Source organism: Equus caballus, chromosome 6, assembly GCF_041296265.1.
Source record: "Equus caballus isolate H_3958 breed thoroughbred chromosome 6, TB-T2T, whole genome shotgun sequence".
Taxonomy (NCBI): domain Eukaryota; kingdom Metazoa; phylum Chordata; class Mammalia; order Perissodactyla; family Equidae; genus Equus; species Equus caballus.
Window position 1 is genome coordinate 48,536,782 of NC_091689.1, and position 144,179 is coordinate 48,680,960.

At 40.9% G+C, this 144,179-nt stretch overlaps 6 protein-coding genes across 11 annotated transcripts; 3 read left to right on the forward strand and 3 right to left on the reverse strand.

Moving 5' to 3' along the window:
- The first annotated feature begins 12,172 nt into the window (after positions 1-12,172).
- LOC100629830 (C-type lectin domain family 4 member C) lies at positions 12,173-23,830 on the forward strand. Its single transcript, XM_005615088.3, is given in 4 exon segments — positions 12,173-12,364; positions 16,530-16,581; positions 16,584-16,644; positions 17,950-23,830. Coding segments are annotated over 4 exon segments (444 nt in total). The 3' UTR covers positions 18,089-23,830.
- An 864-nt stretch (positions 23,831-24,694) lies between these two features.
- On the reverse strand, positions 24,695-25,885 carry LOC100053416 (small ribosomal subunit protein eS4, X isoform). Its single transcript, XM_001498835.6, has one exon. The coding sequence runs from the start codon at positions 25,601-25,603 to the stop codon at positions 24,812-24,814; it is 792 nt and encodes a 263-aa protein (XP_001498885.2). The 5' UTR covers positions 25,604-25,885; the 3' UTR covers positions 24,695-24,811.
- A 7,932-nt stretch (positions 25,886-33,817) lies between these two features.
- On the reverse strand, positions 33,818-46,429 carry DPPA3 (developmental pluripotency associated 3). 4 transcript variants are annotated; one of them, XR_011439981.1, is made up of 4 exons: positions 46,081-46,429; positions 35,472-35,725; positions 35,189-35,221; positions 33,818-34,418 (listed from the first exon to the last, which is right to left on the reverse strand). XR_011439981.1 is itself a non-coding variant. In XM_023643094.2 (4 exons), exons 1-4 carry the CDS (start codon positions 37,830-37,832, stop codon positions 34,308-34,310), a joined length of 480 nt encoding a protein of 159 aa, XP_023498862.1. In that variant the 5' UTR covers positions 37,833-38,491; the 3' UTR covers positions 33,818-34,307. The 4 variants fall into 4 exon arrangements, 1 of the variants encoding a protein (XP_023498862.1); XR_002808628.2 differs by lacking the exon at positions 46,081-46,429 and adding an exon at positions 37,411-37,727; XR_002808629.2 differs by lacking the exon at positions 46,081-46,429 and adding an exon at positions 36,698-37,416.
- Positions 46,430-71,660: 25,231 nt separating this feature from the next.
- GDF3 (growth differentiation factor 3) lies at positions 71,661-78,216 on the forward strand. Its single transcript, XM_001493136.3, has 2 exons — positions 71,661-71,955; positions 77,319-78,216. Exons 1-2 carry the CDS (start codon positions 71,688-71,690, stop codon positions 78,143-78,145), a joined length of 1,095 nt encoding a protein of 364 aa, XP_001493186.1. The 5' UTR covers positions 71,661-71,687; the 3' UTR covers positions 78,146-78,216.
- A 14,124-nt stretch (positions 78,217-92,340) lies between these two features.
- Positions 92,341-109,296, forward strand: APOBEC1 (apolipoprotein B mRNA editing enzyme catalytic subunit 1). 3 transcript variants are annotated; one of them, XM_070269844.1, is made up of 6 exons: positions 92,341-92,375; positions 92,664-92,834; positions 104,115-104,142; positions 105,224-105,621; positions 106,448-106,566; positions 107,103-109,296. In XM_070269844.1, the coding sequence occupies exons 2-6, from the start codon at positions 92,819-92,821 to the stop codon at positions 107,250-107,252; spliced, it is 711 nt and encodes a 236-aa protein (XP_070125945.1). In that variant the 5' UTR covers positions 92,341-92,375; positions 92,664-92,818; the 3' UTR covers positions 107,253-109,296. The 3 variants fall into 3 exon arrangements, with proteins under 3 accessions (XP_070125945.1, XP_070125946.1, XP_014596027.2); XM_070269845.1 differs by having other exon boundaries at positions 92,371-92,834; XM_014740541.3 differs by lacking the exons at positions 92,341-92,375; positions 104,115-104,142 and having other exon boundaries at positions 92,700-92,834; positions 107,103-107,429.
- Positions 109,297-132,808: 23,512 nt separating this feature from the next.
- Positions 132,809-142,101, reverse strand: AICDA (activation induced cytidine deaminase). Its single transcript, XM_001493186.7, has 5 exons — positions 141,969-142,101; positions 137,251-137,398; positions 135,348-135,618; positions 134,943-135,058; positions 132,809-134,531 (listed from the first exon to the last, which is right to left on the reverse strand). Exons 1-5 carry the CDS (start codon positions 141,974-141,976, stop codon positions 134,478-134,480), a joined length of 597 nt encoding a protein of 198 aa, XP_001493236.3. The 5' UTR covers positions 141,977-142,101; the 3' UTR covers positions 132,809-134,477.
- Between the last annotated feature and the right edge of the window lie 2,078 nt (positions 142,102-144,179).

Here is a 144,179-nt window from a genome sequence, read left to right on the forward strand (position 1 = left end):
TTTCTACTATGGACAGGTTGCTATTTTTGGTGCAGTGTATACAGTGTGAATAGAGTAAAATTTCTTTCCTACACTGTAGTTCACATTCTAGAAGGAGGAAACCAAGATATATATGTAAACTTGTAAACAAATAAGACAAGTGAATACGAGGCCGGCCTGGTGGCGCAGCGGTTAAATGCACACGTTCCACTTTGGTGGCCCGGGGTTCCCCGGTTCGGATCCCGAGTGCAGACGTGGCACTGCGTGGCAAGCCATGCTGTGGTAGGCGTCCTGCATATTAAGTAGAGGAAGATGGGCACGGATGTTAGCTCAGGGCCAGTCTTCCTCAGTAAAAAGAGGAGGATTGGCAGCAGATGTTAGCTCAGGGCTAATCTTCCTCAAAAAAAAAAAAAAAAAGGCAAGTGAGTACAACAAAGCAGAGTTGGCAGCACATTTTTTACTGGGCTTACACAGAAAGAAGCATCAGAGGACAATAGTGTGGGGTGAAGTGGGATGGGAGAGAAAGACAGGTGTTGTAGACTTTATAGGAGCATAAGGCTCTGTGGCCCAACATAGATAACACTTAAAGGAGTAAGAACTAATCTTTCTTTCTCTTTCCCAGTGACTCATAAGAATTCTGTGTATAGCAAAATTGGCAAGAGGCTGTCCAAGTCACAAGAGTATCAAGGATGCTCAAGTTCGGGGCCGGCCCCATGGCTGAGAGGTTAAGTTTGCACGCTCCACTTCAGGGGCCCAGGGTTTTGCCAGGTTGGACCCTGGACGTGGACATAGCACCACTCATCAGGCCACGCTGAGGTGGAGACCCACATAGCACAACCAGAAGGACCTACAACAAGAACATATAACTATGTACTGGGGGGCTTTTGGGAGAAGAAGAAGGAAAAAAAAAGTTGGCAACAGATGTTAGTTCAGGTGCCAATCTTTAAAAAAAAATAGCATTCAAGTTTGACCTGCTTTCTCGAAGGAAAGGACATACAAGGCACTTCCTTTCCTGTTAATCTAGTTCCTAGTCAGATATTTTACATTTTTGGCACTGAAATTCTCAAATTCTAGGCTGGTTTATCCTACTGCTCTCTTAAACTAACTAATTGAATATTTTAAAGAGACTTCTCAAAATTGAATTACCAAACAAGGCCCTAGATTTTATTCTCAAAACTCGCTCCTCCCCCTGCCCTATTGTTTGCCCAAGCCTGAAACTTGAGGCTCATCCTTAACAGTTCCTCTTTACTCATCATCCTCACCCCCTCATCCGTTCATCATCAGGTTTAATAGTAAATAATATCCAGCTCCCCAAAGAGTTCTGAATCAACCAAGAAATAAATATAGACAAGATTCAGATAAGAATATAATTGTCAGCTTGGTTGATGGTAAAACTGAATGGTGAAATATGGCTTAGGGTAAATGTTGCTCCCAAGTCCAGGCTTGGTCATCTCCTGGGGGAGAGCTGGTCAGCCGTGTCCAGGATCGAGGACCGCACATAGCCCAGTGCAGAGAGCCAAAGAGAGGTGAGCCACACCTGTGTGGCCAGTGCCTCTGTGAGCAGTGGCACTGTGGCCTTACTCCTCTCCAGAAAAGAAGTAGGGACCCAAAGGATAGCAGACTTTTGCTATTCAAGAACAAAATAATAATAATTCACTTTTCACTCATAGGGAGAAACTCATAGGGAGAGGGGAAGCAATGGCAAAATCTTCTTGCTCAGTGCTGCCGCACGGAATAGAAATGCTCCCTTGGCAAGAATATGGGGGATGTATGGGGAATGTAAGAATATTCTCTTATTTTTGGTAGTTGTTTCACATTTGCTTTAACAGCAGCTACAATAGAACGTAATGAGCACAGCCCATCTTTATTACCAAGCCAGTCAGTTCCATCAGACTTACTATGTCAGAAAAACTAGTTTTCTATTCATATAACCTCATTAATATGCATTTTGGAAAATAAAAAAACAAAAACACTGAGAAATTCTAAATGCATCTTTCAGGATGCATTTAGGGAAGTCAATTTTAAATTATGGAAACTGTAATATGTTACTTTATCCATTATAAGTCTATGAAAATTTCTCATTAATTTATAATAACATAGCTAAAATTATGTTTCATAGGAAGTAAGAAATAAGATAGAGGGCATTATATTACTTTGGGAAATGTATTTACATTGATATAATTAACTCTGGTTTGGAAATATAATTAACTTGGTTTAGGAAATGTTAAATGGGAATAAGTATAAAAATTCAGAAATAATCCCATTAATTTTAGTAAACGTTATGATCAAAATTTCTCCTTTTAAGTGAAAAATAAAGATATACAGTCATCTGTTGGTATCTGTGGGGAATTGGTTCCAGAACCCTCTGCGGACACCAAAATCTGTGGATGCTCGAGTCCCTTTTGTAAAATAGCCTAGTATTTGCATATAACCTATGCACATCCTCCTGTACACTTTAATTTATCTCTAGATTACTCATAATATACAACACAATGTAAATGCTGTGCAAATAGTTGTGTGTATTGTTTGTGGAATAGTGACCAGAAAAAATCTGTACATGTTCATTACAGACACAACTGTCATGGGCCTGCAATCTGCAGTTGGTAGACTCCACAGAAGTGAAATTCATGGATGCCGAGGCTTGACTGAATTTCCAAAAGCTAATTGGTGCGGCAACTAGCATACGATTTTATTTTTTGCTGTTGGGGCCTGAAAATAATAAACATTAGAAAAAGTGAAATAGGGGACTGGCCCAGCGGCCGAGCGGTTAAGTTCATGTGCTCTACTTTCGTGGCCCAGGGTTCACCAGTTCGGATCCTGGGTGTGGATGGACACGCCACTTGTCAGGCCATGCTGTGGTGGCGTCCCGCATAGAGGAACTGCAGGGGCTTATGGCTAGGATATACAAGCATGTGCCAAGGCTTTGGGGTGGAAAAAAAAAGAGGAAGATTGGCTACAGATGTTAGCTCAGGGACAATGTTCAAAAAAAAATAAATAGGGGCCAACCTCATGGCATAGTAGTTAGGTGCGGCATGCTCTGTTTCAGTGGCCCAGGTTTGTGGGTTCGTATCCCGGGCAAGGACCTACACCACTCGTCAGCCAAGCTGAGGTGGTGACCTGCATACAAAATAGAGGAAGATTAGCACAGATGTTAGCTCAGGGCTAATCTTCCTCATGCAAAAAAAAGAGGAAGACTGGCAACAAATGTTAGCTCAGGGTGAATCTTCCTCACCAAAAATAAATAAATAAATAAATAAATAAAAGAAAAAGTGAAGTAGAAGATTGACTGTAAATGTATAAATATTTCATGTGATTCATAAAATAGATTATGATTAATTTATTGAATAATACACATGGAATTTAAAAGGAATTACATAATATTTGTATCTGGGAGTTTTATCTAGTTCAATCTGAAAATGTTGGAAGTATCAGAAATTTCCCAGTGTACTTAAAAGTTTCAGTGTCACTAATCCATACCGTTTCAGCTATTCAAAGGTGATTTTTCCTTCCAACCACTGACGTATCCTAGTGATGATTATTGAGAATGGCTGAAAAGAATTGCCTACAGTTAAATCCTGAAAATGCCACTTCTAGTGTTTAATATTTCTCATCAAATCTCTCTGCCCTTACAGACTGTCCCTTTAGGCCCAGAGCCTAGATCAAACATACTTTGACAAAAAGTAGGGTACAGAAGAGGTGAAGTCGTTAAGACTGTCTGTCATCATTTCCACTATACAGTTGACTTCACAGCATCCCTACCAGAACCAGGATATTCCATTTCTAAGGCTTAAAAGGAAATTCATGCTTAAAAGGAAATGTATAGGACAACTCCGGGGAATGTAGATTTCTGGTGACTTGATTAATCATTAAAGGAGGTGTCTAAAAATATTTTAAATGGTCCTTTCACTCAGTGGAGTTTTTACATCCTGAGGTATAGTGAGTTTCAGGATGGATGAAAGGTATGCCTTTATTTTGTAGCATAGAAGAGCTAACATGGGAAAGAAAGTGGGACTTATATGATGGTAAGAAAGAATACATACTTTTGCTGCCACCTGACCTTTGCAATCCTTGGGTATGCACACCCAGTTTGAAGATTTCTGGGCAAAGACCATCTTTCAAAGTGATAGCTCCTCCAGGACCCATGAGGTAAATGAATCCCACCAACCCTCTCTTTCCAAAAAGCACAGATGATTTACGGGGCATTGAAGATTATCATAGCACCAATGAATTATCTTCAAATTGTTATATACGCAAACAAAGCCCCAATATTTTAGCGGTTATCCCAAACAAATTATGTTCCCAGAATCTAGAGCACAGTTCAACCCAGGTGTGCATTTTTATGGCCACTTAAAATTCGTAGCAGAATGATTTTTAGAGAAGACACAGAAAATGCGACAGAAAAACCACCTTGGTTTCAGTCTCACAAGGCTAGGCAGGCTGTGTTGGTCCAGAGTGAGCACAGAGAGGATAAATACGGTGCTCTCTTACAGTGGGAAAAATCTGCCAATGCATGAGACCTCCTCACTTTGGGTGTCATCTGAAATAGTCCCGCCTTCTGACAAACTTGTGAAATTGGCGATGATGATGATCACAGTTGCTGGGGCTTATTTGAGACTCCAGTTGTCTGCACCCCACATCTTTATTATTTTTTTAATGTTATTTTCTTATTGTGGCAAAATATACCTAACATAAAATTTACCATTTCAACTTTTTTAAAAGTTTTAACCATTTTTAAGTGTCCAATTCGGTGGCATTAAGTACATTCACAATGTTGCACAACCAGCAACATTATTCTTTCCAGAATTCTTTCATCATTCCAAACAGAAACTTTGTATCCATTAAACACTAACGCCCCACCCCTCCCTCCCCCCAGCCCCTGGTAACCATCATTCTAGTTTCCGTCTCTATGAATTTGCCTATTCCAGGTACATTTGTGTCTGGCTTATTTCACCTAGCGTAATCTCCTCAAGGTTCATCCATGTTGTAGCATGTTTCAAAATTTCTTTTTTAAGGCTAAGTAAAAATCCATTGTATGTGTATACCACATTTTGTTTACCCATTCTTCTGTTGATGGACACCTGGGTTGTTTGGCTCTTGTGCATAATGCTGCTATGAACACTGAGTACAAGTACTATCTGTTTAAGTCCCTCCTTTCACGTCTTTTAAAATCTATTCATTTTTATTACCTTCTCGGACAGCGTGCTCCACATTTTAAGCAGACAGTTCTCTAAGCCCACTTTATAAATTTCCATTCTCTCTGGCTTTTGTTCATTTCTCTGTCTCCATCCACACCAAGTTCCCAAGAAGATTTCAGCTCTCCGCTCAGTGGGAGCTGTTACTGCATCTTCATTTGCCTCGAGGGGCTTTTCCCTCTACATCTGGGTCAGCTCGATTGCACTCAGCACATTCCTGATCCCAAGCCTCTGTGCTAATGTCCAGGCACTCAGGCCCCAGGGAGGAATGTTGCGTGCTCCGCTATATGCTCTTTCTTCAAACATTGTCATTCCTCAGCTTTTGAATTTCCCAGGCCTTGAGAAACTAGTTTTATTTTAATGACAACATTCCATCCTATGCTGTGCTATTACACTTCTCCTTAAAGGCAGCATCAGATGTAATTTTAACCTCCCAAAAGTGGTGACATTTGGGGCTAGCTTTGAAGCCTTTCCTTTTTACTTTGCTTTCTTGACAAAAACTTTATCTTTTTCTCCTTGTTTCTTTCTTTCTTTTATACAAATACACCTCAAGGTTTCACCTTGCGGAGTCCTCTGTACTGAAAGATACAAGGCCAATGAATTCTGGACCTGACAGAGTCATCCATTATTCAAACAAGTTCTGTTTACCTACTGAGTTTGGATTTCACATAGGAAAATTCCTCCCATATGTCCGATATCTCTTATTGGCCTGGAGATGACTTACTGTTGTCCCAACTGATTACTTTTTAGTGAATAATGTCCCCTCCACCCTGTAATATCCTTAGAGTCTTTACTCTATTACCTTCTCAAGCATATTTCCTTAGGGCAGGGAAATACCTATATATTTACCCATGACACAGTCACCTTGTAAACGTGACTAATAAAGCTCGAAGTATTTCACGCTGTCATCCTCATATTCCTGACCTGAATCTGTCTAAATATTATGTAACCATGTAGCTTACCTGTCCTAGTTCATTAAGAGGAAGTCGTTGTTCCATGATTGCTCTTTCTTTTAGTCTGCTTTCCTGAAACTTTGAGAACACACTTTTAAATTGGTTTCTGAATCCAGGCTCCCTCATGAAATAATCATTCCAGTCTGCTTCCTGAGCTCTGACCTCTCTTTGTTAGAGCTTATTTAATGGCAACTCATCACAATTCTAAATGGCACCTTCTACCATATATGACTCTTTCCATTGGTTCATCTCTAAGCTGATCTCTCCTATGCTAGTCTTTCAACTGCAAGATGAAAAGTAAGGGTTTTTCACTGGCCTGGTATTCAGGTCAAAGGACCGATTCACAAGGACAAAGTATGTCGGAGATAAGCCTCTTGAATTTCCTTTAACTTTTGGTTTAGTATTTCTTCTTGTATTTTTCCTTTCATTTAACGTCTACCCGAGAAAATGACTTATTTCTTAAACAATAAAGATCCTTGCCCTCTTTCTCTTTCTATTGTTGAGGCACTTTACTTGAAGTCATTCTAGTTCTTTGAAGTTCTTGGAGGCATTTTTAGACTTCTGAAGGCTGCAAACTGCAGGAAGGTAAAACCAACTTGACACAATGTGATAAAAGGAAGATTCTAGAATCTAAGGAATAAATCTCATGAATCCAAGAGTTTGGCATCTCTACATCTTGGTCCTTGGTCTTCAATGATGTTTACAACAATATAAAGAGAAACAGAATTGGTAGCAGGTTTAGCGATACTCATTAATGGCTAAACCTAAAATTTCACTGGGCGGAAACTCATATATGAGTGTCCTGAACCTCGCATGGAATGTAATTGCTTTTGCAGCTTCATCTTCTGTCTTGTACTCCTGGCTGAGAAACATAATAAAGAGAGCCATATTTCATCTAGTGTTGCCTTAGAAGCTCTTATTGGCTCTGGTGAAAGCACTGGCCTCTCCACTTTGGAATCTGAAGTCCTAGGGAAAGGATATTCCCTTTCCTATGTAATGTCTCCTGAGTGCAGGGGAAAAAAATCTCTACATTCAATTATTTAAGACCAGATTTCAGGGCTGGCCCAGTGGTGCAGTGGTTAAATTTGCACATTCTGCTTTGGTGGCCTGGGCTTTGCTGGTTTGAATCCCTGGTGTGGGATCTATACACCACTTGTCAAGCCAAGCTGTGGCAGGTTCCCATATATAAAGTGGCAGGAGATGGGCAGGAATGTTAGCTCAGGGCTAGTCTTCCTCAGCAAAAAGAGGAGGATTTGCAGTATATGTTAGCTCAGGGCTAATCTTTCTCCAAAAAAAAAAAAAAAAAAAAAAGACTAGATTTCTTTTATCCATTTTGAAGTATTGAATAGACTGATCTTAACCCATAATAGAATCCTTTTCCTTGTTAATTCCATCTGGCACTCTGCAAATGAGGACAACAGCTGAAAATGTGAAAATTCCAAATGCCACAGCTTACCTCTATTAAAGCTTCCTTTCAAAACTTTGACCTTTGAACGTTGCATGTGTGCAGACACTGGCTATAATCGCATGAAACACCTTAGTCTCCTCACATGTTGTTTGGTCCTCAGCTATTCTTGTACATATTCTAACACTTTCACAGCCAACCCAGTGGGTGTTGGGGTTTGAGAGTGTAAGTGAAACAAAAGTTTATCTCCACCCATCTTAGGTTTCCAGCTGAGGGTCTTTATCAAAAAGACAGATTAACAAGAGAAAAACAGTTTACTAACATGTGCAGCACACATCATAAGGAAGAAACTTCAAGGAGAGTAACTCAAAGCCGTGGCGTAGAACTCTCACTTATATAGCACCTTCAACAGAAAGCAATACATGTGTGGAGAAATAACAGGACCAAGAAAAAGCAGTTTCAGGCTTCCAAAGGCAGCAAACCGCAGGAAGGTAAATGTATGGGAGGAAACTAATGGGGTGAGGTTTGTTTGCAGAATCCTCTGCTGCCCTCTCTGGGCTGATAAGATTCTGTCTCCACTAAAAGAAGAATTTAGATCTTGCCTATAAGCAGAAAAAAGGGAGCGTGGAGACAGCTTTTCCTGCATTTTCTGCCTCTTGACTGCCTTCAGCTCAAAACAATTTTTATATCAAAGAGGCATATTTGGGGGTGACATGTTCTGGTTTCCTTCAGAGCAACCAGGCCTGCCTTGTTTCCCTTAAAGACAGTCAAAGGGAGATAGGCCTGTGAAAAGAAAGAGCACCCCAGCAAGAACAAGCAAAGGCTATTTATTCGGAGGGAGGGGGTTAGCAATGCCGACTGGGGGCTGTTGATGCAGGGAAGCTGGGGGCAGACGAACTGGAAGTGGGGCTTCCTCTTTGATTGGTTAGGGGAGCACGTTTAGCTTTCTCCACTTGGTCCTAAGTTGGAGTCAGGGGCACGAATTAGGGAAGCTGTCAGTTATTGATTAATTCCGAGCTGCTAAGGCCAAGTGCTACAGAGGTTGTGGTTTGGCTTCCTGGACAGGTTGCTGATATGGTTTATGGTTTGACTGCCTGGGCTGGTTGTTGCACGTTGTGAGTCAGAGTTCTGTTTTTATACGTGTTCTGGTCACTGTCCGTTTGTCTATTCAGTCTCTCAATCTTATGTGTATTTATGACCTTCAATGATATATTCTGTGCAATTATAAAACATGGACCAATGGAGATTGGACACTTGCCTCTTGTCTGCCAAAAACCACTCATCTATTCAATGGGAAGAAAATGTAATCTTTCCTTTTTTTCAGAGACAAAGGACTTTATTACTCAAAGCACAGCAAGTAGTATAAGTTTCGTGTTTTGTGTTGTTCCTCTTGCCCCACAGGTCCCATGGGGGTGATGTGAAGCAGCACAGGTAGATGCCGAGCACACAGTGGGTCTGCATCACAGCTGAGGAGCCCCAAGCTTAGAGAACTTAAATCTTTTATAAAAAACTACAAGCAAATCTGCCCAGCCTTTGCCCTGGAAGGAGACATTATTATACTAGACAGTAAACAAACTTGCTCTCTGCTCTGGAGGAGACACTATCTCTGTCTACCAAGACTGTTCAATATACAAACATCTTTGAAAAGATAGTCCAGGGGGCCGGCCCAATGGTGCAGTGGTTAAGTTCTCACATTCCGCTTCAGCGGCTCAGGGTTCAGTGGGTCGGATCCCGGGTGCAGACCTACGCACCACTCGGCAAGCCATGCTGTGGCAGGCGGCCCACATATAAAGTAGAGGAAGATGGACATGGATGTTAGCTCAGGGCCAGTCTTCCTCAAAAAAAAAAAAAGAAAGAAAGAAAAAACAAGATAAATCAAATAAGAGGCAAAATTGGCGTAAAGTGAAAATAAAGGTAGGGAAGACAAAGCAAAACCAGGAATAAGTTTAGCACACACATTGTGGTCTTAATCTCACACCCTATTACTCCAGGGGTCTCTGGATTGGGTTCTGAGTTGGCCAGGACAAAAAGGGAAGTTACAGCATCACAGGATCCAAAACATAAACACAGGCAGTTATTCAGAAGAAAAGTTGGCCGTTTCTGTACTCAGATAGGAGATAGAGTTCTTCCCCTGCTCCTCTTTGAGAGCACACCCTGTAGTGTAGTGAAAGCTTCCTCAACAACATCCCTTCCCCAAACACAGCAATATGCCTGTGACGCTCTCCCACAGTCTCCCTTCCTGCAGGATACACATATCCCACACCTCAATTCAACTAGGGAAATTCGAGGGGGACAAAAAACCCCACGGCTGCTCAGAGGTTGCTCAGAAAGCTTGAAAGAGGTCAGATTTGGTGACCAAGGCCTCACCTGCTGACCTGCCTTGCTGAGACCTGCTCTGACCTCATTCCTGGGAACTCGCGCCTGTGATGGAGGTCCCTCAGCGGCCCTAGTCTAATCACTAGGCCTCCATCCTGCAGCCTTGGCCCCAGTCCCTTCTGGCTTCCCCTCCCACAACAGTGGCAGACATCACTAATCCAAAATGCAGTCTTTTTTGTTTGTTTGTTTGTTTTTAATCAATGCTTCTCTGAAAGGTGACAGTGCTAGTAGAAGAAGACAGTGTTAACAGGATGAGTCAGGAATGTGGAGAGGGGAGTTCAAGCCACTATTAACTCTTGCCTGGAGCCTTGTATACTTTCTTAACCGATTTCTCTGCTTCGACTCTTCCTCCTCCCTCAAACCATTCCAACACAATGCCAGAAGAATCTCTAAAACTGTAAGTCAGATCTTGTTATTCCACTGCTTTAAACCCTTCAGCCCTACTCTTTTTTCTTTTTTTAAGGATTGGCACCTGGGCTAACAACTGTTGCCAATCTTTTTTTTTTTTTCTTTTTCTGCTTTATTTCCCAACCACCCACCCCCCCGCCCCCGACACAGTTGTATGTCTTGGTTGCAGGTCCTTCTAGTTGTGGTATTTGGGACGCCGCCTCTACGTGGCCTGACAAGCAGTGCCATGTCCGCACCCAGGATCCGAAGCCTGAGCCGACCACAGCAGAACGCGCGAACTTAACCACTGGGCCACGGAGCCGGCCCCCCTGCTTGATGAGGTCTGGACCCACCTATCCAGTCTTCTCCCTGTTTTTCACAGCTACCTCTCTCCCTCTTATTAATTATGCTCCTGCCCCTACTCTCTTTCCTGCCTCAAGGGTTTGTGTTTACTATTCCTCGTAAACTCTTCCAGGGGCTGGCCCCTTCCAAGTGGTTAAATTCGCGAGCTCTGCTTCGGCAGCCCGGGGTTTCTCCAGTTCAGATCCTGGGTACAGACATGGCACCGCTCATCAAACCATGCTGTGGTAGGCATCCCACATGCCACAACTAGAAGGACCCACAACTAAAAATACACAACTATGTACCAGGGGGCTTTAGGGAGAAAAAGGAAAAATAAAATCTTAAAATAAACCCAAAACCCAAAAAAATAACTATCCATACATGTCAAATTATACCAAAATATTTGTTTGAGTATAGTATGTGCCAAAATATATAAATAAATATTTTGGTATAATAAATTAAAATATAAATTTTTTTTTCTGCTTTTTCTCCCCAAATCCCCCCAGTACATAGTTATATCTTTTAGTTGTGAGTGCCTCTAGTTGTGGCATGTGGGATACCACCTCAGCTTGGCCTGACGAGCGGTGCCATGTCTGCGCCCAGGATACCAACCAGGGAAACCCTGGGCCGCCGAAGTGGAGCATGCAAATTTAACCACTTGGCCACGGGACTGGCCCTAAAATATGAATATTTATTTTGAGATAATATGTACCAAAATATAAATGAAAATATTTTGACATGGTCTACATATTCACAATATGTTAGAGGGAATACATTGATTTCTGTAGTGCTATGACAGCAGCAAAATTGGTGCTTCTAAAGAGGAGAGAATTGATTTTTTCAGGATTTATTGCTCTTAAGTACCTTGCACATATTACATCATCTCAATCTCTCAAAATTCTGAGAAACATCCCTATTTACAAATGAAAAAAATAAATTTAAGTCTCAGAGTGGTTATATAACTCTCAAAATTACAGTGCAGAAAATGAGGTCCACACTATTCTAGGCTCATACTTTGTGACTGGATACTAAATTCTGAAGGATATTTACATTTATATTTAATAAGAACCTTTAAACTATAATAGAAAATTGTCAAGATTATTTTCACCAATGATGTAGAGATGGGCCATGTTTAACCCCCAATAAATGATGAGTACCGGGAGTCAAAGTATTTGTGTGTAAAATAACTTTACGGGCTTAAAGCAGGGAGTGGAAAACTAAGGCCCACGGGCCAAATTCAACCAGCTGTCTGCTTTTGTAAATAAAATTGTGTTAGAACACATGCCCATTCATTTCCATATTGTCTGTGTTCGCTTTCACGATGCAATAATGGAGTTGGGTGGTGGCAACACAGACTATATGGCTTGCAAACCCTAAGATATTTACCATTTGGCCTTTTACAAGAAAATTTTGCTCGTTCCCTTTTAGAGTGAAATGATTTAGGGATTAGTAAATATACCAGTAAATGAATTCAGCTTTGGAAAATCAGTGGGTAGCCCTGATAAATCTAACTGAAATGGTGAGCCTCATAACTTTATATGAAAGGTCAATTTTTTTCTTCTTCTTCTATATTCATTCTGAAAGACTGGAGCTGTTGCCCAGCCCTCTAGAGTTCATTTGAGTCCAGCTGCTACTATGTTTCTACTGTGAAGCAATCTTAGGCTGAGAGTCAGAAGAATTGCTCTCCCAAGGGAGCGCGTCTGATGGTGATCACCACTAGGGATGAGCAGGTACTTTTTTTTTTAACTTTTTTTTTTTGAGGAAGATTAGCCCTGAGCTAACATCTGCTGCCAATCCTCCTCTTTTTGCTGAGAAGACTGACCCTGAGCTAACATCCATGCCCATCTTCCTCTACTTTATATGTGGGATGCCTGCCACAGCATGGCTTGACAAGCAGTACCAGGTCCACACCTGGAATCCAAACCGGCTAACCCGAAGCCGCCGAAGTGGAACGTGCAAACAACCACTGCGCCACCAGGCCTGCCCGAGCAGGTACTTTTTTGATAGGCAAGGTGGTCAGCAAGACTTCATTCCTCTTTTAGCTTAGAAGATTTGTTATGGCCCTGAAATTTGGAGACAGAGGAAAGATTTCTGGTAAAAAATAAAAACAGAAAAAGAAGAAGAAAGAAAGAAGGAAGGAAGGAAGAAAGATCTTCCTAATCTGGCACATTCAAGAGCTATTTTAAGAAAACAAACTCTGGAACAAAATTCAGGAAAACAAAATAGTGGATTTTTTCTCCCTGAAGCCCCAGTGCATGTTGTGCATCCTAGTTGTAAGTCTTTCTAGTTCTTCTGCGTGGATGCCGCCAGAGCACGGCGTGATGCATGGTGTGTACATCTGTGCCCAGGATCCGAACTGGTGAACCCCAGGCCGCCAAAGCAGAGCATGCAAGCTTAATCACTATGCCCCTGGGCCAGCCCCCAAAATAGTGAATTTGAGAGGTGAATAGAAAATGAGAATACTTGTTATCTAAGAAAGTCACACTAATTAAATATATTAGTATTTTATAATGCATCCTCTGCATGTCTTACCTTCTTTTCATTATTTTCTCTTTTTACCTCTCTGTATTTGATTTTGAATAGTTTCCTCTGTCCTTTCAGTTCACAAATCCTTTCTTCAGTTGTCTCTATTCTGTTATTAAGCCCATACATTGGGTTCTAATTTCAGTTATTGCATTTTTTTTTTTTTAGGAAGATTAGCCCTGAGCTAACTGCTGCCAATCCTCCTCTTTTTTCTGAGGAAGACCGGCCCTGAGCTAACATCCGTGCCCATCTTCCTCTACTTTATGTGTGGGGCGCCTACCACAGGATGGCGTGCCCAGTGGTGCCATGTCCGCACCTGGGATCTGAACTGGCGAACCCTGGGCTCCCAAGAAGCGGAAAGTGTGCATTTAACCGCTGCGCCACAGGGCCGGCCCCTCAGTTATTGTATTTTTGAAATCCAGAATTTCTTTTTGTTTCTCCTCCAAATATGCTATGTCAAATTTTATAATATTAAATTCTATGCTCAAGTTTGTCTTTTATCTCCTCAAACATAAGAAGCATAGTTGTTTCATACTCTGTTTCTAATGATACCCATGCGCATAATTATCTTTTATTTTGTGCTGGACATTATATTTGAAAAATTATTTATAAAAACGATTGCAGGACTAAGGAATTGTTTTCTTCCGGAAAATAATATTTTCATTTGCTTCTGCCACATGCCTTGGCACAAGATGTCTTATATTATATTAATGTAGTTTCAGGGTTTGAAATGTCTATACCATTCAGATGATTCAAAACCAGATTGCAATTTATATGAGGTCTGATTTACCACCTATTCAAACGAACTCATTTCTGGGTCCTGGACTCCAACTTTGTCTCCCAACCCCCACCCTAAAACGCTGTCAAAAGTGCTATTCATTCTGTCTCTCCCACTACCTTGTAAACATAAATGTTTTCTTTCACTTTCTTATACCACACCCAGTACAGAGTTTTAAGCACTCTATAGACTGCATGAACATGTAGTGAATAAATGAACAAAAGAATGAATATCATAAAAAAGCAGGTAAGCACACACAAGCCACCAATGTCTCATATAGGTTCCTGTGCATTCAAAATCATCGAAAAGCTAAGTCAAAAATATCTGTTGTTGTTGGTATAACATTGCTTGACTTTCTCAAACTCAATTCTAGATCTCTACCTTTCTTGTAACACAATATAATACACTAGTTAAGAGTACTGGCCATAGAGTGAGTTAGATCTCTGTCATTTATGAGTTCTGTGACCTTTGACAACTTTCTTATCTTCCTAAGTTTCAGTTTCCTCATTTGTAAATTGGGAACACCAACAGTAGCTTCTTCACAGAAACGTTGTAAGATCTAAGTAAAAGAACTTACGTAAGCTCATGGCACAATACTTGGCACAGAGTAGACACCCAATAAATAATTGCAACTATGACTATTATTATTATAAACATCTTACTTTTAAAATGACTTGTAATGTATGGTGACCGATAAAAATTAGATTACTGGTGGTGAGCACGATTCAGTCTATACAGAAACTGATAAACAATAACGTATACTGAAATTACACATTGTTATGAACCATTATGACCTCAATAAAATAACTGAAAAATTAAAAAAATATAATAAATAAAATAAAAATGACTTCTAACCATTAACATTTGGACAGTGCCATACAAAATTTTAAAACAAATTTAAACTCTAGCATCCCGGAGAAAAAAATGCTGTTCCACCCCTCCACTGCCCCTTCTGGATCAGCAAAATTTCCCTGCAGCAAAGGTCGCCATAAATTCCAAACACATCTCTCTGGATTTTCATTTCATCAGCATCTTGGACTGGTAATTTTTCACAATTTCGTGAGCTCTTTGAGACCAAGTTTTTCTTATTTTATTCAGTTTATGTATGAATGTAAGTATTTAGTCCATCATTATTGAAAATAGAAGTCTCACTACATTAAGCTCTGATACCAGCATTGATATCAATCATTTATATAAAATGCATTTATAGAAAAATACTTAGAAACAATTTATCTCTCAGAGAAGGGATATTATGAGGACATGAGAAAAAAAATTAATTAAATTGCAAGGACCCAGAATTAAGAATTGAGAAGTATAAAAATATAAAGCATCACTTAAATTTCCCAAATAATTGATTTTACAAAAATCGATTATACAATGGGGCCAGCCGGGTGGGGTATTGGTTAAGTTCATGAACTTTGCTTCAGTGGCCTGGGTTTCACAGGTTCAGATTCTGGGCACAGACCTACACACGATCCATCTAGTCTTGCTGTGGCAGCATCCCATATATAAAACAGAGGAAGATTGGCACAGATATTAGCTCAGGGACAATCTTCCTCGAGCAAAAAGAGGAGGATTGGCAACAGATGTTAGCTCAGGGCCAATCTTCCTCACATACACACAAAAAATTTAAAAATTGGTTATACAATGTTGGGGCTTCTGAAAGGATCCTAATTATCATCTTCCCTGCCAAACCTATGAATGGAGAAATTAAAGAGGATAAGACAGAAAGAACAAAAAAAAAATCACCTGATAAAGGCCAAATTGAAGGATGTAAATTAGAGTGACTTCAGAAGCAGACTGTCTTACCCACTGAGATTGGCTCACACTAAGGACAAGGATGATCCATGGAAAAGCAAATGAGGTCTCTCATTCTTTGTGAGCAGGCTTCTCCTCAAGAAGAAGGCAGGCTGAGCCGTGCTATGAATGCTCAGTTAGGATTCCCAAATGCACCAAGCATACCCAGTTATTTTTACTTAATTTCCCAGTCAAATGAAACACTTCTCCTCTCTTGGCCATGAATAAAAGGCAGAGAGAAACAGAAACGTTAACCTAAGTCCCTTCACAGGAAGAGTATATTAAGAGTGCGGGGGCGGGGGTGGGCGGCCCGGGGCCGAGTGGTTAAGTTTGTGCGCCCTGCTTCTGCCCCCAGGGTTTTGCCGGTTCGGATCCTGCGTAGGGACACGGTACTGCTCATCAAGCCACGCTGAGGCAGCATCCTACATGCCACAACTAGAAGGACCCACAACTAAAAATACACAAATATGTACCGGGGTGCTTTGGCAGAAAAAGGAAAAATAAAATCTTTAAAAGAGTGAGGGGGAAAAGTTCCCCATTAACATGCAGAACCTTGAAGAATCTGGTCATTTGGCAAAGAAATAGGGAAAGTGAGTCTGACATGAGAATTCATTACGATCATGGATAGAAGTCACTCCTGTCCTGATCAGCCGGAGCAGGAAGACCTGCGCTCCTGGGCAGCGCCCCCATGTGGTTGTTTCTGGGTCCTCCTTTTCCTCTCTTCTCCCTCAGGCCATAAAGAGCTCAATTCAGCCTGAATCTCTAAAGGCTACGACTCCTTTCTTTTCTTCCCTCAGGATTTCATTATCCAGAACCTGTACGGCAATTTTGCTTATTTTATAGGGCTGTCGGCCCAGAGGGGAAAACGCATTGGCAATGGGTTGATCAGACACCATACAATGAAAGTGTCATGTGAGTACAGGGTTAGATAAAGGAGTCCTCAGTCCTGGGTCAGGCAGGGTGTCCAGCCCTCAGCTATTAAACGAACCAAAATACCCCACAACACTTTTTATCTTAATTTGACACCAAAGTCTGTGTTTTTATCTACATTTATGTCTCTAAATAAAGTGAAACAAAATATGTCAATTAAGACTATAATCAATTAATAAAATTTAATACTTTTCATAAAGCAAACATGCTAAATTCTAAGAATCTTGTAATAACTCTTATTTATGTAATTCTTTCAAAACTTTAAAGTACTTTAGTATACATTACCACCTTTGACTTGCATATTAACTATGTGAAAAATTTAGGGAAATTACTCTGGTCCCCATTTTTAAGGCAGGAAAACTGAGAATCAAGGAAATTAAATTACTTAAGTTACTTGCCCAAAATAACAGGGGATAAGTAGTAGATCTAGAGATTCTTGTTTTTCCCCAAGGAAGATTTGCCCTGAGCTAACATCTGCTGCCAAACTTCCTGGCCACTGATGAATAGTGTAGGTCCATGCCCGGGAACCAAACCTGGGCCACCGAAGTGGAGCATGCCAAACTGAATCACTAGGCTACTGGGACTGGCCCAGATCTAGAGATTTTAACTACCTTTTCAGACTCCAAAAGGAGTGCACTAAAAAAAAGAAGTGGGGCCTGCCCAATGGCATTGTGGTTAAGTCCTCATGCTCTGCTTTGGCAGCCCAGGGTTCACCAGTTAGGATCCCAAGCATGGACCTATGTACTGCTTATCAAGCAAGGCTGTGGCAGGTGTCCCACACGTAAAAAATAGAGGAAGATGGCCACAGACGTTAGCTCAGGGCCAATCTTTCTCAGCAAAAAGAGGAGGATTGTTGGCTGATGTTAGCTCAGGGCTAATCTTCCTCAGGAAAAAAATGTAACAAACTGTATTAATAGTTGAGACCAGGGAGAAATCTTTTGTTTATTTAAGAAAACCCTTTGGTATTGGAAGTTCAATGGGAATAGGACACAAGGATGGACAAATAGAAGGAAGCTCCTGGATATCTGTTGGGAGAATGTTTAATGTGTCCTGAATTGCATAAGATGACAAGAGTCCTGGCTGATGTTAGCATAGTTTTCATGGGAAACGCCAGACGTGCAGGTGGAGGAGAAACTGCCCAGACAGGAAGGTTTCTGTAATATGGCAGCAGAAGAGGGGAAGGAATCACTTGGGTACCTCTGACCTTGACTCCCACGCTCTTCAACTCTACCGCCTCACAGTCTCCAACCCTTTTCAAAACACGCTCATCTTTTTTCTCTCTTGCAGGTTTTGGCACTCAGGTGAACGCACTAATCCTGATGAGTGTTGTGTTATGCTAAATTCTGCATCAGAAAAGTGGGGCCGGAATAATGCTCCCTGTAATGAACATCACAGGTCAACTTGCAAGATGGTGACCTACTTATGAACGGAACATCCTCCACGGAAATGTGTTTGGATTGGCATCTACCATTATAGACATAGCTAATTCGCTGTTTTAATTATGTGTAAGTCTTGTATAAGAGATGCCCATAGAATTTTTCATTTGACTGTCACCTATTCCACTTATGATAGAATCAGTTCACATATTCATTCATAAAGTGAACACTTATTGAGCATTTTCCATGTGCCAGGAATGTACTGGAGAGCACTTTTTTTTTTTTAATTGAGGTTATCATAGTTTACAACATTGTGAAATTTCAGTTGTACATTATTATTTGTCAGTCATCTTATGGGTGTGCCCCTTCACCCTTTGTGCCCACTCCCCACCCCCCTTCCCCCTGGTAACCACTAATCTGTTCTCTTTGTTCATGTGTTTGTTTATCTTCCACATATGAGTGGAATCATACGGAGTTTTTCTTTCTCTATCTGGCTTATTTCACTTAACATAATACCCTCAAGGTCCATCCATGATGTGAACGGGATGATGTTGTCATTTTCTATGGCTGAGTAGTATTCCATTGTGTATATATATATATATATATATATATACCATATCTTCTTTATCCAGTCATCAGTTGATGGACACTTAGGTTGCTTCCACATCTTTGTTATTTTGAGTAGTGCTGCAATGAACACAGGGGTGCAGGGGTCTTTGAATTGTTGATTTCAAGTTCTTTGGATAGATACTCAGTAGTGGGATGGCCAGGTCACATGGTATTTCTATTTTTAATTTTTTGAGAAATCTCTTTTCCATAGTGGCTGCACCAGTTTGCATTCCCACCAGCAGTGTATGAGGGTTCCTTTTTCTTCACAACCTCTCCAACATTTGTTATTTTTTGTCTTGGTTACTGTAGCCATTCTAACAGATGTAAAGTGACATCTTAGTGTAGTTTTGATTTGCATTTCCCTGATAATCAGTGATATTGAGCATCTTTTCATGTGTCTATTGGCCATTTGTATATCTTCTTTGGAGAAATGTCTGTTCATATCCCCTGCCCATTTTTTGATCGGGTTGTTTGATTCTTTGTTGTTGAGTTGTATGAGTTCTTTATATATTATGGAGATTAACCCTTTGTCAGCTACATGATTTGCAAATATTTTTTCCAAGTTGGTGGGTTGTCTTTTCATTTCAATCCTGTTTTCCTTTACCTTGAAGAAGCTCTTTAGTCTGATGAAGTCCCACTTGTTTATTCTTTCTATTGTTTCCCTTGTCCAAGAAGACATGGTGTCCAAAAAGATCCTTTTAAGACTGATGTCAAAGAGTGTACTGCCTATATTTTCTTCTAGAAGTCTTATCGTTTCAGGTCTTACCTTGAAGTGTTTGATCCATTTTGAGTTTATTTTTGTGTATGGCACAAGAGAATGGTCTACTTTCATTCTTTTACATGTGGCTGTCCAGTTTTCCCAACACCACTTATTGAAGAGACTTTCTTTTCTCCGTTGTATGTTCTCAGCTCCCTAGTCAAAGATGAGCTGTCTGTAGATGTGTGGTTTTATTTCTGGGCTTTCAATTCTGTTCCATTGATCTGTGTGCCTGTTTTTGCACCAGTACCATGCTGTTTTGATTGTAATAGCTTTGTAGTATATTTTGAAGTCAGGGATTGTGATGCCTCCAGTTTTGTTCTTTTTCCTCAGGGTTGCTTTAACAATTTGGGGTCTTTTCTTGCCCCATATGAATTCTAGGATTCTTTGTTCTGTTTCTGTGAAGAATGTCATTGAGACTCTGATTGGGATTCCATTGAATCTGTAGATTGCTTTAGGTAGAAGGGACATTTTAACTATGTTTATTCTTCTAATCTATGTGCATGGGATGGCTTTCCATCTCTTTATGTTGTCATCAGTTTCTTTCAGGAAAGTCTTATAGTTTTCGTTGTATAGGTCTTTCACTTCCTTGATTAAATTTATTCCTAGATATTTTATTCTTTTTGTTGCGATTGTGAATGGGATTGTGTTCTTGAGTTCTCTTTCTGTTAGTTCATTATTAGAGTACAGAAATGCAACTGATTTATGTAAGTTGATTTTGTACCCTGCAATTTTGCTATAATTTTTTATTATTTCTAGTAGCTTTCCAATGGAATTTTTAGAGTTTTCTCTATATAAAATCATGTCATCTGCAAAGAGCAAGAGTTTCACTTCTTTGCCTATTTGGATTCCTTTTATTTCTTTTATTGCCTAATTGCTCTGGCCAAAAGCTCCAGTACTATGTTGAATAAGAGCGGTGAGAGTGGGAACCCTTGTCTTATTCCTGTTCTCAGAGGGATGGCGTTCAGTTTTTCCCTGTTGATTATGATGTTGGCTATGGGTTTGTCATATATGGCCTTTATTATGTTGAGGTACTTTCCTTCTATACCCATTTTATTGAGTGTTTTTATCATAAATGGACGTTGGATCTTGTCAAATGCTTTCTCTGCATCTATTGAGATGATCATGTGGTTTTTGTTCCTCATATTGTTACTGTGGTGGATCACATTGATTGACTTGTGGGTGTTGAACCATCCTTGTGTCCCAGGTATAAATCTCACTTGATCATGGTGTATGATCTTTTTAATGTATTGCTGTATTCAGTTTGCCAATATATTTTTGAGGATGTTTGCACCTATGTTCATCAGTGATATTGGCCTGTAATTTTCCTTCTTTTTGTTATCCTTGTCTGGCTTTGGTATCAGGGTGATGTTGGCCTTGTAGAATGTGTTAGGAAGTGTGGGGAGCCCTTTTGCAGACAAATAGAGAGGGCACGAGCTTCCTCTCTTAATTTTTGTCTCTTAAATTTTGCTAAGGAGTTAGGTAGCTGTTATGGACTGAAGTGTGTCCCCCCAAATTCATATGTTGAAGTTCTAACCCCCAGGATCCCAGAATGTGACTGTATTTGGAGATTAGGCCTTTAAAGTGGTGACTAAATTAAAACGAGTTCTTTAGAATGTGGACCTAATCTAATTTGACTAGTATCCTTATAAGAAGAGGGAATTTGGATACACAAAGAGGGCATGTGCACAGAAGGGCAACCACGTGAAGGGGCAACAGGCAGGTGGCCATTCACAAGCCAAGGAGAGAGGCCTCAGAAGAAACCAACCCGCTGACAACTTGATCTTGGGCTTCCAGCCTCCAGAATTGGGAGAAAATAAATAGTTGTTGTTTAAGCTATCAGTCTGTGGTATTTTGTCATGGCAGTCCCAGCAAACTAATACAGCACTCATATCAGCATTTAATGCTGTTCCTCCCTGTGTTTGATCAGAAGTATTTTCCATTTTTCTGGGATTCACTACTTGTAACTGAATGCATACCATGTAGCAGCAAGAACACAATACACGTCCACAGAAGGTAATTAATGTTCCAGCTTTGGCCCAGTAAATTACTTGGGCTTCTTAACAGTCTTTGTTCAGTCTTGGGCTAACATCTCAATTACAGGTGCAGAGAAAGAGGAATTAGAGATTGTTATTTTCCTGGTGGGTTGGCATAAAAAATTATATTCCTTGACCTCAGATATCTCATAATTTCATGAAACATATAGTTTCTGTGTATGGACTGTCACCAAAATGGCCTCTGATTTGTTCTTATTCCTCTTTTACCAAAGTTCCTACAGATCCCCTTATTTCTATTACAATAAAAAACGTATTATATTTCTATGACAGCATATAGTTCATTGCTCTAGTATGGTAATCACAGCTGATTATGATAAATCTTTGTTCACGCAGATCTTCCCAATGCGACCTCCTGAGGTGATGCCCAGATCACCTTGGTGCTCCTGAGTCATTTCATTTCTTCAGCCACTCATTTCGTGACTATACTTGAGGATGGGTTAGTTTTACAGGTCTGATCTTAACCATCGTTTGTAGAATTTACCAGTTTAATTCTCAGAGAGCAATGTACATAATACTTCTCATTTGGCCTTCTATATGAATAGTTTTAAGACTTACTTGCACATTATAATCACAATCTTGGGGAGCTGTTAAAAATTACCCCTTCCCAGGCATCTGTAAGTTTTCAAATTTCTCAGGATTGAGAACCTCTGATCTATATTTATTCCTGTGCAATATCATTTTATGCATAAACTCAGAACTGTGGGGTGGGAAACTCCAGAACAGATGTGAAATAACTGCATTAGTTTTCTGTTGCTGCTGTAACAAATTACCACAGATTTAGTGGCTTAAAGTAATGTGAACTTATTTTCTTGCAGTTCCAGAGGTCAGGAGTCCAAAATCAGTCTTAGTACGCTAAAGTCAAGGAGTCAGCAGGGCTGGTTCCTTCTGCAGTCTCCAAGGGGAGAATTCATTTTGTTGGTTTTTCCATTTCTAGTGGCCGCCTGTATTCCTTGGCTTGTGGCCCTGTCCTCCACCTTCAAAGTTTGTCACTCCAATCTCTGCTTCTGTCATCACATTGCCTTCTCTAAGTCTGGCTACTCTTGTGTCCTCATAAGGGCCATTGTGATTACATCAGGCCTCCCTGGGCAATCCAGGACAATCGCCTCATCTCAAGATCCTTAATTAATCACATCTGCAAAGACTCGTATGCCATATAAGGTAACATTCACAGGCTCTAGAGACTAGGATGTGGGCATATTTACGAGGCCTTATTCAGTCTATCACAATAACTTGACAGAAAATATAAAGAGTAGAGGGGCCAGCCTGGTGGCGCAGTGGTTAAGTGTGCACATTCCACTTCAGTGGTCCGGGGTTCACCGGTTCCCGGGTGCGGGCATGGCACTGCTTGGCACGCCATGCTGTTGTAGGCGTCCCACATATAAAGTAGAGGAAGATGGACACGGACGTTAGCTCAGGACCAGTCTTCCTCAGCAAAAAGAGGAGGATTGGCAGCAGTTAGCTCAGGGCTAATCTTCCTCAAAAAAAAAAAAAAAAAAAGGAAAATATAAAGAGTAGAAAGTTTCATCAGACTTGCACTGAACTCCATTTCATTTATTTCAAGATGTCTAACAGAATGCAATGCTGAATCATGTATACCAAGGTCACATACATAAACCTTGTTTAAGGAGTCTCAACTACTGAGATATAAATGTGTAATGGCTTTTTTTGTTCCAATAGCTGCTATCACTGGGATCTATGAAACTCTCTTTCTTATAGGGTAACGGGGGCTTCATTAATGAAATGTTAGTACAGTTCCACGATATTTGAGTCTCCTTCAGTTATAAAAACACTTTGATCTCAGTTATTAAAAGTTAAAAATATAATAGTTTATATATAACTAAAGGAAAATAAGGGGGTGGGGGAATTGGATGAAAGTGGTCAAAAGGTAGAAACTTACAGTTATAAGATAAATAAGCACTGGGGATGTAATGTACAACATGATGACTACAGTTAACACTGCTGTATGGTATATTTGAAAGTTGCTAAGAGAGTAGATCCTAAAAGTTCTCATCACAAGGAAAAAAATATTTTTTAACTTTTTTTGGTATCTATGAGATGATGGATGTTAACTAAACTAATTGTGGTAATCATTTTGCAATATATGTGAGTCAAGTCATTATGCCGTACACCTTGAACTTATACAGCGCTGTCTGCAAATTATATCTCAATGAAGCTGAAAGAAAAAAATAACTAAAGGAAAATAATGTGTTTTAATTGAGGTAACGTTGGTTTATAACATTATATAAATTTCCAGTGTATGTCATATTTCGACTTCTATATAGAAGTCATGTTCACTACCAATAGTCTAGTTGCTATCTGACACTGTACACATGTGCCCTAAAGGAAAATAATTCATAATAAAATATATATTCAGCACATAAATTGTTCATTTTAAACTTTGAATTCGATTCAAAGCTCTTCCATTCTGGTGAAAGTCAAGGGCGGTTTGGATTCCCAGCTTCCTCTCTGTGGCAATGATCTAAAAACTCGGCCATTTCACAAGGTTGAATTTACTGGACTTTAGGGAGCTCAGTGGGAGCCTCCTCCCTGCCCAGTCCTTTCTGCCGTGTCACAGGGATTGAGCTGAGCTCAGATTTTACTTACTCACCCTCGCAACCATTTTCTCTTGAGGACTTCTCGCCCAGTTCCTTTTGGGGGGACAGCCATGGGTAGGTACCGGCAAGATGGCTTGGGGTCCAGGCACTTTCTAAACTTTACTTGCTTGGCCAAATGTTGGGGACGCAAGGTGGCTCCAGACACTCTGCCTACCATTATCCTGCACCCCCATCTCACTCCTTTCTCACTAATCAGTAGGATCAGGCAGGGGCCATCAGGCTCTCCACTGGTTCAGTGGCCCAGCAGTTAGACTAGAGATGACTTCAGCTCCCCGTTTGAGGGCACAGAAGACACTTTGGTCACACCTGATGCTACTATAGGGAGGAGGAAGTCACATTAAATGCCCTCCACCTTCCCCACAATAAGGCACAGTCAATAAGACTCTGCAAAATCTGCATTCCCCAAGTGTATTCTCCTATTCTATCTCTAGCCTCCTTTTGACAGATGATGATGTTCTCATGTCCCTTCTCATGAGATGCTGGCCCTCAGCAAACTCTGCAGGGAGGAAACAGCTGGAGTTTCTTTGGAACTAAAATGTGGCTATGGGTCCTGGTGACCAGGAAACAGGAAAGATCTCATTTACCAATTCACACAAGAAAGTTACACACAACATTTCTTCCAAAGCTATTTATTACTAGATTCTCACCATTTTAAAAAATGGATCTTTTTTTTTCATGCTGTATTAGTTTTAAATAAGTACAAAGACTCTTCTAAGCATGTCACCAGACATCATTTCAGCCACTGCTCTGTTTGGTTGCCAGTCTCACATCTCTCTCTTCAGCAATGGTGAGGCGGATGCCCTTTCCACGGGGAAGGGAAATCCACGGTTTGTTGCCTTTGCCAATGACGAAAATGTTGGAGAGCCGGGTGGCGAAGCTGTTGCCGTTGGCATCTTTCACATGAACCACCTCGAAAGAGCCAGGGTATCTCTCTCTGTTGGTGATCACACCAATTCTTCCCAGGTTAGCACCTCCGGTCACCATACACACGTTCCCAGCGTCGAACTTGATGAAATCAGTAATCTTGCCAGTCTCCAAGTCGATCCGAATGGTGTCGTTCACCTTGATGAGAGGATCAGGGTAGCGGATGGTGCGAGCATCATGGGTCACCAGATGAGGGATTCCTTTCGGGCCCACAAAGGTCTTTCTCACTTTGCACAACTTGTACTTGGCCTCTTCAGGCGTAATACGATGAACAGCGAAGCGACCCTTGGTGTCATAGATCAGACGGAAATTCTCTCCAGTCTTGTCAATGCTGATGACGTCCATAAAACCAGCAGGGTAGGTTACATCAGTGCGCACCTTGCCATCAATCTTGACGAACCGCCGCATGCAGATCTTCTTTACTTCATCTCCCGTCAGGGCATACTTAAGTCTGTTTCTCAGGAAAATGACGACGGGGAGACATTCTCTCAGCTTGTGGGGACCGGTAGAGGACCGAGGAGCAAACACTCCGGTCAGTTTATCCAGCATCCAATGCTTCGGAGCCCCTAAACGTTTCAGATGCTTCTTGGGACCACGAGCCATGGCTGCGATGTAACGAAGACGGCCGTCTTCTTCCGGTGCGCCGGGAAAAGAGGGTCGCAGGCTGCGTGATCCAGAGCCTCGGGCGTTCCGCCCTGCTCCCGGAAAGGCGGATCTTAGGATAACTTACACGAATCAACACAGTGTGGTGCTAGTGTAAGCACAGACGTAGAGATCAATTGTATGGTGTGCAAATTATATTTCAATAAAGCTGTTACCAAAGAAATATTTACAAGATGGCAAGAAGTATAGAGAAAGTATAGAGCATCTGGATGGATCAAAAAACACTCGGAAGTTGAATTTTAGGGGAACCAGTTGTGGCAGCCCGTCTCCAAGGTGATGCTAGGGATCCCTGAACCCCTGGCATTCATGCCTTTGTGTGATCCCCTCCCACACTGAACAGGGTTGACCTGTGTGATCAATACTGCAATATTAAGTAAATGACAGTATGTGACTTCTGAGGCTAGGTTATAAAAAGACATTGTGGATTCTACTCTGTTTAGTCTGGGGAAAGCCAACCAACATGGTGTAAGGATATTCAAGCAACCTGAGGGGAAGCCACGTGGGAAGGAACTGAGGCCTCTTGTCAATAGGCAGCAAGAAACTGACAGGCATGTGAGTGAGCCACCTTGGAAGCAGATTCTCCAGCCCCAACCAAGTGTTCAGATGGCTGCAGCCCTGGCTGACTTGACTGCTACCTCCTGAGCCCCTAAACCAGAACCACCAAGCTAAACTGCTCCTAAATCCTCAGCCACAGACAGTGTGAGTTTAAAAATGTTATTAGTATTTTAAGCTGTTAAAATTTGGGACAATCTTTTATGCAATAATGGATAATACACTGGTCATTCACAAATTGACCAAGAGCCAGGTTAGGAAAAGAACCTGAAACAGAAAGCTGAACGCATGTCCTAATCTATGGCTCATTTGGGGAAAATGGAATAATAAATTACTCATGCAGGACATTGTACTGATGCCTTACATGAGTGGTTCCTAACCCTATCAAAACCAATGTCTCCTTTGATTACAAATTTTTTGTAAAGTTTGTTTTCTGTTCTGACATGAAAATCATAGGTAATAAATCCTACTCACATAATTGAAAAGTAGGAAAGTAATACCTTATTTAACATAACTAAAGTAAAGTAACATAATGAAATATATGTTTCAACATGTAAGTGGACATGACTACACTACAACACATAAGATTATCAGGCACTGGTACTTAAGAAAATCACCATGAATGCGACCATAAAGATGCAGATTGATTCAAGAGTGCAGCATTGGCAGCTCAGTGATCATGAGCAACGTTTGCTTCAGTGACTTGATTTTCCAAAATGTTGACCAGCTTCTGGTAGAGTTCGGGGTAAAACAAACCCACCTTGATTTAAAGGCTATTTTGTTAATAGAAAGATCAGTGTAAATCACAAGCATGCAAAAATCCCTGGTGGTGACATATAAAACAAATACCAAAAAGATGAACGACTCCAATTCATGGAAGGGAGTGAAATACCTCAATGTTAAAAATCCATGAGTTCATAACAATATTAAAACAAAACCCAAAAAGCTTCATCAGCCATCTGTGGAGGGTGCTAGGGCACCAGTGCATTACTTTCAAAACTAGTAAGCGAGTGAGAAAGAATCAAGCACTTATCCTGCCTCCTGTAAAAATTGTGTTTTAGAATAACCAAAGAATTGATGATGAAGGAAAAGTCTTATCTATAGAAAAATTCTAATTAATAAATGCAGAAGGGATAATAGAATTGGTATACCAAAATTTGTGACACCTGATGAAATAATGGATCTAGCCACAATCATCAATGGCTACCAAAAACTTTAGATGAAAGGCTGATGGTGAACTTGATAATGGAGATATCAGACTAGCAACACCTGAACCCATTGATCACTCTCCTTCACGTCACAGAGTAGAGATATGAGCCATTATATGGTCCCTACCTTGATGTAGTGGGAAGGATGCAGCCCACCAGAAAGCTTTCTTGCCCTGCCCCCACCTCCAAAATAACTAAATCTGCTCAAGCTTCCAGATCTAACTACTTGTCTACAGAAAACACAGGAGACAGAGGAATGTCTTAAACAGTTAAGTGCAATAAGCCCAATTCAGAAAATGGAGAGTTTTCCAGGACAATTGACCTTGTTTCTTCAATGAATAAATAACAAGGAAATAAAAGGAAGGGAACTTAGGAGACATAACCACCAAGTAGGTGGACTTTGTTTGGATCCTAAGCCGAACAAACTGAATAGTTTCAAAACCAAAAAACTTTGATTAGACAATTAGATAATTTGAACACTGACTGATTGTTCAGTGACATTGGAGAATTAGTGATTTGGGGGCATGTGATGATGGTATTGTCATTATTAGAAAATAAAAAAGGAGTCCTTAAGAGTTTATCGAGAGGCTGGCCCAGTGGCGTAGTGGTTGAGTTCACGTGCTCTGCTTTGGCGGCCCAGAGTTTGCAGGTTCGGATCCTGAGCACCGCTTGTGAAGCCACACTGTGGCAGCATCCTACATAAAACAGAGGAAGATTAGCACAGATGTTACCTCAACAACAATCTTCCTCAAACAAAACGAGGAAGATTGGCAACAGATGGTAGCTCAGGGCCAATCTTCCTCACACACAAAAAAGAAGACTTTATTGGGGGCTGGCCCTATGGCCGAGTGGTTAAGTTCACGCACTCTGCTTCAGCGGCCCCAGGTGTCACTGGTTCGGATCCTGTGTGCAGACATGGCACCGCTCATCAGGCCATGCTGAGGCGGCATCCCACATGCCACAACTAGAAGGACCTACAACCAGAATATACAACTATGTGCTGGGGGGGGTTTTGGGAAGAAGAAGAAGGGAAAAAAAAAAGAAAAGATTAGCAACAGATGTGAGCTTAGGTGCCAATCTTTAAAAAAAAGAAGAATTTACAGAATGGAGTGAAGATAATCTAGCATCACTTGAAAATAAGCCTGTGCAGAGTGGAAGGTATAGACAATATAAAACTGACTATATGTTTATAATTGTTGAATCTGGGTGATAGTTGCGTGGTAATATACTGTGCTATTCTCTCTACTTTTGTGAATGTTAGAAAATTTTCATAATAAAAAGTTTAAAAAGGAAGGTTTAGGCTCAAGACTCAGAAAGTCCACAGGTTTTTTTTACCCACCAATATTGTCTTGCCAACATTCAAAATTTATATGGTTCTCAGAATAATTCTTCATTCTACAGGACTGTCCCATGCATTACTAGGCTTCTAGCATTCATAGCCCTGCTGGCTAAATGCCATTCGCACCATCCCGAATATTGTGCCCACCAATCTCACCACCACCACCACTACCATATACATATACATTATGTATTTCAAAATGCCCCCTGGGGGTCGTAATAACTCTGTTGAGAACCACTATTTCACATGGATAATCACTGAATCCTCAAAAACATCCAAATAAACCCTTGCTGTTCCACTTGTGGTCCACAGACCAGCAGTAGGTGCATAATGTGAGAGCTTGTTAGAACCTCAGGTCCCACACCAGACCTAGTGAATCAGAACCTACATTTAACAAGATCCCCCAGCGGATCTGTATGCACAGCAGTCTCAGAAGCAGTTTTACCAAGTAGACATGATTCTCCCCATTTTACAGTTGAGGAAAAGGAGATACAGGTAAGAAACTTGTCCAGGCAGTTTGACTCCAGAGCCCTTGTCATAACTATTTCCATTAGAACACAGGAATAAACTAGAAAGCAGGAAGGTGTGGAGACTTTACGTCTAATAGGGAGCCCCTAATTTCAGAGTTAAATGGTGTTGAACCAAACGGTGTAGGCAGAGAACAGCCACGTGGAGATGAAGAATGGAAGAGAAAGGCCTAGACTGAGAGGGACGCTGGAGGCCTGCCTCTCCACCTGCTCAGCTGAGAGAGAGGATGCAAAGTGACAAAGTTCATAAACGCTGAGCATCATTAAGTTTATCCATGCCCAGGAGGCAGAAAACCAGGAACCGCAGAGGCTGTGTTCTGAGGCCAACTGAGGTGGAGGTGGGACTGCGTCTCCTCAAACACTAGGAAAACTTCACAGGGTCGGGTCTGGTGCCCTTTCCCCTGGGGCCTTCTACACGCATCTCTTACTAGTCCCAGTGAGAAGGAACCTCAGGGTTCCAATGGTCTTGGGATAGAGATATGGTGTAATGGGGATACAGACCTCAAATCTTCTTTTTTGAAAGACTTACTTTAAAACTCTGGCCCCAAGTACCAATCCCCAAAAGGGAGCAGTGATCCTTGGAAAAATAGCTGATTTAGATCTGGGTAGGAAAAGTACAAGATGAGTCCAAAACATTACACCAGAAAGCGATAATGTGCTCAAAGACTCATGGTGATATGTCAAAAGGACGTAAGAGTCAACTGACTAAATTTGGGACAATTGGAGCTTCAGGAAAAGCAATGGTAATGATTAGAAAACATCAACTATGGCCAACTACGGCAACTATGCAGAGGTTAAGTCCACACATTCCACTTCGGCGGCTTGGGGTTTGCTGGTTTGGATCCCGGGTGCAGACATAGCTAGGCAAAAGCCATGCTGTGGTAGGCGTCCCACATATAGAGTAGAGGAAGACGGGCATGGATGTTAGCTCAGGGCCAGTCTTCCTCAGCAAGAAAAAGAGAAGGATTGGCAGCAGATGTTAGCTCAGGGCGAATCTTCCTCAAAAAAAAAAAAAAAAGAAAACTAAAAAAGGAATCTATGATTTTGTGGTGGCATTTTATTAAAAGGATAAAAGGTAGTGGTGGTGGGGATTGGGGAGAGTGTTCCTCATTACAGGATGCCAGCTAAGAAATAAAGGAGTACTGGAATTAGAAAATTACCATTTTGCAACAACCAATTTAATAATTGACAGGCAAAAGTCGATTCATGTGAAACTCATTGAATGAAAGTTTCTGGGAAACAATATTCACATAATCTCAAAGTCTCACCTCCCAGATCACTAATTACAAAGAGGTAGGCATCACCTTAATCCCGTGAGCAAACACATCACCACCAGTAATGAGACAACTGTCATCAAATATTCCGTGATGCAATGTAATGGGAGTGGTCATCACCTGTGTGGTGTTCTTGCCTACGTTTAAGCTGAATATAATCTTGTGGAACATAATCCAACAAATCCAGACTGTGGGACATTCATGAGGAAAAGGTTCAGGGAAGATAAATGACTTGCCTAGGGTCACCACTTCTATTGTGGACACAGGCAGTCTGGTTCAAGGACTCCAGCTCTTAGTCACTATTTTAATCTGAACACAGGGGTAGAAACATCAAGGTATCCTGTGACCTTGATGCTTCAAAAATGTCAGTGTCATGAAAGACAACCAATAAATGCAGGACTTTCCAAATTAAAAGAGCATTAAATGAAATGACTGAGTCTTAATTGGATCCCGGATTTTTAAAAAATCTCTAAAGGACATTAGGGTGTATTAGATAACATTACATTGATAATATGGGTGTGATGCTCTTGTGGTTATGTAGAAGAATGTCCTTTAGGATAATACATACTGAAGTATTTAGGGATGAAGTATATGGTGCATCTATCTTTAAAAGAGAAAGCGGATGCAGCAAAATGTTAAGTGGCAACTCTAGGTGGAGGAGATATGGGTGTTTCTTGTCCTTTTTCAATTTTTGTGTAAGTTCAAAATTTAAATTTGGAGGAAAAAAACTAGATAGGAACACTCTAAGATAATTTGCAAAGGAAGGGACCGTGATGCAGGTGTCTGACCATGTAGAGTAGAAAGCTCTTGCTGGTCCCCAAATGGAGGGAAAAAAGTCTAAGGAAGGTACATGGATGCATAGGCAATCTCCTTTGAATTCTCCCAAGTAATATGAATTTCTCCTTTACCGTTAATGTGACCAGAGAAGACTAAAAACTAAGCCTGAGGAAAATGGCATAGCGACATAAAATACATCATTTTGTGCTCCAGAATTCCAGGTAACTGCTAGAATTTGAGGTACTAGATACCTCTGAATGCAGGGGTACAGCACGGTGGGGGATGAAACCAGGATCAGGAATAACAGCCAGACCCCACCCTTAGTCCCCCAGCTCACAGCATACACTATACCCTGGCAGGTTTACTATCTGCACTTACCTGACAAGGGCTAGGCACTGAATTGAAAAGACAGATACTGTTATTATCCGTCTTTTGCAGATGAGAAAACTGAAGTACTGAGAAGTTGAGTGATTTGCCCACGGTCATACAACTAGTAAGCAGTGGAGCTCAGGTTGGAAGCCACGCAAAGTTTTTCAGGGGTCCACATTCTTAACCACTACCAAATACTGCCCTCTAATAAAACACCAAATGTGATTTTTAGATGAGAAAAGGGTGAAGAGCACTCAGCAAAAAAGTATCAAAGCATCAAAAAAAAAATTATGTGAAATAGCGGACCATGAAGGACTCCTAGCTATAAAGAAATCAAACTCAGGAACCAAGGTGGGGGACTCCAAGAGCACAGGAGGAAAGGAACCGTGAGCTTGCAAAGCTCACACTGTCAGCGAGCACGACAAACGTGGGAGGCACAAGGGAGAAACCATGGAAAACTCAGTAAATGGAAGATGGAAAGTAGAACAAAGTTAAGTAGAAGTAATTATTTTAAAAGGATTAGAGAAAAATATAAAGACAAGCAAAGGCAATCCAAAATACACTAATTGGACTCCCCACAAAAAACAAAAATAAAGGAACAATTCTGAAGATACTATTCAAGTAAAATTACTGAAAGAAACTGAAAGAACACACCATGTTTGAAGAGGAAACGACCCAGAAAGGGCAAAACAGAGTAATTCTAGCGAACTTAATGGTCTTCAAATATAAAGATCCTTTTGAGCAATAAGGCAAAAAACAGACACCGGAGGGAGCCGGGGAGCAGGCCACGGGTCTCATTAACGTTCAACATTTACAACATTAGAACAATATTTACAATATCCTTGAGGAAAAGAAGTGAGACTAGCAGTCTTCCAAGAAATAAAGCACAGTTTTGGACACGAAAGACCTCAAGGCATCCCAAGTCCTTTCTGAAGAAAGCCCTAGAGAACAAGCAAATCAAGTGAGAGGTAACTAGGTCAACTCCAGCAAGAGACGGCAAGGAGCATGAAATATATTTAACTGTAGGAAAAAGACTTTAAAAGGCATGCAGGTAAGCGTAACCATTACACTCACACTTCAGTTTAGCTCTACAAAGCTGACACCAAGATAATTTAAGTGACACAAATTAAGAGGTAGAGGAGACTGAAGGGTGAGGGAAAAATCATTGTTCACCTTAGGAAAATAAGTGCTAAAAGTAAAGGCACGAAGGGATTTAAGTTATAAAGGTAACCACCAGAAGAAAATGTGAATCTTCCTAAATTCCTGAGGAACTAGACACATACACACAAACACAGCAGACGTGATGAAATCCAATAAATCACCCATTAAAAGAAATTTTCAGACGGTATTACACAAAACTCAATAATCTTTGCTTTATAAGAGTCACACAAAGAGTGATTCAGAAAGGCTGAAAATATAAATAGGCAAAGGTATACAGTTTCTTTAATTTGATCCTTCTGTCATCGTCTAAGAGAATGTTCTTATTTTAAGATACAAACTGAAGTATTTGGGGATGAAAAGTTATATCTGACATTTACTCTCAAATCATTCTGAATACCAATAGGTTGTTATTCCTTATCTACCTTAGCAGCGTGGCATTTATTTCTTCACCCAGGTCTCCAGTTGCTTCCCTTAGGTACTCAATTCTTTTTTAACTGAACACAACACTTTAACCACATGATAGTTGCAGGGCAGAAGACAATTTTATATATCCTTTGTATCCCACAAAGAAATTCAGGCCTGTGTATGTGATAAGTCATGAAAGAAAGAAAACAGCTGAAGTAAAACACCACTGGATGGCATCTTTCCTTGGTATTTTATGTCACTATCATATTCTTTCAATTCCCTCCAATCAACTACTTCCTAATTAAGCAACCTCCCTCCATTTTTGACATCTCTTCCAGGAAGCTGATATGTGTAAATGTCTGTGCCCTTATTTTCTAACCTTACCCAAATGTAAAGTTTCTTCCCCGTAGGACAATATTCCAATATATTAGAGAGCTAGATACTTACATCCTAGGGATGTGATGAGGATAAGAATTACTGTTCACTGATACACAGCTAGCAAAAACGAGTACAAAATAAAGAATGAGAAAAAAGAACACGAATTTTTAAAAGGTACTCAAATATATCAATTTTATTAAGATCCTCTATACACACATTATTTGCTACTGAAAATTGAAATAGCACAAAAAATTATCACAATTCAAATTTTTGAAAACTAGAAAATCTAATTAATGCACCCTGCTCTAATCATGCTCTAGCCAAATCACCCAATGTTTTCTTTACATTCTTTCTACACAAGTTATTTTGCTTCAAATTCTTCATGTTGGGTTTCATCTGACTGACCACAGGCTGCTAAAACACGCACAATACTTGAGACATATTAGTGCTTCTCTAGGTGAAATCAAGAACTTAAAGTATATTGAAGTCATTCAGATGCAAACTACATAGATTCCTTATAAATTACTGGTATAAAGGTAGAAAAGAGATGCAAGAAAAGACGACATCACAGAATTTCTATCACAGGTCATCAAAATACTGGTCTACAGTCCATCCGAGCGTAATCATCCTAAAATTACTAGCAAGAATTAAGGTTTATGGCTCAGTCGACTCTGTGTCATAGTTGTTCTCCGTATTCTCAGAAACATCTCTATGATACAGGCAATAATGACAGCTACATCTAAATCTTTGAATTCTTGATTCAACCTGAAAAAAACAATGAAATGGATCATTTGAGTTAGTAGTTAAAAATAATGAAATGGAGTAGCTGTACCTGAAAGAGATGTCACAGCTCTTAAATCTAATGTTGGTTATTGGAATAGCCTTTGGAATATGGAACACTAAAAAAAGGTCAACAAAACAACTATTTTGGGGGGGAAAAGAGGCAGGATTGAAATGTGTGGGTACCAAAGAATGCCAGATTATGGGTCATTTTGTAATGGTAACAGTGGCTGATTGTCAATCAATAAAAACATACTCTATGTCAGTTCTCTGAATGCCTTAAATGTGAATAACTCATTCTGCTGCTGGACACTCTACTCAGGTGTCTGCCCTCTCACTGCACGGTATTGTCATGAGAATCATGTTTGGGGACAGCACATGAAAAAAAGGTACAAACATAACACCCAGAGTGATCCTTAATATAAACTACAGACTTCAGGTGATAATGTGCCAATGTGGGCTTATCAACTGTGTAACAATGTATCACCCTGGTGGGGATGTTGATAGTGGGGGAGGCTGTTGAGCTGTGGGGTCAGGGGGACATGGAAACTGTACTTTCTGCTCAATTTTGCTGAGAACTTAAAACTACTCTAAAAAAAATAGACTTAAAAAAAAACAGTACAAACAGAACTGATTTTCCGAGAGTTCCCGGACACTCCGAAACTCTAAACCCATTCCCTTTTCCTCCTCTGCAAAAACAAAAAAAAGGAAACCAGATACCCACCCACATGTGTAGTAAGAAAATTTCTATTTACCTCAATTTCCTTCTGTCGTGATTCTCTTTGAAGCTTCATGGGAAAAAAAAAAACATTTATTGAAAACTATCAAGAAAAAGTTGGATTACTAATGTTATACAACGACCATAAGAGACAGAGGTTCGGACAATTTTAAAAATGTTAAATGTTATTGACATCCTGCCCTCCTGAATACAGTTGATGAGTGACTACTGCTCATCACTACTTACATCTTAACTTATAGGAGTTGCGCCCTCCCCCACCTAGAGTTGGGCAGTGCTGTCTGCCCAGATCACAAACTCACCACAGGAAGTTGGCCGGAGTAGCGGTATTTAATAATTTGTATCATCCTTTGCATCCTTTCTTTCCGAACAGTTAGCAGTGTCCTTACTCCCCTTCTCCGGTAGGGTATGTCATCACTTAACCCTTGGAATTTCTTTTCTCTGTCAGGCTGTTGGGATGGATGTTCTGGTAGAAGGGGAGGGAATTTGGTACTAGGGTTGAGAGTCAAGTTACTAAGGTTCTTTATTAGTGCTTCTGAAACAGGCGGCGAGGCAGCTGAAAGAAAAGAGTTCAGATCCATTAGGGTGAATCGCATCATCCAGAGGTCACTCACTTCCTGGCTCAAACGAAGTGCTCTGTTAAGCAGGTGAACAATGGACAATGGGAGGTTCCTAAGGGTGGAAGATCACGTATACCACGTGCATTACCTACTGTGCTTGTTTAGTGCGCTGCACACCTTAAGAGCATATACTGAGAACGTATCATTAAGAATCCGCTATGGAGCCAGCCCTGGTGGTCTAGTGGTTAAAATTCCGGGCAGCAGCCTGGGTTTGTTTCCAGGTCAGGGAACCACACCTCCTGTCTGTCAGTTGTTACACTGCAGCGGCAGCTCACACAGAGAACTAAAAACTAAAAAACTAACTAGGATACACAACCATGCACTGAAGCTTTAAATTAAAAAAAAGAAATCCACTATGATGGGAAACGTTTCATTTTTTAAAAACGCTTCTTCTCTTCTTCCTCCTATTGGTAGTTCTGAATGTTAGATATTTTTTTCCATGGGGTCAAAAGGTACCTAAGTCTATGATTCCAAGTGGAAAAATATGGGACAGAAATCAGGTATTGGCAGTTTTTCCGTTTTCATTTGTGTGAATTTTTAACATAGACGCGGGGACGTAAAGCGTTAATGCAAATTAAAATGTTTCTGTGAAAAAGTTTCAGTTCAACTTTACAAACAATTATAAATAAACCTGTTAAACTTTACTGGAAAAAACCCCACGCCTATGAAATAGACGAAGAAACCTCAAATACAACACTCTCTCCGGAAATGCCCATTCTTAAGCAGAACTAGGAAGTCAAAGTAACTGTTTTCCTCAGCTTTTTCAGGGTATTTGATCTTTCCACTCAAACCCAGTATTTTGGGAAGTCACTCACTCTAGCCAGAACCATTCTGCATACCCCATACACACTCACATTCCATACAATAAGACAGTTAACATTAATTTTCCCTGTATGCGAAAGGATTACTATGAGTCAGGAGCCATTCAACTTCTAGGGACTTGCGCACGTGGAAATAAAGATCTCTGGTTGTAGAACTGTCAGGTACTAAGGCAGATTCAAAGAAAAGACGAGACTGGGTATATTACACGGATAGTCTCCTTATTAATTTTTCCCCGTCGCATATATTGACCAGGGTTCTTAGATGGAGGTGAGGCAGTCTGGAACTGGCGGGGGGTAGGGGCGTGGAATAGAGGACGTCAGCGAGCATCCGACCCAGCTTCCTAGCAGCCCAGTGGGTAGTTGGGGTTGCTGGCTCAAGGCCATCCACCACCACTACCCTACACCCCCCAGTTCTGCCTTTAGGGTAACAAGGTTTCAAACTAAGTGAGCGCGTCTCCGTGGCCAAGCCCGGCACTGGGTGCGGCTCCAAGAAGTCTTGAGTTTCCGCCGCAGGAAGAACGCGGGAAAGCGGAGACCTAATTAACAGTATTCTTGGAGCACTGTTTCTAAGAAAGCAACTCTTCAGTGTACGTCCTACTAATTTACATTACAGAGCACATTCTCTGGCTTTTATAAATCCGCGCCTTCCTTCAGTTTCCTCTGCAAAGCCATTTCCCTGTTTATTAACATTCCTAAAGGGTAAATTTAGCTGGAAAGCCAATTCCGAACATGTGGGTGAGTTTAAGAAAACCTTGAGGTTAAATTGAAATTTAGGTTTCTTTTTTTTTTTGGTGTTTTACCTTTCCTGACACGTATCGCTGACGCCGAGATACTGCATCGCACGGCACTGAGCCGCCTTCTAGAATTCCGATTGCTCCTCCCTAGAAACGAGACTTAGAAGCCTACAGCATTCCTGAGCACAGGGAGCAAACAATGCAGTTCTCAAGAGCCCTCTCCCCTTTTTTTCTTTTTCCTATTGTATTTTTTCACTGGAGGAACCTACACTGCCTGGCGGTCCTCTGCTTCCAAGGTTTACTTAACTGCATTCCTCTAGAAAAGGCTGAAGTCAGTAAAGAAAGGAGGGTCAGCTTCTCCACTCCCCGAACTCCTGGTAGTCGAGAAGGCCACCAGCTGGCTTACCTGAGTCTTCCTGGGAATTTTCTTCACTGGGCGTCTGAGAGGACTCCACGGCCCAGGTTGGATTAAGCTTGGATGAGTCCATTGGAAGTTTAGTCACAGCTTGAAGCTCTTCCTAGACCTTTGGGTGCAGCAGAAGGTGATGCTCAAGACTCTCAAACTATTACAAAGTAGCCTGGCAAGAACTGTATAGCCCAGAAAGAGCGAGAAAAACCCAGCTCCAACAAACAGTGGTGAGAGAAAGAACTAACCTAAAAGTTTAGGTCCGGTGTCCTGTTAAAAACTACAGATAAGCCAATCAGCCAGCCTATTTTGATGTAAATGCTAATGATTAAAGGGATAAGGTGAGTGGGCTAGTCCTATTAGTGGACTAATAGGATAATTTTTCATCATGCCCTCTGTCTAGTCGGCTGGAAAATTTATAAAGAGTTTCTGTGGTTGTATCTCCCTAAGGTTGCCTTAAAAATCAGCTTTTTTCAAACTCTACTTCTGGAGGTGGCTACTGGTTTGTGAACTGGGCTTTAGGTGATCCCGTGCAGAGAGAAGGGCAATTCCACCCCACTCTCCCCCACCAATTAAATCCTAATTAGGTTAACTGAGAAAGTTTCCTTGCGTGATTCATCTTAGACCTTTGGAAGCTAGTAAGGGAAAATAGAGGAGAAATAAAGCATCCGTTATAAACAGTTTAATAACTTAATATTTCATGGATGTGTATCTTGGATCTGTAATTTTATAATTGTTTTATAGACTAAATTTAATTGCATTTAACATTTGTGAGCAACTGAAATTAATCAAATTGCTACCCGCCCCCCTCCCCACCCCCCGCCAAAAACCCCTACTTTGAATTCTGGCAAGGAGAACCAACATTAACTGCTGATTTCCTGCAGGATGTGGGAGAACGAGTCCCCAGCTGCCCCCCTCTTTTTCCCATCGCCTCTTCAATGAGCAGCCTCCCCCATTCCCCCTTTAGCAGGAAACTATGAGACAATACTCAGAAGCAATCTGGTTTGTTTGTTGTAAAAAGCAAAAGTTGAAGTCACATCAAGAAATATTTTTGTACGGGATGAGGAGGAGCCATAAGCATATGTCATGTCACAACACTTTATTCAAGTGGTTCTCAAAAGTGTGGCCTCCAGACAAGCAACACCAACAGCACCTGGTAACTTGTCAGACATGATTAGAAATTATCGAGCTCTACCCCAGACCTACTGAATCAAAGACTGGGACCTAGCGATCACCATTTTAACAAGCTTTCCAGGTGCTTCTGATGCATGCTGAAGTTCAAGAAGCAGTGCCTTATGGCACTCTTAACTTTCCCTTCCTGTTGTTCTCTCAGCTGTTCGCACTTTCTGGGCTGCGTCTCCTACAGCAGGCTCTGAGAATTCCATTGGAGAGGTGGGGCAAAAACTGGATAGGAGGAGGTTTAAGATTAAGAGGTGAGATAGCGAAAAAACCCGACCTAGACTCTCCCTCAAGAAACCCAGGGGGCCGACCCCGTGGCCCAGTGGTTAAGTTTGCACACTCTGCTTCCCAGCCCGGGGTTTCACCAGGTCGGATCCTGGGTGCAGACATGGCACGGCTCATCAAGCCACGCTGAGGCAGCATCCCACATGCCACAACTAAAAGGACTCACAACTAAGAATATACACCTATGTACCGGGGGGCTTTAGGGAGAAAAAGGAAAAATAAAAGTCTTAAACAAAAAAAGAAATCTAGGTTTAGGAAGAAGGTAAACTGGGGCTGGCCCAGTGGCGCAGCAGTGAAGTGCACACATTCCACTTTGGTGGCCCGGGGTTAGCGGGTTTGGATGCCGGGTGCAGATGTGGCATGCATGGCTCAGCAAGCCATGCTGTGGCAGGTGTTCCACATTTAAAGTAGAGGAAGATGGGCACAGATGTTAGCTCAGGGCCGGTGTTCCTCAGCAAAAAGAGGAGGATTGCCAGCAAATGTTAGCTCAGGGCTAATTTTCCTCAAAAAAAAGAAGGTAAACCATAGCTAGAAGAAGGTGTGGGATGTGGATGATGGAATTTCAGTTGCTTAAATGCGACAGAAGCTGAGCCAAAAGCAACAGATGGTAAAAATACTGAGAGACAGGGTAGTTGAGAAAACACAACCCCTAAATATGCTTTAAAAGATCAGAATAAAAAATCATAACACCTTCCTAGTTAGCATATTTTTTCTTTAGAGTATGAAAGATGAGATAAAAAGCCAGACAAACTGAATGAAGCAACTTGAAAAAAACAGACTATAAAAGAACACGTCAAGAAAACTATCATGAATTTCTCTAGAGAAAAAAACCATATTTTTGAAACAAACAGGATACTGTTTTTAAACGAGGAAAACTCAGAGAGCAAAAACAGAAAAGAGTAGCTGGAAATTAGAAGTTTGATATTAGAAACAAAAAAAGAAGGAGTGGAAGATAAAATGACAGACATTCCCTTAATAAGTGAGGCAAAAAAACAGATGTAAAATAGGAGAGAAGAGATGAGAGAATGAGAATGTAAGAGCAGAAAACATAATGGCTTCAGACTCAACAACAGTAGGCACTGGAAGATAATGGAGAAATACCTTTCAAATTCTGAGGGAAAATGATTTCCAACCGAGAGACCTATATTCAACCAAACTATTGAGCAAGTGTAGAACATTTAATTTCTCAAAAATGTCACCACCTGCGTAGATGCCTTTGTCTTGTGGGAAATTAACTTGATATAAGAACACTAGCAGGTAAGCTAGTCCAAAGGTCAGGAAACAGAAAGGCTCACAGACCATATTAAAAAGCTCGTATCACTTGGTTTTTAAAGTTGGTTTAAAATGCACAGCAAAAAGCCAGGCAAAAGGAATAGAGTAAGTTAACAGATTTAGAGTGTTAAAAACAAGACAACCAGCCCAAGATGGAATCGCTCATGCTAAGCCCCACTTCCTCAAACTGAGACTTAATGACAGTTTTGGCTCTCCCAGAAATGGACTGCTAAACCAGTCAATCAGAAATCGCCTGATCAGCATTAGTTAGGCAATCTAATGGATCCCTGCCGTTCCCTGAAGGAAAGTAACCTCACAATAAACAATCTGCTTTTTTGCCTAGTACAACTTCCTCGTTCCTGCTCCTTCTGCCTGTAAAACCTCTCTCCTTGTACAGCTCTTCGGAGTTCCTTTCTGTCTGCTAGATCGGATGCTGCCCAATTCATGAATCATTACATAAAGCCAGTAAGATCTTTTAAATGTACTGAGTTGAATCTTGTTTACGAAGAACAGGATACCAGTTAGGCAGAAGGATCTTACTTCCCAAGTTAAGGGATGTGTGGTTGATGGGGGCCTAAAATACGGCACCTTGGCATATTGAATATTGTAAGCTGAAGGAGTTTGAGAAAACAGCAGAAGTAGGAAGTTCTCTGACCTTCCTCCCCACCCTTCTCCCCTGAAGCAGGTCTTAATACCCTCATACGAGGGTATGGTGCCCTGCCCATACCTGGAGGAAAGGAGCATCCTTATCTCTAAGTCAGAGGGACACTGAGAAGAATCGGATGAACAGGATTTGCTAAGTTTCTCCCAGTCTACTACAATCACCTTACACTCTTTGTCCTATCATCTCTTTCCATGACTTTCCATTCTTCATCAAACCTAACATAAACATACTCAGGTTTAACCATTTCTTCAGGTCTTCATTTCCTTATGAAGGCTTCTGTGTCATGGAAAACTTACAGTCAATAAATTTGTATGCTTTTCTCCTGCTAATCTATCTTTGTCAGTTTAATTCTCAGACCCAGCCAGAGACCTTAACAGGGTCAAAGAAAATGTTTTCCTTCCCTACACAGTGTTCATAAGTCCTGTCTCTCCACTGCTCCATCCTTCCCCGTTGATGGGGTGGTTATGAGGACCGGAGTTGAGGTTTGAGGTGGGGGCCTGCAGACAGAAAGTGCCAGGTACCAATGATATACTGATGCTACCAGTGAAACAGGCCTGACCATAGCTGGAGCTTGCCAATTAGCCTGGTGAGCAACTGTGAATATAATTTGCATTTCTAGGGCAGAGCATATATGGACCCACAATGGGATAATAGTGAGTGCCACTACTGGGTGACTGATTTAGGGGTGACATAGCTGTGACACAGTGATAGGATCATGACTTATTCTTTCCATCCTTTTCTTTCTGTAAGTAGTAACTGTTTTCTCTATCTTACAGGTTACTATTTTACTTACTGTATATTTAAACACATCTTATAAATTCTGCCTGGCTTACTTGCTGCTCATTTACTCAATATCAACACTTACTATGAGTTTCACCTCTGTCTCATAAGCTACTACTTTACTGTCTATGCTTAACACTGCTTGAGTTTCATCCATCCCAGTTCTTTTTTCCCTCTATTGCAGAATTGAATATTTTCAAAAAACACTGCAAATGCACATTATACCCTTTATCAGGAATGTTGATCTAGGGGCTGGCCTGGTGGCATGGTGGTTAAGTTCATACACTCTACTTTAGAGGCCCAGGGTTTGTTGGTTCAGATTCCAGGCACAGACCTACACACTGCTCATCAAGCCATGCTGTGGCAGCATCCTACATACAAAATAGAGGAAGATTGGCACAGATGTTAGCTCAGTGACAGTTCTCAGATTCATACAGATATGGTGCACCTTGTGCAGACCATTTATGTTTTGTATTTTTGAAAGTTCAAAAAATGAATCATTGGGGCTACCCCCATGGCCTAGGGGTTAAGTTCAGTGCACTCCACTTTGGTGGCCTGGGTTTGGTTCCTGGGCATGGACCTACACCACTCGTTGGCAGCCATGCTGTGGTGGCAACCCACATACAAAATAGAAGGAGATTGGCATGGATGTTAGCTCAGGGTGAATCTTCCTCAGCCAAAAAAAAAAGAATTATCTTCTCTTAGTAAGATTAATAACTAGGATTACAAATAGAGCTAGGGAAGGGGGCTTACTAGGAAGAAAGAAAAGAAGTCAAGAGAGAGCAGCTGGGAAGCTGTCCCAATTCATTTATGGGTCTGAGTTTTCTCAAATGTTGGGCTCTTTTCCAGACATCGAGAACTGTTGATGTTTCAAAGGAGTAGGGTTACTTAATTAAATGGAAGGAAAGGAGCATCCAATTTATCAAACTTAATTTTGCTCTTAAAGATTACGATTCCCTTTATAAGTTTTTTAGTAAATTAACATCACAATTACAAAATATGAGTCTAACTAATACCAATTTCTTGAACTCTGCATGGTTTACTCTTTTGGGGGGGTGTTAATTATGTAGTAATTTTTATTTTCTTATTGAGATATAATTGACATATTTGATAGATTTATATACTGCAATATGATTACCTCCATCCCGTTAGCTAACACCCCATCACATCACATAATTATTTACTTTTCTGGTGAGAACAATTAAGATCTAGTCTCTTAGCAACTCTGAAGTTTAACACAGTGTTGTTGACTATAATCACTATGCCGGGCATTAGATTTTCAGAACATATTAATCTACTAGTTGTGATGCGGGGTCGGTGAGCCGAGGAGTCGAAAGAAAGATTTCTTAGACTCTTAAGATCTGGCGGTAGTGCTCCTTTATTTAGAGAATAGTGTGGAATAGCACGGGGACAGGACCTATGGGCAGTCAGAGCTTCTGCTGCCGCCGCTTCTGCTGCCCCCGCTGGCATGGGGACAGAGCCCATGGGCAGGCAGAGCCGCTGCTGCTGCCCCGCTGGCATGGGGACAGGACCCATGGGCAGGCAGAGCTGGTGCGTGGGGACAGGACCCACGGGCAGTCAGAGCTCCTGCTGCTGCTGCCCCGAGTTGAGGGTTAGGGCTAAATTTAAGGCATAGGTATGTGAGTCATCTCTTTACGAAGACAAAGGAAAGAACATGGAAAAAAGTTAAAATGGTATCAGTGCAGGTGGGGTCTGGTCGTTGGGTGATCCCATGACTTTTAGACAAGAATCAAATCGGATTAAGTGAAGGTCAGAAGCCACCACCCTAAATCAGTTACATGAGATGGCCAGACAGCAACCAACTTAAGTTCTTGCCTTCCCCATTAAGAGTTTCTAGGGATAAGGTCATCTCTCCTCTTCTTCCTGGTACAGAGAGGGAGGCACCTTTTACAGATAGAGGTTTCCCTTAGAAATGTAAATGTTTCCCAACAAAGGGGCAAACAAATTCCACTCCTTGGAGCCTGAATCTCAGCTGTAGTTTTAAAACTAACCAGCCTAAAAATCCTCATCATAAGCCATTTTAAAATTAAGCAGCCTAAAAATCCTCATCAGTTGCACATGACTTACTCTTTTAGTGCCTAAGGCTTTGCTATTTGTTCCTTCATGCTGTTCTCCACTCCCCTCAGTAGGAGACACAGTGGGACAGGCACAAGAGGCTGAAGAAGTGTTCGGCAAGAAAGACTTTTAAGGAAATAGTTGCAGTTAACTTAAAGTTTTTCTGTGTGTTGGGGAAGACTACCATTATTCACCCTTTTGCCCTAGAACACCCAGGCCTAGCCTGCAAATCAGTGAGATTTTAGGTAACCTCGAAGAGATACAACTAGAAAAGATAGCTTCTTTACATTTTCCCGTAGAATTGTAGAAGGTGTAGTTCCTGTGCGAGAATAGAATTGGAACCATATCACTCCTAATTTAATCTCAGTATCCGCCCACCTAATTCTTTCAGTCAATGGTTCATTTATTTTTAAAGATTGGCACTTGAGCTAACAGCTGTTGCCAATCTCCTTTTTTTCCCTGCTTTTTCTCCCCAAATCCCCCCAGTACATGGTTGTATATTTTAGTTGTAGGTCCTTCCAGTTGTGGCACGTGGCATGCCATCTCAGTGTGGCCTGATGAGCGGTGCCATGTCCGCACCCAGGATCGGAACAAGCGAAACCCTGGGCCCCAGAAGCAGAGCGTTCGAACTTAACCACTTGGCCACTGGGCCGGCCCAGTTTCATTTATTTTTAAATAGGCTAGCAGAGCGGTTTGTTTGATAGGCTGAAAGGACGTAGGAGTTGAATTTCTAGGCCAGTTCCACCTCCCATTTCTTGGAAGGCGGCCCCAATTGGGCTGCTTCAGACCAACCTGAAGCAGTTTGGAAGCCCTGAATGTCACCTTTCTGTCAGGACCCAAAGATCTAGCAAGAGCTTCAAGCACTGACTAGACCTCCATGGACCCACCACAGGAGTTTACCCAACCTTGAAACAGAGTATTCCCAGATGACTAGGGAGGAAAATTTCCCGGAAGACACAGCTAAGCAAGATAACTCCCTTCTTGACAAAAGGGGAAATCCAGATTCTTCGTATTAATTTCCAGCCCTTGAAGGACGAATATTGTCAATGAAAATAATCCATAACAAATCTATAAATGAAAATTTGGGTGAGTTTATTCTGAGCTGAAATTTTAGGATTATAACCCGGGAGAGTCTTTCCACAAAGGAACAGAGCACTCCAAAGAAGTCGGGGTACACAGGGTGGTTACGTACCCTCAAAGAGGGTGTTTCACATATGATTGAAATGTCCCTGCCACAATAGTCACAAGATCGCCCTGTCGGCACAGCGCTTGATGGACACAGCAGGTAGTGGGTCTGCTATCCTGGTGGGCGTAGCAGGAGGCAAGTCTATTGTCTCAAGCTGGGCGGTCACAGGTGAGCGCAGCAATCAGCTTCTAGCCCAAGGAAAGATACTTAATCCTTAAGGAGACGCCAATGTTGGGAGGGAGAGGGAAGTTGCACCTTTATCTCAAGGGCCTTTGCTCTTGCCATAGGGAATCTCTAAAGCAGATATACAATGCATGCTCAACAGCCTCAGTCAGGCCCTTTTGGAAAGACAAGGTCAGGCGGAATTAGGTTTACACCAAATGGCTTCCTCATATATTCCAATATATCCTATTACTTGCCATTTTTATTTGTCAATATAATTAAGGAAACCTCCTCAAATCAGAAGAGGAACGAGTATAGGCCCCTCCAGCGGCAAAACCAGGAGAGAAAATCTATAAGGGTGAAAACTCAGTTGTGCACAGAACCCTGGAGCCCCAGCCTCAGTTGCCGGAGGGGACAGACAGAATCCACGCAGGACAGACTGCGAGCCTGCAGAGGTTTTGCGTCAACTTTTGCCCATAAGAAATGTCATGGATGGGAGAAAGGAACGAAATAAAAGGAAGTTGAAAACTTAAGTCGAATTCAGACTCGTCTTAACTTCTCACTCCTGTGAGATTGACTTTCTAGCCATATTTACCCTTTAGGAATGTTAAAAAGTGAATTGGCTTCATCCGCCTAAGGCTGGAGGAGGGGTAACACCTTTAAGAGCCCGGAATATACTTTTAAAATTCTAATCTGCCCCGGGGATGTAAACTGATGACGTCGAACCGTGGCTCTACTTTCTCCCTTATCTGTTGAGCCGGCCTGCTCTCCAGCTGCCTCCTCCAGCGCCGATTTCTCGTTGACTGCGCCCCGCTGGTTTCAGACGGAGAGAGCCGCAGGCAAAGTAAAAGTTTTGCCCTCAGGCAGCATACGTCCTGGAGGGGACAGACGACAAATCATCGATTTAGTATCTAGGGTCGGAGAGTGAAAAGTATTCCCAAGAGAGGAAAAGCCAGGCAAGGGACGGAGGAGGGCTGCCGGTGGGAGAATTCTCAGACGCACAGTTAATGACTGACTTGCGCTCCCGCCACTGCTCTCCACGGCGTCTGGCGGGCGGTCCCCCGGGGGCCTGGCTCCCTCCTCCCCGCGAGCCCCGCCCCCGCCCCGCGACCCTCGCCCCCGCCCCGCGACCCTGACTTCCCTTGGCTCCCGGCTCGCGCAGCAGGACGTTTCCTCCAGTCTTCCAAGGCCTAGCGCCCTGCCCCTGAAGCCCGACGTGTCGCGCGGTACCGCCCCTCCCTTCGCCTCTTTCCTTCTCCACGGCCTACAGTCGGCTGCCTTTGTGGGGATCCACCTTAGTTCTTGAAATTCCACGGTGGAGAATCAATACTCCCGGGGTGGAATCCTGTCTCTAATATCAATTAGATATTGATATCTAATAGCTTGATGGAGAACATTTAATGACTTTGCAATATGACAGCCCTCTAAAGAGCAGAGAGCTGGGGGCCCGCCTGGTGGTGCGGCGGTTGAGGGCAAACGTTCTGCTTCGCTGGCCCAGGGTTTCACCAGGGCCAGTCCTGGGTGCAGACATGGCACCGCTCATCAGGCCTTGCTGAGGTGGTGTCCCACATGCCACAACTAGAGGGACCCACAACTAAAAATACACAACTATGTACTGGGGGGCTTTGGGAGAAAAAGGAAAAACAAAATCTTAAAAAAAAAATGGTAGAGGAAGATGGGCGCAGAGGTTAGCTCAGGGCCAGTCTTCCTCAGCAAAAAGAGGAGGTTTGGTAGCAGATGTTAGCTCAGAGCTAATCTTCCTCAAAAAAAAAAAAAAAAAAAAAAAAAAAGAGCAGAGTGCTGGACAAGCTCCTTCCTGGTGGGAAGAGGGAAGTAGGGGTGATGGATTTCCCAAAATTTTCAGTTTGAATGAAGCCATCTGGAACGGTGAAGGAACAGGTGAACTGGTCAATTAGACAGCAGAGGAGAGTAGCAAATACTGTCAGCCTTCCCAGGTGTGCCTAAGGACGAGCTTTCAGGAAAGACTTGTTTTCTTTCTTTATAGGGCTCCACGGAAGACGGAGGGAATGCTGGTGGGGCCCTCCCTAGGTGGACTTTGCATTTCAGTTCTGGAAATCCAGTCCAGAGATCAAAGGAATGCCTTGTGCCTTTGTGCCTGTTGTTTCACTGGCTTTTTGCTGTGGCTTCTTTTTTTCAGAGAAGAAACCCAAAGACAAAGGATTGTGGTGTTTCCTTTGTTTTTCTATCCTTAAAGAGCCTCCAGTTGAGTTCCTTGTTTCACTTGTTAAAGAGGGTATCTGACTGGGAAGGGGCAGGGGACTTCCAGATGTGCAGTCCACCCTAATAGTTCGTTCTTAGTCTTTTTTTGTATTTTTTGAGGAAGATTAGCCCTGAGCTAACATCTGGTGCCAATCCTCCTCTTTGTGCTGAGGAAGCCTGGCCCTGAGCTAACATCCATGCCCATCTTCCTCTACTTTATACATGGGATTCCTGCCACAGCATGGCTTGACAAGCGGTGCCATGTCCGCACCCGGGATCCGGGCCGGCGAACCCCAGGCCGCCAAAGCAGAACGTGAGAACTTAACTGCTGCGCCACCAGGCCAACCCCTTACTTTGTCTTCTTTCAGCAGCCTCTTATGCTCCTCAGAAATGCTGATAGAGGGCCTCAGCTCTGGTACCAGCCCCCATCCCTCTACCGAAGGAGAACAGGGCGGGAAGATTGGACACCAATGCTTGACTTCCCTGTAGTGCAGTGTCCGTGATCCCGGTTGTCTTTTTCCCTCCAGCTCTCTGTCTTTCCTCCATCATTATCCCCATTTTATTAGCTAGGTATAATGTTTGAATGCCTTTCTGATTTCAATTAGCTTTTATTCTATTTTATTTATTGACCCCAGGAAGAAGCACGATGTCTCATGGAATGCCAATGTTGTAGAATTTTAATGTCAATAAATTAAGATGAAATATTAAGAATTTGAAACAAAACATTGTTTGGAAAAGGGAGGTGAAAACAGAACTTGGAAGTATTGCATAGCATTGTAGTTAAGGGTATTAACTAATGAGGACTCTACGTCAGCTCAAAAAACCTGGCCGGAGATCAGAGCAGTGCCATATGCCCGGTATGAATTGTTCAGTTGACATTCTGCCTCAGCCTCTGTTTTTTAGAAAGAAAATCCAGGGACCCAGCATTGTTTTTCCTTTGGTCTTCCACCCCTAAAGAACCTCCTATGCATACAACTCAAGAATAAAAAGACATATAATAACCCAATTGAAAAATATATGTATTGGGGCCGGCCTAGTGGCATAGTGCTTAAGTTCACGTGCTCCGCTTTGGCGGCCCAGGGTTCCTAGGTTCAGATCCTGGGTGCAGACCTAGCACTGCTCATCAAGCCATGCTGTGGTGGTGTCCCACATAAAACAGGGGAAGATTGGCATAGATGTTGGCTCAGCAACAATTTTCCTCAAGCAAAAAGAGGAAGATTGGCAACAGATGTTAGCTCAAGGCCAATCTTCCTAAAAAAAAAAGTACATATATATACACATATTAGTATAATCACATACTTTTTATTGTCAGCTGAGAGGGCCTAAAAAGTGACCCCCATAGCAATGAGCATGCCTTGTGCCTGTATCTTGCTTTCTAATACCATTAATAAAAGGACCCAGGGCTCCTTGGAGAAATGGCTGATTCTAGGACTGGGCAGGGAGTATACCAGATAAATTCAGAGTACTTGGGAGTGCCAGAAAGTAAGGAAATGTTAGAAAAAAAAACAAACCCACAACCCACACATTGTTGAGGTGTGTAAAAGGAGTACAAGAACTAACCGAGAGAGGAGGAACAATTTGAACAACAAAATACATAAAGTGGTACTGGATTATAAAATAAATATCAAAGTATAAAGTAAATATCCATGAGTCCATAAAGATATAAATAAACGAGTAAATTAATAAATGGAGGAGAAGAGACAAGTCTCCTATGTGGAAGAATTCCAAATAATTTATGTATATCCTCCTGCCTCAGTGAGGATGAACATAACTCCCCACTCCTTAGGTGTGGGCTGCACACAGTGACTTCATTTCAAAGTGTACAGTATGGGGGGCCGGCCTGATGGTGCAGCAGTTAAGTGCACGCGTCCACTTTGGCGGGCCGGGATTCACCAGTTTGGATCCTGGGTGCAGACATGGCACTGCTGGGCAAGCCAAGCTGTGGTGGGTGTCCCACGTATAGAGTGGATGAAGATGGGCACGGATGTTGGCTCAGGCCCAGTCTTCCTCAGCACAAAGAAGAGGATTGGCAGCAGATGTTAGCTCAGAGCTAATCTTCCTCAAAAAACAAACAAACAAACAAAAACAAAGTATACAGTATGGGAAGCAGGAAAAAAGAAACAACTTACAGTGGAGACAACAACACTAATAAACACTCCCTCAGCCAGGTGATCAAGGCCAACATCAACAGTGACCAGTCATGTTGAGAGTGTGAACCTTTGATATGACGTGATGAAAATGGCACTCTACCTCTGTGGTCTTCCTTTCAGTAATCCATAGCCCAAATTTTATCATGAGAAAAACAAAGACAAATTCCAGTCATGTGACATCCTACAAATACCTCACCAAGACTCCTCAAAATTGCCAAGGTCGTCAAAAACAAGGAAGGTCTGAGAAATTGCCACAACCAAGAGGAGCTAAAGGAGACATGACAACTGGATGTGACAAGGTATCTTGCATGGGATCCTGGAACAGGAAAAAAACATTAGGTAAAAACTAAGGAAATTGAAAAAAACTATGACTTTATTATTTTTTTATTTTTCTGTTTATTTTTTTGCTGAGGCAGATTCACCCTGAGCTAACGTCTGTGCCAGTCTTCCTCTATTTTGTATGTGGGTCGCCACCACAGCATAGCTGCCACTGAGTGGTGTAGGTCTGCAACTAGGAACGAAACTCGGGCCGTCAAAACAGAGCGAGCCAAACTAGGCCACAGGGCAGGCCCCAAACTATGACTTTATTTAATATTAATGTATTAATATTGGTTTATTAATTTTAACAAAGGTATCACCCTAGTAGGGGAAACTAGGTGTGGAACTCATGGGAACTCTGTATTATTTTCTCAATTTTTCTGTAAATATAAAGCTTTTCTAAAAAATAAAGTCTATTGAAAAGCCTTGATTTAGAAAAAAGCCAAAGAAAAAAAACCAAAAAGGAAGCTAGCTCACATGCCAATAATAAATAAGGGAGTAGTGTTAGAATGAAGTATAAATCAAGTTGCTTTGTATGCATTTTTTTCCAACACGATAATGTCATGCACCACCAAGTAAAAGCATCTGATAGATAGCAACGTGTACAGCCTGTCCCCCCAGGCTCCAGCTCTTGGCAGCCTGACCTCTGCGTTGTGTCCTCTGTGTAAAGTCAGCAGCCTCAGCTCTTTCTCCATTTGACTTCATCAAGCCACCTTCACATTTATTAGGAATTTTGTATCTCTTTCTAACAGTGCTAATATGTTTATACTAGAATTGTTACTGTTGTATGTAGTTGCATACATTCTGGGTGCTTTTTGCCTCTCAGCCTTGTAGTCCCCGTAACGACCGTGTGCATGTGTATCTGTCTGTGTGCGTGTACATATATGTAATTCTGCAGAACATGAGGTTTTTCAGAAGTCATATGTGGAAGGCTGAATAATGGCCCTCCAAACACGTCCACACCCTCATCCCAGGAACCTATGAATATGTTACCTTAGGTGGCCAAAGAAACTTTGTACGTGTGATTAAGAATCCTGAGATAGGGGATTATCCTGGATCATCCAGGCCTGATAAGAGGGAAGCTGGAGAGTCAGACAGAGAAAAGGCTAAGTGACAAAAGAAGCAGAGGGAGAATAAGCATAGTGATGAGGAGCCGTGAGCCAAGGAATGGCGACAACCTCTAGAAGCTGGAAAAGATTCTCCTCTAGAAGCCCCAGAGGGAGCGTTGCCTATCTGACACTTGATTTTAGCCCAGTGAGACGGATGTGGGGCTTCTGATCTCCAGAACTGTAAGATAATAAGTTACTACCAAGTTTTTGGTAATTTGTTGCAGCAGCAAAAGGAAACTAATACATCTTATATCCTGTATGACAGAAACATTTTGGGGGAAATATTGTTCTAAGACCTTATTAGAAAATCACATTAATGGTACAGATATCTTATGATTTTAATTTAAATGGGTTGCAAGAACTAGTTAACAATATATAAGGGATTTGTAACAATACCCTGCAAGCAAAACCCCCTTTCAAGGAAATAATTTAGGTGTTCTCTAATACCCAAGGTCATGTACCATTCTAGGCCGGCCTTGTGAGAAGCCAAATGTTATGGCCCACAGGAGACTAATGTGAGAGAATAGAAAGAAGCCCCTATAGTGGCTACCTTTCCTGAAGCCAGGGTCACCCATCTAGCATATGTGGTTTGCTAGTCTTTGGTGCCCTGATGCATATAATGTGACTCAGAATCCTGTGGGGTATATTGTTACAGCCTTCATTTTCCACCCAGCCAATGGAAGCTCACTAGCGAGAGAAGTCATGTGTTATAGAGATTTTGCTAGAATGTGGATGAATTTCAGGTTGGGAAAAATACCAATACTGAACTTAAGAATTTGGGGAAAATTGGTTAAAATATATAGCTTGATCATTCTGCAATATATATAAATATCAAATCATTAAGTGGTACACCTGAAACTAATATAATGTTATTTGTCAATTAAAAAATATATATATAGCTTGAGGTTAAGTGCTGTAGCTCTGCATTACTAGCTATAAAATACCTTGGGGTGTGTACGAACCCCAAGGGAACAAGCCATCAATGAAAAGAAAGAAGTGGCGTTTGTTGCTGTGTGCCAGTGGTCATAGCGTAACAAGCTCTCCCTAGTGCTATCTAGGCTGGACAAGAATGGGCCAAGATGACACAATGAGAGTTGTATTCAGATATTCACTCCTTCAATAGGTGTCTACTGAGCACTTACCAAGATTGATCCAGGCAAAAGGATTAAATCAGTGAAACAAAACAGATCAAAATCCTTGCCCTCCTTCCCCTGAATGAAGGGATCTTAATAAAGACACTACAGAGGCCTGAAACATTCTTAATAAAAACCCTACAGTGCTTGCTTTCTTGGGCTTGAATATCCATTTTTTATTTAATTCTACATCCCAGTGCTGAGATATTCTGTACACAGTAGTCCCCCTCTCTTCTGGGGGGATACCCTCCAAGACCCACTGTGGACACCTGAAACTGCAGATTGTGTGGAATCCTCTATTTACTATGTTTTTCCTATATGTACATACCTATGATAAAGTTTAATTTATAAATTAAGCTCAGTAAGAGATTAACAACAATAACAAATAACAAAATAGAGTAATTATAACAATATACTGTAATAAAAATTATGTGAATGTGGTTCCTCCCTCCCTCAAAATATCTTACTGTACTATACTCACCTTTCTTTTTCTTGTGCTGATGTGAGATGATACAATGCCTACATGGTGAGATGAAGTGAGGTGAATGATGTAGGCATTGTACCATAGCATTTGACAATACATCAGAAGGAGGATCATGGAGCCATGATGATGTACATGGTTGGATGATGTCAATGGTTACCTGAACACAAACAATACACTGGACAAAGGAATGATTCATGTCCTGGGCAGAATCGAGCAGGATAGCGCAAGATTTCATCATGCTTCTCAGAAAGGCCCACAATTTAGAACTTATGAATTGTTTATTTCTAGAGTTTTCCATTTAATATTTTTGGACTGAGTTTGACGTGGGTGACTGAAACTGTGGAAAGTGAAACTGCAGATAAGGAATGACTACTGTAGAAAATACGTAGGTACGTGAAGTGTATAGCAGGAGAGAGGCAAATTGTGCATGCAGAAGCAGAATGTTTCCCCTGATCATAGTAAGGGTTTGTATCTCTGCAGAAACTTATCCAAGAGAAATGTGAAGATGAGATGAGTGAATCTTGTTATTTACCAAACTCGGTGAGAATATACAAATAGCATTGGGTGAGGAGTTACAGGAATCAGCATGAAAATAAACTGACAGAGATTCTTCAAAAAGCTAACCATGGAATTACTATATGATACAATTCCACTCCTACCCAAAGGAATTGAAAACAGGGACTCAAAAGGATACTTCTATGACAATGTTCATTGCAGCATTATTCACAGTAGCTAAAAGGTGGAAACAATCCAAGGGTCCATCAACAGATGAATGCGGTACATATGTACAAAATGTGGTGTGTATGTACAATGGAATATTATTCATCCATAAAAAGGAATGAAGTTCTGCCACAAGCTACAACATGGATGAGCCTTGAAAACATTCAACTAAGTGAAATAAGCCAGACACAAAAGGATTAATGTTGTATGATTCTATTTCCATGAATAGGCAAATGCATAAAGACAGAAAGTGGATTAGAGGTTACCAGGGGCTGGGGAGGGGGGAATGGGCAATTATTGCTTAATGGTTATAGAGTTTCTATTTGAGAATGTTTTTGGAAGTAGTTAGTGGCAGTGGTTGCACAATATTGTGAATTATGCATTTAGAAATGCTTAAAATTATAATTTTGGGGCTGGCCCCACGGCCGAGTGGTTAAGTTCTCGTGCTCTGTTTCCGCGGCCCAGGGTTTCGCAGGTTCCGATACTGGGCGCGGACATGGCACCGCTCATCAAGCCATGCTGAGGTGCGTCCCACGTGCCACAACTAGAGGGACCCACAACTGAAAAATACACAACTATGTACTGGGGGGCTTTGGGGAGAAAAAGGAAAAATTAAAAAAGTCTTTTAAAAAAATTATAATTTTGTTATGTATGTTTACCACAGTAAAATTTCTTTTACAAAATAAAAATAAACTGAGCATATTTGTGAGGGATTACTATAGAGTACAGATTATGTTAGGGCAATTGTCAAGGATGGAAAATAAAACTGAGATGGATGTTATAATAGCCCCAGATTTCAATTTTGGAGAGATTTTGATGTGAGTAAAAAATTTTAAGACTCAAGAGCAGTGAAGGTCTTAGAAGCTTAGGAGAAATGGAATAATATCTTAGTTATGATCACAAAACAGCGGCAGGTGAAAGCAAGATCATGATGACTCTGGAGTCTTTTTCCTATCCATAGTTCCCCTTGGCGTAAAGGGAGACCCATTCATGTGTCTTGATGAAACCGGACCTGACATATACATAAGTGCTTGGGAATCTGGCATATGATTTTCTCATCGCTGTTCTAAGGGAAATGTCTCTACTCTGGGGGTAATGAGAATACCTCCACCTATGTTCTGGATTTCAGCCCTTCTCTCTTTCTCAAAACTGGCTCTTTTTTTTTCCCCTTGTGTCTTCAACTTTGGTTCCTTCCCATGAACATTTAAACATGCTTACCCTACTTACAAAAGTAATGTCTTTCTTTCTGTCTTCTCTCCCTCTTCCACTTTCTCTCTCATCTTTCATTCAATGCTGACTTCTTAGCACCTTGCCATTCCTTTTTGTTTTTGGCCTTTCACCCCTCAACCTGTGGTCCACCTGGAGTCCTGCTCCCCTGAACAACTTTCTCTGTAGCTGCTCTGTTCATGATTATCAAAGTCCCCTGAAAACCCAGCGGGCACTGTTCAGGCTTTTATTCTCAGAAATATTTGACCTTGTTCAAGAAGTCTTTCTCAAAACATTCACTTTGCTTCCACAATACCACATTCTTACCTTTTTCCTGGGTGGAAAATCAGTTTTCTCTTGTATTTTGTTCTGGTAAAAGATAAATTGAGGCATACTAAAAATTTTAAGAGTTTATTTGAGCAAAAATTGATTCCTATTGGGCAATGCCAAACCAGAAGTGGTTAGGAGTGCTCTGGGACTGGCGCCAGGGTAGAACTGTTTTAGAGAAAGTACAGAGGCAAACAAGGAGATTATTTGATTGGCTATGGCTTAAAGCCTAGTTGGCTGTTTGCGTTGGTTGTCCTGAGCATTTTGATTTTGTAACCTTGAGGCATTAACAGCCTTCGATTTTCGTTTGCTTACATAGGCCACCATGGCGTTAGAGCCACATCAGGCTAATGGGCTCCTTGTTTAATTAATTTAACAGTTCTTTCTATGGATTCTGGGTCGATTATGCTTCTCATGCTACATCAGATGCCATCAAAGATTTCATGGATATGCTTCAAGAAGTTAATGAACCTCCCGAAATGCAATCAGAGTTATGAGTACAGTCTTGTGCTACATAACGATGTTTTGGTCAATGACGGACGGTATATACGACAGTGGTCCCATAAGATTAGAACCATATAGCTTAGGTGTGTAGTAGGCTATACCATCTAGGTTTGTGCAAGTACACTCTATGATGTTTGCACAACGACAAAATTGCCTGATGATGCAATTCTCAGAACATATCCCCCTGGTGAAGTGATGCATGACTGTATGTGTTTTCTCTGGAGAGCAGATAGACTACTTTTATTACATTTTTCCAAGCGTCCGTGATTCATAAAAGATAATGATCCACTGTTATTTTTAAAAAAAAAAATTGGCCCTGAGCTAACATCTGCTGCCAATCATTTTTTTTCCTTCTCCCCAAAGCCCCCCAGTCCATAGTTTTATATTCTAGTTGTAGGTCCTTTTAGTTCTGCTATGTGGGAAGCCTCCTCAGCACGGCTTGATGAGCTGTGCTATGTCCGCACCCAGGATCCTAACCAGTAGAGCGTGTGAAGTGAACCACTTGGCCATGGGTCGGCCACCATGATCCACTGTTCTGAGCAAGTTTCCTGGGCAATCAAATGACTCCTAAATCCACATGTGCTATCAGATCCCCCTTCTCAGCTCCACAGTGGTATATGCAATGGTCTCTTCAACATCTCTGTTTGGATATGAAGGAGACAGCTCAGATTTACTTGGCCTCATGGTTGTCACCCCCAAACCGGCTCTATTTCCTCAGTTTTTTACTTCAATGACTGGCACTCCCATCCATCAGCTGCCCAAGGCCAAAGCCTAACTGCCATGTAGGAGTCCTCCTTTTCTTCAGCTTAGGTGTTCAATCGCCAATTCTCGCTAATTCTACTTATATATGTCTATCTTTTTGATCCCCACTGCCACAGCCACCATTGTTTCCAATCTGAATCGCTGCTACAGTCTCCAATTATTCAGCCCCCTGCAATCTACTTTTCCACATTAAGGGCCATCGTATGCCTTAAAGAAGGGTGATGGGGCAGGTCCAGCCTGTGCTCTAGCATAGGGCTCTGTTAGTCCAGTTGAAGATGCGTCTAGATAAGCTTTCTAGAGAGGGAAACTTTAAAAAAATATACACAAAAGCTAATCTGTGCTATCACACAGGTCCTGGCCACAGAAGAGCCAGCATGATGTCAGTTTGCTTAAAACTCTTCCGTCTCTCAGTTGCCCAAGGGTTAAACTCTGCATTTTCCATGTGGTTTACAAGGCGTTTCGCGATCTAGCTCCTCTGTTACTTTTCCCTCATCGCTTCTCTCAGATTTGGCTTGTGCTTTGCTCTATTCTCAACTTCATCCCAATTCCTGTGCACCTACAGGCTTCACATGAGGGAGCACACGCATACCTCTCCCTCCTGCCCCACCCCGCGCCCAGTTCCTATGATGGTAATGGCAAACTTTTATCAAGGCTGTGTCAGGCTGAGCACTTTACCTTCATTATGTCAGTGAGTCCTAACAACAGCCCTGTGGGATAGGTACTTTTATTTTTTCCTTTTGCTTATAAGGAAACTAAGGCACAGGGGTTAAGTAAGTTGCATAAATTCACATGGGAAATAATGGTGCCCTGGTAGGATGCAGACAGCCTGTCTTCAGAGTCCACGTTCTTAACCTCTCCTCTAATCCTCACTGAAATGTCATTTCTTCCAGGAAGCAGCGCTGATCCCTCAATTCGAGGTCAAGTGTCTTTCACATTACCGCCTCAGGATCCTGTACCCACCCTAGGACATCATCATTGGTTTCCTCATTGGTATCCTTACCAGAATGCAAACTCTATGAATGCAAAGGTAACCTCTGTTGTTCAAGAGTCTTATTAGTATGACGGCGTTCACACTGTCTTGCCAGTGACAGGCATTAAGAAATATACCCAGGGGCCAGCCCTGTGGCTGAGCGGTTGAGTTTGTGCCTCGCTTCGGTGGCCCAGGGTTTCAGCAGATTCGGATCCTGGGCGCGGACATGGCACTGCTCATCAGGCCATGCTGAGGCAGTGTCCCACATAGCACAGCCAGGAGGGCCTACAACCAGAATATATAACTATGTACTGGGGGGCTTTGGGGAGAAGAAGAAGAGAAAAAAAAAAGAAGATTGGCAACAGATGTTAGCTCAGGTGTCAATCTTTAAAAAAAAAAAAGAAATACACCCAGTAAGCTGTCCAGATAATATTAATAACCTAAAATTTCCAGGAAAGAATTATTATTAGTACAGTGTTCTTTGATATTTTCTATACGGATTTTTTTCTTAATGCTGCTATAGACACACAGCATTTATTTCACTATTTATTAATGTGTCACAGTAAAGCTTGAAAAACACCAACCATTGCCTGGAGCAAAGTTTTGTCATAAATATATGTCATAAATGTCAAAAAATCAACTAATTGATTTGTGCATTCTTAAATCACTGGGGAATGTATATTTCATACTTGTGTGTGTGTGTGTGTGTGTGTGTGTGTGAGGAAGATTGGCCCTGAGCTAACATCTGTTGCCAATCTTCCTCTATTTGGTATGTGGGATGCTGCCACAGCATAGCTTGATGAGTGGTGTGCAGGTCTGAGCCAGGGATCTGAACGCAGAAACCCTAGGCGCTGGAAGCGAGCATGTGAACTTAATCACTACGCCAATGGGCCACCCCCCCATACTCTTTTTTTTTTTTTTTTTTGAGGAAGATTAGCCCTGAGCTAACTACTGCTAATACTCCTCTTTTTGCTGAGGAAGACTGGCCCTGAGCTAACATCCATGCCCATCTTCCTCTAGTTTATACATGGGATGCCTACCACAGCATGGTGTGCCAAGCAGTGCCATGCTGGCACCCAGGGTTCAAACCGGGGAACCCCAGGCCACCGAGAATAGGAACGTGTGAACTTAACCACTGCGCCACTGGGCCAGCCCCTGCCCCTTCATACTCTTATATATAATAAGTCACAAGCATTCAGAAAGAGTGGGTACATTTCTTTTCAAGACAATTTTAGCTTTTCTGTTTTTTCCTCTCCTTTAAAACTTGTAAATTCTGCCACTAGTTTTGAAACAGCCAAGATAAACTTGGAGTTCCTAAATCTCAAAAAAGGTCAAAGAGATTAATCCTAAGAGTAAATGTCATGAACAACATCTTTTCTATTGTCTTCTGACCTCTCAAACAAGAATACTTTTAAGAATTTGTTATCTAAGAATGCAAGGTTTGCAAAACATTGTTATCCAAGGCAATAGGCATGACTGCACCAATCCTTATCAGCTGCAAATTTATACCTGTGGAGGAAAGAGGACTGCGGGGTTTTTTTCCGTTTTCTTTGCTTTAGGCCCAGAGATTAAGGGTAGTCTTTTAGATGGACAATTTAGACATTTAAGCATCAATATTTTATTTTCTTGCTTTTGGGGGAAACCAAAGTTAACAAATCTGTTATCCAGAAGAGAAATTGTTCACAAATATTTATTTAAATTTTAAACTGCCATTAAGAACTTGTTTCTTAATCATAATACACAAAATATTAAACATAAAGTTTCATAATATTTTATCTTTCATCTAATTTTAATTTACAAAGTTATTCAACTCTGTTAAAAGTTTTTAAAATTCTTTTTAATTTTATTTTAGTTTATTTTAATTTTTGTTATTTATTTTATTTTATTTTATTTTATTTTATTATTATTTTTTTTGAAGATTTTATTTTTTCCTTTTTCTCCCCAAAGCCCCCGGTACATAGTTGTATATTCTTCGTTGTGGGTCCTTCTAGTTGTAGCATGTGGGACGCTGCCTCAGCGTGGTTTGATGAGCAGTGCCATGTCCGTGCCCAGGATTCGAACCAACGAAACACTGGGCCGCCTGCAGCGGAGCGCACAGACTTAACCACTCGGCCACGGGGCCAGCCCCTATTTATTTTATTTTTTAAAAATATTTTTATTTTATTATTTTATTTACCCTGTCGAGGATATATAACTGTTGCTATATGCTTATATTTCTTTTTATTTCTGGATTAGTTTATCAAGTATCTAATACTTTGAGGTAGAGTATTCCGATTATGAAAATCTTATGAATATATAAATTTATAGATTAAAGGTAGCAATTTTCTTGATAAGATTAAACAGTCTTAATTTTTTAAATTCATCTTAGCTGTGAAAGAGAAACATTAATAATACTAAATATTCTGTCAGTGTTTCTCAGATTTTGTGACTTAAAAAACCAATGACATTTCCTATTTTCCTCCCTAAAAAAACATTCCAAATATTTTTTTGCCAATAAGAACATTAACAAAAAACTACTACTGTTTACTCTCACCATCATTTCCTATAATATAAGAGAAAGACATGTTCTTGGATTAAGTTACAGGCCAGACCCACAAAAGACGGTTGGGACTGGTCACAGATATTTATCTATGAATATATATGTATATAAATGTGCTAGGCCAATTTTCTTCTGTTGATTATTGAGCAATAATTTGGCCATGTTGTACAAAAACTTAAAATGTGCATATTCATTAACCCAATTCTATTTGTAGAAATTTCTTCTTTTTTTTTTTTTAAAGATTTTATTTATTCCTTTTTTTCCTCAAAGTCCCCTGGTACATAGTTGTATATTCTTCGTTGTGGGTCCTTCTAGTTGTGCATGTGGGACGCTGCCTCAGCGTGGCTTGATGAGCAGTGCCATGTCCGTGCCCAGGATTCGAACCAACGAAACACTGGGCCCCCTGCAGCGGAACCCGCGAACTTAACAACTCGGCCACAGGGCCAGCCCCTAGAAATTTATTCTAATAGAAGTATTTGGATATCTTTGGTAGCCAAAGATATATCCATTTATTTATTCAACAAATAACCTTTACTTATTTATTATATTTATTGTGTACTGTGTTGTCTTACTCCACTAGACTGCAAGTGGTTTGAAGTCAGGGATTTTTTTTTTCCTTCTCCTCAAAGCCTCCTAGAATATAGTTGTATATTTTAGTTGTGGGTCCTTCTAGTTGTGGCACGTAGGATGCTGCCTCAGCATGGCTTTTTGAGCGATGCTAGGTCTGTGCCCAGGATCTGAACGAGCGAAACCCTGGGCTGCTGAAGGAGAGCGAGTGAACTTAACCACTCGGCCATGGGGCTGGCCCCTGAAGGCAGGGATTTTTACTGTTTATTTCATTTAAACATCCCAAATGCTTAAAACAATGCCTGGCACAAATACTTGCTGAACAGATGAATGAAATTATTAGTATGTTAGAAGATACACCCTATGAACCAAACAGAACAGGATAAAGGACCTTGCACGTTGTGGGAAAGGGGCACAAACGAAATTAAAACAGAATGGTAAGGATAAGCTTTAAGGAGAGGGTGAGGAATGTGCAGACTTGAAGGAGGAGAGGGAGTCAGACATGGGGACATTTAGTGAGAGTCTTCCTGGCAGAGGGAACAGCGAGTCCGTGAAGAATTGGAGGAGCAGCAAAGCCAGTGTGGCTGGAGCAGGTGAGCGAGGGGCAAAATTAGTAGATGAAGTAAGTAGAATAAGATCTGTGGAGTCAGTGGTGCAGGTGTTAAGTGTGCACGTTCCACGTCGACCGGGCCACCGGTTCCAATGCACGGTGTGGACATGTCACTGCTTGTCAAGCCATGCTGTGGCAGGCGTCCCACATATAAAGTAGAGGAAGATGGGCACAGATGTTACTCAGGGCCAGTCTTCCTCAGCAAAAAGAGGAGAATTGGCAGCGGATGTTAACTCAGGGCTAATCTTCCTCAAAAAGAAAAAAAGATCTTGTGGACACTGACTTTTACTCTGAGTGAAATACAGAGCTAGAGGAGATTTTTGAGCAGATGAGTGAGCTAACTGACCTTTTTAAAAATTTTGGCTGATGTCTTGATAACGGACTAGTGGGGATAGGGATGGGCCAGGTTGGAAGCAGAGATCAGTTTAGAGGTTATGGTATAAATCAGATGAGGAATAATAGTCTCAGATTAGGGTGGTAGCGGTGGACTACAGATTCTGAAAATGTTTTGAAGGTAGAGCCAATAGAATTTCTTGATGAATTGAATACAGGGTATGAGAGAAAGAAAGGAGTCAAGGATAATTGAAGGCGTTGTCCTGAGTAAGTGGAAGGACAGGGTTGGCGTTGGCTGAGGTAGAAAAGGCTGCAGGGTAGAGTGTGCAGATCAGGAATTCCACTTTGGATAATATGACTTTTACAATTTTTTACACATCCAAGAGGAGATGAGTAAACAGCTGAAGGGTTCTGTAATTCAAAGGTCTGAGCTAGATATATACATTTGAAAGTCATCAGCATGCATATGATATTTGAAGCCGTAGACTAGATGAGATCATCAAGATAGTGAATGCAATTAGAGAAGAAAAGAGACCTGAAGCCTGAGGTCTGGGACATCCCAACTCTAAGAAACTAATGTGAAGAAGGACCAGGAAAGGAGCCTGAGAATGAGTGACCTGTGAGAGAGGTGGTAAACCAAAAAAGATGCTCCCCTGGAAACCAAGTAAGTGCACAAAGTAGGAGAGAGTGATCAACTGTGTCCAGGGAAGTAGGCGGAGGTTGAGAGCTGGGTATTGCATGTGGCAATGGGAATGTCACTGCTGACCTGGACAAGAGCAGTGCTGTAGAATGAAAGAGTAAGAACTGGCGGCAGCAAATATCATCAGCTACTTCAAGAAGTTTTTTCAAAGGGGAGGAGAAAATGGATCAGCAGGTAATATGGAAAGTAGAGTTAAAAGACTTTTTTAAAAAGATGGAAAAATAACGGCATGTTTGTATACTGCTAGGAAGGATCCATAAAGATGGAAAATGGGTGAGGTGGGAGAGAGGAGAATTGCAGAGTGACGACTTAGAGTAACAGGGATGCGGGCAGTATGCAAGCCAAGAGACCGGCTTTAGACAGTTCATTGACAGTAACAGAAAGGCAGTGTGCAGCTGCATATGTGGGTGAGTGGGTTGAATGTAGAAATATAAATATCTGGAGAAATAATCACTAATTTGTTAACAGTGGTTTTCTTTGCGGGTGAGGTAATTTTTATTCTTATTTTCTATTGTTTGAATATATTTCAAACCATATTTACTTTTAAGAACCCAAGCAGGATACTAAAGTGTTCTTAAAGCTGTGTGATGTTGATGCAGGGGTAATGGCAGTGAACATTGATTGTGAACTTGTTAAGTGCCATGCATTATTCTAAGCATTACATGGACCAACACATCTATTTCTCATAAACTTGTGAGTATGTATTCTCATTACCTTCATTTTTTACAGACAAAAAATTTGAATCACAGAGCTGTTAATTAACTTGGTTCAAGTCACACTAGATTAAGATACACATTAGAAAGAAAATATGGGTGACAAGCTATATTCTCACGGTGGAAAAGTCTTGTCTAAGCATGAAGCAAAAATCAAGCACGGTAAAAGATTTCAAGACTTGACGAAATAAAAGTTAAAAATTTCCAAGTGGCAAAAACCATCTTAAAAAATGTGAGGGGCTGGCGGTGTAGCGCAGTACTTAAGTTCGCGGGTTCTGCTTCGGCTGCCTGGGGTTCACCAGTTCAGACCCCCAGGGGTGGACAGTGTCAAGCCATGCTGTGGCAGGCGTCCCACATATAAAGTAGAGGAAGATGGGCATGGATGTTACCTCAGGGCCAGTCTTCCTCAGCAAAGAGAGGAGGATTGGCAGCAGATGTTAGCTCAGGGCTAATCTCCCTGGGGGGGGGGGCGGGGGGGGGGAGAAAAAAAAGAAAAAAATGTTGAAAGATTGATTTAAACTGGGAAAAAAGACAAAAGTTTTTAATATCCAGAGTTTGTTAATTGTTCCCCAATTTATATTTTAAAAGATAAATAATCCAAGTTAAAAATGGGCAAGGGAATTTCTTTCTTTTTTTTTTTTTTTTGCTTTTTCTCCCCAATTCCCCCCAGTACATAATTGTATACTTTAGTTGTGGGTCCTTCTAGTTGTGGCATGTGGGATGCTGCCTCAGTGTGGCCTAAGGGGCAGAGCCATGTCCATGCCCAGGATCCAAACCAGCGAAACCCTGGGCTGCTGAAGTGGAGTGCACGAACTTAACCACTAAGCCACTGGCCGCCCCAGGAATTTCTAAAATAAGTTCAAATGCCATGAAACATATAAGAAAATTGTGAATTGCGTTAAAATACCAATAAATTTAAATAAAAACACTTATACATTTCTCCCTGAAGGATTAGGAAAAAAAAACAAGATTGGTAAAGAGGAGTCAGTGTGCGTAGTGAGTGGGAGAAAATGGTACTTAAATGTACTGTTAGAGGGATCTGCAATGAGTGCTGTATAATTTGAGAATATTGATTTGTGTTATAGAACAAATTAAAAACAGAGAGGATCAATGAAACTGATAAACAGTGTTAAGCACAGTATAGGGAAGAAAAAAGTTTTCATCTCTTGAGGACCCTGGCTGGGTCTGAAAATTAAACTGACAAAGACATTAACTGGAGAAAGCATGCAACTTATTGAATGTAAGTTTTACTTCACATGGGAACCTTCACAAGGAAATGAAGACCCAAAGAGCAATTAGACCTGTGCATGTGTCTGCTAAGTTTGATGATAGTCATGTAGAAATATCCTAGATTAAGGAGTATGAGGTAATTGTAGTTAACTGGGGGAAACTTAGCAAGGCCTGTTTGTTTAGGATTCTTCTCGGGTCCCTTTGTCTTTGGAGAGAAGGATGCTCCTTTCCTCCGAGTAGAGGGAGGGCACCTCTCACATGAAGTTCTTATGATCTGTTTCGGGAGAGAAGGGTGGGGGAAGGTCAGAGCGGCCTTCCTGCTTCTGCTGTTTTCTCAAATTCCTTCAACTTACAATACCAACTATGCCAGGGTGCCACCTTTTGGGGTAGTGTGTCTGAACCCCATCAACAGATAGCACCTTATGAATAGCTTGCAGTATATAACTCAGGTATATGTGTGTATGACTTATAGTAGCTGATGAGATATGGACAAGACTCATAAGAAGTGTTAAAATACATAGTGAGCAAACAAGAGGCTCATGAGACATAGACAGAATTCATTAGATGTGCTAGATATAAAGTAAGTTAGTAACCTGTAAGACATATTAAAGATAATAGAATAAATGGAATGTATGACGGAACACACAAAAGTGATAATTATAGTTAGAAGATGAAGAAAAGATCTAGTTTACATAGAAAATATGCCAATTCTAGGCAGACAGCTATGTCATCCCCAAATTGGTAACCCACTGATGACACCCATTATGGTTCCATTCTGTTCCCACTGGTACTCTGCTCTAGCAGGCTAGGCGGCAGACATAGCTGTGGGCAGGTGTACTTGCCCCTGTTTCTCCCTGACAGAGCAAGTACATGTTGGCTCCAGGCATCTGCTGAGCCGCCTTGCTCAAAAGTTCAAGTCTGGTCCTCATAACTATACCATCAGTGGAAAAGGCTAATGTGGAAGAGAGGGAGAGTGAGAGACATATGAACATTGAGTAACCCAGGTATCAGGGAGTATGGTCCTTCCACCCTACTTTGCACCCCATTTTAAGTGTGTTAACTTACCCCATCTCTTTACCCTTGATTCTCACTATGCTTCAAATGGATTCGACAAATGTGGTTTGAGCATCTTAATTTGGTTTGTGAGCTTTTCTGTCCTATGACTTCTTGGATAGCACAACTGGCAGTGTGCTTGGAGGCCACCATTGCATCAAGTTACTATCCCATGCAACAGGATGTAAGTTGCACAACCTTTTAGAAAAGCAGTTTAGATTATATGTCAAATATAAGCCTTACACCGGATTTATAAAACAAATGCAAATCTTTCCATAAATATCCTACTTCTAGGCATTTACTCTGAGGTCAAACATGAAATGACGTGTACTAGGTGGTTTATTCCAGCATTGCTCGTAATTGTGAAAATAGTAAAGAAAAATCTAAGTGTCAGCTGATAATTACGACCTTATTTAGTGGCTGCTGGTCCTGAAAGAAATAGGAACTTTAAATAAAAAAGAATCACAATGAATGGAGAGAATAATAGTAAGGGCAGAGATGACTCTTGGTCGCTTTATCAGGAAGAAGCTGAATGGTGTAGACACCCAAAGTAGAGCTTGTGCTACAGAGGTCTTGCTAGTGATAACAAATGATGGTGACTGATAAAACACAAAAACTTGTCCTTAATAATTGACACACACACACAAAACCCCTTGAAAATGGTGATAAAATTTGGTAAATTCTGATAGTTCCTCAGCTCTTTGACTTTGGGTTACATGGTGGTGGTGGGATATCTTCCCACAGTATCATTCATCAACTTTTTCCAGACAGGCAAATAGATAAAGTGATTTTAGATGATTTGATGGGTAGCACCTGAGACAGCTGAAACTCATGAAAATCAGCAGAGATGTTTGGTTTATTTAAATCTAGGACCAAATCATTTACTTACTTACCACATGGACCATGGTTTGACGTGTGTATTTGTGGAAAACATGTCTTTCCAATGTGACCAGGAACTCCTATTGCTCTCCGAAAGTGTATTTAAGAATGTGGCTTTGGGGGCTAAAACTAGTAGGCTGCATGTGGTAGGCTGAATGGCACCTCCTGCAAAGATGTCCACATCCTAAACGCCAAAACCTGTGAATATGTTACCTTATATGGCAAAGGGACTTTATCGATATGATTTAGCCAAGGGTCTTGAGATGGGAAGATTGTCCTGTATTGACCTATTGTCATCACAAAGGTCCTTACAAGTGGAAGAAGGAGATCAGAGTGAGAGACATTTGAAGATGTTGGCTTCAAATGTTCAAATGTTGGCTTTCACAACTTGCTGGCTTTAAAAATGGGGGAAGAAATCATTAGCCAAGGAATTCAGACATCCTCTAGAAGCTGGGAAAGGCAAGGAGACAGATTCGCCGCTGGAGCCTCCAGAAAGAACACAACTCTACCTACACCTTGACTTTAACCCATTGGGACTTATTTTGGGCTTCTGACCTCCAGAAATGTAACATAATGACTTGTGTTGTTTTAAGCCACTAAGTTTCTGGTAATTTTTTTATAGCAGCAATAAGAAACTAATACACTGAGTCAAAAAAAAAAAAATCTTTAAAATAGTGCTTCTCAACCTGTCTATGGTGAAGGTTCAGCTTGTTGTTTTAATCTCCAGTCATGGACCAAGACATTTATAAGATGTAATTTAAAAATTACTAGAAATTGAAATTTTAAAACATATAAAATACAAGCCCCATTTTAAAAATAATAGATTCATCTGACATAACTTACTCTGTCAAATTGCTCTAAACATTCCTTAATATTCACTCTCATTTTCTGCACCGTCGTCCTCAAATAACAAACACTTTGAGCAGGCATGGGTCCCGGGATCACGCTTTGAGTAACCTTTATTTCAGGGGACTTTAAGCCCGAGGGATGTACATTTGAGACGACAGTGCCTAGAGATCTCAGTAGAACATCTACACTTCAATTTGTGATCGCAGAAGAGGTGCAAAACCCTGCAGCAAGGGTTTCTGATTACTGATGTTGACCGTTACTGAAAATGCTTCTTTTTTTAAAAGAGGTGTATTTGCTATAGTCGAAAAGGGTGTGAACAACAGAAATGTATATTTCTAAGAGAATACACAAATGGCTTCAAAAAAATCAACCTTAGTACTCAAAGAAGTCCAAATTAAGATATAAAGGATCTGTAGTTTACATCTCACCTGAAAAAGCTAAAGAAGGGGGCCTGGTCCAGTGGTTGAGTGGTTAAAGTTCCCTGCCCTCTTCTTTGGTGGCCCAGGTTCGTGGGTTTGGATCCTGGATGAGGACCTACTCCACTTAACAGCCACACTGTGGAGGTGTCCCACATACAAAAAAAGCAGAGGAAGGCTGGCACAGATGTTAGCTCAGGGTAAATCTTCCTCAACCAAAAACAAAACTTTTTTTTTATCCTCCTCAAAGCCCCCCAGTACATAGTTGTATATTTGAGTTGTGAGTACCTCTGATTGTGCTATGTGGGACACCACCTCAGTGTGGCCTGATGAGGAGTGCCATGTCCATGCCCAGGATGGAAACCAGCGAAACCCTGGGCTGCTGAAGTGGAACGCTTGAACTTAACCACTGGGCCACGGGGCTGGCCTCTAAAGTTCTCCTTAATTCTGAACGTAAGTTTACCCTGTTCTTTGCCTATGGGACTCAGCTTTGCCACTTCCTTTTTTTTTTTCTTCTCCCCAAAGCTCCCCAGTACATATTCTAGTTGTAGGTCCTTCTGGCTGTGCTATGAGGGACGCTGCCTCAGCATGGCCTGATGAGAGGTGCTGTGTCTGTGCCCAGGATCCAAACCAGTGAAAGCCTGGGCTGTGGAAGCAGAGCCCACGAACTTAACCACTCGGCCACGGGGCTGGCCCTAGCTCTGCCAAGTCTATGTACCTAGTGCTTAGAATGATTTTCTAGACACTCAATAAGTATTTGTTCACTGACGGGCAGAAGCTTCAAATCTGTGCTTCAGCGGTCATGATTGTGCTGTTTGTTTGCTTCAGTAACTTTTTCTGATGATCAAAATAATAATTTTTAAAATTTGAAAAATATAGAAATTCTCAAAGAATTACTAAGCAATAGCAATTGTTAATGTTTTGATATCAATCTTTTCAGATTGTTTCTATGCATATTTTTATAAAGTTGGATTATTTTCTATATATTGTTTCCAAATCTGCTTCTTTTGCTTGATAATGTGCGTGGATAAGTTTCTACGCCATTAAATATTCTTTTACAACATTATTTATGGTTGAGTAATCAGCTAACAATGTTCTATAGTGTATTTACTATTGTACAGTTAGTTGTTTTCAAGTTTTCTCTATAATAAATAATACTAAAATGAACAAATATGTAATTCTTTGTCCACTTCCGTTACTTAATTGACTCAACAAATATTTATCAAGTGCCCATAATTTGTCCCTGCCCTTTTGTAGCTTATATTCTAGTGGCTTAGAATAATATTCTAGAAATGGAATTGCTGATCAAAGGATATGAGTATTTTTAACATTTATTTTTAAAAATTGTGGCAAAATGCATGTAACAAAATTTATCATCGTAATCATTCTTTGGTGTGCAGTTCAGTGGCATTAAGTATGTTCACGTTGTGCTATCGTCACCACCATTCATCTACAGAACTCTTTTTATCTTACAAAACAGAAACTCCATATCCATAAACAGTAGCTCCTCATTCCTCATTCTCTCCTACCCCAACTCTGGTAACCACCACTCTCCTCTCTGTCACTATGAATTTGACTACTCTAGGTACCTCATGTAAGAAGTTTAAAGACTTTTAATATATATGGCGACTTTTCCTCCAGATAAGTTATATTAAAGTATACCCCAGAGCTGAGTATAATAATGCTTCTCTCCTTGCTTCCTCATCTACACAATCCATTGTCTTCTTTTTCATCTTGCTAATTGGATAGACAAAGACATTTCATTGCTTTCTGCTTGTTTTTTGCTTTTTGCTATTGAAGTTGAATATTTTTCATGCTTATGATCACAATAATTCTGCTCAACTCACATATTTCTCATTTTATTGATCAGAAAATCTAAGCCCAGGGGCCGGCCCAGTGGCGCAGCGGTTAGGTTTGCACGTTCTGCTTCGGTGGCCTGGGGTTTGCTGGTTTGGATCCTAGGTGCAGACATGGCACCGCTTGGCAAGCCATGCTGTGGCAGGCGTCCCACATATAAGGTAGAGCAAGATGGGCACAGATGTTAGCTCAGGGCCAGTCTTCCTCAGCAAAAAGTGGAGGACTGGTAACAGTTAGCTCAGGGCTAATCTTCCTCAAAAAAAAAATTTCCATGCCTGGGTATGTATCATAAAAGTCTGAGTGAATCGCCCAAGGTCATTGGAGGAGCCTTAATTACCTCAGATCTCCTGACTCCTGATTTGGTGCTTTTTCAGCTATATTGGGTGACTGCACACTCTCAATTATTGCTTTCTTTCCCTTGCTCAAACTCCATCTTAATAAATAATAATGATAATAATAATTATTAGCAACTAACTTTTATTGAGTGTTTACCCTTTGGCAAATGTTGTCCTGAACGTTGCATATGAGTTATCTCATCAGATGCTCTCAGCACTTTAGCAAAGAATGTTTTATTCTCAGTTGAGAGTTGAGTGTCTTGCCCATGACCACACAACTAATAAGTGGTGGAACCAGAATTTAAACCAGTTAGTCTGATTTCTGATTTTAAGTCAGGATATTAAATAAAGAAAATCAAAATGCAACCCACACTTATTGTTGAAAACAGGTGGGGATTTTAGATTAATTTAAAAGTATTAACTAGGATGCACGTAGGAGGAGATAGGAGAAATGGGAATGGAGAAAACTTGGCTATCTAGAATAGTGAGACCTCTGGAAGTAGCACCAATTCATTCGTTCATTTATTTATTGAACAGATATTTATTGAATGTCTACTACCTGCCAGACACTTTCCTTGGCAGTAGAGATACTTAGAGGAAAAGATACAGTAGAGATACTTAGATGAAAAGACATGATTCCAATTCCAAACGAATGTGTTGTCTGGGAGGGACAGAGGCAAAACCCAGTGAAATGTACTGTGGCAAGTGCTATAATGGATGCCCACTCAAGGCTCAGTGGGAGAAAGAGGAAACATCTAAATCTAATTTGGTGAGTCCAGGAAGTCTTTCCTGTAGAAGTGACCTTTGAACTTGGTCTGTGTAAGGGCTCTCAGATGAAAGAAGCTCACAGAACTACAAATAGGTCCGTATCATTAGAGGGCTAACACTGATGACGGTGGCTGGTAGGAAATGAGGCTGCCTAGGGATATGGGTCCCAGACCAAGAAAGTCCTTAAGTGCCAAGCTAAGGAGTTTAGATTTTATCCTGTAGATGATGGAAACTATTATATATTGGATACAATATTTTGTTTTTCCATTAGGGGAAGCAAGTTCTTATAATAGATGGTATAAAATAACGTAGGGGCCAGCCCTGTGGCCGAGTGGTTGGGTTCGTATGCTTTACTTTGGCAGCCCGGGGTTCCCTGGGTTCGGATCCTGGGTATGGACCTACACACGGCTCATCAAGCCATGCTGTAAAGGTATCCCACATAGAACTAGAATGACCTACAACTAGGATATACAAATATGTACAGGGACTTTGGGAAGGAAAAAAAGAGGAGAAAGATTGGCAACAGATGTTAGCTCAGGGCCAATCTTCCTCACACACACACACACGCAGAGTAAAATCCTGTTCTCAAAAAGCTTGAAAATTATTTTGGCAACAAACAAGCTAATTCTTCTTTAGCCTTTGGAATTGTTATAGTAATTTGGCAAAACAAAACAAAACAGAAACCAGAAATTGATATATGCTGCCACACTTAAACTCCTCAGTGACCTCCCTCCCTTTCCACAGGTAGTTTCTCCAGCCTTGGATACCTGATTGTCTTACTGAAAATGTCTACTTTGGAGCTCTCTCTTCTGTGAACACTTGTATGTGCTTACCATTTGGCAGGCATTGTGCCAAGTGCTTTAAACATATCATCTTATCATATTCCTTTGGCAAATTAGAAGGTCAGTTTTTGTTTTCAGTTGAGAAAACAAAAACTTAGGAAGATGAAGTGACATGCCCAATGTCATACAGCTAATAAGTAAGGGAACTGGAATTAACTCAGTCACTCTGACTTTTGACTTTTAATCAAGAAGGGCAAAATTAGATGAACAAAATTCAGTCCCTCTTAGAGCCAAAAACATGGGGAGTGTAGTTCAACCTGCTTGGGAGAAGTTCTCTCTCCCTGGTTTGGTTTCCCACATCGCTGGGGATAATGTCTAATAGAAATCTACCTATATGTTTGCCTAATTAGACTATGGATGAGAAGACTTTGAATGATTCATTACTATGTTCCTAGCCTATCTCAGAGCCTTGCACATAATAGATGCTTAATAAATGTTTGTTAAATGAATAAATGCATGTCTCCTTTCCACTGTGTCTGCTGCTGACAAACCTGATTTTTGTAGTTAGGTTCATGCATTGGTAATCTTTATTTTGTGAACTTTTTTCTGGAAGAATAGAGCAAGGGAAGAGAAAATTTTACGTCTTTTCACATCCAATTGCCTTTGAGAAGCTGGGAAGAGAGCAATTCACACTTGATTATCTTACAGCAGATAAATTAGCAGCCCCTGAATTGCTGGGCAGTCGGGAGCTAGAGCCCTCTCCAGCCTCACTGGCCAGCTTTGTCTCAGCTCTGAGGCCATGATTCCTTCCCTGCCAGCCTTGGCTCTTGGCCTCCTGTTAACTCTGGCTTTGGGTCAGACATTCCAATTTCAAGAAAATGTCTTTCTCCAATTTCTGGGCTTAGACAAAGTCCCTTCACCCCAGAAGTTCCAACCTGTGCCCTATATCCTAAAGAAAATTTTCCAGGATCGAGAAGCGGCAGCAACGACTGGGGGCTCCCAAGACTTATGCTCCATAAAGAATCTGGGTGTCCGTGGGAACGTGCTCCGACTTCTCCCAGATCAAGGTAAGGAAATTGGAGTGTTTCCTGGAGAAAAATCTGGCAGTGGGTGGTGTGAAGAAAGGAAAGAAGGGGAAATAACAATTAGTGAGGGATTTGTAGAAGGCCTTGTGCTGGTATTTTACATATTTTCTCTCATTTAATCCCAACCACATCCTGAGATTTGGAAGGCAGGTATTCTTATCAGCTTCTTAACAATAAGGAAATGAAGACTCAGACAGTAGATAATCTGCCACCTATTCAAGATCATCCAGCTCGTGCCTGAACAAAGTCAGGATTCAACATAGTTTTTTTCTGAATCCACAGCTTTGTGCTGCATTTTAGGTGGCAGGGGTGAGGGTGGAATTAGGGCAGTCTCCCACTCGTTAGCCCACGATTTACACATTCTGGTGCCTTTGCCACGGCAAGCGACGGGCCAAAGTTTTGAGCTCAGTTTGTCCATGAGTCTTGCTTCCCTTCTCCACACCTACCCACGCTTTTGCTGGCTGGAAAAGGCTGTTCTCGATTTGTGAATACAGAGCGATAATATTCGCCATTGTCATACCCTTTATACAGGATCTGAGGGCGTGCCATTCAGTAATTTGCCGAACTGACCACCCACCAAAATTACCCAGGTCAACTGTTAAAAGTTGATTCTCCAGGCCAGTTCCTGCGCCTCATTCTCCCATCCGATTCTTATTCAAAGTCAGAGATGGTGTTGTAATCTGCATTTCTATGCAGCCTCCCAGGGAGTTCAGATGAGGAATTGAGAGCCCTGGGTGGTTAGTTTTACAGCAACTAGAGATAAGACTTGAATCCTTATTTGTCCAAGAAGCATTTATTCGATACCTACTGTGTGTCGGGAACTAGGTACGGCCATAAGAATACAGAGATTAAAGATGAAGTCCGCCCTTTAAAGGTTTATAGAAAGAAAATAAACAAACGGATGACTTCCATACATTGTGCTAAGTCTTACCTTGGTGGCTCAGGGCCTTGGGGGAGGTGGTCAGGGAGAATTCCAGAGGAAGGTTGATAGGTAAGGGGAGCTAGTTGGAAGGGTTTTCCATGGAGAGAGTAGGAAACGGCTGAGGATATGTACTTCCCTCCCTCCCTGGTCGAAAACCTTTGATTTTTGTGATGATTATAATCTTATCAAATGACACAGGAAAAGGACATAATCTCACCATCATCATTCCTCCCTAACCCTCCCCTTAGAGAAGTCACCATTAATAGTTGATGTATATTCTTCTAGACTTTTCTTCTTTGCACATATATATGTGATAGAAACTTGTAATTTTTTTTTGTAAATGGGATCATACCATACATTCCTCCAGTATTATGAATATCTTGTACAAGTACAAACAAAAGTCACATTAACCTCGTTTCAAAGGTTGCATGATATTCCGTTGAGAAGTTATGTTATAATGTATGTAACTGACGCCCTGTTGTTGGGCATGGACATAATATAAACAGTGCAGCTTTCCATCCATTTTGTGTGTGTGCACTTTTCTCTTATTTCCCTAGGATAAATGCTTAGAAGGGGATTGTTGGATCAAGGAATAGGTACATTTTTACTTTTTTTTCTAGATTGGCCCTGAGCTAACACCTGTTGCCAATCCTTTTTTTTCTTCTTCTCCCCAAAGCACGATCGCTCTGGCTCCCAGTACATAGTAATATATTCTAGTTGTGGGTCCTTCTAGGTCTGCTATGTGGGACGCCACCTCAGCGTGGCCTGATGAGCAGTGCCATGTCTGCGCCCAGGATCTGAACCCAAGAAACCCTGGGCTGCTGAAGCAGAGCACGGGAACTTAACCACTTGGCCACGGGGCCAGCCCATTCCCTTTTACATATATCAAATGTCCTCCAAAATTTATACCCCCACATGATGCAGGAGAATTCTCACTTCCCCACAATTTGTCAGCAATCTTTTTACAAATAGAAACTTATTGAAGTATAATATGCATTCAGAAAAGTACATAAATCATAGAGAACAGCTCAGTGAATTTTCACGGAAAAACCAGCACCCAGATCAGGAAACAGAATATGACCAGCACCCCAGAGGATCCTTCATGCCCCCTTCTGGTTAATCAACTCTCCTCTGCAAGGGTAATATCTATCCTGACATCTAACATTACATACTGAACTTCATATAAATGGAAATGTGGAGTGTGTCCTTTTTTTGGGTAAGGTTGTATTTGTAAGATTCACCCACGTTGTGTGTATCTGTAGTTCATTCTCATTGCTGTAAAGCATTTCATTCCTGGATATATGACAGTGGACTTATCTATGCTACGCTGGATGGCCATTGGGTAACAACACTCTTTTAGTTTTTAATTTTTGTTAATCTGGTAGCAAAGCGTGATCTCACTGTTTTAATTTTTATTTCTTTAATAAGGTGGAATGTATTTTCAAATGGGTAATGAATCATTCATTTTTATTTTTCCATAATTTGCCTATTTATACACTCTGACCATTTATCTATTGAAGATTCTTCTGTTTCTTAATGATTTATAAGGCCTTTTAATCATTTGTTAGAGTTCTTTATAATCGTGAGTTTTAACTCATCATATATGTTACAAGAATTCTCTGTTGTCCATTGTGTTTTTAATTTTGTTAATGATGTCTCTTGAATATAGAAGTTTTTCATTTTCATGCTCTCAAATCTGTCCATCTTTTCCAGTCTGGCTTTTGGGTTTTCTTTGGTGCCTAAGGAACATGGTTTAGTGATATGAGTAAAAAGGGAGACCAATATATTAAAACAAGAGCCTTGAACAGGAGAGAGAACTTTTCAGAGAGATTGAGAAGAGTAAGTACTGTGAAAACATCCCTGCATTTGACAGTTAGCCAACCTTTAAGAAAGATATCTCAGGGCCGGCCCTGTGGTCAAGTGGTTAAGTTTGCCTGCTCCGCCGCGGCGGCCCAGGGTTTCACTGGTTCAGATCCTGGGCATGGACATGGCACCACTCATCAGGCCATGCTGAGGTGGCATCCCACATGCCACAACTAGAAGGACCCACAACTAAGAATATACAACTATGTACTGGGGGGCTTTGGGGAGAAAAAGGAAATAAATAAAATCTTTAAAAAAAAAAAGAAATATATCTCAGGGGCTGGCTTTGTGGCCAAGTGGTTAAGTTCATGGCACCGCTTGGCTAAGCCATGCTGTGGTAGGCATCCCACATATAAAGTAGAGGAAGATGGGCATGGATGGTTAGCTCAAGGCCAGTCTTCCTCAGCGAAAAGAGGAGGATTGGCAGCAGATGTTAGATCAGGGCTAATCTTCCTCAAAAAAAAAAAAAAAGGAAAGAAAGGAAAAAATGATGTCGTAAGCTTGAAGGGAAATGGGAATTTTAAATGCTTTTTAATTTAGTTGTTTTTTAAATGAGACTTGAGAATGAAGAAGTTCTGCGGGGATGGGGTGGGGCGGGGAATAGTTAGAATGTTTGGGTTTTTGTTGTAATTTCTCCACAAGCTGAATGACCTTAGAAATTCCCTACTTAGGGTGGAGCCAACAATCCTTATTTAGGGTGGAGCTACCAAACAAAATGGTGGCATTAGGCCAAAGAAGTTATTTGTGGCGAGTGAGGAATTGAAGATGCAGGAAAAAAAAGGTAAAAATCAACTCTATTGGGACTTTTCCTAGTATTGAAATTCCAAGTGGAGAAGTTAGCTCTGAGAACAGGGAGAGTGCATCTACAATTCAAAAGACACAGAGAAGGGAGTCCATGCGGAAAAACTGCAGAATCCCATTGTCCCTTAATATTCTGTGAGGTGAGAGAGAAGTATTCAGAGATACAACTAGAAATTGTTGACATTGACAACTATGGGCTTCAGATAAAGAATTATCACACTGGCCCCGTGGTGAAGCAGTTAAGTGCGCACGTTCCACTTCTCTGTGGCCTAGGGTCGCTGGTTTGGATCTCGGGTGCGGACATGGCACCGCTTGGCATACACCATGCTGTGGTAGGCGCCCCACATATAAAGTAGAGGAAGATGGGCACAGATGTTAGCTCAGGGCCAGTCTTCCTCAGCAAAAAGAGGAGGACTGGCAGCAGTTAGCTCAGGGCTAATCTTCCTAAAAAAAAAAAAAAAAAAAGAATTACCTAAGGATAAAACATAAGGGATTTCTGGAGGACCAGTCTTGACTGGATGATAGGAGTTTGTTTTGAAGGCAATCTAAGTGGTTGGATTTTGGCCAGCCACACCTGACAGCCTAGGATGTTCTTAAACATTTGTGCCATGGGTCCCTGTGGCAGTTCTGCTGAAGCCGATGGATCACTGCTCAGAATAATGGTTTACACGCCTAAAATAAAATATTTAGAATTTCAAAAGAAGTCAATTAAATATTGAAATACATGTATAAAAATATTTTTAAACAACGTGTGTATAGTAACATATATGATGCTTTATTTAAGCAACAAATAACAAGATCTAGGGCAGAGACTATACCATAAATTCAAAGTAGTGTGAGCATTAGTGTATTTTAAGATATTTCAACAACTTAATGTATGAACATCCCTATGATTTTTATTGGTAACAGTGTCATAGGCCTTGATAATATTATTGGGATTTGTTGTCTATATTCATAATTGAAAGAAAATGCTAAATTTCATTTAGAGCATAGCAAAAATAAAAATGTGATTCTTTTTTCCATCCAATATCATAGACCTTCTAAATTCTATCCAGAACACTTTGGGGAACTATGGATGTAAAGATAAGAACCTCTAGCCTGGGGCCGGCCTGGTGGCGCACCGGTTAAGTGCGCACATTCTGATTCTCAGTGGCCCCGGGTTCACTGGTTCCGATCCCGGGTGTGGACCTGGCACCACTCGGCAAGCCATGCTGTGGTGGGTGTCCCACATATAAAGTAGAGGAAGATGGGCACGGACGTGAGCTCAGGGCCAGTCTTCCTCAGCAAAAAGAGGCGGATTGGCAGATGTTAGCTCAAGGCTAATCTTCCTCAAAAAAAAAAAAAAAAAAAAAAAAGAACCTCTAGCCTTAGATGAGAAATGAGAGAAACAAATCATCCCCAATGGTAGGATTTGAGTATAACTAATAATTTCCTGCCCTTATTTTGTATACGTGGACATTTAAAGAACGTTTTTTTCATTATTGCTTTTTCTCCCCAACCCCCCCAGCACATAGTTGTATATTTTAGTTGTGGGTCCTTCTAGTTGTGGGATGTGGGACACCACCTCAACATGGCCTGACGAGCGGTGCCAAGTCCACACCCAGGATCCGAACCGACGAAACCCTTGGCTGCCGAAGCAGAGCATGTGAACTTAACCACTCGGCCGTGGGGCCAGCCCCCTGCATGTGGACATTTATATCACATAGGTGGATATGAAATAAAATACATTATGGTGACTCTCTCATCTGTTTCCATCTAGGTTTCTACCTTTACTCCAAGGACCTTCCCCAAGCCTCTTGCCTACAGAAGCTCCTCTACTTTAACCTGGCTGCCATTAGAGACAAGGAGCAGTTAACAATGGCCCAGCTGGGCCTGGACTTGGGGTCCAACACTTACTATAACCTGGGGCCAGAACTGGAATTGGCTCTGTCCCTGGTTCAGGAGCCTCGTGTATGGGGCCAGTCCATCTCCACGCCAGGTAAACCGTTTGCACTGCAGTCAGTACCATGGCCTCAAGGTGTCCTTCGCTTCAACCTGCTGGATGTGGCTAAGGATTGGAATAATAACCCCCAGAAGAACTTAGGCTTGTTCCTAGAGATATTGGTCAAAGGAGACAGAGACTTTGGGGTGAATTTTCAGCTTGAGGACACCTGTGCCAGACTGAGACATTCTCTTCATGCTTCCCTGCTAGTGGTGACCCTCAACCCTGAGCAGTGCCACCCTTCTTCCCGAAAAAGGAGATCAGCCATCCCTGCCCCTAATGCTTCCTGCAAGAACCTCTGCCATCGTCACCAACTCTTCATCAACTTCCGAGACCTAGGTTGGCACAAGTGGATCATTGCCCCCAAGGGGTTCATGGCTAATTACTGCCATGGTGATTGTCCTTTCTCACTGACCACCTCCCTCAACAGCTCCAATTATGCTTTCATGCAAGCGCTGATGCATGCCGTTGACCCACAGATTCCCCAGGCTGTCTGTATCCCCACCAAGCTGTCCCCCATTTCCATGCTCTATCAGGACAATGATGACAACGTCATTCTACGACATTATGAAGACATGGTAGTTGATGAATGTGGGTGTGGGTAGCCTGTCAGAAATAGGGATAGAAGGAGTGTTCTAGGTGAATCTTCTAATAAAACTACCTCTCTGGTTTATGACCTGTTGGATCTGAAATATCAATATGTTTATGTTGATAATTTGTCTTCCTGGGAAATCCATCATGATTAATGATGTCCCTAATTACACACAGAGTCTTAATGATCTTTGTTAATTTTTGCTCTAATATAGTCATTATGCTCATGACAGTATGTTAGACTCTAGGTAGGAGGAAACTGGCGTTTATTGATAGGCTATTATAGGCAGGTACTATTCTATGTGTTACTTATAAATATTTCACTGTTCTTTGAGCTAGGCATTATTATGCATGCTTCCTAGATAAAGAAGCTGAGATTTAGAGCAGCTAAATAACAAATTTTCCTAAAGTCATCAACTTTCCCTGGCAGGTCTCATATGTGAACAGTGTTAGTTAAAAAAACAAAAAAATTATTTTGAGAAAATACAAAATAATATAGCAAAATATACCAAAAGAGTACCTGATCTCTGCATTTCTTTCTGGTCTCCTATGGATGTTATATATGATTCCTGTAGCTCAGATCACACTGTACGAATATTTTTGTATTTTCCTGGACTCACTTAACATTAAATGATAGTAATTTTTCCAAATCACCAGCATCTACATAGTTAATTTAATGGCTGTATCATACACGATTATTTAGATGCATATTTTACTTACAAGAATATTTATCATTTGTCATTGTGTTGTTTGCAGTTTTCGTGACGGAATCATGTTATGACTCTTTGTGAATATATCTTTGTCCGTATTTTGTCCCCATCTCCTTAGAAAAGTTTTAGACACGAATTACAGAGTCAAACGTATGTTATAATAAAGTCAAAGGTTAAGGTATAATTAATATAAAATATATCGATATTAAACAAACATGCATGTATTACAGGGCAAAATGCAAAATTCACATGGACTTCAAATACACAACTCTAGGCTTGGTAGACTAGGTCATTTCAGGAAGGATGAGGTCACTTACCTTTCTTGCAGGGAGAACTGAAGTGGAAACGTTCGTGACCACTGCTTTGTTAGTCCTTACTCTAATTCCAGTTGTCACTATGTTAGATCAACCTCGCCATTCTCACCTGGATTATTGTTACAACTTTTAACCCGCTCTGTTGTTTTTGTTTTTGTATTTCTAAAAATGTATGTTATTATAATTTAACTCTATTACAAATACACATGAAGACACCTGCATAACCCTCTCAGTCTCTTTTCCCATCCTCCTAACAAAACCACCATCCTGAATTTGGTGTCTATCTTTCCCAGTCATTTCTTTATAATTTTACTACGTATGTTTGGATCCATAAACAGTAGAAAGCATTGCTTCACGAATATGTAAACTTTATAGAAATAATATTGGAGTATATTTTTCTGCTGTGTTTTTTTTCTCTAAATTTATTTATTTATTTCTTTTTTGCTGAGGAAGATTCTCCCTGAGCTAAGATCTGTTGTCAATCTTCCTCTTTTTTTGCTTGAGGAAGATTAGCCCTGAGCCAACATCTGTGCCAGTCTTCCTCTATTTTGTATGTGGGTTGTCACCACAGCATGGCCATCAATGAGTGGTGTAGGTGTGTGCCCAGGAACCGAACCCAGGCCGCCAAAGTGGAGCACACTGAACTTAACCACTAGGCCATGGGGCCAGCCCCTCAATTTATTATTTCAGAGATCCTTACAGGTTGCTACAGGTATGGACATAACTGATTTTTTTCACTCCTGAATAGTAGTCCATTACACGCATATTACACAATGATTTATCCATTATGCTATTATTGGATGCTGAGGACACTCAAACAAGCTGCTGCGATCTTTTCTGTAGAATGGACACAAGTCTTTTGGCAATCTCTTTGTCTAGCTAGGACTTCAGTGCAGGGCAGCAGTGAATATGGCAATTTGCAAGGAGAATAGAGAAGAGGCTACGAGGGAGAGCAACTCTGCATGCACATCTTTGAAAAGAAACAAAACTGATCTTTAAGAAGCACTCCCCTTGTTAAAAGCACCATTTGAATGAGAAATACTGTTGTGACAGACATCAGCGGAGACTGACTTTGGACAAATCGTCGTTTAGAACAAGTTAGTGGAACAATCAGGATGATGCCAACAATAATAACCCACATTAGTATGTTTACAAAGCTCTTTCGGATTATATTTGTTGATGAAAGAGCTAAGAAATTAATGTAACAGAAGAAAGATAGATGGTTGTTTTGGTCAGGGTGGCAGTGCTTTGGTGGGGCCCCTGTGGGCCCGGCCTTCTCCTCTGTTTTGTGGGCCCAGGATTCACGAGACTTGCACAAGGGAATTTGGTCAGCGTCAACAAAATTCATAAAATTTCGCCTGTGAGGCAGTTATCAATATATGAGCGTACAGTAAGCTGCCGAGGGAAAAGGACCAGCCCACATGGTATGTTTGATTCAAAAGTGCACATGGAAACCACGTGATCATCTGATTGTGTATTAGGAAATCAGGAAGGGAATTAGTTAAATAATCTAAATGGCCAGATTTATTAACCTCCAGCTCTAGAGACTGGAGGAATCCTAGTTATTTCAGACTGTACCATTCCTAGTAATATTCTTCAGTCAAGCTACAATATGCTTGACGGGAATCTGGCTTTCTTGTCTATAATATTATATGCCAAGCCTCCTTTCCTGAGTAAATAAACTGCTCATATTGATTGGAGTGATTGCACATCATGTTGGCCAAATATTACAAATCGTCTGGTAGGGCAGATCATTTCTGAAGTAAATTATCTACACAGTTTCACTTTTATTTCATCCAACTGATATTTATTATCTATTACATGCCAGTTACTGCACTCGATCCTGGAAAATAAAGGTAGATGGTCATTTTCATCATAGAGCTTAAAATCTAGCATGTTTGGCTATAATTATTTGAAGGTGTAAATGAAAAAGTTGGTATATTTTATGATTATTTAATTCAAAATTATATGTAACTACTGTATTACTACATTGTGCACATTTGAAAATGCTCATATTGAAGCTTTCCTTTTAGGTAAAATAAACAGAAGTTCTAATTCTTTCTTCTCTCACCTCAGTGTTTCAGGGCAGGAGTTCTAACATTTCCTTCCCCCCACCCGGCTACTTCGAGATTCACATCCCCTCGGCTGCATGTGCCTCACTTTGAAGACCTCTGCTTTGCCCGGGACCTGACTGCTCCTGTTTACTGAGTGCCACACTGACCTTAGCGATCCGCATCTCCTGACACCAGCCTGGTAATGATCTACCCTTCTTTCACAGGCTTTCCTACCTCACACCTGGATGGGGCCAGTCTGGTGGCCTAGGGGTTAAGTCCGCACACTCCACTTGGCCAGCTCGGGGGTTCACAGGTTCGGATTCTGGGAAACACAGCTCGTTGAGCCACACTGTGGTGGCATCCCATATAAAATAGAAGAAGACTAGCACAGATGTTAGCTCAGCAACAATCTTCTTCAAGCAAAAAAGAGAAAGATTGGCCACAGATGTTAGCTCAGGACCAATCTTCCTCACAAAAAAATAAAAAACAAAAAAACCCTGGAGTGCTTTGGGCTAAAAGAATTACTGACATTGCAAGTGTGTATCAAAAGGCCAATTTATCACAATTCCTGAGGCCACTTTGCTAAATTTACTTCTGAATCGAACTGAATTGTAACTGACAGTTTTTCTTAGACTTATAAACAGATTTTGATTTTGGGTCTGTGTTTAATACATTCATGGTATTTTTAGAAAGTGATTAAAAGAATAGTGGCTACTTCCTTCTGCTGGTAGTTCTGTTGCTGGCAGGTTTGTTCACTCCTGAGTTAATCAAGTTATCTCCTGAGGCCATTAGCGAGCCTGAGGCTGGAGAGGAAGTGCATTGCGGCTTCATGGCTTTGGGACCCACCTTATCCCATTTCTCTGCTTGAATCTTAAATGTCTGTTAGATCAGTCTATAAATAGACATGTGCCCTGTGAGTCAAGTTATTTGCTGTGATTTGGGCAGGATGGCTCAGGGTAGGTCTCCTTGTTCCAAAATATAAATAAAGTATGCACACGTATATAGCACAGCTGTTTCAGAGCATTTCAAGACTCATGATCTTATTTAATGGCATCCCCGTCCATTTACTCACTTTTACAGCCAAATAATTTATAGGCCAGTTTGGTTTGAAATTTCGCCATCAATTTAACTCATTTCAATTCAGTTTGACATTTATTGAATGCCTTGAAAGGTAGAAAGAAAGGCCTAGATTCTGCCTTAGGGTAGTTTGTCACAAAATGATGCATTCCCAAATCAGGTCAGGCCTACATTCTGTTTCTTTTTAAATAAGAAATGAGCCATAAATATCAGGACACACGAGGGTCGTTCAAGGGTGGTTTTCTCTCCGTTTTATTTTCTGCTCCAAACAACATGAAGCACTTTACCTATTGTCACAGAGCTTTCTGTGCTGCACTCGTGAGCGGATACCTGGAGCACCTGGCCACGATCTGACTCAGCTGACTTTTGAGGAGAGTTGACCAAGAATAGGCATCTGCTTTAATAGGAAAGGGCAACAATCTGTTGCTTTTATCACCTTTCTGGGCAGAAATGATTGGCAGAGATTATATGCAGCCATAAATACATTCCCTAATTTTATTTTGCCTTAGTGGGCAGATAGAGTCTTCTCTCACTCTTTTTGTTTGTTTGTTTAATTGTTTGCTTGGCAGCATTAAACAGTAAGCTGGTACAATTATTTTTTGGACAAAAATTTATCACAAACTTTGTAACCATTACCTTTGCCAAGTTGCAATAATATAAAATTTTCTTTTTCCAAGAAAGGTGCATACAGACTTTTGAGAAACTTCCTTGAGATTGATAGTTTTATCCACAACCTATTATTTTCATCGTTAATCTCCCCTCTCTAAAATAATAATAATTGTGTGGTGATTGACATGGGGGCTTTGAACTCCTAAAGGGGTGGTTGCCCAAGGTCTCCAGAATAATAGTAATCAAATCAATAGCTATTTTGAGAGGAAGAATATAACCTCCACAGGTATAAAGAATGCAAACAGGGGGCCGGCCCAGTGGCGCAGTGGTTAAGTGCGCACCTTCCGCTTCGGCAGCTCGGGGTTCGCCAGTTCGGATCCTGGATGAGGACATGGCACCGCTTGGCAAGCCATTCTGTGTGTGGTAGGTGTCCCACATATGAAGTAGAGGAAGATGGGCACGAATGTTAGCTCAGGGCCAGTCTTCCTCAGCAAAATGAGGAGGATTAGCAGTGGATGTTAGCTCAGGGCTAATCTTCCTCAAAAAAAAAGAATGAGTGAATCCACTAAAGTTGAAGAAGGGCTGCTTTTGATCTGAGTAGTCAGAGATAGCAGGAATTTGACAGATTAAGAGGGTACTTGCAGTTAGGGAATTTTAGCTTAGAGAAAAGCTGGAGCAAAGGCAGGAAATGGCAGAAATTGAGAAGGACTTGAGCTTTAGAAATTTATGGGCAGTTGGCACTGCTAATTGTATCGCTTTCCTGCCCTCTGCTGATTAAAGCCGGGAAAAGCAAATTTATTAAAACGATTCCTTATATCTAGAGGATCAAGGGTTCTATTGGGAACCTGATACAATTTATAGACTCTCCCCAGAAAATAATACACACAAACACACAGTATTTTGCATATAACTTCAGTTGCTTCACAGAATCCCCATAGTCTAAATTATGGGCTTGCGAAGAACCTATTACTCTTGAATCAGGTATTTTTCCCTTTTTTGGCCCTGTTTATGACCCTGTGTGCGTGAGTACACATGAACTCTTTTGTAATATTCAGTTCCTGTTAGGGGACCTATTTCTCACATCCTCTCTCTCTTTCCACCCTCATGTCCCTATGGCAGGTTTGTCATTACAACTGCTCCTTCAACCTCTTCACGATACAGCTCAGTGGCACTTCTAAAACGCAATTCTGCTCATGCTCCTCCCTTGTGTTACTGAATTCTCTCTTGCTTCAGGCAAGACCATCCCCTGACTTTTCTTGGAACGCTTTCATTTTTGTTTGCCTTACTCCAACTAACTTTTTTTTCTATCTTTAAAAAAATTGAGGGGCCGGCCCCGTGGCCGAGTGGTTAAGTTCGCATGCTCCGCTTCTGCGGCCCAGGGTTTTGCTGGTTCGGATCCTGGGCGCAGACATGGCACCGCTCGTCAGGCCACGTTGAGGCGGCGTCCCACATGCCACAACTAGAAGGACCCACAACTAAAATATACAACTATGTCCTGGGGGATTTGGGGAGAAAAAGCAGAAAAAAAATTGAGATAAAATTCACATGCTATAAAATTCACCACTTTAAAGCATAAAATTCAGTGGTTTTTAAAATTATATTTACAAGGTGTACAACCATCACCACTAACTCCAGAACATTCTTATTACCCCCCAAATAAACCCCATACCCATTAGCAGACCTCCTCAAGCATTCAACCCCACCCTACTCCCCCATTCTCCAGCAACCACTAACTTACTTTCTCTCTCTATGGGTTTGCCAATTCCGGAGATTTCACATAAATGGAATCATACAATACGTGGCCTTTTGTGACTGAGTTCTTTCACTGAGGATAAGGTTTTCAGTATCATCTATGTTGTAGCATGTATCAGTACTTTATTCCTTTTTAGAGCTGAATAATATTCCATCATGTAGACGGATGATAACTTATTTACCTATTCATCAGTTAACGGACATTTGAGTTGTTTCCACCTTTTGGCTATTATGAGTAATGCTACTATGAACATCCGTGTACAAATTTTTGTGTGAATATGTTTTCAATCCTCTTAGAATTGCTGAATCATATGATTACTCTATGTTTAATGTTTTGAGGAACTGTCAAACTGTCTTCCAAAGTGGCTGCACCATTTGACATTACTTAATGGCAATGCGTGGGAGTTCCAATTTTTCCATATTCTCACCAACACTTGTTATCGTCAAATATTTTGAATATAGCCATCCTAGTGGTTATGAAGTAATATCTCATTGTGGTTTTGACTTGTATTTTCCTAATGATTAAGGATACTGCCATCTTTTCATGTGCTTATTGGCTATTTGTATATCTTCTTTGGAGAAATGCCTATTTAAATTTTTGCCCATTTTAATTGGGTTATTTCTCTTTAACTGTTGCATTATAGTAGTTCTTTATATAATTGTTACACTAGACCCTTATCAGACATATAACTTGCAAATATCTTCTCCCACTCTATGAGTTGTTTGTTCACTTTCTTGACAGTGTCTTTTGTAGCAGAAAAGTTTTTAATTTTGATAAAGTCCAATTTATCTATTTTTTGGGTGGTGTTGTTTGTGCTTTAGATATCATATTTAAGAAACTGTTGCTTAATCTAAAGTCATGAAGATTTACATTTATGCTCTTTTTTAAGAGTTTGATAGTTTTAGTACCTCCATTTAGATCTTTGATCCATGTTGAGTTAATTTTTTGTATATGCTTTGAGATAGGGATCCAAATCCATTCTTTTGTATGTTGATATCTAGTTATCCCAGGACCATTTGTTAAAAAGACTATTCTTTTCCTGTTAAATGGTCTTGACACCCTCCTTAAAAATCAGTTGACCACACAACCATTGAGAGGGCTACTATTTAAAAAAATATCCAGAAAATAAGTGTTGGCATGTTTGTGGAGAAATTGGAACCCTTGGCTGGTACAGTTGCTGTGGAACATAGTATAGAGGTTCCTCAAAAAATGTAAAATACAATTATCATATAATCTAGCAATCCCATTTCTGGATATATATGCAAAAGAATTGAAAGTAGAAGTGGGATTGAAAGAGATTTTTGCATACCCATGTTCATAGCAGCACTGTTCACAATAGCCAAAATGTGGAAGATACCCACTGTTCATCAATGGATGAATGGATAAGCAAAACATAGTAGATACATACAATGGAATATTATTCAGCCTGACAAAAGGAAATCCTGTCCCATGCTACAATTTGAATGAAACTTGACGATATTTTGCTGAGTGAAGTAAGCCAGTCACAAAAAGACAAAATACTCTAGGATTCCACTTATATGAGGTATCAAAAGTAGTCAAATTCATAGAAACAGAAAGTAGAATGATGGTTGCCAGGAGCTGAAGGAAAAGAAAATGGGGCATTGTTGTTTAATGGGTATATAGTTTTAGTTTTGCAAAATGAAAAAGTTCTGTAGATTTGTTGCACAACGGTGTGAATACACTTAATACTGTTGAGCTGTACACTTAAAAATGGCTGAGATGATATAAAGGAAAAATACTCTGTGTTTCAGTGTTTTGCACTGAACACTTCTTTGACCAGATGTGTAGAGGTTTTCCCACACTAAGCAATACTCCAGTTCTCTGCAGACATCAGTTGGGTGTCCCACAATTCAGTTCAGCTCCGACACTATCTACCTGGAGTTAACATCAGATCCCACAGGTTAAGGGCTCAGTCCCACAAGACCGCCCCCTCCCTTCAGATGCCAATAGCAAGTCCAGGTGGTTACCTGTGCTTCTCAGCAACTGGCTATAAATCCAAGATTCCCAGGACCTCTTCCTTGTGTTTGATTAATTTGCTCGAGTAGCTCACAGAACTCAGGAAAACAACTTACTTAATAGATTACCATTTATACAAAGGGTATTAAAGGAGACAGATGAACAGCCAGATGAAAAGGTACCTAGGGTGAGGTCTGGAAGAGTCCTGAGTACAGGAGTTTCTGTCCCTTGGAGTTCGGCATGTGCCACCCTCCATGCACGTGGATGCATTCTTGTCCACGCACCCAAAAGCTCTCTGAACTCAATCCTTTTGGGTTTTATGGAGGCTTCATTACGTAGGCCTGGTTGGTTAAATCGTTGGCCATTGGTGATTGATTTAATCTCCGGCCCCTTTTCCCTACCTGGACGGGGAGTAATGGGGTGGGGCTAAAAGTTCCAACCCTCGAATCATGGGGCTTATTCCCCTGGTGACCGCCCCCAGCACTAGGGTACCTGGGGACTTTCCAAAAGTTACCTCATCAACATAACAAAAGACACCTTTATAGCTCTCATCACTTAGAAAATTCCAAGGGTTTTAGGAGCTCTGTGTCAGGAACAAGAAAGAAGACCACAAATACATTTCTTTTACAAAACACAATATCACAATATCCACTACCTATCTTAAAACATGGATCCCTTACAGCAAAATAATCATAAAAATAAAACACTACTGGCACATTACTAGAATTCCATTTAGTCGTTAATAATTAGTCCAGTCTCTTATCATAGCGTATGAAAATGTCTCCTAGGGTGAGGCCAGGTAGGTTTACAGGCTTCCACTGGAGATTTTGTCAGCATCCAAAAGCAGGAGTGGTCTGGGCAAACTTACAGCTTCACCCTTTCAGGCCTCTGGTATAATTGAGCTCAGAGACAATATTATCTCTTGCTCTGAGCCTTTTCTGGGGTGTTAGTATAATATTGGGTTTCCCTAATGATGTAACCCATTTATTCATTCCTTTACCCTCAGCTGCTATTCCTCCTTCTGTTCAGATACTAAATTTTATGTTATGTGTTTTTTATCTCAATTAAAAATTTTAAAAATGAAATCAATTCATGAAAGGTGTCTGATTTTATTTCTGTGTAGCAGTCTTGCACATGTTTCAAGGAATAAAAAGAGAAAAAACAAAAAAATCAAGATTAAGAGAAAGGCAATAAAACCAGAGATATGAATAAAATTTGAAGAATTATAAGGCAATATTATATGGCACTTAGACATTAACAGAATAAAGGAGAAAATCATATAATCATTCCAAAGATGCAAAAGAATAATATGGCAAAGTTCACAACCATTCATGATAAAAATTCTCAATGAAATAAAGATAGGAGCTTCTTTAGCCTGATAAAGAGCATCTGGGAAAACACACAACTAACATCGTACTTAAAGATGAATAACAGAATGCTTTCCCCCTAAGAATGTTCTCTATTGAACACTGTATTGGAATCCTTAGCCATTACAATAAGGCAACAGGAAGAAATAAAAAGGCACACATGTTGTAAAGGAAGAAGTGAAGTGTCTTTATTTGCAGACAACATGATTATGTGCCTGGAAAATCCTAAGGAATCTACAAAAAAATCTATTAGAAATAAGTGAATTTACCAGTTCACGTGTTGGTTACAAGGTCAAGATACAAAAATCAATTCTGTTTCTTTATATTATCAGTGAAGAGTCAGAAAATAAAATTTAAAAACCAGGGGCTGGCCCCGTGGCCGAGTGGTTAAGTTCGCGCGCTCCACTGCAGGCGGCCCAGTGTTTCGTTAGTTCGAATCCTGGGCGCGGACATGGCACTGCTCATCAGACCACGCTGAGGCAGCGTCCCACATGCCACAACTAGAAGAACCCACAACGAAGAATACACAACTATGTACCGGGGGGCTTTGGGGAGAAAAAGGAAAAAATAAAATCTTTAAAAAAAAAAATAAATAAATAAAATAAAATAAAATTTAAAAACCAGCATCACCTCGGGCCAGCCCCGCAGCCCAGCAGTTGAGTCCACCTACTCCACTTGGCGGCCCAGGGTTTTGCTGGTTTAGATCCTGGGTGTGGACCTAGCAGCACTCATCAAGCCATGCTGAGGCGGCGTCCCACATAGCACAGCCAGAAGGACCTACAACTAGAATATACAACTATGTACTGGGGCCTTTGGGGAGAAGGAGAAAAAAGTTAAAAAGATTGGCAACAGATGTTAGCTCAGGTGTCAATCTTTTTTTTAAAGATTTTATTTTTCCTTTTTCTCCCCAAAGTCCCCGGGTACATAGTTGTGTATTTTTAGCTGTGGGTCCTTCTAGTTGTGGCATGTGGGATGCCACCTCAGCATGGCCTGATGAGCGGTGCCACGTCCACACCCAGGATTCAAACCAGTGAAACCCTGGGCTTCCAAAGCGGAGTGTGTGAACTTAACCATTCAGCCACGAGGCCAGCCCCTCAGGTGTCAATCTTTAAAAAAAAAAACCAACACCACTTACAATCAAATTAAAAACGTTAAATATTAAGAGATAAATTTAATAAACTGTAGGAGATATACACTGAATATTGCAAAACATTATTGAGTGAAATTAATACCTATATAACTGAAAAAATAAACCATGTTTGTGATTTGAAATACCCAGTCTTTCAATGGTTCAATTCTATTCAAGTTGATCTATAAATTCAACACAATGCCAATCAAAATCCCAGAGGCGTATTTGTAGGAATTGACAAATTAAAGCTTATATAGCCAAAGCAATTTTGAAAAATTGGGAAAATCAGAATTTATACTACCTGATTTTAAGACATTATAAATCTGCAATAATTGTAACAGGGTGATATAATCATAATGATAGACATATAGATCAATGGAATGAAAGAGAGATTTCAGAAACAATTTCACATAAATATCATTGATTCCAATAAAGGTGCCAAGATAATTCAATGGGAAAAGTATGATCTCTTCAACAAATGGTGCTATGAAACCCAGATGTCCATATAGGAGGAAAGGATATAGATATCCGTTATGGACTGAATGTTTGTGTCCTTCAAAATTCATCTGTGAAGCCCTCACCGGCAGTGTGGCTGTATTTGGAAATGGGAGCTTCTAAGGAAGTATTAAGGTTAAATGAGCTCATAAAAGTGGGGCCCTGACCTGATAGGATCAGGGTCCTTGTGAGAAGACACTTGAGAAAGCTCTCCAGTCCCTGAGGGTGTGCACACCATGGAAGGCCATGTGAGGACATAGCAAAAACGTAGTGTCTACAGGCTAGGAAGAGCGTTCTCAGCAGAACCAGATTGATTAGAACCTTGATGTTGGACTTCTAGCTTCCAGAACTGTGAGAAAATAAATGTTTATTGCTTAAACCACCCAGTCCGAGGCATTTTATTAGGGCAGCCCTAGCTGACTAATAAAATATTCATATGGACAAAAATCAACCCTGACCATTACATCACACCATAAAGAAAAATTAACTCAAAAAATGGATTATAGACCTAAGGTAAAGGCTAAAACTAAAACTTGAGTACTAGAAGAAAATATAGGAGAACATCTTCATGTTCTTTGAAAAGGTAATAATTTTATAGACAAGACCCAAAATCAGGGCCAGACCTGTGGCACAGTGGTTAAGTTCGCATGCTCTGCTTTGGCACCCCACAGTTCGCTGGTTTGAATCCCTGGTGTGGACCTAAGCACTGCTTATCAAGCCATGCTGTGGCAGGCATCCCACATATAGAGTAGAGGAAGATGAGCAGGGATGTTAGCTCAGGGCCAGTCTTCCTCAGCAAAAAAAAGAGGAGGATTGGAGATGGATGTTAGCCCAGGGCTAATCTTCCTCAAAAAAAAAAGGATCCAAAATCACTGACCATAAAAAATCAAATTGATAAATCAAATTCCATTAAAATTCAGAACTTCTATTCTTCAAAAGACACCATTAAAGAAATGAAAAGGCAAGCCAGAGACTGAGGAAAATATATATACAGATATGACAAAGGAATTGTATCCACAAAATAAAAGTTTACACCTTGTATGATCCCATTTGTATGAAACTATAGAACAGTCCAAACTAATCTATAGTGACTGAAATATCACGGTTGCCCGGACTGGGTGTAGGAGGATTGACTACAAATAGATACAGAGAACTTTTCTGGGAGATGAGAATCTTAAATGTCTCAATTGTGGAGTGATTACATAAGTATATGCGCGTATTTTTCAAAATCTGTAAGTTTCCAGGAACAGGACACTGACCTAAACTGAATAGTTATATTTTATAGTTGATTATCTTTGACCTCTCTTACAAATAATTAATGTCATGATCGTCTATCATATCTGGTAATTCTCTGTTTTCTAAAACAAAACAGATGAGTCAAGTGCTCAATAGGAATTCTAGGAGAAACAAACTCTAATTACTTGCCACTCTGATTATTGCATCTGTGCCTGCTGTGAGCGTGTCTTACTGTATCCGTTTCCTATTGCTGCTGTAACAAATTACCACAAACTAAGAGGTGTAAATCAACGTAAATTCTTTCAGGCTTTTTTTTTTAGATTAAAAAAAAATTTTTCCTTTGTCTCCTCAAAGCCCCCCGGTACATAGTTGTGCATTTTAGTTGTGGGTCCTTCCAGTTGTGGCATGTGGGATGCCACCTCAGCATGGCCTGATGAGCGGTGCCACGTCCCTGCCCAGGATCCGAACCGCTGAAAGCCTGGGCCACTGAAGCAGAGCTCGAGAACTTAAGCACTCCACCATGGGGCCAGCCCCTCAACATAAATTCCTACAGCTCTGGCGGTCAGAAATACAAAATAGGGTCTCCCTGGGCTAAAGTCAAGGTGTCATCAGGACAGCATTTCTCCAGGACACTCTGGGGAGCATCCATTTCCTCCCCTTTTCCAGCTTCGAAGAGGCTGCTCACATTCCTTGAATCGTGGCCCCCTTCCAAACAGTAATCACATCACTCAGGTCTCTGCTTCCATCTTCACGTGTCCTTCTGTGACTGACCCTTCTGCATCCCTTGTATAAGGACCCTTGTGATAACACGGGGACCACCCAGATGATCCAGGATAATCTCGCTACCTCAAAATCCTTCCCTTACTCACAGCTGCAAAGTCCTTTGTGCCATTTTAAGGTAACAGAGATTCCAGGATATCTTTGAGGGGCCATGATTCTACTTCCCACACATGCCTAACTTTGAAACTCTTGGTTTCTGAAGGATCTTCGTTCATGACGTGGGACTTCGGCCCCTTCTATAACACTCTCACCTGTCACCCCAGACAACCGCTTCGTCTTGTGGAGTCTCCAGATGATTTTCATAATTAATTAAAGTCTTCTATTTAGGGCTCGGGTCTAAGGTTCATGGGACTTGAGATTCAAAGTTCGGGGGCTCTAGATTTGAGAACTCGATGAAGCCTTAGGTCTTCAGAGTGACTTCAATTCTGGGAGTGTGTGCTGAAACCCGGAGGGGTGAGGCCATAGGGGGCAATGGCAATCGGGAGGATAGCATTCATTTTTCCAAGGAGGGTAAAAAAGCAGAAGTGGACCTGACCATACACCTAATGTTAGCTTCACGGAGGGAGAGAGATCACTCAGGACTTGTACACTCATTATCTGACTCAGAGGCCAAAGTCCTTCTGATTTTCTATTTAACAGTGCCCCTCCCCTTTCCAACAGAATTTGGGGCAAAGAGCGAAATAAGAGGAAGTCAGAAATAAGTGAATAATAGTTAAAGGGCAAGGCCACGGTGTCTTCACCAGGTAACATGAAAACCTCAGGTTATAGAAACAGGTTAATTCTCTCTTCCCTTTGCTCTTTCTCTCTCCTCTCCAATAAAGAATGATGAATCAGTGGTGCCTTAACTTTAATTAAAAGTGAAGGGATAGGTTACTAAATTCAGATGTTACTAGGGAAGAACTTTGGAATTCGGATATCCTCGGTAATCTACTCTAGAGGATTTATGCTATTTGCATCATAAGCTTTCTTATCAACCATTGATGCAAATCCCTACACCAATTTCCCTCATAATCTGCTACCTGTTTGTACAGTCTAGATACCCAGTGACTGCCCCGTCAGGAATGAGTCATCTGCCCAAGCAGGTGGCAGTGGTCACACCTGAAGAAACAGTGTTCAGGCATGTTGCTGGCAGGAGCAATCAGCACAATATATAGCTCCAGGGGAAAAAGTCCAGTGACAGAGCGCCATGGCTTCTGACAAAGGTAAAATGAACTGGGGGTGGGGGAGGCAGGCATGTTTCATATTCTTGGAAAGTGCAAAAACTCTGTGTGTGTCCTACTTGTGCTTGTGTCCTTGGGCAACGTCCAACTTTCCTATTTATTGATATAGTAATATTATTCTTAAATAAGGTTTATTATTATTTTTAACTATTCATGTCCACAAATGATTTTGATCAAATGACAGTAAATCAATGCCTGTTTCACCATAATAAAAAATTAGGTAAAAAATACAACTGTTAAAGAATCATTTAAGACAGTCACAGGAATGGTAGCACAGGGCATGTTCATCGATAAGTGAAGATTCAGTTACCTAATGTTGGAAAAGCTCACGGGGGAGCTGGAACATGTCAGGCTGTGGAAGGAAATGGTTCACAGATGAGGCGGGATTTGAGTCGGATCCGAAAAGAAGGGTAGAATTTGGATTGGCAAAGACGGGGAGGAGATTCCAGGTTGACTGACACAAAGAGTTTGAGAGAATTGACAGAGATTGTGCTTGGAATATGATGAGTAAACTAGTTAGGCTAGAGAAAAGTTTATGGAAATAAATGAGAAAGCAAAATTGAAGTGCTATCAGGCTGAGGAAATTGAAGCTGACCTTGTTGGCAGGAGAATCTCTGGAGAATTTGTGAATAGCATAGAGATACTAACATAGCACTTTAATATTTACCTGACATCTGATGTCTTTTGGACTGGAAGCAGAAAAGACTGGAAGCACAATCAGCTAAAAGATGATTGCAAAAGTGTGGGCAGAATGTGCTGGGAGATAATACAGATAGCACTCTTGGGTTTTAAGTAACATTTTTTGTCTCCGTTATATTTTCCCTCTATTACAATTCTCTGGTGAGTGGCATGTTCGTGGAAAGACTAAAGATATTATTTAGTTGAACTATCTGGGTGATTTTCCTGGACTTTCCTCTCAAGGTGGTCTTTTCTTTTCCTTTTTTTTTTTTTTTTTTGCTTTTATCTGAACTTTAATTTTTCCAAAACAGATTTGAAGTGACTTACAAAAAAATAAACACCAAGCTAATATAAATACTATAATTGAGCATTGTATTTTCCTCTGAACTTCTAAACAGTTTAAAAAAAAAAAAAAAAGGAAAGAAGTTATATAATTCTTATTGCTTCTTAAAAGGAAATATATCAAGCTGCCAAAAAGGGCAAACTTTTCTTATATGGTGATTTATCCAGTATATCCTTACACCTGTAACAACTGAACACCATAATGACCGTAGTTGGGTTTATCTGAAATAAACTTTGAAAAAGCACCTTGTTTCCTTGTTGTTTTTCATTTGACACAAAATAAAAGAGGCTATCAAATGATTATCTTCTATTTTTTTCAGCATACCGCTAGAAGTTAGGGGTATAGTAATTAGTTTAAATAAGTTGAAATACATGAGAAATTTGTTGAACTCCTCCAGTACATAGAAGCTGGATGCCAGCCTGTCTCTCTTCTCACCACTTAGTGATAGGCCCGTCCTCTTAGCCAGCATTCTAATTTGAAGATCTAAGGGCTGTTTCCTCTGTCTTATCTCTCACATCGCTGTCCAAATCTGTGTCTTTTCTGTTGTCTATTTCACCATCTAAACTCAGCCACCTGTGAACCTATAAAAGATGCTATAATGCAAAGCGTATTGGCTTCTGAGTCAGATAAATCCGGACCTGAATTAGACAGCCTTGGACAAGATGATCTCTGAGCTTCAGCTTCCTTGTCTGTAAAATGGGCACAAAATCTCCCTTTCAGCATTGTTGGAAGGGTTAGAAATCTCATACACAGCATCTGGCACCAGCAGATGTTCGGCAATGCTATCATTTAAACTACTTCTATTATTATGATTACTCTTGTCCAGGTAGATCTCTTTTGCTGTGTGTTGTGACAATGCTCCCTACCCATTTCCAAAGCTTCTCTCGTTATTGTAAAACCAACATGATACCCTCTTGCTATGTTTCTCCTACCAGTTAACCTCGTCTGTTCTTTCAAAGGTGGCTCTACTCTCAGCCACAGGTGGGATTTTTTATCCTAGTACAAATAATATACAAATTAGTAGCTGTTATCCAGCTCATTCCACTACCTTTCCTGTCACAGCTTCTTTACAGCTTCTAACACTGAATGAGCGTGCAGTAGCTTAAGACTGCAATGTAAGTGACTCCAAAGGGGTAAAGGAGACGAGTCTGCAAATGGGATGGGAAAGATTTAAGGACTTGAAGCAAGCTCCAAATCGTCCTGAGTGGTGCAACAAAGAGTTAGTGACCATCTTCCAGCAGAGCAGGGAAACTTTTCCTATCAAGGGCCATGGACTTATAGACAACAGACCAGTTCAAGGCCTCTTAAGGAAGAGAATCATAAAAGAAATGATCTTACCTACTTTAAAAAAAACAGACATTGTCAAAAGTAGTAAAAAGTAGTCTCAAGAACAGTATCTGAGCATCAGCAAGTCCTATAGCTTTATTTCCAAAATAGATCCCAAAGCTGACCACTTCTCAATGCTTCCATGGCCACAGCCACAATCCTGCATGGCTGACTCCACTTCCATGCTCCCTCTCTCCAAAATCATTTTCTACAGAGCAGCGAGAATTACCTGGTTTTAAATTTTAGATGATGATATTATTATTCTGTTTTGATTTATTCTTTTTCTTTTCCTTTTTTCTTCTCCTTTCTTGTCTTCTTTTTGATTTATCAAGTTTCTGTCTTGTTTTGTTATTTTATTTTCCTTTTTCTCCTTTTTTGGTTCAGAAATAGCACACTATTTTTTTTCTATTATTTTGGTGCATACCCTTACAACGCATACTTAAATCTTAATTAAAGTGTAAATCCAGTGCTGGCTGGTGGCACAGCGGGTAAGTGCACACATTCCACTTCAGTGGCCTGGGGGTCGCCGGTTTGGATCCCAGCTGTGGACATGCCTCCGCTTGGCATGCTGTGCTGTGGTAGGCGTCCTATATATAAAGTAGAGGAAGGTGGGCACGGATGTGAGCACAGGGCCAGTCTTCTTCAGCAAAAAGAGGAGGATTGGCAGCAGATGTTAGCTCAGGGCTAATCTTCCTCAAAAAAAAAAAAAAAGCATAAATCCAATCAATTTTGACGTATTTCTCCCAAACAATACGAGAACCTCAGACAGTTTTATTACAATTTGCATCCTGTTTCACGTACTATTATAGTAATTTTTACTGCCAGACACAGTCATTTTAAAAATACAATAGTTGTTTCTTTAGTTTTAGCCGCACATTTCTTTCTTTTTTTTACCACTCCTTCTCCCATCTTAATATATCTTTCTTTGCTCAAAATAATTCTCTCTGTAGTAAATCTTTTTAACAGTTCTTTTTTTCCCTTTTTTTATTGAGTTCATAATAGTTTACATCATTGTGAAATTTCAGTTGTACATTATTTCTTGACTGTCACCACATAAGTGCTCCCCTTCACTCCCTGTGCCCACCCCCACCCCCTGTCCCCTGGCAACCACTAAACTGTTTTCTTTGTCTGTGTGTTTGCTTACATTCCACATATGACTGAAATCATCTGTCTTTCTCAGTCTGGTTTATTTCGCTTAGCATAATTCCCTCTAGGTCCTTCCATATTGTTGCAAATGGGATGATTTTGTCTTTTTTTATGGCTGAGTAGTATTCCATTATGTATATATACCACTTCTTCTTTATCCAATCATCAGTCGATGGGCACTTGGGTTGCTTCCATGTCTTGGCTATTGTGAATAGTGCTGCAATGAACATAGTGGTGCATATGTTACTTTGGATTATTGACTTCAAGTTGTTTGGGTAGATACCCAGTAGTGGGATGGCTGGGTCATACGGTATTTCTATTTTCAGTTTTTTGAGGAACCTCCATACTGTTTTCCATAGTGGCTGCACCAGTTTGCATTCCCACCAGCAGTGTATGAGGGTTCCCTTTTCTCCACACCCTCTCCAACATTTGCTATTTTTAGTCTTAGTGATTATAGCCATTTTAACCCATGTTAGGTGGTATCTTAGTGTAGTTTCGATTTGCATTTCCTTGATGATTAGCGATGTTGAGCATCTTTTCATGTGTTTATTGGCCATCTGTGTGTTTTCTTTGGAAAAATGTCTGTTCATATCCTCTGCTCATTTTTTGAGCAGGCTGTTTGTTTTTTTGTTGTGCAGTTGTGTGAGTTCCTTTCATATTATAGAAATTAACCCCTTGTCGGATGTATGATTTGCAAATATTTTCTCCCAATTGGTGGGTTGTCTTTTTGTTTTGATCCTAGTTTCTTTTGCCTTGCAGAAGCTCTTCAGTCTGATGAAGTCCCACTTGTTTATTTCTTCTTTTGTTTCCTTTGTCTGAGAGGACATGGTATTCGAAAAGATCCTCTTAAGTTCGATGTCAAAGAGTGTACTACCGGGGCTGGCCCGGTGGTGCAGCAGTTAAGTGCGCATGTTCTACTTCTCAGCAGGCCGAGGTTCGCCTGTTCGGATCTTGGGTACAGACATGGCACCGCTTGGCACACCATGCTGTGGTAGGTGTCCCACGTATAAAGTAGAGGAAGATGGGCATGGATATTAGCTCAGGGCCAGTCTTCCTCAGCAAAAAGAGGAGAATTTGGCAGAAGTTAGCTCAGGGCTAATCTTCCTCAAAAAAAATTTAATTTAATTTAATTTAATTTTAAAAAAAAGAGTGTACTACCTATATTATCTTCCAGAAGTTTTATGGTTTTAGGACTTATCTTCAAGTCTTTGATCCATTTTGAGTTTATTTTTGTGTATGGCATGAGATAATGGTCTACTTTCATTCTTTTGCATGTGGCTGTCCAGTTTTCCCAACACCATTTATTGAAGAGACTGTCTTTTCTCCATTGTATGTTCTTGGCACCTTTGTCGAAGATTAGCTGTCCATAGATGTGTGGTTTTATTTCTGGGCTTTCAGTTCTGTTCCATTGATCTGTGTGTCTGTTTTTGTACCAGTACCATGCTGTTTTGATCACTATGGCTTTGTAGTACATTTTGAAGTCAAGGATTTTGATGCCTCCAGTTTTGTTCTTTTTCCTCGGGATTGTTTTAACAATTCGGGGTCTTTGGTTGCCCCTTATGAATTTTGGGATTCTTTGTTCTATTTCCGTGAAGAATGTCATTGGGATTCTGATTGGGATTGCACTGAATCTGTAGATTGCTTTGGGTAGTAAGGACCTTTTAACTATGTTTATTCTTCCAATACATGTGCATGGAATCTCTTTCCACCTCTTTATGTCACCATCTATTTCTTTCAATAATGTCTTATAGTTTTCCTTGTATAAGTCCTGCACCTCCTTGGTTAAATTTATTCCTAGATATTTTATTCGTTTTTTGCAATTGTAAATGGAATTGTATTCTTGAGTTCTCTTTCTGTAAGTTCATTATTAGAGTATAGAAAGGCAACTGTTTTTTGTAAGTTGATTTTGTACCCTGCAAATTTACTGTAGTTGTTAATTATTTCTATTAGTTTTCTAATGGAGTCTTTAGGGTTTTCTATGTATAAGATCACATTGTCTGCAAACAGTGAGAATTTCACTTCTTCACTCCCTGTTTGGATTCCTTTTATTCCTTTCTGTTGCCTAATTGCTCTGGCCAAAACCTCCAGCACTGTATTGAATAAGAGTGGTGATGAAGGTGGTGTGTTTTCATCCCTCAAACTGATAACAGGCAATGGGCTCCCTCTGCTTGCCGCAGTCTGGGCCACTCAGTCACAACAAGTTAGGGATCCAGAAAGGAAGCTTTAATTAGATTAGCCAGCATAATTGGGAAGATGGCAGAATAATGCCTCAAACAAACCATCTTCAAAAATTACAGAATCTTGAGGTAGTTATCTAGGGAAAATGAGCAGTAAGGAGGGGGTTTCCTTCAGGCACGATGGACTCCAGGGTCTTTTATTGTTCCATTCTTCTGTCAGCTGTGGTGGATACCTTGTAGGTGTGTTTCCTGCCTGTGGTCAGCCTGTTCCTGGAGAGAAACTCGTAGAGCAAAGTTTCAATCTATCAAGCCATAAGGGAGTACATACGTAAGTGGAGGCCATAAATCAGGAGAGCATGTGAATTTTCTAGAGTATGTACAGAGCAGTGAGCAGTCACACAGAGAAGGGGCCAGGGCCATTTAGCATCACAAGATGGCCTCACTTTTGCTCACTTACAAAATCGTCCCAACTCATGTGGCCTTGAATCCTAGGGGCAGATACTGAGAATATATCTCAATCTCTTTCTAAAGTTCTCACTGCTGCTTCACCTCCTGCAGAGGAACTGTCCTCTCATCATCAATATGACCTTCTTTTATAGGTAAGTTCCCCTCTGAGTGGACCAGCTGGTTCAAGGGCCCCAATTTGGATTACAGTCTGAGCAGTGCCCATCCCAAGGTGTCAGCTATCCCCTTCCTCTTCCATCTCAGTGCTCAAGTTTCCTATTCCTTCTTTTAAGGGTGACAGGTTTATTCTTCAGGCCACACTTAGGATAGTGTTTGCTGACTCTGTCCTCTTTCCTGGCTATCTGGCTAATCTCTGTTCTTAGTCTCTCACCCCAGCTAGAGCCATTTTCCATCTACAGGAAGCTGCACCACACACAGCTCCACTCCCTGCCATCCCTCTACCATCTAGGACAAATGTACAGATGTCACACACACACACACTGCTCAGGAGGAAAAACTTTTCTTCTGTTCTCTTAGATTCTGCTTTTGGGGGCCTGTGAATTAAACTGACAAAAGACAGATTAGCAAGAGAAAAGACAAAATTACATACAGGAGTTCACAAAAAAGTGACTCAAGGAAGGGGCTGGCCCCCTGGCCGAGTGGTTAGAGTTCTGAACACTCCACTTCAGTGGCTTGGGGTTCGTGACTTTGGATGCTGGGGGCGGACCTACTCTGCTCGTCTGCCATGCTCTGGAGGCATCCCACACACAAAATAGAGGAGGATTAGCATAGATGTTAGCTCAGAGCTAATCTTCCTCAAAAAAAAAAAAAAAAAAAAAAGCGACTCAAGGAGACAATTAGAATTTGGGGCTTTTATACCATCTTAGTAGGAGAAGTGTAGAGGGAGAAGCATACTTATGGGAAAACCAATGATTTCTTAATAGGGGAAAGGGAGAAGAGAAAAGGCACTTATGGAGAAACAAATGACTTTTAGGAACGGCAGAAGGGCCCTTAGGAGAATAGATAGGAGATATAATAATAGTTTTGTGGCAATGTCTGTTTGGGTAAGTGTTGCCAGTAGTAAGAGCCAATCTTCCCTGGTTGCTGCAGGGGATGGGATTTCCAACACTTGATTTCTTTTTTTTTTTGAGGAAGATTAACCCTCAGCTAACATCCATGCCCATCTTCCTCTATTTTATACATGGGATGCTGCCATCCAGGGTTTGCCGGTTCGGATCCCGGATGCGGACCTACGTACTGCTCATCAAGTCAAGGAACGTGCACACTTAACTGCTGCGCCACCAGGCCAGCCCCTAAATATCCCTCTTCAAAAAGCCTTGCCTGACCAACCCCTCCAAGGTAGCCTCCTTCCGCGATCACCTTCTGTCCCTTACGACACTTTCCATAGCACTTGTCACTACTGACTTTACATGTGTGTTTGTTTACTTATTGTCTCTCTCCCCCTTTATTTATTTATTTTTTTAAAGATTGGAACCTAAGGGGCTGGCCCGGTGGCGCAGCAGTTAAGTTCGCATGTTCCACTTCTTGGTGGCCTGGGGTTTACCGGTTCAGATCCCAGGTACAGACATGGCATCGCTTGGCAAAAGCCATGCTGTGGTAGGTGTTCCACATATAAAGTAGAGGAAGATGGGCACGGATGTTAGCTCAGGGCCAGTCTTCCTCAGCAAAAAGAGGAGGACTGGCAGCAGTTAGCTCAGGGCTAATCTTCCTCAAAAAAGTTAATTAATTAATTGAAAAAAAAAGATTGGCACCTGAGCTAAAAACTGTTGCCAATCTTCCCCCCTTTTTTTCCTTTTTCTCCCCACAGCCCCCCGGTACATAGTTGTATATTTTTAGTTGTGGGTCCTTCTAGTTGTGGCATGTGGGACCCACCTCAGCATGGCTTGATGAGTGGTGCTATGTCCGCACCCAGGATCCGAACCGGTGAAACCCTGGGCCGCCACAGCGGAGCGCACAAACTCAACCACTTCACCACGGGGCGACCCCCTCTCTCCCCCTTTAGAATACAAGCTCTATGAACATGAAGATAAAGTCTTGCTTTTTTCCCTGTTCTTGTACTTAGAAGAGTGCCAATTTAGCAGACTCAATTAACAATTGTTGGAAATAACTAAGTGAACCTCCCCTTCCGCCCCATACAGAATATAGTTTGCCACGTTCCAGGGGTGGCTTGCTTGCTGGTCCCTGGTGCTCTCTTCTTGGCTGTTCTTGGTGTTATGCTCCATGTGATAGCAAATTGTGGGGCACAGGGACCAACCAGGGCTCTTGGCTATTGCAGGGAGTAGCTGAAGGAGGGATAAGGATTATCCTCATTTGCTGAAACCTTGGCAACTCAGGCGACAGCCATACCCACAACAACTTTTACTTCCCAGCTCCCAATTCTGCTGCTGATCCTACAGTTCAGTTCTTTCCCTAAGGGTAGTGATGCTTCTTTCTCTCCTACTTCCAGTCGAGTCCTCCTACTTGAGTCAATGGGAGACTTTTGCCACCATTGAGATCCTCTATGCAGCAGCATTTTGCTGTCAATGCCTTCAGCAACCACTGCGCTCCAGTTGAAGCCTAGTTCTCTTTTGCTGGTTCATTAATATATTTCCATACATTCTTTGCAAATGATTTTTCTTTACTCTTATCACTTATGCAGATATCTTTTCTCCTTCCTCTTTTTTTTCTGCTTTTTCTCTCCAAAGCCCCCCAGTACATAGTTGTGTATTTTCAGTTGTGGGCCCTTCTAGTTGTAGCATGTGGGCTGCCGCCTCAGCATGGGCTGATGAGTGGTGCCATGTCCGCCCCCAGGATCCAAACCAGAGAAACCCTGGGCCAGCGAAGCGGAGTGTGCGAACTTAACCACTCTGCCACTGGCCGGCCCCTCTGCTTCCTCTTGACTTGTGGTTTCAAAAACATATGTATATTAAGCCAATGGTATCCTATCTTCTCTCCATACTACCAAAGACCTTTACATTATATTGTAATTTTAATAGAGATAATCATACTTTAAAACATGCAGTTTTTTTAAGAGGTTTTATTTTCCCTTTTTCTTCCCAAAACCCTCAGAACATAGTTGTATATTTTTAGTTGTGGGTCCTTCTGGTTGTGGCATGAGGGATGCTGCCTCAGTGTGGCCTGACAAGCAGTGCCACGTCTGTGCCCAGCATCCAAACCAGCAAAACCTTGGGCTGCTGAAGCGGAGTGCGTGAACTTAACCACTCAGCCATAGGGCCGGCCCCTAAAACATGCAGTTTTAAGAAATACGATAGAGAGATTCCTTATCACCTTGCTCAGTTCTCCTCAATGGTTACATTTTGTAAAACTGTAGAATAGTATCACAACCAAGATATTAACATTGACCCAATCCATCAATTTCATCCAGATTTCCTGTTTTACTTGTACTCATTTGTGTGTGTGTGTGTATTTAGTTTTATGCAACTTTGTCACCTGTATAGGTTTGTGTATCCAACACCACAGTCAGATCTGAACAGTTCCAACAGTTCAGATAGCTTTTACTGCCCTTTTATAGCCAAACCTTCCTCCATCCTGCCCCACCCCTGTCCCTAACCCTTGACAACCACTGATCTGTCCTCATTTCTAAAATTTTGTCATTTCAATACGTTATATAAGTGGAATCATACAGTACACAGACTTTTGAGATTGGCTTTGTTCTCACTCAGCATAATTCCCTGGAGAGTCATCCAAGTTGTTGCATGCATCAGTCGTCTGTTCCTTTTGATTGCTGAGTAGTATTCCACAGTATAGATGTACCACAGAGTGTTTACCATTCACCTATTGAAGGACATCCGGGCTGATTCCAGTTTTTACGTATCACAAACAAAGCTGATACGAACATTTATGTAAAGGCTTTTGCGCGAACCTAAGTTTTCCTGTCTCCAAGATAAATGCTCAGGAGTGCAATTGCTGGGCTGTATATGGTAGTCGCATTTTAAATTTTTTTCCTAAGAAATTGCTAAACTGTTTCCCAGAGTGACTGTACCAATTTACATTCCTCCCAGCAATGTATGAGGGATCCAGTTTCTCTGCACAGTATTGTTATTATATATATACATTTAGCTATTCTGTAGTGGATAGTAGTAAAGTTTATTCAGTCATTTATTCAATAAATATCTGCTACTAACCAACACCTTTCAGGCAGTGCAGGGGTTTATAACAAGATGTACATAATCCATATCCTGCATAATCTACAAGTCAGTGTTATTATAGGCATGTAAATAGGCAATCATAGCATGATAATTGCTATAATGAAGGAAGTATAGGATGCTGTGGGGCACATAGATATTACACCTGGTGGGATGGCCCGGTGGCACAGTGGTTAAGTTTGCATGTTCCACTTAAGAGGCCCAGGGTTCGCTGGTTTGAATCCCGGGTGCAGAACTATGCACCGCTTGTCAAGCCATGCTGTGGCAGGCATCTCACACATTAAGTAGAGGAAGATGGGCATGGATGTTAGCTCAGGGCCAGTTTTCCTCAGCAAAAAGAGGAGGATTGGCAGCGGATGTTAGCTCAGGGCTAATCTTCCTCAAAAAAAAAAGAAAAGAAAGAAAGAAAGAAAGAAAGAAATTATATCTAGGAGTCTCTAAGGAATGATTTTCCCATTGTGCTTAATCAGTCTTTTTTTTTTTTTTTAAAGATTGGCACCTGAGCTAATATCTGTTGCCAATCTTTTTTTTTTTCTTCTTCTTCTTCTCCCCAAAGCCCCCTAGTACATAGTTGTATATTCTAGTTGTGAGAGCCCCTGGTTGTGCTATGCGGGACGCCACCTCAGCATGGCTTGATGAGCGGCGCCATGTCTGTGCCCAGGATCCGAACCAGTGGAACCCTGAGCTGCCAAAGCAGAGTGTGCGAGCTTAACCACTTGGCCACAGGGCCAGCCCCCACTTAATCATTCTTGTTGGAGCCTTAAGGAGGATTACCTGGTTTGGGACTAGGCAAATTTCAGCAAAGCCCTTAAAACTTTGCTTTTCTTGATTCAATGAGCTGGTCCAATTCAATTAATACAGGAGAAAATCTTTAATTCCATTTTCTGATATGCTTTTAAGGTTTAGAAGAATAGAGACTTTTTTCTTAGCAGCTCAACTTGTATATGGGCGTTATTTGACATGAGCATCTCTTGGTCAACAGGTCCTTTGGCTGCAGATGCCACCTTGAGGTAAGAAGAATACTATCATAGTTCGCATTTAATTCAACCAAGAAGAAATGGGTATTTCAGAGCTGGAGGTCTATAGCTTTCCTTATTGTTCCTTTCCCCTTTTACCAGGTTTTCTTTTTGCCTCTTCCAAACTCATTCTCTGTGATTATTGCTTTCTATGTCTTTGCTCCTATGTCTTTTAGTTTCTGTGTAAATAAATTATCTTCCAGCTTTGTTCTGTTATTGTCTTAATATTGCTCTGCTCTCTTTAGATCAAATGTGTCTATAGCCATTGGGTCCAGGGTACTCACTTGTCACTTTGATTTCATCTTCCTGTTTTATACTGTATGCCTGTTTTCCATACATATCATTATAACAAGAAGACTTTCGTCAGAAAATATAGCCTCTCATGATAGGTGGAAGGACTGATCTATGTGACAAATGAATATGATGCTTTAGGGGTGAGTGGGAAATATGAGGAGGTATTAAGCTTCTGACTCAACCATATTGCAAAGAAGAGTCGTCAGCACAAGCCTGAGTTCCCCTGAGTCACAGCTTTGATACACAGAGAGTGTTAAATTTAAACATGCCATTGAGAGCAATTCGAATTTCTTTGCTATGAGAAATTGGTATACAGAATTTATAAAGAATCCTGAGGCTAAATTACGCTCTTCCCAGACTTGGCAAGAGAATCTGGTTGGCAATTTGAGGCTTCTACACCTGAGAAAATCTAGTTAGAAACCAGTGAAGATGAGTGAAGATTAACAATTGGAACACGGCCCCTCCAAGTGTGAGACCGAAAGATTAGAAACCTTTAAAAGAGAAACAAGGACACATTTATACCTGAATTCAAGACTACAAGCCATGGTATAGAGAGTGTGGAACCAAACAACAGGAGTGGAGAAAAAGCTCTTCAGTGTTTATGAGGAACACTGATAATCCAAAGGGATGTCCTCAGATGATTCTGAGACACAGCATAGAAAAAAAAAGTTTCCTGAGATGTCATGTTTTGGATCTGCTTGATAGAAGGGGGAGCATGAAATGACTCATAAGTTCCCTCTAAAGATTGCGTGACAACATGGGGGTGCTTTTTATGTTTCAGGAGAAGAATCCAGCCCTGGGAATTTGAAGCCTTCTTTGACCCCAGAGAACTCCGGAAAGAGGCCTGTCTGCTCTATGAAATCAAGTGGGGCATGAGCCATAACATCTGGCGATACTCAGGCAAAAACACCACCAAGCATGTTGAAATCAATTTTATAGAAAAATTCACTTCAGAAAGACACTTGCGCCCGTCCATCAGCTGTTCCATCGTCTGGTTCTTGTCCTGGAGTCCCTGTTGGGAATGCTCCAAGGCTATTAGGGAATTTTTGAGTCAACACCCTAATGTGACGCTAGTTATTTATGTAGCACGGCTTTTTCAGCACATGGACCGACTAAACCGTCAAGGACTCAGGGACCTCATCAACAGTGGTGTGACTATCCAGATTATGAGAACCTCAGGTAAAAATAAGAAAGAAAGAAGCGTAAGTGTTTGTGAGACACTATGGTGGGAGTAGTTGCTAGGCCAGCAGATTGATTATCCAGACTGGAAGTTTCAGAAGTGAAAGTCCAAAGTAATATGAGAAAGAGCTAGGTCTGAAACTCAAAACAAGGAATGTATCAAAAATATGACTCCTTTCTTCTCTGGTGCTTATGCTCTTAATTGCCATCTCTTAAAAAGCACCAGACCAAAATCTCTCCACTGTTCATCTTTCTCTGGAGGACATACCTAACAAGGTTTTTATTTAGTAAACCAATCTATGCATGGGTTCGGCACTAGCCAAACCACCAACTCCTAGCTCTAGATAAACAGGACTTGCCATCCTCGTGATGTCATACAGAGAAGTCACAGGGCAGTGACTGAGGGTCTGTAGGTTACACTTTGGTACCAGATAACAGTTTTTTTTTTTTTTTTTTTAATAAGAAAGACTTGAGTATTCCACATGGCTCAACTCCTCCTCCCAGGGTTTTAACTCTTATTTTCAAAACCAGGTCCAGTGAGCTTTCTGAACAGCTGGTGTAGCTGCAGAGAAACCAGCTTCCTTCAGACAGCAGTGCTTTTGGCATGGAGGATGTATATGACTCCTTTCTCCATTCTGGCCACTATGACCTCTCGGCCATCTTCAATGAACTGCTTTGTTCTTTTTAGGGATTCTGAGGGAGTCTAGCCCATCTCCAGCAGCAAGTAGACCAGAGGGTTTTATATACGGCATATTTTTAAGTTGGGCTCTCTTTAAGTACCTTTCTATTGTATTTGTTGAATGAACCAAGAGCTGTGTTTCCTTAGAATATGATCACTGCTGGAGAAATTTTGTCAACTACCCACCTGGGAAAGAAGCTCACTGGCCAAGATACCCACTTCTGTGGATGAAGCTGTATGCATTGGAACTCCACTGCATAATTCTAGTAAGTTACTTTAAGGGATAAAGATTCTGATGCAAAAAAAAAAAAATCCTTCTTCAAACTTCTTTCCTGATAATTTTGACATGTGCTCTCCTCACCATCTCTTTGTCATGTATATTGAGATGTAGTTATTTAACTACTTGACTCATCTTAAGAAAATGTGAGAACAAGAAAATATCTTTCTGGGAAATAAATGGGAGAAGGGAATGGAGAAAGTGGTCTAAGATATATGTGGATTCCATATTAATTAGATTTTAGCAGCCCTCTTGGCACAGTGGGTGGCGCATCAGTCTCATATTAATTCGAGTTTATTATTATTGTTGTTGTTGTCGTTGTTGTCATTGCAGCACATACTGGCTGTTCAGATTGCAGATAGTCCCCTTGCCCATATCGGTGTGTGTCATCCTATTGAAGAAATGTAGGTGGTCTCATTGTAGTCTCTTGAAAGTAGTTCAATGGTCTCCCAACTGATATTTTAAAATGTTTGTGGTAATAATAGTATTAAGAAAAATATTATCCTGACTTCTTTTTTATTCCAGAGTCTCCCTCCCTGTTTAATGATTTCAAGAAGATGTCAGAATCAGCTTACGTTTTTCAGACTCACTCTTCAAAATTGCCATTACCAAATGATTCCGCCCCATATCCTTTTAGCTACAGGGTTGGTGCAACTTCCTGTGACTTGGAGATGAATAGAATGATCCCTTGTATGCACTGTTTCAAGAAGAAGCAATGATAACCCACTAAGGAGTGAGCGCCACTAGAATCTAAACATTTTCAGTTTGCGTTTCCATATACTAACTGCAAAGTACCTGAAAAAGAAATAAAGAAAACAATCTCATTTACAATAAACATCAAAAACAATAAAATACTTAGGAATAAATTTAACCAAGGAAGTGAAATATCAGTACACTGAAAAATATAAGCCATTGATGAAAGAAACTGAAGAAGACACAAATAAATGGAAAGATATCCTATGTTCATAGATCAGAAGAATTAATATTATTAAAACATTCACACTACCCAAAGCATCTATAGATTCAAGGCAATCCCTATCAAGAGTCCAATGGCGTGTTTTACAGAAATAGGATAAACAATCCTAAATGTTGTACGGAAACACTAAAGATCCTGAATAGCAAAAGCAGTCCTGAGAAAGAAGAACAGAGCTGGAGGCATCACACTTCCTGATTTCAAACTATGTTACAAAGCTACAGCAATCAAACCAGTATGGTACTGGCATAAAAATAGACACATAGACCAATGGAGCAAAATGGAGAGCCCAGAAATAAACTCATGTTTATACAGTCAACTAATATTGGCAAGGAAGCCAAGAAAATAGTGTCTTCAATAAACGGTGCTTGTAAAACTGATATTCACGTGCAAAGAATGAAACAGGACCCCTGCCCTATATCACTCCTTTAGAATTAATTCAAAATGAATTAAAGAAATGTAAAACATGAAACCATAAAGCTTGTAGAAGAAAACATAGGGATATAATTCCTTGACATTAGTCTTGGCGATGATTTTATAAATAGGACACCAGAAGCACAAGCCACGAAAGCAAAAATAAAGAAGTGGGACTACATCAAATTAGAAAAGTTTTGCACAGCAAAGGAAACAATCAACAAAATGAAAAGGCAGCCTACAGAATGGGAGAAAATATTTGCGAACTACATATCTCATGGGGACGAATATCCAAAATATATAATGAACTCATACAATTCATCAGTAAAAAAACAAATAATCCAACTTAAAAATGGGCAAATGACCTGTATAGACATTTTTCCAAAGAAGATATTTAAATGGCCAACAGCTACATGAAAGTTATTGAACATGAATAATCGTCGGGGAAATCAAAACCACAATGAGATATCACCTCACATCTGTTGAAATTGTTATCATTAAAAAGACAAGAGGTAAGTGTTGGCGAGGGTATGGAGAAGTGACAACCCTGTGCGCTGTTGGTGGAAATGTAAATTGGTGCAGCCACTATGGAAAATAGTATGGAGAGCCCTCAGAAAATTAAAAATATGGCTACCATATCATTCAGCAATCTTACTCCTGGGTATATATCTGAAGGAAATGAAATCACTATCTCAAAGAGATGTCTGCACCCTCATGTTCACTGAAGTATTATTTACAATAACCAAGACACGAAAACAACCCAAGTGTCCATCAAGAAATGAATGGATAAAGAGGATGTGATACACACACACACACATGCACACAATGGAATATTATATAGCTATAAAAAAAGAAAATCCTGCCATTTGCAACAACATGGATGAATCTTGAGGGCGTTATGCTAAGTGGAATAAGTCAGAGAAAGACAAATATTGTATGACCTCACTTGTACGTGGAATCTAAAACAGAACAAACTCAGAGAAACAGAAAGCAGATTAGTCCTGGCCAGTGGCAGGGGTGACAGTGGTCAAAGGGCACAAACTCGGTTTTAAGATGAATAAGTTCTTGGGATGTAATGTACAGCATCGTGATTATAGTTAATACTGAATTGTATACTTGATATTTGCTAAGAGAATAGATCTTAAATGTTCTTACCACACACAAAAATACCTGTAACTATGTGAGGTGATGAGTATGTTAACTCACCTTATTGTGGTAATCATTTCTCAATATATACATATATCAAATCATTCTGTTATACACCTTAAACTTACACAATGCTATGTGTCAATTATGTCTCAATAAAGCTGGGGCGGAAAAGAGATTAAAAAAGAGAATCTAGAAATTTTCACAAACAGCAGTATCACAGATTGAGTTATCTACTGTTGTATGACAAATTAGTTTGATACTTTGTGGCTTAAGACAGCAACAAATATTTATTATGCCACAGTTTCTCTGGGTCAGGAATTCAGGAGCAACTTATCAGTGTGTTTGTGGCTCAGGATGTCTCATGAGGTTGCAGTCAAGCTATTAGCCAGGGCTGCGTTCATCTTAACGCTTGACTGAGACTAGAGAATGTGCTTCCTGGGTGGCACATTCACATGGTTGCCAACTGGATGCTAGTGGTTGGTGGGGGTCTCAGTTTCTCACAATGTAGGCCTCTCTGCAAGGCTGCTTAAGTGTTCTCATGACATGGCAGCCGGCTTCCTACAAAGCAAGTGGTCTAAGAGAGACCAAGGTGGAAATTGCCAAGTCTTTGGTGACTTAGTCTTGGAATCATACACTGTTTCTTCTGCAGTATTCTATTGGCAACACCGGCCATCCGTGGTTCAGTCTGGGAGGGGACTACACAAGGACCTGAATCCCAGGAGATGAGAATCTTTGGAGGCCATCTTGGGTTTTACCCATAGGGGCTTTTGCTGTGTGTTCAGGACAAATAATTACATGGAGCTGATTGCTAAGAAGACGTAAAAGGGAGACAGAGGACAAAGTAGCATCTATTTCTATTTGGTTCTGAATCGGAACATCTTAAGATTTAATAGATGATTTATTAGTCACAACTTGTAGGATGATTTATTGATATAATTAATGACATCCCTAAATTTGAGTGGCTAAACACAAAAAAAGGTTATTTCTTGCTCTCATTGAAGTCTAATGTAAGTTGAGTGGGAATGTCATTGCTCCGTGCATTTATTCAGGGACCCAAATTTCCTTCCGTCTGGTGACTCCACCATCTCCTATGGCCTTGGAGTCCTCTACTGAATTCTCTATACTCAGCCAGCTCACAGGAGAAGAGAGAGAGACAGAGATGGAGAGAAAAAGTATTAAGCAGTGTAAGTGTTTTTAGAATCGAGGACTGGAAGTGGCAGACATCACTTCTGACCCGATTCTGCTAACCAAAGAGCAGTCCTGCGGCCCATCTTTCTCTACTTTATATGTGGGATGCCTACCACAGCATGGCTTGACAAATGGTGCCATGTCCACACCCAGGATCTGAGCCGGCAAACCCTCGGGCCGAGGAAGCAGAATGTGCGCACTTAATGGCTGCACCACCAGGGCAGCCCCTGTCTTTTTGTTAAAGATTGACCCTGAGCTAACATCTGTTGCCAATCTTCCACTTTTTTTTTTCTTCTCCTCAAAGCCCCCCAGTGCATAGTTGTATATTCTACTTGTAGGTCCTTCTAGTTGAGCTATGTGGGATGCCGCCTCAGCATGGCCTGATGAGTGGTGCTAGGTCCACGCCCATGATCTGAACTGGCAAAATCCTGAGCCACTGAAGCGGAGTGTGTGAACTTAACCACTCAGCCTTGGGGACGGCCCCAGTTTTCGCCAATTTGAATATTAAATTTGTGATTTGGGGAGTTGGTGTGGATAAGTCACAAAAATGTGAATGTTAAGCAATATAAGAACTATGCAGGGGCCGGCCCGGTGGTACAGTGGTTAAGTGTGCACGTTCTGCTTCCGTGGGCCGGGGTTCACTGGTTTGGATCTTGGGTGTGGACATCACACCTCTTGGCAAGCCATGCTGTGGTAGGCGTCCCACATATAAAATGGAGGAAGATGGGCATGAATGTTAGCTCAGGGCCAGTCTTCCTCAAAAGAAAACTATGCAATAAAGTTTAATAAAGTTTAAAAACTATGCAATAAAGTTATGGAACAATATAGGAAGGACCTAAAAATTTAAATAAACAGGTAACATATTAAATAATTATATGCCTATGATCACCATATTTCTAGAAGAAGGATAACTCTGGATTGACCCCTGACTAATCTCTAAGGTACATATAAATTTTCTCAATCTTGAAACTTTCCTCTTGCCAAAATACACTCATTCTGACGCTTTTCCTTTCTATAAAAAAACATCTGTTCAGATGTTTTGCATCTGAACCTTCTCACATCTACCACTCTCATCAAACTTGTCCCTCCAGTATTCCGTCAACTCACAGTTCTCCTTTGCACTAACTCCACTTGATCTGCCTCATTCGTCTTTCTCTCCTCAGCGCCCAGGCTAGTGACTAACATAGGACCTGCCTGTCTACAGTAGTAGCTTAATTACGAAAAACTAAATTATTTAGAAGAATTAATAAAGGCAACATGAGAGGGTAAAAGGATCATTGTTTATACCTCAAAAAACCTAAAAATCTTCTCAGCTCTGTCACTTAAACAATGTAACCTTGAATAAGTACGTTAACTTGTCTAGACTTTAATTTACTCATCTATAAAATTTTGATGATTATGGCTTAAGGGAAAAGATTAAGAGGATATATGCCTTAAAGAAAGGGAAAATTGAGGCTAGAAACTTCTATTTCTATTATATTAGTTGTTTATGGCTGTATAACAAATTACCCCAAAACCTAGTGGCATAGTCAAGACACATTTATTATCTCACAATTTCTGTGTCAGGAATTTGCAAGTGGCTCAGCTGGGTGGTTCTTGCTCTGGTCTCTCATGTGGCTTCAGTCACACGAAGGGCTTCAGAGAGGCTGTGCTCATCTGAAGGCTGGACTGGGGCTGGAGGGTCTGCTTGACTCACACAGCTGTGGGCAGGAGGACTCAGTTCACCGTCATGTAGGCCTCTTCTTAGGTCGCCTATTTGTTATCATAATATGGTAGCTAATTGCAGTACAGATATCAGATATTTGCTTATATAGTTAAAAAAAATTTTTTTTAAAAGATTGTCACCTGAGCTAACATCTGTTGCCAATCTGTCTTTTTCTTCTTCTCCCCAAAGCCCCCCAGCACATAGTTGTATATTCTAGTAGTGGGTCCTTCTAGTTGTGGCATGTGGGATGCCACCTCAGCGTGGCCTGATGAGTGGTGCCATGTCTGCGCCCAGGATCTGAACCAGCGAAACCCTGGGCTGCTGAAGTGCAGCGTGCAAACTTAACCACTCAGTCATGGGGCTGGCCCCAATATTTGCTTATCTATTCATGAAAACTCTCGAAAAGAATGTACTCATGTTTTTCAAAAACAATGATATATAACATTGGTTTCTTGTGGGAAGGGCAGCTGGGTGGCTAAAGAAAGTGTACACTCAACACTGACTATTCTTTCTTGGTCTCCTGGAGCTTCCTCTTCTTCCACTCGTCCCTTAAATGATGGTATTCTCAGGGTTGTATCTGTGGGCTTTTTCTCAACTCATTATATGTATTTTCACTATGAATTCTCATCTACACCTCTATATTTCACTCCCATCTTTATGTTGACATCTTCTAAATCTACATCTTTAGCTAGGCCTCTCTCCTGAGACAATTATATCCAATTCCCTAGGAAACATCTATACTCATATAGGCACAAACAATTTAAACACAATTTTAAAAAAGTAAATATTCTTGATTCTGTAAAATAACTCCACTGTCTACTTGGTCAATCAAAAAAAAAAAAAAAAACTGAGATGTCTAGAAATTTCTCTCTCCCTCTCATACTCTACCTTCCCTCCACTGTAGGACAGATTATAGTTGGCTAAGGTGGTGGATATAGACAGAAATAGATGGAATCAAAAGGGTTATTAAGATGTAAAACTGAGTCAAGAAGGACACTGGTGTTGAGGAGAATAGCTCCCACGGCTTCCAGTGCTTCAAGGAAACCCCAGATGCGTGGCCTTCTGTCCAACTGTCTGCGATTTCTTATTGTTGGAGCATTCATTGTATCCCACAATTGGGGATACAATAGCTTTCTATACGTTGGCTGTGGCTGAACCAAAAAAGAAGGCATATGCAGATTTCTATAGAAATTATGATTCCTTGAAAGGTTTTGAGGAGATGAGGAAGGCTCCTATCTTTCAGAGTGCTAAGTGATTTTGGAATGTAAAGAATTTATTTGGGTTGAGTTGCACAGAAGTTTGTCACTCATTGATCTGTGTTATTGAATTATGAAAACATGAATATTTGGGCTAAGAAATAGTTTCTCTTGATAAATAAACAATTAAGAAAAAAAAGATGGAAAACTAAGAAGGGTAATGGGTTGAACATGCAGGTTGCAGGAGAAGGAGGGTCCAAGATGACTCTTATATTTTGCAATTGAAATATTAGTGCAATCACAGTGTTGTTCACTGACATAAGGCACCTGGTGGATATAGGTGAATATAATGTCAATATCAAATAAATGTCAATATCAAAAGGTACTTTCTGGGGCTGGCCTGGCGGCATAGTGCTTAAGTTTGCACACTCCACTTCAGCGGCCTGGGGTTCACAGGTTCAGATCCTGAGCACAGACATACACACTGCTCATTAAGCCATGCTGTGGCTGCATTTCACTTACGGAAATAGAGAAAGAAATGCTCTAATGTTAGCTCAGCAACAATCTTCCTCGAGCAAAAAAAGAGGAAGATTGGCAACAGATGTTAGCTCAAGGCCCAGCTTCCTCACCAAAAAAAAAGTACTTTCTAAGCCTGCAATTGCTAATTGTGCTTTGTGATGACTAGACTCTCTTAAAGGTTCATCCTGGGCATTGATTTTTTAAATACACATTAGGAAACTTTCAGAGATTTTGTGCAGAATTTCTCAATTTCTTAAGAATTAAAGATACTTTAAAAAAGATGCAGATATTGGGGCCAGCCTGTGGCCTAGTGGTTAAGTTTAGCATACTCTGCTCCAGTGGCCCAGGTTCACAGGTTTGGATCCTGGGCACGGACCTATATCACTTGTCAGCCATGCTGTGGCAGTGACCCACATACAAAATAGAGGAAGAGTGACACAGATGTTAGCCCAGGGACCATCTTCCTGAAACAGAAAGAGGAAGATTGGCAACAGATGCTAGCTCGGGGCAAAAGAAAAAGGCACAGGTGTGAAAAACTCAAGAAAAAATTTTAATTAACTTAAAATTAATTAAGTTTAATTAAGTTCATTAAACTTACATGAAACAGTTTAAGAAATGGAGAACAGCTGTAAGGAAAATTAAAAACCTAGCAAGGAAACACTCTTCCTGCAGAAATGATGCAGATTTGAAATAGTAAGAAAAGCTGCAAATGTTTGACACACGGCAGGTCTATTATCAATGCAAAGTTCTAGAGTCAAATTCTAAACTTCTGCCTGCGCAAACTTTAAAAAATCAGGCTAAGCTGGACAAGGCCGAACCAAGAAATCCTTACTCACTATCCATACTTTATGAAAATCAGGAAAGTGGCCAACCATTTGAATGGCTAGAATAAAGTTGTTTCTTTAGTAGACAAACACCGTCATCCTATCATGCTCCTTATGTTATGACAGTTCTCCTTATGTCATCAACTGGACTAGGGAAGCTTTGAGGTAATTCCAGCACCCAGAAAAGTGAAGTCCCACAGAATGCAATGGAATGCAAAGCCACCTGAGACAACGGGGAAACTGGGATTACAACTGTCTTACAATAAAAAATATAATTTGTTACCCACCACAACAATCAAAATCTAACTCTGAAGTGGCCCTACTTACCTCTTATTGCTTTTTTAGTGTCTTGTAAATGTTCTGTTTTATTTGCTTGGATTGACTTTCATAGAATTTAGAACAAAAAAATGTAATTTTACAGACTGGATGCGTACACCTAGTATCCAGCTAGCTAGATAAAAAAATGACTCACGCTGATGCACGTCCTCTACGTGAAGTTTCAAACACAGGTTTAAAAACAGAATCCTATGGGCTGGCCCCGGTTTGGATCCTGGGCGCAGACATGGCACCGCTCATCAAGCCATGCTGAGGTGGCATCCCACATGCCACAACTAGAAGGACCCACAACTAAAAATATACAACTATGTACCGGGGGGCTTTGGGGAGAAAAAGGAAAAATAAAATCTTAAAAAAAAATAGAATCCTACAAGCTTTCTGAGAGGAAAAAAAGGGGTTGCATACAAAAGGCCAAAAGATCACTGTCAGACTTCTCAACATCAACATTGGAATATAAAAGACATTTGACTCATGCCTCTAAAAGTCTAGCCTTATAGGGAAACTTCTCGCCCAGCTAATCATCCTATTTTTCCAGGTTGTGGGCTCTGACACTCTGTAAAGCTTGCTCTTGCCCAAACATCCCTAGGGAAGAGTGTCCCACTACTTGTGAGGCATTGTATTCTCCCAATCCATGGGTTGTTTTCTCTTGAGTAAAGGGCATCAAACTTGTTACTACATTGGTTTTTTTTGTTTGTTAGCTTATTTTTTGGCATTTGACAATGCTTAGAAAGACTTTTCCCTCTATCAGAGTATAAATATATTCACGCATCTCTACCTCCCCCAACCCAAGGTAGGGAGAGGGAGTTGGCAAGAGGAATTGAGTAGACTCACTATACAGTTATATGGGCCCATCTGGGATGGTGGTCATAAATTTCTAGTCTTTACTCTGCCCTATTGTGTGGCATTCTCCAGTAGCACTGAGCTGCTAAAGTGCAGGCATGGAGAAGGCTGATGGTTAGAATTAGCCTGGTTTAGGGTTTTGGAGGATGGGAGCAATAAAAAGAATGAGAGGCAAAAAGGCTTCAGATGAGTCTGAGCTGGATAAGAAAGAAAATAAAGAAAGGAGAGGGCTGCGGCGTTGGGAAAACTTAGAAAGATCAACTAACTGGAAATGTGGTACAATCTTTAAATAGGAGTAGTGGTTGTATTTAAATACTCAAGCTTAAATAGTCAAGTAAGAATAGCGTTATGGTCAGAAACAAGATGGATTAACTACTTTGAAAGCAAAGTAGCTACAATTGATAGCACTGGCCAGGGAGTGACCAGGGAAGTCTGTGGCTGAGTTAGAGGAGAGAAGTAAGAAGAAGGTCAGTATTTAAAAGGTAAGCCCCATTATTGGTCTTCTTTTTCAGAATTTTCTTGGTGTTTTTACATGTTTCTTCTACTAGATGAACTTTAGAATAATTTTGTGTTCCTAAAGATCTACCAGAATTTTCAAAATGTGATTAATGAAACACTAAATGCCAGATAAAAAAGGTAACCCCCACCCCCGCTCTCCAATTATGTGTTACTTTTCTGTGTCCATTTTTTCCCAGCCAAGTTCCAGGAAATGATAGCGTATACTCATTACTCTATTTCCTTGTCTTCTGCTCCTCAACCCCTTTGAAAAACCTTTGCTAAGTACACTGATGGGCTCTCTTCAGTCTCCATCTTCCTTTACCTATTTGCAGTGTTCATGTTTTCGACCCCATTATTCTTGGAACTCATCGACATTCATCACTTATTCTCTCTTGGATCCCTTCTTCTCAGTTTTCTCTTTCGGCTTTTCTTACTTTGTCCACCCCTGAAATATCGGTGTTTAACAAGTTTATCACCTCTCAGTCATCCATTCATTTGATAGATTGACTAAAACCAGTCTTGGACTACAGCAGTGAATAAAACAAAGCCCATCTTTGCTTTCATGCTGTTCGAATACTGATTTTCTCATACCTTATAAACACACTTTCCAAGAGATCGTATCCATTTCCGTGGCTTCAACTACCACCTATAATCATGAGTGACAGTCATGATATATCAGCAACTGATGTCACCCAAGCACCAAATGAATCAGAACAGGGCATCAACCAGTCAGACAAACCAGTCTGGCCACAGGCTGTTGTACCGGCTGAATATCAGCCCAACCTATAATATGTAAGTCTAATATGATAATATGATATCTAGCAGTTAAGAGAACAGACTGGATTCTCTAGACTGCTCAAGTTCTAGCTCTGTTACCTCCTGCTGTGTGACCTGAGGCAAGTTACTGCACCTGTCTGTGCTTCAGTTCCTTTCTCTATAAAATGGGGATAATAAAGTACCATGTCATAGGGTTGCTATGAGAATCAAATGAGATAATACCTGTAAAGCATCCAGAACACCTTGGAATATAGTAAGTACTCACTAAATGAGAGCTATTATTATTCACAATTCCACAACTATGTCTCTGATCCTGACTTTTTCCCCCTGACCTCCAAAGTTATAGATTAAGTGGCTTTTCCTCCAAATATATCAAGGATGCTTGGGAAATCTACAAGGTTGAGTGTAATGCGTAGAGGCAGCCTTGTAAACAAATAGGGGCAGACATGTTTTACATGTACACGATCATATTACTGGGTTGAATGGGAAAAAATAACAAAAAAAGCAAAAATATATATGAGACTTATTATGTCCCAGTTACTGTTCTAAGTGGCTCATGTGTGTGAACTCATCTGATCTTAACAACCGCCCCCCCAAGGAAGTACTATTATTATCTCCCTTTACAAGTGAGAAAACTGAGGCACAGAAGGTTCAAATGATTTGACTAAGATCAAGCATCTACTAAGTTTTAAACCACTCTGCCTCCAGTACTGAAGCTCCATGTCACACCACGGTACCGCCTTCCTAAAGAGGAAGCAGTCATTTGTGACAAAAAAAAAGCATTTCTTACAACTTTCTTCACATACCATATCTATTTCCCTCCAGATTTTACAATTCAAAAATATCCCCTGGAGGAAACCAGCTATGGAACCTTTTTATGCTAGTTTCTATAGGAACATGTCCTTTAAATATACTCAGAATCTGCGCTCTAATGTGACTTGTTTTCTGATCTAATATTTTTAAACATCTGGTCCTTCATGAAAGATATGTTCCTCACTTTAAAGTATAAAATGAGTTTTCTGAGACAGGACAGTTTTTGTGTGCTTGGACAGCCCTGCTTCATTGCCTAATTCCTAAAGAGAAGACAAACACTACCGGAGCCAGAGATGAAGCTGGAGACAGAGGAACCAATATACTCGAGTCGTTTCCTGAACACCCACCTCCTCGTCCCAGAATTCAGAGCAAGGGAACAGACAGATGTGTGTACTTGTGTACAGACCTGGATGATGACTTTTGGCCTGCCCACAAAAAAGTACGTAATTTTTACACAATTTAATAAGAAGGATACTACTCCTATTTCTAGTGTTAATAATAGTCACTTAGCTTTACGGAGACCCTATACTTACTGAGAACTGGCATCCTCTGAAACTGGCCAAGGCAGTGTTTCTCAAACTGAGGTTCTTAAATTATCAGAGATAAATTACAACCTTTCATATAAGAATACCCTGGATCATCTGGAATAAATATTTTATAACTGAAAATTGTCAACGTCAAGAGAAGACTCAATGAGAGTACCAGGCACTGTGCCAAAGAAAGACTCACAGTAACCTGAACAAATTAAAATTACGGGACAGCTGAGCCATCCTGGAACGCACGGTGGAATTCTGAGCTCAAGTTTCCATTGCTATGTAAGTTATCGCCACATTTATTTTGTAGTATATACTTACGACATCTCATATTTGTGTGAACCAATGTGAAAACATTTCATTAGGAATAATCACTGAAATCTTCTTAGTTAGGAAAAAAAAGTGCGGGAGTTTGTACTTCAAGTACATGATCACCACAGGCTCCTTCTAGTTTTGTCATTCTATCATTGACTGATCTTGTGTTTTTAAAACTCTAGTTCAACTTCACCAATATTTATGAAAGACTTCACAAACTTCTGTAGCTCACTGATTTCAATATGCTTTATCCTTCCTGGCTTAATTTTGGATTCAGATCTCATCTATGAGAAATGGTACATGAGGCCCCTGCGGGATTTAAATTAGAAGGAAAAAGAAACCAAATTTCATGGGCCATGACAGTTTTAAAACCCTAGAGGCGGGTTCTATTTGATTAACACTCAAGCCTGGTTATTTGTGCTGTGCAGATGTCATGGTCCAAAGATTAGAACAGCTTGTTATGCATCAAGCTAACTAGCCTTTGCGCCCATCTCCCAATGGTGTGTGACTTCAGACAAGTTCTATCCGGAGCTGGCCCTCTCTCTCCATCTAACTCCTCCAGATCCTGGTAATCACAATCTTCCTCTAGCCTCTCCCCCAAGAGATGGGACAGCTCCTGAGCTGTTACTATCCCCAGGACACTTCACTGTCTCTTTTTGGCTTCCTTAAGTCCTATCCTTACCTTATAAATAATTAAAGTGTGCCATCTGTTCCTGCCACCATTCTGACTGTTTTATGAAATCAATAGGAAATACATTCTTGCTCTGTCCAGATTTTGTAGGCATTGACAATATTTGGCGGTTGTCTTTTGTGGACCAGCATGTGGCTGCACATGTGAGTCAGTTGTTATGGCTTACAGAGAAAGGAATAAAGCAGACACCACCCCTCAACTTGGACACCCGTATGGCATGGAACCTAGGGACAACTCTCATATACCCAACTTCAGAGTGCAAGTGTCCAGAAGCTGCCTTTGGGTCACATGCCCTTCCACTGCATCACGTATCAAAGATGATGGTCCCGGAGACAGAGGAAGGCCAGTTCTTCCTGAAGCATCTACTCTTTTTTTTCCATTTTTATTGGGGTTGGATGCTGGTTTGTGAGCTAGAAGATCCAGCAAGGGAGTATCTGAAGAGAGGGGTTGTTGGAGATGAGAATCTAAAGGGCTTATTAATTCTATCACCTGAAAAACAAAAAAGAAAAGGGCAGTCTTTCAGTTTGGGCTGCAGGTGGGAGAGACGTATCAAGAAGCAAACCAGTCATGGGGCTGGCCCCGTGGCCGAGTGGTTAAGTTCGTGCGCTCCGCTGCAGGCGGCCCAGTGTTTCGTTGGTTCGAATCCTGGGCGCGGACATGGCACTGCTCATCAAGCCACGCTGAGGCAGCGTCCCACATACCACAACTAGAAGAATCCACAACGAAGAATATACAACTATGTACCGGGGGGTGTTGGGGAGAAAAAGGAAAAAAAAAAAAAAAAAAGAAGCAAACCAGTCAGTCTGTCTAGCTCGGATTGTCTCTTGGTACCTGATGCTTTCAGTTTATGCTACGACTTATCGAGTATCTTGGAAAAGCTGCAGGATGGTCTGCAGCTCTCCCTGGGCCTGTGATAGTGCACAATACTATGAGCAAGTTGCTAGGAGAAAGCCATAGCAGCTGCAATACAGTATACTCTTGGTAAAGGAGTGAATCCTATGGAATTTCTATGAAAGCGAGGTTGGTGGGCCAGTCCTATTCTCTGACAGATAAGCAGCAGAGATACTCTCCCAGGTTCTGACTGGTCATCAAGTAGAGAACTTGAACAGTGCTTTCCAGAATGATGCTATAAAATGAGAGCCATATGAGAGGTTATATAGCTAGGTAAACAGTGCAGGTAAAATAATCCAGAGTCTTAAAACAGTAAGGAAAATTATTTTATATCTTCCCAAATCCCAAATCCCCAAATGTGGAAATGCTTGTAGTTTCCTAGCTGTATCCCAAATCACATTTCCACAGAGAGTCACGTGCTTGCCGTGAATATCCTCATACCACAAGGTAACAAACTCTTGAACCCTCAATAAAGTTTTATATGTCCCTTCAAGACTTTTTTTCCCCACAAAGAAACAGAAGTTACCCCCATATGATGAGTAAAGAACAATAAAACCATGCTGAAATACAGATTCTGGGACATCAGCTTCCTTTACGCTAGCCTAAAAGTTCATGCACAAACAAAATAAAGTATTGCATATCATAGAAATTTAGTCTTTTAAGGAAAGACTAAAACCATGTAGGGGTGGAAAATTTTTTCTTCTTTCCTTCTAGGTTCTTTTTTTTTTTTTAAAGATTGGCACCTAAGCTAACGACTGTTGCTAATCTTCTTTTCTTTCTTTCTTTTTTGTTTTTTTTTGCTTTTTCTCCCCAAATCCCCCGAGTGCATAGTTGTATATTTTAGTTGTGCATCCTTCTAGTTGTGGCATCCTTCTAGGTTCTTTGGCTGGTCTAATAATTGCATTGACATGAGACAGATTAACAGGAGAAAAACAAATTTAATGTCACACATATGGGAACCTCATAGAAATATATGACTCAAAGAAGTGACCTAGGTAGGAAGCTTTTATAGCTTTTAGACAAAGAAACAATAAGTTTGTGAAGAATTGACTAGGCAGAGGGGTTTGGGCTTGGGGTAGTAAATTGGTTTATACAGCCTTCCCAGGGCTAAAATCCCTATCTCTGGTGACAAGGATGCCTTCTACTCTCCTGGCACAGGGAGGGTGACTTTCATGTGGGCAATTTATCTCCTGCATTCAGGGAGACAAAGGAGGGTCAGAGTGTCCTCCTTGTACCAACTTGTTCTCAAATACCTTTAATTCAAAATAATCTGTATGCCAAAGTGGCATATTTTGGGGTGGCATATTCTGCTCCCCTTCAACCAGAATATGTTAAACTTGAGAATGACAAGAGACCACCATCTATCTTTAATAAAACAAGAGACATTATCAGGAGTTAAAGGGAATACCCAGTGCCGTGTATGACCCGGGTGATGGGTGAAGGTATTCTTCACCAACTGGATGAACTCATGGCCTTGGGAAAGAGGTATATATAAGATAAAATCCTAAGTGATGGATCAAGGAGATAGCTAGGGACTATTTTAAGACCAATAGTTCTCAGGTAGTCCTTCCTTGAGGGATGTCTTATATTTTTTTATGAGATGATCAGTCAAGTATAGCCACAAGAGGAGACAGAGAGACTCGGGAAAAGTTATTATACTCATGAATTCTAGAGACAGGAGGCACAGCATGCCACACAGGGCCACATGGAAGAACACCAGAGAGGTCAGGAGACAGAAGACCGGTGGGAACAGAAGGTTTAGGCCAGAGCCTTTGTTGGGACTTCCAGGGGGAAAGGCCAGGCGGGACAAGGTAAACAGTTTAGGATTGGCTAGTGTGAAAGATTTCATTGAGCTCTAACCTATAGAGATGGTCCCTAGTTGCCTGGTAGCCATCCCAGGAGAGAGGAATATTGCCTTCTGGAGTGTATGGGCCAAATAGAGGAGGTATGGCTTTGGATTGGTTAGTGTGCATATCAAGGGCATGCTGAGTCCTTGCCATCTCTAAGAATTGGCTAGCCCCAGGAGGGTCAACTTCTCCCCAGCCAGAAAGGTTTTATAAAGTGTCAAAACACGATAATATACAAAAAGAAAAAAATATATATATATATATATACAATACAGGGGACCCTACTCCACATCAATTGCCTATATTTACATGTAACATTAAATTTACATAAGAGTTGAGTTGGCTAATCGGCATGTTATATTTTGTTGACATTTAATTAAACGTTATTTACTTTGATTTTGCAGGAATTTGGCAATGGGGAGCTGGGTATTTTTGGGGTGTTTGTTTGCTTTTAGGTCTCAAACGGTTTTTAGACCCTTGAAAAACTCATTAGCCCTAGGGTAGCTCTGACTGCAGGCCATAACCTAGTCTATCAAATAGCCTGATGTCCTTAACCTGCCTTCACATTTTTCAGGACTGGTGGGTTGTGGTAACCCTCAACTTTTGATGAGTACCTTATGTGAAAATCGACACAGGAGGAACCATTTCAAAATAGAGCCAGAGTAGCCATTCCAGAGGAACTGCCTTGCTGATCTTGTTCCAAACCTTTGGACTGGGCCAAACTGCAGAAATCGAAATATAGTGATGTACACCTGAAATTTATATAATGTTGTAAACCTCAGTAAAAAAAAAAAAAATCTTACCTCATCTTCCTCCTTTTCCCCATAGAAACTCTGAAACCCTTTCCTGTAATCAGGATACTATTTGAGTTTCTGTCTAAATCTGTGCTCCCTGAATTGCAATTCTTTGATCCCAAATAAACACTTTGCCTCTTAAACTCTTTTCCATTTTTGAAGCTTGACACTTACCACCTCTGCACTCAGTAAGACCAGGCAAATTCTCCCTTGACTGTGTCATCCCCTGGCCTTCTGTGATACCAGGCATCAACTGACCTGATCCACCACAGAAGAGATGAAGCTGCCCGGCTCTGCATGGAATGAGCAGATATTTACTATTTGTGGTCCCCCAGGCAAGAGAGATTATGACCTGGTTGCAAGCAGTTTCAGCAGAATTAATGATTTGTAGATGAGCTTGACCTGTAGCCCAGTTTAAGATAATCAATCAATCAGAACAACATACATATCAAGTGCCTATTAAGTTTCAGATAATCTTCTAAGACAATAATGGACAAAACAAAACAGTACAAATCCTATAATTCTCTCTCATACACAGTGAAACGTCGTGAAAGAACAATTTCTGATTGTCGCTATTGATCCCCAATTCTTTACCGCCCGTTCATTCTTCAACCCAATGCATTCACCATTCCACTGAAGCCCTTATTATTTGCCTCCATATTGTTAAGCCCAATCAACACTTACCATCTTACCTCCCTCTAACCACTCCTTCTTTCTGAAAACTCCCAACTTCTTTGTCTCCATTTATGCCACTCCCTTGGTTTCCCTTTTTTCTCTGGATGTCTCTTCTGAGACTCATCTAGATTCTTTTTCCCTTCCTGCGCCTTACCTATCTGTGCTCCTCAGTTCTCCATCATTCTCATTCTATACACTTTCCCCCTTGGGCACATTATATATATACAAGGATTCATTTAATAAAATATAAGGCTGATGATTATCAAATCTATTTTTTACAACCCAGACTTCTATATACAACCATTTACTTGCTTTAACATGTCTCAACATAAGCTAATTGTCTTTATCACTCTACTCTTTTTTTCTTCCTCTATTCTCTCTTTTGGTGGTGGGATCACCATTAAGTCATTCTTCAAAGTGGAAACCTAAGAATTATCCTACAACCTCTTCCACAACTAATTAGCCAAAGGTAGATGCTGCTCCCTGGTGTTCAAAAGTCCTTCCCTTCCCCATGACTCCGGTCCTGCTTTATTTATTTATTTATTTATGTATTTGAGGAAGATTAGCCCTGAGCTAACTGCTGCCAATCCTCCTCTTTTTGCTGAGGAAGACTGGCCCTGAGCTAACACCAGTGCCCATCTTCCTCCACTTTATATGAGGGACGCCTACCCAGCATGGCCTGCCAAGTGGTGCCATGTCCGCACCCGGGATTCCAACCAGCGAACCCCGGGCCACCGAAGCAGAACGTGCACACTTAAGCGCTGCGCCGCCACCGGCCGGCCCCCCAGGTTGTGCTTTAACGCCTTCATTCCTTTTATCCTTTTACACCCTAACTGCAATACTATTTTAAGAAATCTTCCAGTCTCTAGTTGATCCTCTCTAATTCATCATCTACAGTTGCTGTCAGAATGTTTCTAAACAACAAATTGGATCAAATTATCCCCCCTTTAAAAAAATCCTTTCAGATATTCTCCACAGCCTTCAGTTTAGAAATTGAACTCCTCAGCTCCACACGGGGCTTTTCAGGGCAGGTTCCTGCTGATGGAGATCGACTTTATCTCCAGCCGCTTCCTCCTCCCCCCACAGTCAGTTACACCTCCTTAAATCGGCTGCTCCGCTGTAAACCTCTCAGTCCTCCAACAGGCTGTTCTCTCTGCCGAGCGGATCCTTACCACTTTTCACTACTAACTTCTTTTAATTTAAGCAAGACAACTTGGAGGAAGCATGGAGGGAGCTTCTGGAAGGCTAGCAATGTTCTATTTCTTGGTCTTGGTGTTTGTCATGCGTTTATGAAAATACTCAAACTGTCACTTATGATTCATACGCTTTTTCCCATTTACGTGATACTGCAGTTAAAAAATTATTTAAAACACAAAAAAATTAAGTTCATGGGTAACCTGCTCTAGGAAGCCTTCTTTGAACCTTCAAGCTCATTAAAATGACCTCCTCCATGCATATGTCTGCATATTTGTGTCAGATTGGATGTAATTGTGAATTTTAGCCTTTGCCTCCTCTGGGAGCTTTTTAAGGAAAACTGCTGTTCCTCATTAACTCTGTGGCACTGGCACCTGCCATAGTGTTTGACAAAATAGTAGGTGCTCAAAAGATACGTGGCAGAGAAACAATTAACTCCTCCCCCTCTGCTTGAGGGGAATATGGCCAGCCTGGCCACTCATAGTCACCAGAAAATGGAATTCGATTCCACAGAGTTTTGACATAGGGCTCTATTCCTAACAAAATCAACAACTTTTACCAGAAACTGAAGGGCCGAGCTAAGCCTGAGTAGAGGAGAACCAAGATGCAAATTTTGGGAATAGACATATAGATTCAAAGCCTAGAAGCACAGAGATTAGAACCGAGGTAATTAATTCAATGAGACTAGAGTTTAGAGCACATACACGGCAGAAATAAGCCAAAGGGGTCCTGGGTGCTGGTGAGAAGCACAAGCTGGTGTTGGGGCTTTGAGTTGAGAGTTTAAGTGCCGTCAGGAACGTAGGGGGGGTGGGTCACACTGGCTTATGGGACCAGGGATAGGAGAGGCAGCCAGTTAGGCAAGGGACTGGGTGAGACCAGAGGCTCAGATGCAATATATTCCTCTTAAGGACAACTATCATCAAGGAGCAAAGCTCTAGGCAGTGGAGAAACCAGGGGTTTCCTTTTAATTCACTCTTTCTTTGCAACCTATATGTCTAGTCATTGACCCCACCAAATTAAGCCTCTATAAACTGTTTCTTGCTCACATTTCTAATTCCCGCTGATATCATGGAAGTAGTAACATATTTTGATTAGTTGGAGCAGTTAAATTGTCCCTCTTTGGGACATTTGAAAAAATTGCCAATTAGCCATGAGGGTTAGGAATAAAAAGCAGAGACGTTAAGGGCACCCATGATGAGTTGCACGCAAGTTAAGGTATCAGGGAGCAGAAACTCTGAGTAAGCAGAGAGAGTCAGACAATAAGGGAGATGAACTCTTAGGGAGAAAAGGAGATGCTAAGAGAACAAAGGCCATGTAGTCCCTGAAAAAGAGACAGGAAAAAGTAGCCAACCACTAGAACCATCTCAGTTACAGACACTTTTCCAGTTAATGTCTCCATGTGGCTAATAAAATAAATCCCCTTTTTATAAGTAAATTGAGTTGATCTCTGTTATCTGCAACTGAACGAGCTATCCTAAGACAAGCGCCGACTTCAGAGTCACAGGTCCCTAAGTGTAAATCCACCTTGGCGAAGCTAACCCTGGGCTTGTACTGTAATGACTGGGTGAGGTCAAGGAGGCAAAGCAAGCAGCACCACGGCAGGCATGCAGGCTACACTCAAAGATGCTAACTCTGTGTGGTATGTGTTTCATGTGTCAACTTGGCTGGGCCCCAGTTATTCAATCAAACACTAATCTAGGTGTTGTTCTGAGATGTTTTGTAGATATGTCTAAAGTCCATAATCAGTTGACTGTATGTGTCTTAGATAATCTAGGAGGGCCCGAGTCAATTAGTTTAAAGGACTTAAGAACAGAATTGAGGCTTCCACAGAGACATTTCAGCTCAGAACTGACGCATCAGCTACGCTCTGCGATTCCAGCCTGCCCTTCCCGACAGCCTGCACTAGATTTCAGACTTGCTTTGCTACACACATGTGAGCCAAGTCCTTACTATACTTCTCTTACTGGTTCTTTCTCTAGTTGAACCCTGACTGATATACTCTCTTTCCTGCAGACTGCCTAACCCTCAAAAAGTGTGTCATAAATCACTGGTAGAAGAAGGAAAATTTTTAGAGACAAAGAAAGACCCATGCTATCTCCTGGCTAGATTTACTTTACTGGAATTTTCTCAACTCCTGAAAGTGGTGGAAATATTCTATATGTTAGTAAGTAAACACTAGAGAATATAAGATAATGAATTCCTATTGAGTCCTAAGTTTTAAATGATATTTTCTTCCATTTTAATTATTAGGTTTATAAGTTATACTTTTTTGTGGAAGTATATGGAGTAAAAAGTGAAAGTTCCTGGGGCCAGCACAGTGGCGCAGCAGTTAAGTTCACACGTTCCACTTCGGCAGCCTGGGGTTCGCCGGTTCGGATCCTGGGTGCAGACATGGCACCGCTTGGCAAAAAGCCATGCTGTAGTAGGCATCCCACATATAAGGTAGAGGAAGACGGGCACGGATGTTAGCTCAGAGACAATCTTACTCCACAAAAAGAGGAGGATTGGCAGTAGTCAGCTCAGGGCTAATCTTCCTCAAAAAAAAAAAAAGTGCAAGTTCATTTCCCCCAGCTTCTTCCTCTCATCCAGTTTTTCTCTGGAGATAACCACGGCTAATAGTTTGGATTGTATCTCTTCAGCTCTTTTGCTAAGCATATCTATATATGTATATGTAAAAAAAGGTCTATCTATACACATATATGCACATTAAAGCATGAATGAGATCAAGCTATACAAAATGCTTTAAAGCATTATTTTTCACTTAGCAACATGTTTTGGATATTTTTCTATGTCTCTCTCTATACATATATGTAGCCTTACATCATTCTTTTAAATTGCTGCATACTCTTACTAAGTATGGCTGTTTATAACATACTTACCATTTCACTATTGACCTTCAATTACTTTCAGTTTCTTTCTCCTACAATGTTGGAATAAATATTCTTGTATGTATAATCTTGGGTACACATTTGAGAGATATTTCTACAGATTAGATTCTTAGAAATGGAATTGCTGCGTTAAAGAGGAAACATATTTAAAACACTGTATTTAGTTGACCCTCCCACCAAAGGTATATGGGATTGACTTTTTATCACAGTGGTATCATCAATCTTTAAAATACTTTTACTGACATCATAAAGATCACACCTGAGCCATTTATCACTCTATCTACAGGGATTTTTGGAAACATATTAATGCATTTTTTAAAACTTTTTGTCCAAAATCCAGGTAAATTTCAACCTCTTCTATTGATCCTTTATTGGTTTATTCAACCGACAATAATCTATTTCTTCTACAAATCCAAAGCGTTTACTATTAACACATATTTGTCATTAAGTCATACAGCAACTTCACAAACTGCATTGTAATTGCATTGTTACTCAACTTCCTGACATTAGAATGACTAGGGAATTGTGGTCAAGACTATGGAAAGAATCCACAGTCAAATCAATCAGTGAGGAGATTAGTCGAATTCAATCAGGTAGTGAAGGAAGCTAGCTGCCACATGGTGGGGAGCGCCAGACTCCATCTACCCAAATCAAGTAACTAAAATTTGGTTGCTGAGAGTACTTGCGAGTCTCTCGTTGACAAATCAACCCTATAAAGGGGCTCATGGATCCCTTCTTACTCTAACAGAGTAAACCCAGAACGATATAGTTCTCAGAGTCCTGTTCTGGTCTGGAATCTCTAACCCTCTGAGGAATAAGCAACTACATTATTGTCCCGAATTTTCAACCCATCTTAGGTATTAAATTCTATCATCTTGAGTAGATTAAATACTTTACAGCCCTATAAAGTTCTAGACTTAAATTTATAGATAATGAAGCAGATCAAACTATTTCTGTTAAAACTTTTGGTTTTAGTTCAGGATATAGTACGCAAATGTGATTTAAAGAACCTGACAGGGGCCGGCCTGGTGGCGCAGCGGTTAAGTTCCCACGTTCCGCTTCTTGGCGGCCCGGGGTTGGCCGGTTCAGATCCCGGGTGCGGACATGGCAGTGCTTGGCAAAAGCCATGCTGTGGCAGGCGTCCCGCATATAAAGTAGGGGAAGATGGGCACGGATGTTAGCTCAGGGCCAGTCTTCCTCAGCGAAAAGAGGAGGATTGGTGGCAGATGTTAGCTCAGGGCTAATCTTCCTCAAAAAACAAAAAAAACAAAAAACAAACATATAGTATTTTATTTTTTCCATATTCATGGATTGTCTTTCTGGCCGGAATGTAAGCTTCTTGAACACAGACCCTGTGCTCTTTTTTTAAAAAATATATCTCTCATGTTGGTCACAATGCTATGTGCCTAGGAGTTGATCAGTAAATATTAGGAAGAACAAATGATGATTAATAGATTCAGCATTTATTTCTCATGTAATTTTCCTAAAAACAACGATCATTATCACCACCACAGAATAATTCTTAGTGTAATGTAATAAGAATTAGTGAACACAGAAACTATTACACTAGACTAAGTAAGAGATGTTGATAGTTCCAACTAAGGTGTGTCAATGGCCTCCAGCCAAGGACCACGAAGAACAAATCTGTAGTTGAACAAGTTGGATTTGTACTCTTTTTTTTTTTTTAAGATTTTATTTTTCCTTTTTCTCCCAAAGCCCCCCAGTACATAGTTGTGTATTTCTAGTTGTGGGTCCTGCTAGTTGTGGCATGTGGGACGCCACCTCAGCGTGGCTTAGATGAGTGGTGCCATATCCGTGCCCAGGATTCGAACAGGTGAAACTCTGGGCCACTGAAGCAGAGCACGCGAACCTATCCACTCGGCCACGGGGCCAGCCTCTGGATTTGTACTCTTGCAGTGAGGGAGAACCCACATCGTGGGGAACCACAAGCTATGAAGTGTCTCCATAAGAAGGTATTTCTCTTACTGAGACATTTCATGGCTCTAAATTCAATTATAGAATGTGAGCTTTGGTTTGATGATGGGGGCGAGGCAGGGGGTCTAAGAAAATGGAGAATTGCTTTAGATTGGATATTGTGAGGGAGTGGCATCAATTCTATGACTGGATATGTCAATAAATCTTTAGGGAGGGCTGACTAGAACAAGGATAAAGCTGTAATTGGCAAAGAAGTAGCAGTCACTCACTTTAGCCTAGAAAGAGGGCATTTGGTATTTTGTGGGTAGCTTACACAACTTATAAAGGAGCTTTGCTTTCTATCATTTTGTCACAGTCTCAGAGTAATCTTGTCTGAGGTCAGTGTTCTATGAGATCGTTTACGTCCAACAGGAAAATACTATGGCCTGGCCGAGTGTCAGGGCAGCCTTCAACTCTCAAGGGCTGCTTTTGTTTTTCTTGTTTTCTTTCTCAGGTCCTGGTAGAGGAGATAAAGAAAAGTAAGTAAATTCACGAGATGTGTAGCATATGAAGCTTACAGGACTGGATATGGAGGCAGAGGGTGATGTCAGGGGTGATTTCTAGGTTTCTGTCTTGCAAGCAGAGAGGATAGCAATTTTGTTCACTAAAATAGAACCAGCTTTGTGTTATCTTCCAACTTAACACCAAAAACATACGAAAAGTTAACATTATCATAGGCATTTGACAGATGAGAAATTAAGCCTTTACAGAGGTTAAATACCTTGCCCACTGTTGCATGGAATCAGAAGTCAGATTCAGCTTCGCCTGACTCCAAAGACATATTTACTTTAAAAAAATTATGATAAAATTCATGTTTATGTGAATTTTAACCATTTTATGTATCCAGTTCATTGGTTTTTAGTACATTCACAGTGTTTTGCAACCATTACCACTTGAATTCTAGAACATTTTCATCACTCCAAAAAGAAACTCCATACCCATTAAGTAACTATTCCCCATTCTCTTCTCCCTCTAGCCCCTGGTAAGGACTGATCTTTTTGTCTTTACGTATTTACCTATTTTGAGCATATCATGTAAATGGAATCATACAATATGTCGTGTTTTATGTCTGGTTTCTTTCACTTAGCACAATGTTTTCAAGGTTCATCCGTGTTGTAGCATGTATCAGCACTTCATTCCTTCTTATGACTGAATAAGTGCCATCGTATGGATATATCACATTTGTATATCCATTCATCAGTTGATGGATATTTGAGTGTTTCCACTTTTTGGCTATTATGAATAATGCTGCTATGAATGTTCATGTTTAAGCTTTTGCTTGAACATGTATTTACTTATTTATTTATTTTTGAGGAAGATCAGCCCTGAGCTAACATCTGCTGCCAACCCTCCTCTTTTTGCTGAGGAAGACTGGCCCTGAGCTAACATCTGTGCCCATCTTCCTCTACTTCATATGTGGGATGGCTTGATAAGCAGTGTGTAGGTCTGCTCATGGGATCCGAACTGGTGAACCCTGGGCTGCCAAAGTGGAATGTGTGAACTAAACCGCTGTACCACTGGACAGGCCCCTTTATTTATTTTTTAAATTTATTTTTATTTTCATTTATTTTATTTTACTTTTTTGCTGAGAAAGATCTGCCCTGAGCTAACATCTATGCCAATCTTCCTCTATTTTGTATGTGGGTCACCACCATAGCACGGCCACCAACAAGTGGCATAGGTCCATGCCCTGGGGCTGCTGAAGCAAAGCATACCAAACTTAACATCTAGGCCCCTTGAACAATTTCTTTTTTAAAGGAAGATTGGCCCTGAGCTAACGTCTGTGTCCATCTTCCTCTACTTTGTATGTGGGACATCTGCCACAGCATGGCTTGATACAGCAGTACTCAGGTCCATGCCCGGGATCCAAACCAGCAAACCCCAGGCCGCTGAAGCCGAGCATGCAAACTTAACAACTATGCTACCGGGCCAGCCCCCTCTTGAACATGTTTTTAATTCTATTGGATATATACTTAGGAATGGAATTGATGGGTCATACAATAATTCTATATCTAACTTTTGAAGAACCACCAAATTGTTTTTCATAGCAGCTGCTCAATTTTACATTTCCACCAGCCGGTATAGGAAGGTTCCAATTTCTCCACATCTTTACCAACAATCATTACTACTGTATTTTGTGGTGGTTGTTTATAGCCATCCTAGTAGGTATGAGTGGTATCTCATTCTGTTCTTGATTTTCATTTCTCTAATGACCAAGGATGTTGAGCATCTTTTCATATGCTTATCAGCCATCTGTAAATCTTCCTCGGAGGAACGTCTATTCAAGTCTTTTGGTCATTTTTAAATTAGATTACTTTTTGTTATGAGTTGGAAGAGTTCTTTATATATTCTAGATAATAGACTCTTATCAGATATACCTGTAAACATTTTCTCCCATTCTGTGAGTTGTCTTTTTACTTTCTTATTACTGTCCTTTGATGCACAAAATTTTCTAATTTTGATGAAGTTTTCTTTTTTTTGTTGCTGTTGTTGCTTGTGCTTTTGGTGTCATATTTAAGAGACTGTTGTCATGTCCAAGGTCATGAAGACTTCCACCTCTGTTTCCTTCTACGGGTTTTATAGTTTCAGTTCTTTTTTTAAAAATTTATTTTTTTGAGGAAAATTAGCTCTGAGCTACTATCTGCCACCAATCCTCCTCTTTTTTGCTGAGGAAGACTGGCCCTGAGCTAACATCCATGCCCATCTTCCTCTACTTTACATGTGGGACGCCTGCCACAGCAAGGCTTGACAAGTAGTGAGTAGGTCCACACCCGAGATCCAAACTGGTGAACCCCAGGCTGCTGAAGCGGAACGTGTGAACTTAGCTGCTGTGCAACCAGGCCAGCCCCTATAATTTTAGTTCTTACATGCAGGTATTTGATAAATTTTGAGTTACTTTTTGTAAATGGTATGTGGCAAAGGCCAAAATTCATTATTTTGCTTGTGGATATCCTGTCGTCCCAGTACCATTTGTTGAAAAGACTATTTTTTCTCCCATTGAATGGATCTGGCATCCTTGTCAGAAATCAGCTGAACATAGGTGTATGGGCTGATTTTGGGACTCTCAAGTCTATTCCATCATACTGACTTTTTAATTTGACTTTTCGTAAATCACTTTTGGAATTATTTTACTTGGCATTTTATCTCCAAAACTCACAAATCATTTTTTCAGTTGATTGAAACAAGCCAGAATCAAATTTGATGTTTGAAAAATTTACTGAAAGTCAAGAGAAGGGTTTCATAGCAATGTTATTACAATGTTAGCCTATGTTACAATTATATACTTTGCTATTAGAATCATTGCTAAAGGCATAACTTTATGAGACATCAGGAATCCATCTAACATATCAGAAAAGGAAATTATGACAATAAAAATATTAGACACTATATAGCATAATATAAAATATGAATGAATATATGAAGTAAGGATTTTTAACATTTAACTCTTTCAAAAACTTATGTACAGTAAGACTAAAACAATACAATTATGTATTCAACTTTTTCTGTGGATTGTTTACCTGCATTGCAAGGGTTGCAATCAAGGAGGACTCCTGGGACTAATAGGCACTCTCTGCCATGTTGGCTCCCTATATTTTGTTGGATAAAATGCTATCTCCTTGCAATACTCTGTCAATCCTTCCCTCCCAAATATTTTGTCACATTCTCTTATACAGTGAACATTTCGAGAGAAGCACCACATACATACAAAAAGTAGAAGATCTTTACCTGGTTGGCATTACTAGGGTTAAAAGATCCATTGGAAAGAATAGATTTTTCTCGGGGCCAACCCCGTGGCCGAGTGGTTAAGTTCACGCGCTCTGCTACAGCAGCCCAGGGTTTTGCTGGTTTGGATCCTGGGCACGAACATGGCACCACTCATCAGGCCACGTTGAGGCGGCGTCCCACATGCCACAACTAGAAGGACCCACAACTCGAATATCCAACTATGAACTGGGGGTTTTGGGGAGAAAAAGCAGAAAAAATAAAAAGAAGATTGGCAATAGTTGTTAGCTCAGATGCCAATCTTAAAAAAAACCCAATAGATTTTTCTCTTCTCAAAATTCAAGCAACTCCCTTCCAAACGTTCACTAATTATATGCAAAATTTGTGGTTGTGGTTTCTAAACTATGGACTTCGTTAAAAGGATCTGTGTTTCCAGATTTATTACCTGAGGCATCAACTCACTTTTAGAACATCCGCGTATTCATTTTAAGATCCTTTGTTATGAAATAGCCTGAAGGTGACCATGCACATTCTATACCAAGAAAAAACCCTCTTACGTACAAACATAAAAACATGCCTCAGACAATGAAAACATACAGCACATGCTTGGATATTAATGCTTTGAAGAGAGGGTTTGGGGTTACAATCACCCAGATTCTCTCATTAGGAGGTTCTATAGATCATAAGTGAATCCCAAAGGAAAAGAATAGAAAAATCTATCACTAATACCATTGAAAACTCAGAATAAAGCAAATAATAAAAGATAGTGATTATAAAAACACTTGACCCTCTCATCATGCTTTTAAGGATTTACCTTCTGCTTTCTCCCTGCCTAAAAGTCATGGAACATCTGACACTTTAAGTGCTCCCAAGCCTTGCAGTTCTAGCGTTTCACGGTAGGGGGCGTCGTTGCATTAAAACAGCCCCAGTTGGTTGCAGCATCATCCTGGTGGGCCTGTGTTCCCCCTCTATTTTCAAGAGATACATATATATATATATATTATAAAGCCATATATATGAATATTTTTTCTCTAAACTCTAAGAAAGTGAGAGTTGAAGAAAAACAGCGTTCTTGAAGGGATGTTCTTTCATTCACTATCTTCAGAGATACTTCATTGTATGTGACATTCTTGGAGGTTGGTGTCAAAGTCCCAAAGTGCGAAATGCATCTCGTAAGTCATCCACCTCATATAGGGGCTGTAGAGAAGGAGAGAAATAAACTGAGTGGATGACTGTGTAACATTTTGGAAAAAAGTAAGTTGGGAAGGAGAGGGAAGAGGAGAGGAAGAATTCTACCAAGAGGGAAACACAATCCTGAGGAAGTCGAACAGAAAGCCGACAAACGAAAGAAAGACAGGGGAAGGGAAAGGAATCATAGCAGAGGGCTCTGAATTGTGAAAGAGCAGAAGAGTAAACTCAACTGTAAGAAAAACGACAACAAAAAAGACAGAGAAAATAAGGCTTTCATCAGAGGAAAAATAAGGAGAGAGTGATAAATACACACACACAAAAAAATATATGAAAACGTAAGAAATATAAGAAAAGAAAACGTAAGCAACTCGAGGAAAAGATGACTTTGGAGAGAGGAGGAATGAGAAGCATTCTTACCAAAAGGATGCGTCGAAGCTGTCTGGATAGTCGGACCGAATTTTCATGCAGCCCCTCCCAAGCTTTGAAAGTTCTTTCACGATTTTCCACAAAAGTATTCCAGCAATAAAAATAATCTTTAAAAAAGGAGGGGGGAGGGGGTAAAAGTTAAGTCAGATCCCAGATCAAGAGGAAAGAAAGAAAACCCCAGGCCCTTTTAAATTCTCGTTTCCCCCAAACCCTCGTGTCCAAGCCATTAATTCTTTTCCTCCAATTCTGGTTGATAATTTTTGGCTCCAGGGGTGAGCTAGAACTCTCGTACCATTCTATCCCCTTAGTTTCCTCCCTGACTCTTTTCCATCTGAATTGCAGTCCAGAATGAGAGCTGCTGCACTGAACCTGCGCAGAAAAGGGTCCCCTGCTCACCTTTGAAGGTCATGATTGCGATTTGGACCCCAGCGCGGTGGAGCCGCCGCAGCCCCTCGGGCTCAGCCTTGCGGTCCTCGCAGAAGTAGAGGCGCGCGGCGAAGATCCTCAGGCTGAGGTTGGGGTACCCTCTTAGAAAGTCGGCCACGTGTCGGGCGCAGTCGTAGCAGGGGCTCCAAGAGGTGAACCAGGTGACGCGGTAGCACCGGCCAGGGTCCAGGTCCCAGTCGGAGATGTAGCGCAGGAAGAGCAATTCCACGTGGCACCCGGACTGGGGAGAGAGCAGAGGGCTCAGCTGCTGTTTACTGATCTTTATTGTGGTGCTGGTAGCTTTACAGCCATTAATTCATCTCCCTCCCACAGTGCTCTTTTTTGGAGTGTCTGCGGTTTTCTCCTCATGTTTCAGAGAGGTTAAGCAACTGCCCGAAAGAGCACAGTGGTAAGTGGTGAGCCCAAACCCTTTGCACCCTTGGCCTTTCAGAGAGGAGAAAGGCTATGGATTTTCTGTGGAATGGGGAGGATGAAATCTGCTGTGTGGCTGAAGAAGCATCACGCTATCTCAGTAGAGATTTAATTTGTGCTTGTGAAGTTACCTTTTGCCCCTTTGAATTGAAGTAAAATGGCTTGGCAGCGGCTGTTGATGTAACATGGTGGAAATACACTGGACCACTAGGTGGAGGGAGGAAAATTTGCGGTTGGGAGGACTGCAGTATGGTGAGGCGGACAGAGTGGGCATGGTAAGAGGCTAAGAGGGGCTGGTGTGGGCTAAGAGCAGTTAAATAAGGTGTCTGCTCCTTGTATGATCCCCATAACTGTAATAACCACAATAGGGAGATGTAGCAAGTCCACTTAGTATTGCAGAAAAGTCATTAGTCCTGGAACCTGAAGACCTAGGTTCCATTTCCTGGCATCACCACTCATGCGACTTAGACAAGTTATCCAACTCTGGGATCTTCTAATTCCTTATCAGGAAAATAGGCTGGCATTCTGAGGATTAAATGACAGGGAAGTAAAGGGTTGGTGACAGCAAAGCCTTCTATAGTTAGGATGTATCATATCGCCAGATAGGAAAGAGATTAGTATGTAAAACAATTGCAGCAAGATCATTTGTACAATGCAAATGGAGGCAAAGAAAACTGAATAGTAAAATAAGCAGTAAGCAATGAGTCAGACAACGTCATTCACTCGTGGATTCTTCCCTGGGCCTCCAAGACCAGATGTCGCCGCATGTTATGAGCGGGGGAATTTCATTGGCAGAAGCTTCTGTAAACCCATCTGGATTTTGGTGAAGAAGTCTCTTGGAAATGTAATTCTCTGATCTTCTGGACGCTGAGAGATTGATTTCATTAATTAATGATTTGAAGCTTCCCTGAGTTTTCTGGGGCACGCCATGCTGAATTTATTCACTGGCCTAAGATCTATGTGAGCAGCAGGGAATAGAAATCACTTGGAAAATAGAATTGAATCATTATTAATTTTTCCTGAATTTTTCTTCCTTAATTTTCAAAAATTCAAAAGCCTGTTTTTTGCGTTTAAAATTTAGCTTGAATGAGCTGATAATGTTTCTCCAAGTCAAAAGGTTCCTCCCTTTGATTTCTCCCTTAATTTCAAAGGCAATTTGGATGCTGGGGAAAGGAGAGGAAAGTTTGGGGGCAGTTATTCTTGGCCTTGAAGCAAGATATGGCATTAATGTGCCCAGCGCGACTGGGGAGGATATTAAATGACATCCTTTGGTGCATATCTATTATGGTTGCATGGACATGCAAAAAAGAAAAAAAATGGATTTGAGGAATCTAGTGGAAACATAAATGCGAAACAGGTTAAAAGTGGTACCATCAGCAGGTGACTCGAAAGCGCCCACAGTTCAGCTTTTCACTGCCTGGGAAGCAAATGTTAGTGATACCTTGTTTCGAAGGTGACCAAAGTCCAGTGAAAAGGAGGTGGCACTGTCCCGCCGCTTCACCACATAGCACAGGTAGGTTTCGTGGCGGCCCTTAGCCCAGCGGACATTTTTGAAGTGGTAAAGAAACTTCCTCTGCTTCATCAGGAGGCTGTGGATGAGAGGAGGGAGAAAAATGAAGGAGCACAGATCATTCTCTGGTCACTGCTGGCTTTCCTCCAGCTGTTGTCTTTTTTATTCTGTAATTACTTGGGCCAAACCAGAGAGAATGCTCTGGTTTCCTTTGCTGGATGCCTGAGACCTACTGAGCTTGGAATCTCTTGTAAACCTCTTTTTATGCTTATATTTAAGATCAGTGGAGAGAGAGAGAAACCCCAAAGCCATTCGAGCTCACAGGACAGTCTCCTCCCATGGCTGTCTTCTCCGTGCTGGTAACTCGGAATTACAAACTTGTTCCTCAGTCCCATAATTATGTTTCCAGGTTTCCCCGCCAATCTCTACCTACATGTCCAATGTGTACTTCAAACTCAACATGGTCAAAACAGGATTCCTAAACTGCCTTCTGTCCTGACTGGCCTGCCCGTCCTCCTGACTTTCCCATCTCAGGTAACCAGGCTAAAAGCTTCAGACCATTTTGATTCTTCTCCTTCTTAATTCTTCATATTTAATTAATGATGTAAATTTATTGATTTAAGCCTCCAAATATTTCTTGAATTTGCACCTGCTCTATTTCCTCTGTTCCCTGCTTCAGTCCAAGCCCTTATCTTCCTTCACGTTAGCTGTTGTCCTGGCCTCTTCACTGGGCTCTCTGGTTCCATTCCCTCCAAAATAACATTCTCCGTGCTGCACCAGAGGGATCTCACAGAAACCCAGGTGGACCGTGTCATTTCCATGCTGAAAAACCCCTAACGAGTCTCTTCTGCCCACAGGATGAACTTCAAACTCCTTAATATGATATTTAGGCCAGTTTTTACATTTGGACATCAGTCTACATTTCTAGCCTCATTTCCTGGTGCTTTTTCCCTTCCTTTCCCACCAATTCGGGTCCCTCTGCAGCAGATACTCACCCCGCCACTCCTTTCCTTCGGCTTTTTCTTCCCAGCCACCTTGCTCCCACACGTCCTCTCACTGAATGGTTCGCTAAGTTTTTCCACTGGGCAAACCCCACACATCCTTCAAAGCCTGACCACAGTTTCAACTCTTCTGGTAACACCTTTCTCGCTACCACTATCCCCAAACTTCTAGGCAAAAATCGAGCAATAACAGCAACAAAAACCCTCCTGTAGTTTCCCATTGTTCTCATTGGTCCCGCTTATCCCTGTCAAAGGGGTAGCTGTCCTCTGTTACAACTGATTGCTGACATCTCTGTTCCCCAACTAGACTTTCTGCATTTTGAGGTAGAAAGTGTCACCTTATGAGTAATGTTTTGGTTTTCAAAGTCTAAGAGCAATGCTTGACTGTTGTCAACTTAAGTACTATAAAAAAGTAGAAAGTTTTAAATTTTAAAATATTGAAGAATTTTAAAATTTAGAATCTCAGTGTCCAGTGATAATTAGACATAGTGTCCAATGATGATTACTGTTAAAAATCTTGTTTTCCATTCCGGTCTTTTTATAGGTGTATATTTACATGATTTTGATTATACGGATTTCATACGTAGTTTGGTATCCTGCTGCTTTTTTTGACTCGGCTCTCACCATGATCTAAATATTACGCTGTGTTGTGCACACGCGGGCACTGGTTGCTCTTCCTCTTTGTTTCCTGGCTCCCCGCACAGTGTCTTCCCTATCATAAGCACCGAATCAAATTGAATTTGTGGAAATACTCTCTACCAACCAAGTTTTTTGCCATTGTGAACATCACACAAGCTATAGTGTGGTTGATACGAAAGCACTAATAGTTTTTGTCCTGAGTCTTTCCCACAAATGTATTTATCCAATTTGCGGAGATAATGCTGCCACCTAATGGCACTGGGCAGAAGTGCAAAGAACTTGTAAACGTAAAGACCTAGTCAAGGATTTGAATACGGTTTGCTGGCAAGAGAATTGAAACTTTTTTCACCTTTTTTTTTTTTTACATTGAGGTATAATTTACATATTTAAAATGTACAATTCTATGAATACTGGCAGATGTAAACACCCCAAACTGTTACCACAATCAGGATATAGAACGTTCTTGGGGTACCCTGCCCCCCAGATTCCCTCATCCGCCTTTTCAGTCAATGCATCCTCTCTCCCCCAGGCAACCGCTCATCTGCTTTCTGCAGCTATAAGTTACTGTTCACTTTCTAGAATTTCCTATGAATCATACATCATCTCTTCCTTTGTATCTGACTTTCACTTAGCATAATGGCTTTGAACTTCAGCTGTGCTGTTACATATATCACGAGTTTGTTCCTCTCTACTGCAAAGCAATATTCTATTGCACGGATATATAGTACGTTTCATTTAGCGATTCACCTGTTGATGGACGTTTGGCTTGTTTCCACTTTGCGGCTAGTGTGAATAAAGCTTCTACGAACATTCATGCACCAGACTTCGTGTGCACGTATTTTGAGAATTGACATTTTAACATGCGATACATGTGATCCTGAATTTAAAAGTTAGGTACCCAAATGTCAACTTTAGCAAGTAGATAAGCAAGGACACGAGTTTTTTATAGCTGTCTCATTTTAAATGTCCTGCTTCACACCCATGACGCTTATTGGAATACACTTTAAATCCTAAGGCAGAGAACTAGACTTATCACCAGTATACACATGTGTATAACAAGCAATATAAAAACGATTCAATCGTATTTTAGAATTAAAAGTGTATATTTGGCAGGAATCTAGAATGGATGCTAGCAAGAATCTAATAATAATTGGCTTTATTTTGAATGACAATAATTTCCTATGTAATCACCGTAGCACCACCATCATTACTATTACTATTGTTACGTAATTAGCATACAATAATCCTTAACACATATAAATTGAATACTTAATAAGTGCTTAATAAATACTGAAGAGAAAGAAAAAAATTTTCTCCTTGGGACCCAGTGAGTTTTAAACAGACCAAGCACCATCTCTTACCGGTCAATTCCTTTTACACTTAACCTACCCTCCTGAGCTGTATGGATAAGAAGGTTGGGGACAGGAGGGACTGCATCAGGCACTGCGGGCCGTGTGGTGAGAACCTTTTACCGAAGAAAAAGTGTTCTGGGAGGATAGAAAAGGAAGTGACATAGGTAAAGAGATTCAGACGGACTTGACCTCCTGCCCTGCATGAAAATGCAGTTGTCCTTTCCTGTTTCTGTCAGAGGTTACCACAGTGAAGCGAATTGCATGATTGTGACCTGTTAATTAACTTTCTCGATCCATCGCTTCCTTCAGCTCTAGCTAGGAGCCTGTTTCCAGTACCTGTTCTCTTGGTTTCTCTTCTGGGTACAAAGGGCTTCGCAGAGGCAGTTTTTCAGGCCTGCAGGTTGACAGCTGCTCTGGACAGCTGTGCTCCCTGAGGCAGAACACTGCTGCATCCCCAGCAAGGCAGACCAGAGACAAATGGGTTAAAAATAAAAGTGACGAAGTCCTCTCCTGCTGTGTGTGTGCTGTCACTAATGCGGTCTGCAGATATTATTTTTCTTAATGATAATTATATATTTCCCTTTTTCTCCTGTTGCAATTTCATCTTTTCTCCTTTTTTGTCTTTCTCTGAATTTCAAATACTGATTTTACCTTTGCTTTGCATTTCATTATATACAAATATCTCCCCTGAACCCTTTACCTCTGACATGCCTTAGGTTAGTTTTCAAAATCTCGTTGTGAACTGAGCAGACATTTGACATTTTTGCCCTCAAGAAAGTTTTCTGAAGAACACTTAATCTACTGTTAGAAATCTTAACTCTAGAGTGTAAATTCTTTGTAAAAGAATTAAATTGAGATAAAGTATATGGATTAGGTATGATTCTCATGCATTTGTATAATCATAAAAGTAGGAATAGAATAAGTTCTGTCATAATAACTTCATTGTTATAAACTGCATGTGAAGACATTATGAAAATCTTACAGAATATACCTTTAAAAAGCAAGTTAAGCCAAGTATGAAGAAATTGAAAGACTAAGTAAATAGTAAAAATGCCATGAACTGCCTAGCAATTGGACCTATAACATTAAATACCTTGCTTGACTGAATTTTTCTCCTTATAATAGACACAATCATAGTGACTTTCAAGCAATTAATTTTGAATATTGGCATTAAAAAATAATTTCCTTACTATGTAACTAAATTTTTCAGTACAGTCTCCCTAGGAAAGTTCATCTGCAAGTGCTTTTGTAATTGAATATTTACAAAATTATGATTGCACTTACCACTACTGTTTTTAGTATAGTATAGTACTGCTGTTCCCTTTTCCTGATTTGAGTCTCAAAAGCATTTGCTGTATTAATAATATTACCATGAACCAGTTCTAAGTGCAGTCCAATGTCAGGAAGAGTCAATACAGGGTGCATAAAAGTTCTTTTGAAAATGGAAAAGAGAGGATGTAAGATCTGAACACGTAAGCAGACAGCATGTAAGATCTGAACAGATGAGACAGATCCAGAAAAATAAGTGTGCATATTGACCAAGAAGATCTTGTGAGTCAGAGAGTGACAGGAGAGAAAGGGATAGCCCCCAATCTCATTCCTCAGATTTGCTCTGGGAGAAAAGCCAGGGTGACTGCCCATGGGAAGAGTGCTTTACCTGTCCATGGTGGAATCCAGGGTGTCTTTCTTGCCTCCCTGAAAGACTCAGGCCAAGGAAAGCTTGCCTCAAGCACTGCTGCTTCACTGACTGTCTGACAATGCGCTGGCCCCTACATTCAAATTTGAGCTTGCCCTTCTGGGCTCCTCCCCCCACAGCATCACCACCACCAGGTACCCCACCAGCCTTCCTCCTGTTTGGGTTCAGTAAAGATGGGCGGGGCTGTCACAGGCAGAGTCAGATGACTGAGGGCCACACTCTGCTTAATGTATAGGTTCCTTTAGGGCTGCTTCTCTAAAAATGCAGTCCATGCCCCACAGGTAACAAAGATCAGGAGTCAGTAGCAGTAGAAACTTTGTAAATTGTAATCACGGTAAGAAATAATATCTTTAATTTTAAAAGCGTAATAATAATAATAATAGTAATATTGATTTAAATAGCATCTTGTGTTCCGTGAGCTGAAATCATCTGTTCCCTCCTTTAATTACACAGTATCTCTCAATCTCAATAGAGACCAGAACTAACAGCTCCTGCTTTGTGGTTGAGCAAGGAAACTCAGTTATGCGGGACTTAGAACATAGAAATTTTGCCTCTCAAACCACTGACTTTCTTTTCTTTCTGATGCATTACAAGAATTGCTAGAAAACAAGATGATTACACCAGTTATTTATGCATAAGCCATCTTTTCCACGAAAGCTATATGTTAATTTGAAGTCAGAAGCAGCAGCATCCCAAACAATAAAAAAAATGTTTATTTCATCAGGCAGAAGCAGCATCTGAATGACTGCATCAAACTTGGAAAACAGGTTGGGCTTTTCAAATAAGAGGCTTTAAGTTCCTGATCTCATACAACTTGGTCTATTAAGGATTTTGCTTCTCTCTCCTACCTCAGTCCATATGCAATCTATTTATTCATTCAATAGAAGCTTGATACCTACTGCATGATAGAAACTGTGCCAGGTGCTGGGGATACAATGGTGAGCAAAGCAACTAGGGTCCCTGCTCTCTCTTCCTGCCTCAAGGCTTTAAGTACCATCTATGCATTGATGTTTCCCAAATCTATGGTTCTAGCTTGGACCTCTCCCTTGAACTCAAGGCAAGTGTGTCCAACTTCTGCCTCAGCATCTCCATTTGGATGTTTGATGGGGATGTTTAGGCATCTCAAACATGCCTAAAAGTGAGCACCCAACACATAACCAGCTTCTCTTGCCGTCCTCCTTATCTCAATGGCAATGTCATTCTTCCCATTGCTCAGGCCAATCTGACAGTTTTCTTTTGATTCCTCTCTTCCTTTTAAGTTCCGTGTCTGATCCTTTAGCAAATCTTGTTAACTCTATTTACAGAATAAATCCAGGAACTGACCACTTCACGACCTCCAGGTCCAAGCAACCTGCATTTTGCATCTAGGCTCCCACCTGGTCTTCCTGCTTTCATTCTTCTTCAGTTACAGTCTCTTCTCCACACAGCAATCAGAGTAATCCCTTTGAAACATTTTAGATCATGTCATTTCTCTGTCAAAATGCTCCTTGGCTCCTCGCTCTCTCAGTAATAGCCTGTATCCTTATAATGGCTCACAAGACCCTCTGTCACCTGCCCCTGCCTTCCTCTCTGACCTCTTCACCTTCCACTGTCTCTCTCGTTCATGCAAAGAAAACACACTCCAGCCTCTGCCTTTGCACTGGCTGTTCCCGCTGCCTGGAATGTTCTTTCCCTCTAGGTCATTATGGCTTGATCCCTTATTGTATGTCTTTACTCAGATACTCCTTTGCAGTTGACTCTTTTCCTGGTCGTCATATCTAAAACTTCAACTATATCCCACAATTCTGATGTTTCTTTTCCCTAACTCATATTTCTCTTTAGCACTTATCACTTAAAAGATACCATTATCTGTGTTCCTTATTGAATCTTAGGTGTAGGAGAGGAGGAGTTTTTGTCTGGTTTTTTCCTTTTCCCATAGATATCCCTGGCACCTAGTACAATACTGGCCTATAGTAGACATGGAATGAATGTTGGATGTTGAATCAATTAGGGTCTCGTGGAACTTACATTCAGGTGGGAAGGACACATTCAAGTAACCGAATATGTAAAGAGATAATTAAAATGGATGTATGCTATGAAAGAAAAGCACATAGCACATAACAAGCCGTCTGACTGGCCTGGGGATCAGTGAAAGGACTCTTGGTTGGAAGAAGGTTATAGACAAGCTCCTAG

Coding starts and splice junctions, on each gene's coding strand:
- LOC100053416 (XM_001498835.6), bottom strand. CDS start 25,603: ATGGCTCGTGGTCCCAAGAAGCATCTGAAACGTTTAGGGGCTCCGAAG.
- APOBEC1 (XM_070269844.1), top strand. Junction 105,622..106,447: donor CCAGATTATGAGAACCTCAG/GTAAAAATAAGA, acceptor GTGTTTCCTTAG/AATATGATCACTGCTGGAGA. Junction 106,567..107,102: donor AACTCCACTGCATAATTCTA/GTAAGTTACTTT, acceptor TTTTTATTCCAG/AGTCTCCCTCCCTGTTTAAT.
- GDF3 (XM_001493136.3), top strand. CDS start 71,688: ATGATTCCTTCCCTGCCAGCCTTGGCTCTTGGCCTCCTGTTAACTCTG. Junction 71,956..77,318: donor CCGACTTCTCCCAGATCAAG/GTAAGGAAATTG, acceptor GTTTCCATCTAG/GTTTCTACCTTTACTCCAAG.
- AICDA (XM_001493186.7), bottom strand. Junction 135,059..135,347: donor CGCAATCATGACCTTCAAAG/GTGAGCAGGGGA, acceptor CCTTTTTTAAAG/ATTATTTTTATTGCTGGAAT. Junction 134,532..134,942: donor AGCTTCGACGCATCCTTTTG/GTAAGAATGCTT, acceptor CCTTCTCTACAG/CCCCTATATGAGGTGGATGA.
- DPPA3 (XM_023643094.2), bottom strand. CDS start 37,832: ATGGACTCATCCAAGCTTAATCCAACCTGGGCCGTGGAGTCCTCTCAG. Junction 35,222..35,471: donor ACTCCGGCCAACTTCCTGTG/GTGAGTTTGTGA, acceptor TTTCCCATGAAG/CTTCAAAGAGAATCACGACA. Junction 34,419..35,188: donor CACGACAGAAGGAAATTGAG/GTAAATAGAAAT, acceptor TGTTTTTTTCAG/GTTGAATCAAGAATTCAAAG.